At 42.5% G+C, this 144,179-nt stretch overlaps 3 protein-coding genes and 1 non-coding gene across 12 annotated transcripts; 3 read left to right on the top strand and 1 right to left on the bottom strand.

The window, feature by feature from the left end:
- The first annotated feature begins 7,723 nt into the window (after window positions 1–7,723).
- On the top strand, window positions 7,724–7,795 carry TRNAC-GCA (transfer RNA cysteine (anticodon GCA)). The gene has a single exon. It is a non-coding gene; the product is annotated as a tRNA-Cys (tRNA).
- A 23,183-nt stretch (window positions 7,796–30,978) lies between these two features.
- Window positions 30,979–94,490, top strand: YES1 (YES proto-oncogene 1, Src family tyrosine kinase). 6 transcript variants are annotated; one of them, XM_069568924.1, is made up of 12 exons: window positions 30,979–31,432; window positions 71,275–71,547; window positions 75,088–75,187; window positions 78,104–78,202; window positions 81,252–81,355; window positions 81,442–81,591; window positions 82,876–83,031; window positions 83,199–83,378; window positions 88,014–88,090; window positions 89,581–89,734; window positions 90,972–91,103; window positions 91,906–94,490. In XM_069568924.1, exons 2-12 carry the CDS (start codon window positions 71,283–71,285, stop codon window positions 92,112–92,114), a joined length of 1,626 nt encoding a protein of 541 aa, XP_069425025.1. In that variant the 5' UTR covers window positions 30,979–31,432; window positions 71,275–71,282; the 3' UTR covers window positions 92,115–94,490. The 6 variants fall into 6 exon arrangements, with proteins under 6 accessions (XP_069425025.1, XP_069425021.1, XP_069425020.1 ...); XM_069568920.1 differs by having other exon boundaries at window positions 31,020–31,432; window positions 71,175–71,547; XM_069568919.1 differs by having other exon boundaries at window positions 31,384–31,745; window positions 71,175–71,547.
- Window positions 94,491–100,710: 6,220 nt separating this feature from the next.
- ENOSF1 (enolase superfamily member 1) lies at window positions 100,711–124,308 on the top strand. Of its 4 annotated transcripts, XM_069568925.1 has the most exons (16): window positions 100,753–101,048; window positions 103,907–104,015; window positions 109,655–109,770; window positions 112,196–112,282; window positions 112,628–112,654; window positions 113,996–114,068; window positions 114,177–114,215; window positions 114,510–114,592; window positions 115,319–115,353; window positions 117,793–117,880; window positions 119,677–119,811; window positions 120,479–120,520; window positions 121,316–121,445; window positions 121,696–121,795; window positions 122,641–122,722; window positions 123,282–124,308. In XM_069568925.1, exons 1-16 carry the CDS (start codon window positions 100,965–100,967, stop codon window positions 123,381–123,383), a joined length of 1,332 nt encoding a protein of 443 aa, XP_069425026.1. In that variant the 5' UTR covers window positions 100,753–100,964; the 3' UTR covers window positions 123,384–124,308. The 4 variants fall into 4 exon arrangements, with proteins under 4 accessions (XP_069425028.1, XP_069425026.1, XP_069425027.1 ...); XM_069568927.1 differs by lacking the exon at window positions 121,696–121,795 and having other exon boundaries at window positions 100,711–101,048; XM_069568926.1 differs by lacking the exon at window positions 112,628–112,654 and having other exon boundaries at window positions 100,758–101,048.
- On the bottom strand, window positions 124,114–137,618 carry TYMS (thymidylate synthetase). The gene is made up of 7 exons (XM_069568929.1): window positions 137,281–137,618; window positions 131,643–131,716; window positions 129,409–129,583; window positions 127,943–128,044; window positions 127,063–127,238; window positions 126,669–126,740; window positions 124,114–124,693 (listed from the first exon to the last, which is right to left on the bottom strand). Exons 1-7 carry the CDS (start codon window positions 137,489–137,491, stop codon window positions 124,556–124,558), a joined length of 948 nt encoding a protein of 315 aa, XP_069425030.1. The 5' UTR covers window positions 137,492–137,618; the 3' UTR covers window positions 124,114–124,555.
- Between the last annotated feature and the right edge of the window lie 6,561 nt (window positions 137,619–144,179).

Genomic DNA, 144,179 nt, shown 5'->3' with positions numbered 1-144,179 from the left:
TAACTAATTTAAATTTTAATAAAATGACTTTGAAATCTAATTTGCCAAAGACTCTAAAGAGAATGAAGACATATTCAACTGTGAATGAGGAAATCTAACGAGAAGTTATTCATCTGGGCAACCAACCATCAGACACAAGACCTGTCGTTGGCTTCAACTGTCAGTCCCACCCTGAGAAGAAGATGAAAGGACTTCCCTGGTGGTCCAGTGGCTAAGACTCCACACTCCCAATGCAGAAGGCCCTGGTTCTATCCCTGGTCAGGGAACTACATCCTACAAGCCACTTGGTGCAGCCAAAGAAAAGGGGTTGTGGGGGAGAAGTCTTAGAGAACTGAGAGCTTAACCTCTGGGTCTACCTACCTAGATAGGTCTACCTCTCTCCTCAGGTAGATAGTGTCAGGATTAGGCTATCAGACACCCAGTTAGTGCCACAGCCGCTTAGTGGGGAGGAATCCCCACACCTCTGTTGCTGAAACTGTCATGAGTTTGGAAGTAGTGAGGGAGTAAAAGAGACACAGGAGGAAGAACTGAGCTTCCTGACCCAATTCCTGACCAACAGAGGCTGTAAGATAATAAATTTGTGCTGTTTAAGCTGCTAAGTTTGTGATAGTTTGTTAACCATTGATGGAAAACGAATACACTCTAATCCTTACAGTAATGACCCAGATAATCATGATGATGTGATCACTAATCTAGAGCCAGACATCTTGGAATGTGAAGTCAAGTGGGCCTTAGAAAGCATCACTACGAACAAAGCTAGTGGAGGTGATGGAATTCCAGTTGAGCTGTTTCAAATCCTGAAAGATGATGCTGTGAAAGTGCTACACTCAATATGCCAGCAAATTTGGAAAACTCAGCAGTGGCCACAGGACTGGAAAAGGTCAGTTTTCATTCCAATCCCAAAGAAAGGCAATGCCAAAGAATGCTCAAACTACTGCACAATTGCACTCATCTCACATGCTAGTAAAGTAATGCTCAAAATTCTCCAAGCCAGGCTTCAGTAATATGTGAACCGTGAACTTCCTGATGTTCAAGCTGGTTTTAGAAAAGAGCAGAGGAACCAGAGATCAAATTGCCAACATACGCTGGATCATGGAAAAAGCAAGAGAGTTCCAGAAAAACATCTATTTCTGCTTTCTTGACTATGCCAAAGCCTTTGACTGTGTGGATCACAAGAAACTGTGGAAAATTCTGAAAGAGATGGGAATACCAGACCACCTAACCTGCCTCTTGAGAAACCTGTATGCAGGTCAGGAAGCAACAGTTAGAACTGGACATGGAACAACAGACTGGTTCTAAATAGGAAAAGGAGTACGTCAAGGCTGTATATTATCACCCTGCTTATTTAACTTCTATGCAGAGTACATCATGAGAAACGCTGGACTGGAAGAAACAGAAGCTGGAATCAAGATTGCCAGGAGAAATATCAATAACCTCAGATATGCAGATGACACCACCCTTATGGCAGAAAGTGAAGAGGAGCTAAAAAGCCTCTTGATGCAAGTGAAAGTGGAGAGTGAAACAGTTGGCTTAAAGCTCAACATTCAGAAAACTAAGATCATTGCATCTGGTCCTATCGCTTCATGGGAAGTAGATGGGAAAACAGTGGAAACACTGTCAGACATTATTTTTGGGGGGCTCCAAAATCACTGCAGATGGTGACTGCAGCCATGAAATTAAAACGTTTACTCCTTGGAAGAAAAATTATGACTAACCTAGATAGTATATTCAAAAGCAGAGACATTACTTTGCCGACTAAGGTCTGTCTAGTCAAGGCTATGGTTTTTCCTGTGGTCATGTATGGATGTGAGAATTGGACTGTGAAGAAGGCTGAGCACCGAAGAATTGATGCTTTTGAACTGTGGTGTTGGAGAAGACTCTTGAGAGTCCCTGGGAGTGCAAGGAGATCCAACCAGTCCATTCTGAAGGAGATCAGCCCTGGGATTTCTTTGGAAGGAATGATGCTCAAGCTGAAACTCCAGTACTTTGGCCACCTCATGTGAAGAGTTGACTCATTGGAAAAGACTCTGCTGCTGGGAGGGATTGGTGCCAGGAGGAGAAGGGGACGACAGAGGATGAGATGGCTGGATGGCATCACGGACTCGATGGACGTGAGTCTTATGGAATTCCGGGAGATGGTGATGGACAGGGAGGCCTGGCATGCTGTGATTCATGGGGTCGCAAGGAGTTGGACACGACTGAGCGACTGAACTGAACTGAACTGATGTACTATTAATATTCCCATTTTACAGATAAGAAAAATGAGGCACAGGAAAATTGAATAACTTGCCCAAGTTTTTAATAATTTGCCCAAGTGTTTTGTTTTGTTTTTTAATATGTGTGCTCAGTGGCGTCCAACTCTTTGCAGCACGATGGACTGCAGTTCTCCAGGCTTCTCTGTCAGTGGGATTCTCCAGGCAAGAATATTAGAGTGGGTTGTCATTTCCCTCTTCAGGGAATCTTCCCAAACCAGGAATCCTAAACTGAGTCTCCTGCATTGACAGGTGGATTCTTTACCCTTGAGCCCCCTGGGAAGCCCCCTATACAAGTTGTAGTGAGGTTTCAATTTCAACAGTCAAGATCCTGAGATCTTTATCCACCCAGATCCCTCCAGTGGATGTCCCGAGCTCAAATGCTACAAAACAAACTCCCAAAAAGCTGTAAATAAAAAGACACAGCATAGAGTGGTAGGAGAGATCTGTATTTCATGTACCTTACCAATGATTAGTATCAAGAACATATTCAGAAATTTGACAAATCAAAAGCAGAGAAAGGGAGAGAGAGAGAGAGAAATAACCCACTAGAAAATTGAAGAGAAGGAATTCCTGGTGTCCAGTGGCTAGAACTCAGCACTTTCACTGCTGTGATCCAGGTTCAATCCCTGGTCAGGGAACTGAGCTCCCACAGGCTGTGGCTCTGCTAGGAGAACAACCGGGTCCTAATGTGCCATAAAACCCACTCATTATAAGTGGGCAATGCAGTGAGCTCACAGAGTTGTGCAACCATCACCACAATCCAGTTTTGAAGCATTTTTTCACCCCAAAAATGTCCCTTATGACCTTGTACAGTAAATAGTCATTTCTATCCTCAGCCCCCAACAACCACTAACCTACCAAGTGTCTCTCTAGATTTGCCTTTCCTGGGCATTTCAGATAGATGGAACCACACAATACGTGGTCTTATGCATCTGGCTTCTTTTGCTTCGTGTAACATTTTTGATATAATATCTTTGACGTTCATCCATGTTATAATGTGTATTCATAGTTTTTTTTCTTTTTATGCCTGAGTAATATTCCATTGTATGGATCAATCACGTTTTCCTCATCCGCTTATCAGTTGATGGACACTTACATTGCTTCCAGCCTTTGTCTTTCATCAATAATACTGCTATGAATAATCACATGCAAATCCTCTTGTGGATACATATTTTCTGGGTGGAAGATACCTAGAAGAGGAATTGCTGGGTCATATAGTGAATTTACTTGTAACTGGCTAACTGTTTCCCAAAATGCTTAAAAATAAAGGCTTAATGAAATCAAGCCATGCCCACGGGGCAACCCAAGACGGGCGGGTCATGGTGGAGAGGTCTGACAGAATGTGGTCCACCGGAGAAGGGAATGGCAAACCACTTCAGTATTCTTGCCTTGAGAACCCCATGAACAGTAGGAAAAGGTAAAATGATAGGATACTGAAAGAGGAACTCCCCAGGTCAGTAGGTGCCCAATATGCTACTGGAGATCAATGGAGAAATCACTCCAGAAAGAATGAAGTGATGGAGCCAAAGCAAAAACAATACCCAGTTGTGGATGTGACTGGTGATAGAAGCAAGGTCCGATGCTGTAAAGAGCAATATTACATAGGAACCTGGAATGTCAGGTCCATGAATCAAGGCAAATTGGAAGTGGTCAAACAAGAGATGGCAAGAGTGAACGTCGACATTCTAGGAAACAACAAACTAAAATGGACTGGAATGGGTGAATTTAACTCAGATGACCATTATATCTACTACTGCAGGCAGGAATCCCTCAGAAGAAATGGAGTAGCCATCATGGTCAACAAAAGAGTCTGAAATGCAGTACTTGGGTGCAATCTCAAAAACGACAGAATGACCTCTGTTCATCTCCAAGGCAAACCATTCAATATGACAGTTATCCAAGTCTATGCCCCAACCAGTGACACTGAAGAAGCTGAAGTTGAACGGTTCTATAAAGACCTGCAAGACCTTTTAGAACTAACACCCAAAAAAGATGTCCTTTTCATTATAGGGGACTGGAATGCAAAAGTAGGAAGTCAAGAAACACCTGGAGTAACAGGCAAATTTGGCCTTGGAATGCAGAATGAAGCAGGGCAAAGACTAGTAGAGTTTTGCGAAGAAAATGCACTGGTCATAGCAAATACCCTCTTCCAACAACACAAGAGAAGACTCTACACATGGACATCACCAGATGGTCAACACCGAAATCAGATTGATTATATTCTTTGCAGCCAAAGATGGAGAAGCTCTATACAGTCAACAAAAACAAGACCAGGAGCTGACTGTGGCTCCAATCATGAACTCCTTGTTGCCAAATTCAGACTTAAATTGAAGAAAGTAGGGAAAACCACTAAACCATTCAGGTATGACCTAAATCAAATCCCTTATGATTATACAGTGGAAGTGAGAAATAGATTTAAGGGCCTAGATCAATAGATAGAGTGCCTGAGGAACTATGGAATGAGGTTCATGACATTGTACAGGAGACAGGGATCAAGACCATCCCCATGGAAAAGAAATGCAAAATGGCTGTCTGGGGAGGCCTTAAAATAGCTGTGAAAAGAAGAGAGGCGAAAAGCAAAGGAGAAAAGGAAAGATATAAGCATCTGAATGCAGAGTTCCAAAGAATAACAAGAAGAAATAAGAAAGCCTTCTTCAGCAATCAATGCACAGAAATAGAGGAAAACAACAGAATGGGAAAGACTAGAGATCTCTTCAAGAAAACTGAGATACTAAGGGAACATATCATGCAAGGATGGGCTCAATAAAGGACAGAAATGGTATGGACCTAACAGAAGCAGAAGATATTAAAAAGAGGTGGCAAGAATACACAGAAGAACTGTACAAAAAGGTCTTCATGACCCAGATAATCATGATGGTGTGATCAGTCATCTAGAGCCAGACATCCTGGAATGTGAAGTCAAGTGGGCCTTAGAAAGCATCGCTACAAACAAAGCTAGTGGAGGTGATGGAATTCCAGTTGAGCTATTTCAAATCCTGAAAGATGATGCTGTGAAAGTGCTACACTCAATATGCCAGCAAATTTGGAAAACTCAGCAGTGGCCACAGGACTGGAAAAGGTCAGTTTTCATTCCAATCCCAAAGAAAGGCAATGCCAAAGAATGCTCAAACTACCGCACAATTGCACTCATCTCACACGCTAGTAAAATAATGCTCAAAATTCTCCAAGCTGGTTTTAGAAAAGGCAGAGGAACCAGAGATCAAATTGCCAACATCCACTGGATCATGGAAAAAGCAAGAGAGTTCCAGAAAAACATCTATTTCTGCTTTATTGACTATGCCAAAGCCTTTGACTGTGTGGATCACAAGAAACTGTGGAAAATTCTGAAAGAGATGGGAATACCAGACCACCTAACCTGCCTCTTGAGAAATCTGTATGCAGGTCAGGAAGCAACAGTTAGAACTGGACATGGAACAACAGACTGGTTCTAAATAGGAAAAGGAGTATGTCAAGGCTGTATATTGTCACCCTGCTTATTTAACTTATATGCAGAGTACATCATGAGAAACGCTGGGCTGGAAGAAACACAAACTGGAATCAAGATTGCCTGGAGAAATATCAATAACCTCAGATATGCAGATGACACCACCCTTATGGCAGAAAGTGAAGAGGAGCTAAAAAGCCTCTTGATGCAAGTGAAAGAGGAGAGTTAAAAAGTTGGCTTAAAGCTCAACATTCAGAAAACGAAGATCATGGCATCTGGTCCCATCACTTCATGGCAAATAGATGGGGAAACAGTGGAAACACTGTCAGACATTATTTTGGGGGGCTCCAAAATCACTGCAGATGGTGACTGCAGCCATGAAATTAAAAGACGCTTACTCCTTGGAAGACAAGTTATGACCAACCTAGATAGCATATTCGAAAGCAGAGACATTACTTTGCCGACTAAGGTCTGTCTAGTCAAGGCTATGGTTTCTCCTGTGGTCATGTATGGATGTGAGAGTTGGACTGTAAAGAAGGCTGAGCGCCGAAGAATTGATACTTTTGAGCTGTGGTGTTGGAGAAGACTCTTGAGAGTCCCTTGGACTGCAAGGAGATCCAACCAGTCCATTCTGAAGATCAGCCCTGGGATTTCTTTGGAAGGAATGATGCTAAAGCTGAAACTCCAGTACTTTGGCCACCTCATGGGAAGAGTTGACTCATTGGAAAAGACTCTGCTGCTGGGAGGAATTGGGGGCAGGAGGAGAAGGGGACGACAGAGGATGAGACGGCTAGATGGCATCACGGACTCGATGGATGTGAGTCTGAGTGAACTCCGGGAGTTGGTGATGGATGGGAGGCCTGGCATGCTGCGATTCATGGGGCCGCAAAGAATCGGACACGACTGAGCGACTGAACTGAACTGAACTGTATCTGCCTTCTGCACCTCCTCCTATCTCTATGAATGAATTAATTATTTTGACTGAGTTGCACAGCTTGTGGGATCAGCAGTGAAAGTGTGGAGTCCTAACCACTGGTCTGCCAGGGAATTCTTTCTTCCATCTCTTTTAATCTAGAATTGACTCTGTCTTCCCAATATTTTCACGACATTTGCTTTCTAAGATGCCCAATCAGTTGTATAATCTCCCTCATTCTAGATCTGCCTTTTTGTGATGCTGTTTAATTTATCCCTTCTACTTCTAGGAACTGGAAATAAGACCCAAGACTTGATTCAAGTTCACATTATTTGGCAAGTGATAGTACATACATCATATTGTATCTCATCAGGAGGCACACAATGTCTGATTGTCCTACTGTTAGTGGTCATGAAATTGACCTTTGGGTTGGGATGGTAAAAGCCAGATCTCTCCATTTTAGATACTTTTGTCCTTGGCAGTCAGCAAGTAATCTGTAGCATAATTCTATGCCTATTGCCAAAAAATTAAGAGGGAGAAGGTGTTTTAGAAAACTTACAAAATATTAAGACACAAGTTGACAATTAAAATTTTAAATATAATGTTTTGAAGATAATATGTATACTTATCATCTAGAATTAATTAAGCAGTACAGTCAAGTACTCATTTGGCCATGAATTTTCTGGAAACCAAAAACAATAAAGCAAAGATATTAACTAACAACTCTCACTTCCAAATAGAGTAAGGCACATATATTCCTCCATAAATGCAAACTAGACTCCAGCAGGAACTTCTCAAAGGATGCTTATATAAATATGCTCAATAAGGTAGTGGATAATTATTCAAATAGTGTGAAAATCTGGACATTTGTGTACCTTGACTGAAGAACCAGCCTTCTGTATTTGAAAAGAAAGTCTTCCCCCATCAGTCACCCAATTTTGTGAAACAGACCCTAAATGGTAAGATAAGAAAGAACATCCATTATTTCTGCTAGATCAATTATAGCAGCACTAGAAATTAGTCAAATGGCAGATTAGCCAAAGAGCATTGTTTGGAGCACAGCATCCTCCTATAAGGATATTTTTAAAGGAACTATGATTATACACAGCTTCCCTGGTAGCTCAGTTGGTAAAGAATCTGCCTGCAATGCAGAAGACCCAGGTTCAATCCCTGGGTTGGGAAGATCCCCTGGAGAAGGAAGTGGCAGCCCACTCCAGTATTCTTGCCTGGGAAATGCCATGGACAGAGGAGCCTGGCAGGCTACATCCATGTGGTCACAAGAGTCTGACACGGCTTAGTGACACCACCATGATTATCCACACATGCACATATCCAAACACACAGCCTGAGTCAGAACATTATTCTCTAATCACTTAACACAACACAATCCAATAACTTAGAGACCCTAGAAAAAGAGATAAACATAATTACATCCACAAATCTTTTTTCCTTTCTCTTTCTCTCATCAGATGTCATGAGCAAACTTCTGGCAAGGGCTGAACTGCCATCAATTTGTAGTGACAAATGACTAAAATGCCAGTCTTCTGTGTTGTTGAATGGAGGAAAATACATATGCTTTAGATCCCAGACATCCAGATGGCACATTTGAAAGTGTTGGGAAAATTTAGGAACCTGGTTTATATCCTTGCCAGAGAATCAGAGCAGCCTACATTCCTAGGGAAGAAACAGTGTATTTTTTTTTTCTCAAAATACAACTTTGGATCATAAAGAAAAAAATCTTGCCTACCATTCCAGTTCTACTAGGATGAAGCTATTAGTGACTGCACTCGCCCACTGACAGTACACCCTGAGGGGAACTAGTACGGAGGAAAACAGGAAGCATTCTGTGCTTTGAATATACTGATCTCTAGATAGATAAAATACTTATCCAAGGAAAATTTTCAGTGACCCCAGATTCCTGAATCTTCCCATATGTAGAAAAGCACTAAAATCATTAACTTGAGTTGTTTGTTCTTTGGGATTAGCAATAATCTTTTTATGCTTAACTATGTTTTTCCCAGAAAAAAAAAATCATCTATATCCTGACTCCTCTCTCACCTCTTCAGAAAAATTTCTCAGAGCTATCTGAGAGCCTGTGTCCTGAGATACAGCCCTCAGTACGGTGCGTGAGAGCATAAGTTGCTTCGGTTGCGTCTGGCTCTTTGCAACCCTGTGGACCGCAGACTGCCAGGCTCCTCTGTGCACGAGATTCTAAATACTGGAGTGGGTTGCCATGCCCTCCTCCAGGGGATCTTCCTAATCCAGGAATTGAACCCACGTCTCATCTGTCTCCTACCTTGGCAGGCAGTTTCTCTACCCCTGAGTAAAACTTAATTCACAACTTTTACATCATGTGTTTTTATTTCAGCCAACAGAATCTACCCATAAAGTTTTTTTTAAGTACTTGTTGATAAATCTGTATCATAAAACACAGAAGAAGTTGCTTTGTCTTTTAAACTATTTAATGTCTTCAGACCTTAGAAAACTACCTTAATTCCAACACCTTTTTTTTTTTTCTTTTTGGCTGGTCTGCACAGCTTATAGGATCTTAGTTCCCAGACAAGGGATGGAACACGTGCCCTCTGCAGTGGAAACTGCCAAGTCTTAACCACTGGACCACCACGAAAGTCCCTTAGTTTCAATTCTTGTATCTAGCAATCAAGTAATCCTGGGCAAGTTACTCATGTATCAGAGTTTCTCCTTCCACATCAGGGACAACACCTATCAGAGTTGTTTTGAGAAAAGAAAATAATGTAAATAAAAGCGCTGAGGCACACTGTGGGTGCTTCATAGACATGGCAGCTACTCCTGCAACTGAACGGTAGTCCAAGTTCAGTGTCCCCCAGCCCCCTCCTCCAGCGCCTTTCTGCAGGCTGACTGAAGAGCAGGTGCAGTGGGAAGGAACACCAAAGGAAAGACAGAAGCTCTTTGTTAATAGCTAAGCAAAGCCCCTAACATAAATTCTGTTAATAGCAGGCCTGGAGAAGGGCTTAGGCCTAAGGGTAGAGAGTGCACTTCCTGCTGCTTTCTCCAAAAGGTGAAGTACACACACACACACATACACACACACACACACGCTTTTGACCTTCCCTTTAGTCTGGGGCTTGGGCAGGAACTCCTACAGCCAGAAGTCATGGAGGAAGGGGAGCTCAAGCATGGAACCCCACCTGCTAGGAAAACCTGCTTCAGTGGGATGTGAGGCTCATGCTCAAATTGGTCCTCCTCTTCCCAGGGATGTCTGATGCTCCAACACCGGGCAGGGTGGGGACGGGAGGCTAGGTAAGGGGAGAAGAGCTCTATCCTCGTGGTCCCTCTGACCACTGGCACTTCTGATGACTTCAAAGCCCCCAGGTTCTCAGTATAATCTGTGTCCTAGTGGGTTTATCAGAATGATTTGGCAGCAGGATGTGTTAAGTGTTTGCGAATGGAAATAATCAGTACACTTGTTTCCAAGGTTGAGCCTTGTTTTATAAACACAAAAACTGTGGCAGAGGTCTCCCTCCGTTCCTCAAGGAGTGTACCAAGAGTATTTGGGGATAGATGAGGCTCGGTTGTGTGAGATCCCATACTCGGCAGCATTTGGCATCCCTCATCCTGAGACACTAAATGCCAGGTGTGCCTCCCATGCTCCATGACCACCATAAATAGCCCCCATGTGGCTCCAAATGTCCCTGGCAGGGAGCCCCACACCTGACTGAGAGTCTCTGGCTGGTCAGATGGCTTGCTGGTAAGAGTTAATCAATGGCTGTCATTCCTTCTTTCCACCCATAAATTTGAGATTTGCTGTTGTTGTTTAGTCCCTAAGTCCTGTCCAACTCTGGGACCCCATGGACTGTAGCCCGCTAGGCTTCTCTGTCCATGGGATTTCCCAGGCAAGAATTCTGGAATGGGTTGCCACTTCCTCCTCCAGGAGATCTTCCCAACCTAGGGATCAAACCAGTGTCTCCTGCATTGGCAGGCAGGTTCTTTACCACTGAACCACCAGGGAGGCCCCCATAAAGTTGTGATTAAACAAGCCAAATGGTTTTATGGTATTGGTCCATGTGTCAGAGAGAATAAATTCATTTACATAATAGTTTCACATATTTAGGTCAAATAAGGCACTTACTGTAGTGCTGAGCAAATTGTGAGCACTCTACAAATAGCTACAATTTTTAGCTTTTTTATTATGATATATTAGTTAAAAGGGAAATCAGAAGAAGCAATATTTTATACCATTTTGAACTTTAATTTCACCTGAGCATATTTATAGTACTTTTCCAATTCTTATATCAGCTCTCTGATCTCCTTAAGACTCAATTTCTTTGCCTATGAGTAGGAATGATGTTCTTGCCTGGAGAGTCCTAGGGACGGGGGAGCCTGGTGGGCTTCCGTCTATGGGGTCGCACAGAGACGGACACAACTGAAGCGACTTAGCAGCAGCAGCAGCAGGAACGATAGTATTGATACTATGAGCTTGGTATGAGGCTTAAATGTGACAGTGTTTGTGAAGTATTGGTGAGTGATAGCAATTAAGCAGGGGACTTCCCAGCGGGCTCAGCGGTAAAGAACCCGCCTGCCTAATGCAGGAGATGTGGGTTCAATCCCCGGGTCAGGAAGATCCCCTGGAGAAGGAAATGGCAACCCACTCCAGTATTCTTGCCTATAAAATCCTATGAACAGAGGAGCCTGGCAAGCTACAGTCCATGGGGGTCGAAAAAGAGTCCAACATACCTTAGCAACTAAATAGCAGCAGCAGTAACTAAATTAAAAAAAAAATTTTTTTTTGGTTATTTTAACAGATTGATGAAGAAAATTGGGGGTGGGGGACAGAGGAGGGAGGTCTCAGATATCTTCTCAAATCGCTGTGTAATCTAACCCCAAACATTAATGGGCATACTGGGCTTCCCTGATGCCTCAGTGGGTATAAGAATCTGCTTACAATGCAGGAGACGTGGGTTCAATCCCTGGGTGGGGAAGATCCCCTGGAGGAGGAAATGGCAACCCTCTAGTATTCTTGCCGGAAGAATCCTTTAGATAGAGAAGCCTGGCAGGCTACAGTCCATACGGTCGAGAAGAGTCAGACACGACTGTAGAAGCTAACACACACACACACAGCGTATACACTATTCACCTGGGAGTCTTATTAAAACGCAACAGGTTGGGGCTTGGAGGGGCCCTGAGATTCTGCATCTAAGACGCTCCCAGGAAGAGACTTTAGAATCTGGACCGATCTGGGTTTTCACCCATCATGCAGGAAGCAAAGAACTCTGCACCTTCAAACTGTAGTGTCTTTACCTGTAAGATAAAACTGCTAACTACTCTGTATTTACTGAAAGTGAAAGTGAAAGTGAAGTCGCTCAGTCGTGTCTGACTCTTTGTGACCCCATGGACTGTAGCCTATCAGGCTCCTCCCTCCATGGGATTTTCCAGGCAAGAGTACTGGAGTGGGTTGCCATTTCCTTCTCCAGGGGATCTTCCCGACCCAGGGATCGAACCCTGGTCTCCTGCATTCCAGGCAGACACTTTAACCTCTGAGCCACCAGGGAAGTCTGTGTACGGATTAAATGAGCTATAGCTCAGGTAAAACACTCAGCACATATATGTAGCAGAGCCTGTGTTCTGTGCTTAATGTGTGTGTGTGTGTGTGCTCCTTCTGTTGTTGTGTGTGTGTGTGTGTGTGTGTGTGTGCTCCTTCCGTCGTGTCTGACTCTTTGCAACCCCGTGACTGTATCCCACCAGGCTCCTCTGTCCGTGAGATTCTCCAGGCAAGAATACTGGAGTGGGTTGCCAGGCCCTTCTCCAGGTGATCTTCCCCACCCAGGGATCAAATCTGTGACTCTTGCACCTCCTGCACTGGCAGACAGATTCTTTACCACAAGCACCACCTGGAAGCCTCTGTATGCTTAATAACTGATAGCTATTATTACATCAAGCAATCTAGGCTGTTTCCAGATTGTCTAAAATCTTTTTACTATACAAAATGGAATCCTCTGCCAGAAACACTGGCTGGAAAGTTTACTCATGGGATTGAAAAGATGTCTACTTCTCCTTCGCATTTTTATCATCATTATCTTACTATTTGGGTTAAGAACAGTCAGACACACTTTTGAAAAGCAACAATATTGAGGGACCGAACATACTTATAAAGGAAAATGATCACTTTTAATTTGATCTGAAATACCTACCTCAGGAATTCCCTGGCAGTCCAGTGGTCAGGACTTGGTGCTTTCACTGCCGAGGGCGACGGTTCAGTCCCTAGACGAGGAACTAAGATCCCACAGGCTGTTGGCATAGCCAAAAATATAAAATAAAATATCTGTCTCAAACTGAAATTAATTTTTTTTAATGGCTTAAGTGGTTTAAAGTGCCAAACTTTTCCCCCAAAAAAAACCTAGCCCTTTAAATCTACATGAAAATATACAGTGTGATTAGCTCGTGACAATAAATTCACTTGGCCAGATGGTTTCCATTTGGTGCAGGCAAGCATTCTCTGAGTAATGGGCCCCAGGAAAGCAATCTCCACCCCACGCTTCCTGTGGCTGAGACTTATAGGGGCGAGTGTGCATCCCAGTGCCTGAATTTCCTAACATGATTAAGCAAGCTAATGAGGGCCCGGTTGGTCATCACATTTGTTCCAGATCCGAAGTTCTAAGCGCACAGCAGTAAGAGGTGTACGTGTTCAAGCAGGACTAGCCAGAAACATAGATCAGGAGAACTCTCATGTTTCGATGTTAACGGAGGCCATGCTGGTCACGCCAACCAGCACCACTTACTTCTTCAGACGAGTGACCAAGAAAAGGATTGAAAACTGTGGCCCTAGGATTTTGTTTGGCTTGGTTTGGTGTTCTAAAATCGTCCCTTTGTAAACACATCTTATGAAAGCCTCTGAGGGAGTTGAGAGGTTGGGATTTTTCCTTGCTTCCCTTCCTATCTCGTCACAAAAGAGGAAGTTAATCATCAGGCGATGAATTCCCAGGTGGCTCAGTGGTAAAAAATCCGCCTGCCAGCGGGAGACGTGGGTTCAATCCCTCAGTCAGGAGGATCTCCTGATGGAGGAAATAGCAACCCACTCCAGTATTCCTGCCTGGGAAATCCCATGGACAAAGGAGCCTGGTGGGCTACAGTTCATGGGATTGAATAAGAATTGGACACAACTTAGCAACTAAAAAACGACAGGAAAAGTTAGATCACTCCTCTGAGACATGTAATTAGTAGAGCAAATGATCTCAGGATGTTCAGGAAAGGAAATCACAGGGGAGGATCTGGTTGTTCTGGCATCATTACACACGAGTATGTAAGAGAGGTCAGAAAATCAGCTGCTGAATCGGGCCATGGTCATTGTAGCAGAATAGTCTCCCTAGCATGACTGAGTTGGAAGTTTTATGACTATCATATAGGGAATTATTCTCCTATGTGGAGGTGCAGAAAGATTAACACACCTGCCCTGTTAGGAGGGTCGACTCAGACCAGGAGTGGAGAATTCCTTGCCGACAGTGACTGAAGTGGAGAATAGGATCGAGTTTCCGTCTTTCTTTGAAGATGGGAATCACTTACACATGACTGACTATAGGTTCAGGAGGAGAAGCTGGAAATACACAAGAGGATGATAGTTGATATATAGGTAGGAGGTAGGGTTTCCCCAGTGGCTCAGCAGATTAAGAATCTGCCCATAATGCAGGAGACACAGGAGACGTGGGTTCGATCCCTGGGTGGAGAAGATCTCCTACAGGAGGAAATGGCAACCCACTCCACTATTTTTGCCTGGAAATTTCCATGGACAGAAGAGCCTGGTGGGCTACAGTCCATGGGGCCACAAAGAGTCAGACACAATTGAGCACAAGGCACAAAGCAAGCAAGGAAGGAGATAAGAGGTCACGGGATCCAGAACATGAGTGGAGGGTGCACACCTTCTGTTGTGAAAGAAGGAAATACGAATGAGTATAAATATCCCAACCTTGTACACACAAGAGTAGAGTGTTTACATTTCTTTGGGTGTCTGTATTTGGCTGGAAAGTTAGATCTGAGACTGCAGGGCAAGGAGCTGAAGGGTAGGATGACAGGATTGCCTGGGTTTTTGTTTTTTTTTTTTTTTTGCTCTGTCGTGTCCAACTCTTTGCAACCCCATGGACTGTAGCCCACCAGGCTCCTCTGTCCAGGGCAAGAATACTGGAGTGGGTTGCCATTTCCTCCTCCAGGGAGGACTAACCTATAAGATTACAAAAGTGGTTGATTGGTTTAATATCAGCCTGTAACAATGTTTGGATACTGTGCGGTGGGGGTTGTTGAGGGAGTTGGGAGTTCTGGTTTTTGTTTTGGTTTTTGGCTACACAGCATTGCTTGCAGGATCTCAGTTCTCTGACCAGGGATTGTACCTGGGCCACTGAGGTGAAAACCCAAAATCCTAACCACTAAGCCACCACAGAATTCGCAGGATGATATAGTTTGTAATCCACAGATTTCTTCATAGGAGGAACAAAATGACCTTAAATATAAAGGTACAGGAGATTTTCTGAGCAATTTTTGTAGCTAGCTCTTCGGAAGGTAAAATTTCAGTCTGAAGTTTTGCTGGGAGGGAAAAAAAAAAGTAGGCTTAAACCTAGGGAGAGGGTATATGCAGTCCCAAAGCAGAGGCATGGATCTTGTTCCTCCAGAGTTCAAACATTTGTGAAATGACAGAACAACTCCCTCTGACTTCTGGTCTATTATCTTTTTATTATACTTGTTTCCTGACAGCCTCTGTTGCAAACACCCTCTCTGCCCATGGAAGGAAATTCAGAAGCCAAGGTCATTCCCTGAAGCGTTTGTCCCAATAACCTTTCTGAATCATACACCCGGCTCTCCAATGTTACTAATCAGACATTTAAAAATCCTTTCGAGACAGAAGAGGCTGTTGGGTCTCATGGCAGAGTGACCTTGACTTTCAGTTCAACAAATACCAGGACATAAACAGTATACAGAGCAGACTTAACAAGTATACCCAGAAACTCATGAGCTAGGCCTGACTCTGAAGATACAGTCATTTTCAAGGTCACAGTTTCAACACAGAAAAAAAACGCATTGAATTAAACAGATTCCAAGTTTTAGTTAGTGTTATTGGTCCCTACTCTCTGGAACGGGCTGAGCACGCTGTAAATTATTCAGGGGCTTTGATGAGTTATACCCGTTACCATAATGAGATTCTGCCTACCGTGCCATGTCCAGATCATGCTCCATTTATTCTAATAAGAGGGCACTCCCACCCGGGCTAAGGCCCCCTGTCCCTGGAGAAATTTTTCTGTATGTAGATAAAAATCCATCTAGAAAACAGGGTCCCTGCGTGTTCAGTCTCGCCGAGCCTGTTGATGGCTTTATCCATTTCTACCACCGGGTGGCGCCCGCGGACCTCGAAAGGCGCTGCGCAGGGGTACTGCTGAATCCCAGCCTCCGCGAACTCGAACGTGGGGGTGTTAGAGCGCCCCCCGCCCATTTCAGCAAGGTGAAAACTGCTATCCAGAGAAGGTAAGGGACGTGACTCCAACCACACTGCTGCTCTGGTGAAGGCAGGATCAAAGTCCATGTCTCCACGCCGTCAATCCCAAATTCATCCCAGTGGTTTTCAGACCAAAACAACCTCTCATCTCTGGATGTTTCTTCTAATCCCTCAGAGGATACCCAGCCACCAACCCTTGGCTACCTAGCACAAAGCACACTTGAGCCCTCCAGGTGCGGTCCTAAGAGTATTACATGTACTAACTCATCCTAACCTTCACAGCAGTCCTACAGAGCAGAAAAGAGTGTTTAGGGACTTCCCTGGTGGGCCAGTGGTTTAGATGGCTTTCCAGTACAAGGGGTGAGGGTTTGTTTGAACCCTGCTCAGATGAACTGAAGTCCCACATGCCGCAGGGTGTGGCCCAAACTTTTTTAAAATAAATAAAAGACAAAAATGGTTAAAATGGTAGATTTTAATGTTATATATATTTTACAATTAAAAAAATCAAAAGAGCCATCAAGCTCAATACTTAGTAAATAACTATAAGGTTTCCTTAAATATATTTCCCTAATAATAGATAAAATTTGCAAACTTCCTCAGATAAATGCAATATATGTCTCCAAGATGGGATATCAGTAAAAAGAACAGCTTGGGTAACAGCTTTCCAAATCAAAGTTGGAAAGAAGTCATTAAAAATAAAATCACAACTTAAACATCTAAGGAAGGGAGGCTGTAGGAGTAGGGTAGTTGTCACAAAGAATAGGGAAGGAAGAGACATTTTATTTCACACAAAAGTCAACCAGAACAGAAACTGTAACTTAAAAGTCTGTCCCTTGGACTTCCCTGATAGTCCAGTGGTTAAGACATCACCTTCCAATGCAGGGGGTCTGGGTTCAATTCCTGATCAGGCAGCTAGTATCCCACATGCCTCCTAGACAAAAAAACAAAACATTAAAAATAAACAAAAAACAGAAGCAATAATGTAACAAATTCAATAAAGATTTTTTAAATGGTCCACATCAAAAAAAAAATCTTAAAAAAAAAGTCTATCCCTACACTTCTGCTCTTGCACAGAAGGGATATTTAATTTTGAGTGTCATATTGAAAGATAAAGAATTATGAACATTAAAACTGCTATTGTTATTCTCTTTTTGATTGAATAATCTCCTGCTGGAAAACTTCAAAAATATTTCCCAAAATAACACAGCTGGAATTTCTCATGCGTTCATTCCCAAGCATTCCCATAGAAGATTTAGCAGGGGCCGCTGGCGCCCCCCAGGTCTCCCCTGTGTCTCTCCCTGCCCTCCAGGCTGCCTGGTTCTTGGGCTGGGGACACTTTCCTGCCAGTGGAAAGTAGCAGGGTGACAAGTTTTCTTTCCAAGGTAGAGCAGGTGAGGGCCAGCAGGCCTTCTCCGTGTGTTTCCCTGTCCTGCCGAGTCCCCACGTGACAGAGTTCACAATACGCGGGAAACCCGGATCCCAAGATGCTGCATGTAGACAGGTGTGAGCAGCCTGCCTGGAACCTTCTGCTAGAAAAAAAAGAAAAAGAAAAAACTTGTTTTTTTCAGCCACTGAGATTTGTTACCATAACATAGCCACACTTCTACTGACTGATAGAGATGATAAGGTGGAAATCCTTATTATCTTTCCTACTCTTCAAGTCAGTGCACCTCTGACCACTTTTTTAAACTCCAACATAACCATCATGATATACTAAGAAACGCTAGAGGGCACAATGCCGTTGCGGAAAACTTGGACCCATACTGTAAATGTAGTAAGGTGTGGGATCTTGCAAAAATTAATGCAACAGAAAAATAGGTCGTGGAAAAAATCACTAGCTTTGGAAACAACTGTTTTCTTTGCCGGTCTCTTAGCCACATGTCACGATCTGCAACTCACTTTATTAAAAGAAAACTTGGAACACTTCAACACAAAACTAGTAAATTCCAAAACCACGGGAAGCCTATATACTTTTCCAAATAGGAAAAACTAATGGGAATGGCCTCAGTGTAAGAGACACATTTGTCTTCCATCTGTGTTTTGTTTCTGCCTTTGGATGTGCCCGTCTGCCAGCACTGTTAGGCCATGGAATCCGGACGTATTGTAAACCGGCAGCTTGAGAAAGCTCAGGTTTCTAAAGTCTCCTTGTTATGAGAGGTGACCAGATGCTGCAAACATCAAGCTGTGACAGGAAGCTCCCCTCCCACCCCAATGTCATCCTGCGTGCTGAGCAGACTTCCTTTTCCCGTTTCCTTTTTCCCCTCTCTCTCCTTTTTTTTTTTCTTCTTCAAAGTCTGCTGCCAAAACTGTCTTCCCTTACTGTTGTTCTGATGACATCACCCCTTCCCTAACTTGCCCTTAGTCTCCGGGTCCCAGTTTGCCTTCATTTCCTTGGGCGGCCTTTGGGCCACCTCTACATACAGTAAGCCTCCTACACACGAGCCTTCAAGTTTCGAACCTTCAAAGATGCGAGCGAGGGTTCCATCAGCGTCAGACGGGAGTGACATTGCAGCTCGTCCTCCGTCTCCTATTGCTGACGATCCTTCAGCTCTACCATCTCCCTCCTCCTCTCCCTCCTCCAGGCATTGTGTCTTCTTGCCTGTTCACTCGATGCCAACCTCTGTATGCCAGCTGTAGTATAGTACAACAAGGTACTGTACTGTAAAATTCCAAGTATTCTCTTTATTTTGTGTGTTTGTTTTTTAAAAAAAATATTATTTGTGTGACAAGTATTATAAACCTATTACAGGGCAGTACTACATAGTTGGTCGTGTTGGCTGAGTACCTGGGCTCATTCTGTTAGACTGAAATGAACACGATCTCAGAACAGAACTGGTCTGTACGTAGGGGACTTTACTGCATTTTTGCCCTGCTGTCTGCTGCTTCTCAGCACTGCCGCACGGGACTGTCATTCTTGACGTCCCAGTGCTGAGGCATCCTTTTTCACTTCTAACAAAGAAAGTATTCCTAGGTCTCTTCCAAACCAGCTTCATGTATATATTCGTTGCTCAAGCACATATTTAGCACCATCTGCATGCATGGCATGGTTCTAGATACTTTAAGAGGACATACAAAAGTGAAAGACACGGTCCTCACGCTGGAAATGACCAGGTAGCCATTTGTGCTGGGGCTTTGGGAAACCAACTTGAGGGATGAAGTAGCAGGAGAAAAGTACGCAGTGATACCAGATAACTACACCACCAGAGTTGCAGACGTGGCGGCATTCTAATTATTTTATCATCTTGTCAAAATTATCATTTCAACAAAAAATGACTTGAGTCTTAAGTTGGTGTTAAGGATATGATCCTTATACCAAATTACAAAAACTGTTATCTCCATTGCATACCATGCTCCTTACCAAAAAAAAAAAAAAAGAATTAAAAAAAAATTTTTCCACCTATCTTGTGGTTAAGACACCCTGCTTCCAATTCAGAGGGCATGGGTTCGAACCCTGGTCAGGGAACTAAGATCCCACATGCCTCCTGGCCAAAAAACCAAAACATAAAACAGAAGCAACATTGTAACAAATTCAATAAAGACTTTAAAAATGATCCACATTTTTTAAAAAATCCCAAAAGAAAAAAAAATCTATTTGCTATGTCTCCATTTGCATGGAAAATTCCATGGACAGAGGAGCCCAGCAGGCTACAGTCCTTGGGATTGCAGAGTCGGACACAACTTAGTGACTAAGCAATAGCAACAAATATGCTCATATATTTGTTTCATTTTTTAAAGGATACTGCTTGCCATCCACTAAACTGATTTTCCCACTCACCAAGGAATTGCAAACCACAGTATGAAAAGCTTTGCTCTAATAAACTCCCTTCAATTTACAATGGAAAAACTGAAGTGTTAAGAACTTGGGAAACTTACTTAAGTAGCTACGAAACATGATACATCTCATTAACAGAATGAAGCATACAAATTATATGATCCTCTCCATAGATGCAGAAAAAGCTTTTGACAAAACTCAACACCCTTTCATGATCAAAGCTCTTAAGAAACCAAATGTAGAAGAGACATAGCTCACATAACATAGACTATATCTAAGAAACTCATAGCTAACATCACACTCACTGGTGAAAGTCGGAAAGCTTTTCCTATAAAATCAGGAATGAGACAAAAGTGCCCACTCTCACAACTCCTATTCAGCATAGTACAAAAGTTCTAATCAGAACAACCAGGCAAGAAAAAGAGATAAGTGGAATCCCAGTGGAAAGTAGAGAATAATGGCGCAACTCACTATCCACTGCAGGGAGAAAAGAAAAAGAAAATTGCTACTTCCTGTCCTACAACATCAAACATATTCAAATGGTCTAAATTTTTTGGACTTTTTGTTTTGTACTGAGGTTATCCCGTTAACAATGTTCTGATAATTTCAAGCGAACAGCGAAGGGGCTCAGCCATTCTCCCCCAAACTCCCCTCCATCCAGGCTGCCACATAACACTGAGCAGAGTTCCCTGTGCTGTACAGCGGGCAAATGGACGATCTTTTTTAATACAAAAGAAAATCACAAAAATACTAGGAAAAAGTATATAAATAATTTTAGGGTCGGAAAGGAGATTTTTAAGACCAGTGATTTAAAAGAAGGGATTGCCCTGGTGGTACAGTGGATAAGAACCTGCCCGCCAGTACAGGGGACATGGATTGGATCCCAGGTCCGGGAAGACTGCACGTGCCTCAGAGCAGCTGAAGCCTGTGCTCCGCAACTGCTGAGCACATGTGCTGCAACCAGTGACGCCTGCACTCTGGAGCCCATGCCCCAGGAGCAAAGCCACCGCAGTGAGAAGCCGGAGCACCGCCAGCAAGAGTAACCCCCGCTCGCCGCAGCTAGAGCAAGGAAAGACCATGCAGCCACGAAGACCCAGTGCAGCCAAAGTAAATACGTAATTTTTTAATTAAAAAAACAAAATGAAGACACCGAGAAGGAAGAGATTGATAAATTGACTAAAATAGTTCTCAATTTCTCTGTACTAAAAGGAAACCCACAAATAAAGTTAAGCGGTATGTGAAAACTTGGGGGAAATGTTGCCATCATTTATGAAAAGTAAAGAATTCAAAATCTCAAAATAGAACACTTAAAAATTCATAAAGACAGTCACACCTAAACGCGAAGTTGCTAAAGGACAGATCAAAAAATTAGAAATATGAATGGCCAATAAATTTGCAGAAAATCTTGAAGAAAATTTTCTGTCTCCAAATGGATAGTCAGTTGTCCCAGTATCCTACTCTTTCCATTGGAAATTACATAATAGCTTTTATTTCCTTGCTGCTACTGCTTCTGCTAAGTTGCTTCAGTTGTGTCCGACTGTGCAACCCCATAGATGGCAGCCCACCGGGCTCCCCCATCCCTGGGATTCTCCAGGCAAGAACACTGGAGTGGGTTGCCATTTCCTTCTCCAATGCATGAAAGTGAAAAGTGAAAGTGAAATCCTAGCATGCATTTTATACTTATTGCTTTGTTCTAGTCTATGTAGCATAAATGGTGCTGGATGTGCTAACTTTATTGTGATAATGTTTTACAGTGTATACAGGCATCAAAATCATCACATTGTACATCTTGAACTTACACAATTTTTACTGTTGGGTATTAGCTGCTCAGTTGTGTCTGATTCTTTGCCACCCCATGGATTGTAACCCACCAGGCTCCTCTGTCCATGGAATTCTCCAGGCAAGAATACTGGAGTGGGTAGCCATTCCCTTCTCTAGGGGGTCTTTCTGACCCAGGGATCGAACCATCTCCCCTATTGCACAATGTTATCTGTTATACCTCAGTAAACCTGGGGGGAAAGGATTAGAGTTCCAAAAGGGCATAAAGTTCTGGAACCAGGATTTTCTTTTAATCAAGACATAATTTACATACCATAAAATTCACCCTTTAAAGTGTACAATTCAATGGTTTTTAGTATATTCACAAGGTTGTACAAACATTACTACTATCACATTCCAGAATATTTTCTTCACCCTTAAAGAAATTCCATACCCACTAGCAATTTGACAAGAATTGATATTTATTCCCAGTCCAAACATCTTTTCACTGTCATAGCTTTCTATGGATTTTCAAACTGATTACCTTAAGGTAAGTAAAGCTTATTAAGTGTTTATACATACTTCTAAATGACCAAATTTATCAAATCCTTGCTAGGACATTACATAATTTTGTGCTATTTATCATCCCAGAGTTTTATATAAATTTCTGTATTCTCTGACTTTTTTGTTTGGATTATAAATTTCTACCAGATTCTTGAGAGTACGTAACAAACACTCAGGAACTAATCTTATGTACATGTACACTAAACAGACTCAGGAAATGCTTTGTTCTTTGGATGTATAGCTCATCATCTCAAAGGAAATGAGACTGGTGATTTTTAAAGAGAATATGTGAGACTTGGAGACTTTTACAAAAGGAGGAATTATTTTTTTTTTTTCTGTTTCAAGGTTTTCAAATAAAATCCACAACTAGACAATAGGTCCTTAAAAGGGTGAAGGAGAATCTAAATATTTTCCTGAACAGAAGTTCAAATAAATTTTTAAAGGGCTTCACTCTAATATAAACAAAATTTCCAGTCTGTTTTTCAAAACATTCCTTGCTCAGTCTCCAACTCTGCTTCTGCTTAAACTTGTTGGAATTCATTTTATATAAAATGAGCATGAATGCCAATTTTCTATTTTATGCCAAAATTACCAGGTGTCCGAAAAAAAAAAAAAAAGATCTCTACTTTGAAGTTAGTCACATTTGGAGTTTTTAAATAGCATCCTCTAAAGTATGAATCATTGTACACTGATTCTTCAGTCCACGGTTGTTAATTCTTTAGTAAACATGGTTTCAAGTATTCAGAAGCACAGGGGCCCACAGAAATTAATGACCAGAACTCAGTGCTCAAAAATTTGAAATAGCTGTAGATTAACCCACAGTGTGTGTGTGTGTTCAGCTGTGTCTGACTCTTTGAAGCTCAATGGACCCATAGCCACCAGGCTCCTCTGTCCGTGGAATTTTCCAGGCAAGAATACTGGAGTGGGGTGACATTTCCTGCCGCAAGGGATCTTCCTGATCCAGGGATCGAACCCACATCTCTTGCATCTCCTGTGTTGGCAGGTAGATTCTTTACCAGTAGTGCCCCCTGAGAAGCCCTAGTCCACTATAAAGAAACAAAAGTGATGATGACAGTAAAGCTAAAAGAAAATTTTAAAAATAGTGGCTAGCTCTTTTGAACAAAACAAAATCTCTTTAAAAAATTAGCTATAAACACTAATTTTATTAGTCTCTAATGAAAATGTCCAAAACTATGTATTTTAACATTAAATTTGGTAGTATAGTAATTCCTTTTTCTCTGAAAAAAAAAATCCACATAACATCTTTGAAAATCTTAATATTTAGGTTTGTTGAATTCCAATACAAAGACAGTATCCTGCTATTGATTTTTCCAGTTCTTCAAGTTAATAAGATCATAAGATCTCTTTTAATACCGAATAAACTGAAATATACAGAATTTGTTAGGAGATATTCTATAAATGTTTTATGAATGAATGAATAAGCTGATTTTTAAAAGATTCAACAACCTTACCTAGTTTGGGTTTTTAGCCACGATTTTTTTTTAATTTATTTATTTTTAATTGGAGGATAATTGCTTTACAATATTGTGTTGGTTTCTGCCATATATCAACATGAATCAGCCACAGGTATACATATGTCCCTTCCTTCTTGAACCTGTTTTTTTGTTTTTGTTCTGTTTTGCTTGTATTTTTTTTGTGTGGGACGGACGGGTTATGACCTATTTACTGACTGTGAGCACTGAGTTAAGTTGACTTTGAAGGTTTAACTACAGTTACTTAACCTTAGCAGATTAAAATGTAAACCTTAATGTTGATTTAACATACATCCTTTGAATTTGGCAAGGTAAATTATATATGCTGTACATACAGTCATTTTTCAGATATTTGGTTCTTCAGTTGAAGACCACGGTTTGAGGGAGATGTCATTGGAAGACTGCCTTGATAGATGCCACATACTAATCTCCAGAAAGTTATGCTTAATTCATATGTTCTTGCTGAATTGAATTCATTCTTTTAAGGCTAATCTCATACATCTTTTTAAGTTTGCCCCCAACTCTTTCTTAGGGATGTAAGATTACCCAATAAAGAATTTCCTATGAATTTGTAGAATCCCACATTTTTTTAATAAGTGGCTTTCACATGACAGCAAAGGCAGGATTAGAAATAGAATATGAAGATATAAAATGAAGTGAAAAGGTTAGTTGCTCAGTTGTGTCTAACTCTTTGAGACTCCATGGACTGTAGCCCATTAGGCTCCTCTGTCCATGGGATTCTCCAGGTAAGAATACTGGAGTGAGTTGCCATTGCCTTCTCCAGGGCATCTTCCCAACCCAGGGATTGAACCTGGGTCTCCTGCATTGCAGGCAGATTCTTTATTGTCTGAGCCACCAGGGAAGCACAGAATCCCACATTGTTTTTAAAAAATTTTTTATTTATTTTTTTGGTCATGCTGAGCAGCTTGTGGGATTGTAGTTCCCTAACTAGGTATTGAACCCAGGCCCACGTCAGTGGAAGTGCTGGGTCCTAACCACTGCACCACCAGGGAAGTCCCAGAATCCCACATTTTTTATTTGCATTTCCTAATTATAAAGGCAGTTTACCAATTTTAATTATTTTAGAATTTGGAGAAATAAGTGCAGTTTTACATAGTCATTGAAATAACACTAAAAAAGAAAAAATTCTTTTATGCAATCACAGTGACTTTCTGTAGAACAGGTTTTTGAGCATTTCCTCTTATTAGCTGTGTGGTGTTTAACCTCTCCAAGCTGGAGGGATCCAATCTTCAAATGGGAATATTACTACCAACCTCCAGGGTGTTTATGAGCATTCAGTGAAAGATGCAGGTAATACTAGTATCTGTATTGTTGGTCACAGTAATTCATTCACAGGACATTTCATCAAAACATGCTGCTACTGCTGCTAAGTCGCTTCAGTCATGTCCGACTCTGCGACCCCATAGATGGCAGCCCACCAGGCTCCCCTGTCCCTGGGATTCTCCAGGCAAGAACACTGGAGTGGGTTACGTTAAGTGTTTGTTAAGGGGCTTCCCTGGTGGTTCAGATGGCAAAGAATCTGCCTGCAATGCAGGAGACCCTGGTTCAATCTCTGGGTGGGAAGATCCCCTGGAGAAGGGAATGGAAACACACTCCAGTATTCTTGCCTGGAGAATTCCATGCGCAGAGGGGTCACAAGGTGTCAGACACGACTGAGCAACTAACACTTATTCCCTTAGAAGGAAGAGCTATTTCAAGTACTGAAAAGCCCTTTTCATATACAAGTAAAATAAGCATAAATGCACTTTGCTAAAGGATTAAAAATGCATTATGGTTTACATCACATAATAAGATCTTGTCTGATTTTTAATTGCTCACAGATGTAAAAAATAATGATCTATACCACTGAAAATACGAAAAGAAGGCCTAAAGAGGTTTTCAAAAACACAGATTTATTCTAAACGTATTTTTAACCAGATCGCAAAGTTAGCTTGCAAAATATTTAAAAATATAAAGTTCCCTGATTCCAGTCCTTTATGTTTTATGATCTGATGTCAGTTCATTCAAGAGATAAGAGCCTGACTGACTTGCAGTTTCTTTTCTAAATCTTTGATGTAGGTAAACATTCTAACTTCTTGCCTTCAAGCAAAGTTATGTTCTACTTTCTATAACCCATTTGTAAAAGATTTCCAGGAAGTAGCAATCTGGTAGCAATTTTAGTCGGGGTTTAAACTCACTGTCAGAGTCACTGACTTATTCTGACCACACATAGGCTTAATGTATCAGGCCAACCACTGGGTAATGGCTACAGGAATTGCAAATATAGATCCTGGGAGGAAATTACAAGCCTATAGGGCAGAGCTAGCAAATGGGCTTCAACATCTAATGTCAATTTCAGGTGTCTGCTGCCTGAATTGCTGTGTTGAGAAGTCTTTTGAGGATGGAGGTGGTGTTCTAGAATAGGGGTCACCTACTCCCAGGATCTGATGCTTGATGATCTGAGATGGAGCCAGAGTAATAATAATAGAAATAAAGTGCACAATAAATGTAACGCACTTGAATCATCCCAAAACCATCCCCTTCCACCTGGGTCCGTGGCAAAATTGTCTTCCACAAAACTGGTCTGGTGCCCAAAGAGCCGGGAACCGCTGCTCTAGGAGAAAAGGTATGTATGTGCTTCTGTGCTGCGATCTAAAAGCAGTGACTCCCCCGGGCAGCCAGAGGTGGGGCTGATTGGCCAGCTGTGTTCCCCTCTTGGGGTCTTACATGCGGCTCAAGGCAAGTGGAGTTACCACTGGGGTCCTACAAGCTCTTACCTGCACACAGGCTTCTCACTGTAAGTCTGCTTTGTTCTCTCTCTGAAAACCACTGTCTGCTGCTCCTGGCTCCCCTGCCCCCACCCCTGGAGACTCACCTACTGCCACTGGACCCTCGACTCCACCTCCCCACCAGGAATAATCTGAGTCACCTTTGTGTCACTTCCTCCAAATTCCAAATTTCAAGCTAGAGCCTGACAGTTGGGGTACTCAGACCAAAGGGCTACACACCGGCTATTGGCAGAGGCGGGGTTCTCAGAGGAGAGGACCTTGGGTTCCACGGACACCTTCAAAAGGTGTCCACTGCAGTCTGTGTGTCCGCTGTACTCTGTGAGGTGGAGGGCGTGTGAGAAGATGCCAAGTGCCATCCAGCTTCGAAATTGCTGTCACAGGACAGAGTAAGGAGCCAGGTTGAGGACAGGAAAGTCTGAAGGCATGGCTAACGCTAGATTACCTAGGAACCTCAGCCATAACCTCAGACTTCCCAGCTCCCAACCTGGTTCCTTACTCTGTCCTATGATAGCAGTTTTGAAGCTGGTTGCCTTGAAACTCAAACTTAACATCAGAAAAAGTAAGATCATGGCATCTGACACCATCACTTCCTGGGAAATAGAAGCAAAGAAGTGCAAACAGTGGCAGATTTTATTTTCCCGGGCTCCAAAATCACTGCAGACAGTGACTGCAGCCCTGAAACCAAAAGATGCTTGCTTCTTGGAAGAAAAGCTATGATGATCCTAGACAGCATATTAAAAAGCAGAGACATCACTTTGCCAACAAAGGTCTGTATAGTCAAAGCTATGGTTTTTCCAGTAGTCATGTATGGATGTGAGAGTTGGACCATAAAAAAGGCTGAGCCCCGAAGAATTGATGCTTTCGAATTGTAGTGATGGAGAAGACTCTTGAGAGTTCCTTGGACTGCAAGGAGATCAAAAGAGGCAATCCTAAAGAAAATAAACCCTGAATATTCATTGAAAGGACTGATGCTGAAGCTGAAGCTCCAATAGTTTGGCCACCTGATGCGAAGAGCTGCCTCTTCGGCTCCTTGGAAAAGACCCTGAAGCTGGGAAGGATGGAAGGCAAAAGGAGAAGAGGGTGACTGAGGATCAGATGGTTAGATAGCATCACTGACTCAATGGACGTGAATTTGAACAAACTCTGGGAGATAATGGAGGACAGAGGGGCCCAACAATCTGTAGTTCATGGGGTTGCAAAGAGCCAGACACAACTTAGTGAAAGAAAAACAACAATATCTAGGAACAGGCAGGGACTTCCCTGGTGGTCCAGTGATTATGACTCCGCACTTCCCCTGCAGGGGGCCCTGGTTCAGTCCCTGGTTGGGGAAGTAAAATCTCACATGCCATTTCGTGCAACCAAATAAAATACTTAGGAATAGGCAAAGTGGTGTGGGGTGGGGGGTGGGGGTAAGACTGCTGACGCTGGTAGGGGCTTGTCTATATGTAGCAGCCCTGGGACCAAAATGCAGGAGACCTAGGAAGAACTGAAGTCACAGAGATAAACCAGGGTGACCCTACAACAGATTCCAACAGCAAAGACTCGATTTCCAAAAAATAGTCCTGGAGCTTGGAGGAAATCTAAGATCATAGACCAGGTGGTCAAGAAATTAGACACTGGAGAGAGCAACAAAATAGGGCAAAAAGATGGGTTGGATTTGCTGAAGCTCATGTAAGACTGCCATTTCTTATGTCTATTCATTGTCGGAGATGTCCTTACACATTCAGTGAATTGCCCAGTTGAGCACCAGTCTGTGAAACAACAAAGGTGTCAGAAATGGATGGGTTATGGCACCTCTCCACGGAGCTTGGCACAATGAGCCTAATATTCAAGGATGAATAATTTCCTTTTGCCTGATTTTCCAAATCTTTGCTTAGAGGGCTCCTCATGTTTGCCCTAATTGGCCAGGTGGAGGAGGCAAGCCTGGGGTGGTGAAGATAACCTGAGGCACAGAGTAGACCCAAGGAGTGCCAAGCTTTGGGCAGGTACTTCAAGCCTGGTGGAAGGCATTTTTTGGTAGGGGGTGGTAGTGAGGATAAAGAGCAGAGACCAGTGCATGCACCCCCTGTAGGAATACAAGGCTCTCTAGTTAACAGGAAGAGAAGATTGTCATCACAGCCTGAGTGATGGAGGCGGTAGCAGCAGATGACTGACGGCAGGCAGGAGAGGTTTATACCAAACACAACCATTTCCTGGCAGAATCAGATGTTCCAGGGTGAGAGGGTGTGGCCCAGCTAAAACTCCAAATGTACTGTAAACTGTACATCAGTCAAGTAATTGTAAGTATTAATAAACTTAAATTTTGCGTTTCACTTTTGCAAGGACTTAACACATTTCACTCATTTATTTCAAGCTTTCCACTTTGCCCAACAGACTCACCCAGGGACCCCATGAATTGGGCTCCTTATGACTCCTGAACCCTTAACCCATAAGGTTAATGCATAGCACATCTCCCTGCCCTGTGGGAGGCTGTGCTTCTTCATTTGTCCTTTTCACAAATGAACAGAAATCACTTGAAAGCAACTTCTATTAAACCAAACTTAGTGACACTTGAGGTTCTTTGTCCTGTTTGTTTGTGTGTGTATTTATTTTTAGCTGCGCTGGGTCTTCATTGCTATGTGTAGGATTTCTCTAGCTGTAGGGAGCAGAAACTAGATTTCTCTAGTTGTAGGAGCTTCCCTTGTGGCTCAGCTGTTAAAGAATCCGCCTGCAATGCGGGAGACCTAAGTTCAATCCTTAGGTCTGATCTTCCTCAGTCAGGAAGAGCCCCTGGAGAAGGGAAAGGCTACCCACTCCAGTATTCTGGCCTGGAGAATCCCATGGACTGTGTAGTCCATGGGGTTGCAAAGTCCACAGGACTGAGCAGCTTTCACTTTCAGGTAGCAGGCGCTAAACAGGTGCGGTCTTCTCTCTGCAGTGGCTTCTTTTAGTGCAGCCCGTGGGCCCTAGAGCTCAGTAGTTGTGGTGCTGACGCTTAGTTGCTCCACAGCATGTGGGGGTCTTCCTGGAGCAGGGACTGAACCCGGGTCCCCTGCATTGGCAGTTGGATTCTTAACCCCTGGACCACCCAAAAAGTCCTGTCCCATTTGTTTTAAATATGCCTAGAAATAAATGAGCCACTGAGTTTAACGTTGAAAAGTCTGCAAGAATATTCAGACTGAAGCTTGATGTTAAGATGAAAATTCCAAAAGAAAAAACAGGGAATGAGGTTAAAAAAAAATAAAATAAAAATGATGGTTAACGAGAAGAAAACAAGGATAAGTGAATGTAACGAAACATGGAGAGATTTTGACACCCTCACCCACCTTTAAAACTCCATACAGAAGATTTTCAAAGCCGCCTCACCCCTTATGGAGTTGACTTTAGTATTTTAGAAGTGATTTTAGCATATTTTAACTAGTATTTTAGAGTTGATTTTATGAAGCTGAGAGGTGTTTTTGTTTTTGTTTTGAAGATGAGTTTAGGACAAAGATATAATCTCTATTTTATATAGAAGTTTAGAAAAGTTAACAGTTCAAGGAATTTATTTTCTAGTTGGAAAAAAGTTATATGTTAAGTTTCATGACATGTTTATTTATTCATTTATTTATTTTGGCCAAACCAAGAGGCAGGGAGGCTCTTAGATCCTGGATTAGGGATGGAACCTCCTGCTTTCTGCAGTGGAAATGCAGTCTTAACCAGTGGACCACATGGTTGGTGAACCAACATGAAATTTTTAATGCCCATGACACTCAAGAGCAAATGAGGCTTTGGTAGCCACATCTAATATTAAAGCACCTTTTAGTTAATGTAAATGTCTAAGCCTATCTTTGGTTCATCTAGTGAGCTGAAAAATTTTTTTTCATACCCTTATATAGTTTCCTAAATTCCTAGAATACCAGAATACTGACACATATGATTGTATCATTTTGGGTTTATCAAGGATGATTCTGAATTTCGCTAAAAACCACAACGGAAACCAACAGTCCCAACATGAGTAGTTTTGATAACCTCACCAAAGAGGAAATACGAAGAGGAAGTTAATCTGAGTTTAACAGGGCAGTGATTTCAGCAGGAGACTCCGTATTCAGCCCTTTCTGACACTGACTGGCCCACATTTTAGAATTCCAGGTCCTTCTGGACACTCTCCCCTTTCCGTCTAGCGACCGGCTGCAAAATATAGGAGTCTTATTTGGTGGGTGCTCTGCCTTGGTCGGAGTGGCAACCTCAGTTTCCACAGCTGTCAAATGGGATAGTAATACCTGCCGCCCGCTCCAGCGCCCCCCGGCCCCGCAGTTCCTCCGCTGGGACATCGCCAGCATCGCCTAAGACTACGCGGTCCCAAGCTTAAGCCCAAACCACCATTACCGGGAGAATCGCCAACAGAACTCGGCTTCGGTCCCCTCTCCCGGCAAGGCTGGTTCGACCTACAGTCAACAGGAAGCTCCCGGGGCTGGACAGGATCCCCAGGTCGGAAGGCGGCCAGACGCGAGCGTTTTTGGACGGCAGTCAGGCGGGTGATGAGGGTGTTAGGAACGCCCCCCTGGCTCACGCGGCGCGACTGAGATTTTACTACCCACGACAAAGGGTGCGGAAGCCTAGTACCGAGGAGCCAAGAGCCAGCCCCCCAAACTCCCCGGTCCTCCCCCACGAAAACAAAGCCCTCGGCACTACACAGAGCGGGGCGAAGGGACGCGAGAAAGCGAGGGGGCGGGCAGCCCACTCCATCTCGCGCGGCAGCCGCGGGGTCCGCGAGCGGGGAGGGGGCGCTGTGGGCCTGCTCTCCGCGTGGAGAAAAGCCGCCTCCCCACGCCCCCTCAGTCTGAGCCGCCTCGGGAAGCCGCCCCGGGCCCCGCCGCCATGTTGGGTCGGGATTAGCGACTCGGTCTCGCCGCAGACGGCGACCGCGGGAGGGGCGACCCGCCCCCCGAAGGGGCGCGCGCGACGGCGGCGGCGGCGGCGGCGCCGGAAGGTGGGGTCGCTGGAGCCGGGCCGGGCGCGGCGCGAGTTCCGGTGAGCGGGTGACCGCGCGCGCAGGTAGCCCCCGCCCCCCGGGCCGGCATGGGGGGCGGGGCCGGGAGTGAGGGCCGGCCCCGCGCGGGGAGAAGGTGGAGCGTGAGGCCGCGGGGTGGGGAGCCCGGGAATTCCCTCCTCCTCAAGTGGAGAGCCGGAGGCCGGCTGTGCCGTCGTCGCTGCCGCCCGGCGCCCGGGACGAGGAGGTGGAGGACGGGAGCGGGCGCCGCGGGCCTGGTCTCCGCCCGCCGCCCCCGCCCCGCCACCCATCCCCGCTGCTGCGGCGACTCATGCGCGCGCGGCCGGAGCGCAGGTAAGGAGCCGGCGGGGACCCCGCGGGCGGAGGCGGCCGACCCTGGCCCCGCAGCGCTAGGCCCAGCGCCCGCGCGCGCTCGGAGGCGCCGCCGCTCCCGCCCCCGCCGCTCCGAGTCGGGAAGTTCGGGGGAAACTTCTCCCCTCCCCCGGCCCGGCCAGCCCGGCGGGCGTGTCTCCTTCCCGGCGCTACCTGCTCGCCCCCTGCTCGGTCTCCGCCCCGTCCAGTCCTTCCCGGTCCCGCCCAGGTCCGACCTAAGGTCCCCGGAGCGGCGGGAGTCCCGCATCCGCGTCTGTAAGGTTGGCGGGCCCCCCGGCGAGGGGGCGGCGGGGCCCCTTCGGGCCGAAATGGGAGGCGGGGGCAGTGGCCCTTCCCGGCCCGGGGTCGCGGGTCCGCGGGTCGGCTGTGCCCACGGCATCTGTGCCGGGAGTCCGGGCGGGGGTGGGGCGGGGGAGCCTCCGGCTGCACTTGGTTTGATTGAAAACCGCAACATGTTAAAGTTTTCCTTTGTTTTGGGTTGGGGGTTGGGAAATATGCCGTTTTCAACGTGCACTTTTACAGCCCTTCTGCCGCTCCGCCTCCCCTCTTGGTTCGGTTCTCTGTCCGCATGTGTTATAGAAAATCTTGTTTTAATGTGTGTTTTTCTTCTTGGTAATTGCTTCCAGCTTTCTCTCTGTTGGGCATGGGGCAGCGTTGTTTTAAGAAGCTCTTCGAAAATCAAGTCCGACGTAGGGACTGATGTTGTTTTGTGGTGGGTGGGACCCGAGGCTGTTCGGATTGGGTAGAATTACTTTCTGCTTAATTAATTAAAACAGGCACAGCCTGACACATGGTCTAACGATTTGTAAGTTGTTAGAGAAATGAAAAGTTCAGTCTCCACTGGGATCACACTTTATGTACATGCCATTTATTATGTGTGTGTGTTCCCACAGGTACGTGCGTGCACATAGGTGATCTCACGTACACACATGTGATTGTGGTATGTTCGTGCATTGCAGCTGCAGGAATGCAGTGACAAAGTTTTCTTGACAGTTCTAAGTGTGTTTAAGCCATCCTGTTAAATTATCTGTTGTTAAAACTACACGCTAAGGAAAATATTACTAATACATACATGTGACTATAGGCGTTTAAGGCAAAGTGGTAAATTTAATTCTTAACTAGCACAATGGTTAGCACAATGTGGACAGGAAACACTTTGAATGGACAGGTAATGAAGTGTCCTGTATTACAAGCAGAGGATCTTGTATGCATTAAGTATGGGTTTTCATCTATTCTGTGAGAAAGTTGTATTTCAATATTTATATTCTGTTTTACTAATATATTAGACCCCTGCCATAGTTGACCCTTTAAGAAAAGGACATTTAATTGTATTTTAATTTTTGGATATTAGCTAAACTTCAGTGGAGATTTTGAATGTTAGATGACAATTCATTGGGTCCTAAATTTGAAAAAAAAATGACTGCTCTGAATCTAAATACAAGACAGTTCATATCCACGTTTCCAGGATAAAATATAAAAGGGCTCTTAAAATACATACTCTGCTGCAACCACCATAATGTTATAATAGCTTTAATTTTGCAGTATGTTTTTGCTGACTTCATAAACCACAAAGTTGACTCCTTTCTGTTTAACCGAAAGTGAAATTACAGCTTTGACCTATCTTATGGGATAGGTGGAATTTGTCTTATGGCTGAAGTGTAATATTAATACATGGCTCAAGTTGTTGTTTTTATAAATCAGTAGGTTCTCAAGCTGAAAAATCAATGTGCAAATAAAACTTCATATGTTGTGTTAAAATAATATTTTAAAAGAATAGCAGTGAACCGGTGTAAATGAAACATTACTGACACATGCTCTAAGTCTTGTTTATATAATAGAGGTCAGTTTTGCATCTCTTTAGGCAGTAAATAATTAATGTCATTTTCTCTATATATGCATTTAGCTCTTAATCTAATTAATCTCTTTAACATAGACAGGGCTTATTAGTTCCTATTAGCATTATAGCTAAAAAAAAAAAAAGCAGCCTAATATCAAAAATGTTTATAGAGCAGTAAAGGTCTGGTTGACTTGGAATGCAAACTTAGGTGATAAAACTATGTATTTTTTTAAAAACCTGCAAGGAAGTGATTTCTAGAGAAGTACCAAGATTAGAGAGGGAGGAAACTGTGATTGGGACCTGGCTCCTGGAGTGATGTTCTTCCACCTGGTGGTGGCTACAAGGGCGACGCAAGTGTGTAGTTCATTAAGCCATGATTGCTTTTCTGAATCTGTGTTTTAGTCTATGTGAAACTTTTTTTTTCCTTTTTAAAGAAGCCTATGTGTAATGTGCTTTATAAAGGACTTCATGGAAGAACTTAATATTTGATGACTTTAGAACACTGCTTCGGTTGACCATTTGCAAACAGGTTAGACCTATTAAATGGTAACTGGCAGATAACCAGCAGGTGTATGTAACTACTTCTGCATGTAAATAACATTAATTACATTAATATTTTGAGACAAGACACCAGATTTAGCTTTAAATCCTCTTCACTTTTGCATGTTGTACGTGGCAAATAGTAGGTAATCAGAGTATGTTTTTAAACTAGTGGACACTGTTCTGTCATCGGATATAAAATATACCCTATTTTTCAGCAAGTTGTGGTAATTAAGACTCAAAATTTTAACTGTGGCATCAAAGCAGTAGGTCTTTTCATCCATTTTCAGTTTTCTGGAACAGTAATCCTTCAGATCAGTCATTTCAGCCTGCGTTCTGATATTCTTAAGGATATCTTAAAATTATCAGCTTAAAATAAGTTTTAGTTTACTCAGACTTCATGAAGATGTGCCGAACAGCACCTGAAGAGATAGTGTTTTGTTTCAGGTGACACCATGATACTGGAGTTTCTGAAATGCTGTGAATCATTGCCTTGTGCTTTACTTGCTGTATGGAATGGGTTGCTATAGTTGCCGTGATCTTTCTTTTGCCTTGCTGTAAAAAGCAGAGTTGAAGAGATCATGTCTGTGCCACGTTCTTACATCACAGGAACTTTCAGTTATGTTATAATGGTGATGTTTGTGGCGCTGGCTTTGTTGTGTGAAATATTTACAGGAAGTTTTAGTTAAGATCTTCCATTGTTCAGAATGCTGCATGGCTTAGGTCACCTTGAGTTCACGTTTAAACAGGTCTATAACACAAATACAAGTTCCTCTAGCGAGGTACAACTGCTTTTCTTTAAAGGAAGTCATCTGTTCCTCTTAAAGTATCTTGGTATCTGGTTGGTGGTGTGTGCGGCCGTCTTGTGTGTGGCTGCAGTGGGGTATGTTGTCTCTCTTTTCTTCCTCTCAGCTGCTCCAGCGCCACAATTAGGCTGCCTATTGCTCAGCTGCAGCTGCTGGGTGATTATGAACCATCCAGCTCCTGTCTAAACTCAGAGGCAGATTTAGCAAAAGGAGCTATAGTAACAGCAGAGGGTGAAAGAGAAGAGCCGGTGCCGCTGCCAGTATCATTTTAACACGTCTGTGTGCCAAGGAATCGTTGGCTGCAGCAGCACCACTGTTGTCTTGGAACTAGCAGACTTGATAGCAACACCTCCTGCTCTGGCTTGGGTTTACCTGGTGTTATTCTTTAAGATCTTGAACTTCCCTCCAGGGCAGAGAGGGAATGCTATAAGTTGAGAGTACAGGGTAACGTACAATGAGGTTACTGATGGACTGAGCCGTGCTTCCCCCCACCCCCCCTCCCACCATAGCAGTGCCCTGCAGTGCCCCTTATTTGAGTATAGATGGGATTTCAGATTCTCTGAAGCTTATATGAACCACATACTCTGCTGCTTTAAGCTGTAAGTCTCTTGGAAGTGCTGCTGCTGTTTCTGTTGTTTGGTGGGTGGCAGAGCTGATACACAGGTTCTTTGGACTCTCAGCTTTTCTTCCAGAAAGTGGGAGACCTTCAAGAGGGATTATTTCTAGAGCTAGCTGTACAGGGCATCTCCCCTGTGACTGCTTGAGTTTTCAAGTGGGAACCCCAGATTATTTTTCCTGTTCTTCCTTTGTTCCTGGGGTATGAGAACATGGACATCAGCAAACACATACACAGCATCAGCTGTATATGGCAAGCCCCAGCCTGGAAGATGCTGCGGGCAAATTGTTGCAGGTTCTGAAATATTTCTCAGTTTATGATTACGCCAAGCAGAGAGCAGCGACATCTTGTCCTCTCTTTTACCGTTGTTGTTGTTGTTGTTCAGTCATGTCTGACTCTTTGCGACCTCATGGACTGTAGCCCGCCAGGCTCTTCTGTCCATGGGATTTCCCAGGCAGAAATACTGGAGTGGGTTGCCATTTCCTTTTCCAGAGGATCTGCTCCACCCAAGGATCAAACCCTTGTCTCCGGCCACCAAGGAAGCCCCTCTTTACCATACCATTGGACGATCTAGGTAGTTCTCCTTGCTAGTTGAGGTTTTCGAATTTTAGTGGTTCAAGATTTGGTCAGTTTGGGGTAGGGGACAGAGAGTGTTTGGAGAAGTAGCTCTCAAACTTACATAGCCAAAAGGAGGAAAGACGTGCCGAAGACTGCACACTTGACATTGTTATTGTGGCACATACTCTACAAGACACTGGTGTGTTGACCCCCACTCTCTGCGCTCCCATAGAACCCTGGTATCAAAGCCTGGTTCTTCCTTCCTAATTATTTCTTCTCATGACCGTGATATACTTGACCTGTGGTAAGCAATTGTTTGACATGAATCTTTGAGATCAGTCCCTAGGAGAATAAATCCTTAATAAATCTTGAATTGTATACAGGGACGTGGTTCAGTGTGTATTTATATGAGTTTATATACACAGACTGTCCACACATGTTTTTAAGGTATGCTGCTGCTAAGGCGCATCAGTCGTGTCCGACTCTGTGCGATCCCATAGACGGCAGCCCACTATGCTCCCCCGTCCCTGGGATTCTCCAGGCAAGAACATTCCGGTACTAAAATTTTGCAAAAGTAGCTTAATGCTTTTTCAGAAGCTAATGTTAAAACAAGTTCTTTAGATTTTTAACCCTCAAAGTTTTGGCCTAGAAAATCACTTTTATAAAACTGTTTAAAAAGTTTCAACTTTAAATGTGAACTTAAAGATCATTTTTATATTTCTAACATAAACTGGAAACTTTGTTGTTGAAGTTATACTAGTTTCTAGTAAAGTTTATGTTACTTTTTTTTTTTTTTTTTTACTATTTTAATGAATGTTGAAAACCCAAGATCTTAGATTCTAAGAAAATACATTTGGTATCAGTGACAGTCAGTATTATAATTATGACTTAATAACATTCATATATTCAAGGACAAAATGATGAAGAAATCTTCATCTTCTTGATGTAACATATGAAAGAATGCATAGGTCATAGCGTATGTCTGCTGAATTATTGGTGGGGTGGACACAGGAAGTACTGGGAGGAAAAGACTGACCACTGAAATTTAAAGATTGTCTGGTTTCAGCCTCTGTTCCTAACAATGCGTTGATCTAAATTGATTACAGGAGATAGTCACTTCTTGAATTTTTTTAATGTATCTTTCAGTTTCTTAGCATTAAGTAGAAATTTGGATGAAGTGGAGAAAATCAGTGGCTTTCGCTGCATGAGTCAATACTGAAAACTGTTCCATGGCAAGGTTATTGATTTCTTGTGTGTGTTAGTCGCTCAGTCGTGTCCTTCTCTTTGCGACCCCGCAGACTGTAGTCTGCCAGGTTTCTCTGTCCATGAAATTCTCCAGGCAAGAATACTGGAGTGGGTTGCCATTCCCTTCTCCAATGGATTTCTTAACATTTACTCTAATGCAATTAGTATTGATATTTTCCACCTTACGGATACTTTTAAAATAACAGCAGTCAAGCATTTGGAAAAAGGCAGAGAAGGTAACATAATGTAACAAGGACAGGACTAAAAGGTGGAAGGCCACCTGGATTTTAACTCCACTTCTGACAGGAAAGAGCTGTGTTGGTGTTTAGTCACTCAGTCATGTCAGACTCTCTTGCAACCCCATGGGCTGCAGCCTGCCAGGCTCCTCTGTTCATGGGATTCTCCAGGCAAGAACACTGGAGTGCGTTGTTATTTCCTGGTCGAGGGGATCTTTCCAACCTAGGGATCGAACCCGCGTCTCCTGCTTTGGCAAGTGGATTCTTAGCCACTAAGCTATTGTAGTCTTGGTCAATTCAGTGGACTCCATAGGCCTCAGTCTCACCATTTGAAATGGGGGTATAGTTTGGCCACATGTTTTCTAACGCCTTATGTGACTCTACTACAGTTGAAGGGTTTTATGTTGATAAAAATGTTAAGGAAATGCTTTGGAGTCTAAAATTTGAGATCCAATTAGATATCATATAAGTAAAAGTTAGGGTTAAAAATTGACCCATGGACTTAACACTGGACTTCCTCAAGCAAATGCAGTGTATTCCATTCAATAAGTGGGCCCTTATGAAACCTATGATGCAGCAAATACAGTGCCAGTTTTGATGTTATGAAGATGGTGGCAGCATGACTACTGCCTTCTAGGAATTCACAGTTGGGTGGAGCTGGCTGTAATTAGGAGGCTGTTATGAATTTTTTAGATTGATCTTAGTGTGATAATCCGTTAGAGTACTTCTCTGATTTTTGATGGTATTAGGGTGTGATACATCTGAAACTTTTCTTTGCACTGCATAGATGTAGATTCTAGTAAACTGAACTCTCTAGGCAGGAAGGCTTGAGTTGATGTTTTTCTAGATGTTAGTTCTTTACAGGTATTAGTGACTCACATACACAGACTCCCCAACACCTGTCTAGAAGTTTTACTAGTAAAAAACACATTTGAAAGCAAGGCTTTTAAATTTTTTTTCAGATTTATTTTGCAGTAAAATTAGGAAAGTGAGGACTTACTGATTCATTGAAGCTCATAGTTGTGATGTCAGTTAACAGTCATGACTGGATGACACCTTTGTCCCATTGTGTCAGGAAAAGAGCCATTAGTGTTAAAACAAATTTACCTTTTTAATTGACAAAAGGGCAGACTAATTGTTCTGGATATTTTTCTCTAATATGTGTAATTAATATTTAGAACAAGCCATGGGCATTTGAAAATGGTTAGCTTTTTAAGGTTTGCAGAGTATTGAATAGAAAGAGAAGGAAGGGAAAAAAAGAGGAGGAAAAGAAAGGAAGCTACAGTTGTAAGGTTGAAAGTAAAAATACTTTTTCTGGAAAAAGTTCTTTTCTGTATTTGTCTTTTTGGTTAGATTTTTGGAAGCCCGTTAGAGTTTACCTGTAAAAGCCTAATATACAGATACAACAGTGTTTCAGTGGTAAATATGTTCTGATTAATTTCAGGTTTGGTTTGGTTTTTTTAATTCACCAGGCTCCGTGAACACAGGAAATACCTGGCCTACCAAATGCTCTGATTATACAGTAGGTGAACCTGTATTTCTGCCAGCCACCCTCTCTCCCCACCTTCCTTGCTTTTCGCTGTTTAAAAATTACTGCTATGAGCTCCATATTAGGATGTGAGGACTCTAAGCTTGATCTAAGGACAGGAGCTTCCCTAGTTCCTCCCGCCCGCTTGTACTGAAGCTTGCCTCCTGCTCCGACCCTGTAGGACAGTGTGAAAAATGGAAGCAGGTCAAAAGACTGGGAATGAGAAACGAAAACGAGGAAGGCAGAAGGGAAAACTGGGCAGTGGACGGAATGCGGAGTCTATGATTTTCTTTTTCACATCCTTTTATCTGTCTCATACCCATTCACTCCTCCTCTTAGGTGCTGGGTAAGGAAGGAATAAAACCTGTTTTATGACATATGCTTTGCTATGCATTATCATGTTTAACTTAAATCTTTGAAATGCTTTTTCAAAAACACAGAAGAATCATGTGTAAGATAGGCTTTCATTACACACAAAGGAAAATTGAGGATCAACAAGGATGTGAAATTTGCTGAGGTCACGTGACTAGTTGATGTGCCTGAATGACTGACAGCGAGCGTGTTTCTTACGAGACGCCTTCCTTAGGGTTAAGGAGCAGCGATGGAAAGGCGGATTTCTTATCTTTTTCCTTCTTTAAAGTGTGCGTTTGTATTGGGGCTGAGAATTTTCAACACCTAGACTTTTCTTTTTAATGGAAGTAGCTTTGTGGTGCATATTTCATAATAGGTGTCAAGGTCAGATATTATATGTGCTGAAAAAGATGGCTTATTACAGTAGACTGTAGCAAATGCTTTCCTTTTACGTGTTTGGGTTTGTAATGGAAAATTAATGTACTAATTCCAAAGCATTCTTTATCTTTTTTATGAAACGATGTACAGCCCGACTGCAAAGAGACAGTGTTCACATGTTTTTCCAATCAAGTTTTTCTTCCCTATCTAAATTTAATTCATCAAGGATTCCCTGGCGGTCCAGTGGTTAGAACCGAGGGCCCGGAATCAATCCCTGGTTAGGGAACTAAGATCTCATAAGCTTCTCATAAGCCATACAGTGTAGCTAAACAAAATAATCACATTAAAAATTTTTTCTATGAAATAATTTTTTTTCAAATTTATTAATCAGAAGAACAAAAAAGCATGCAGAAATGGGTTACTACTCTAACTCAACTGTAGGAAATGCTGTTCTTTTGTAAGTTTGGGTTTGTAAAGTGTGTATATAGTCTGTGTCTATAAAGTCAGCACCCCTCCCCCATATATATGTCTGTAGTTTATGCTTGTGTCAGTTTTCCAACTCCAAAGCTGGACCAAGCTGTACAGTAGTGCCTTCTTTTCTGCTGAGAATATGATTTATTCCTAGATGAGTTGGGAGAAATGGCTGAAAGCTCTGTCTTATCTACATTGTCCTCATCACGTTTCGGGCTCATGCTGCAGGAGATAAACTTTCTGGTTTGCTCCATGGGGAGGACAGTGATTTCCTGAACCTTGGTGCAGACCCACCAGCCTTCAAAGCTGCACTTCCTTCTAGAGGAAATCCAGTAGGATTCTTCCATACTGGCTTGTTCCTTTAAATCTTATTGTTTGTTCCATGAATTCCTTGCTCTCTGGATGAAGAATCTGATCTCAAGCTCTGAATGGAAATTTTGTTTGCTACTCTTTGGCCACTGTGTCCAGTTACACTGGCAGTGATTTCCTTCACCACCTTGGCTTCCTTTTATTTCTTTCATTTTCTCATCTAAGAATGTACCCTTTATCTTCATTAATAAGCTGCAGCAATGTTTTCTTGGGGAATACGGGTTGATGTTGTAGCATTATTATCCCACATAGAATACCTACAGTATATCACCACCAGCAGTTTTCCATTACTGCCTGTGCATATTGAGTCTCCATGAGGGTTGGCAGATAGGTTTTACCATGTTGTGCCAGGGACATTCCTGATGATGCAGTGGTTACGTGTCTATGCTCCCACTGCAGGGGGCACAGTTTCTGTCCCTGGTTGGGAGCTGGCCTCCCTGCATGCCAGGCAGCACAGCCAAACAGCAAAAAACTGTGCCAACTCTAAATGCTTGGAATGGCTGCCACTAGAATGTAAGCTCCACGAGGGCAGCGATCTTGCTTTTGTTTACTAAAGTTATCCCATGTATCTAGATCAATAACACATAGTAGACACATGTTTAAAATATATATATATTTTAACATGGGAGAGTGCAACAGTTTGCTGACAGTGTTTGTCTAGCGTGGGCATGGGAGAAAGAAATGTTAGCAGCCAGCTCCTCGCTGAAAACTCATGTGGTAACCTCAGGACTCCTTGCAGTGGCAGGCCCAGTGCTAAACAACAGCACTGATGCTCAGGATGAATTCAAATAAACATTCTACTCGAGTCTGATGGAGAAACTGAGATTTGATTTAGCAGTGACGTGTAAATGTAAGCACAGTTGAGACATGTAAGGAGAGGTGAGAAAAGTACTTTCAGTAAGTGGGTTTTTCTTTATATCATAGTCCCTAGCTTTTCTTTTTCTTTTTTTTTTTTTAATTTTTCAGTTGTGTCTGACTCTTTGCGAGTCCATGGTCTGTAGCCCGCCAGGCTCCTCTGTCCGTGAGATTCTCCAGCCAAGAATACTGGAGTGGGTAGCCATTCCCTTCTCCTGGGGATCTTCCCAATCCAGGGATTGAACCTGGGTCTCCTGCATTGCAGGCAGATGCTTTACTGTCTGAGCCCCCAGGGAAGTCCCTAGCTGTGTCTCTGGCAGCCATGCTCTTAAGAAGTCTGGCACTTGTCAGTTTCCCTTACATTGATGGTATCATATGCGGGTGTTTGGTTGAAAGTAGAACTGAGACAAATAGTCCTTGGCAGGGCAGTTACCTTCCAGTGACAGCGTCGCACCATAGAAGGGGAGATGGGCTTTTTAGTGGAAAAGTTGCAGGCCCTGCCTTGGTAGGGGACAGGAAGTAACCTAGTAGTTGCCTGAAACTGTACAATTTAGTTGTATAAACATGGTTAGAATATTTATTTGAAAGATATGGACATAGATGGTATCTTCTTAATTCAGGCAACAATATTTGAGTTCAGTTCAGTTGCTCAGTCGTGTCCGACTCTTTGCGACCCCATGAACCGCAGCACACCAGGCCTCCCTGTCCATCACCAACTCCAGAGTCCACCCAAACTGATGTCCATCAAGTCAGTGATGCCATTCAACCATCTCATCCTCTGTTGTCCCCTTCTCCTCCCACCTTCAATCTTTTCCAGCATCAAGGTCTTTTCCAGTGAGTCAGCTCTTCGCATCAGGTGGCCTGAGTATTGGAGTTTGAGCTTCAGCATCAGTCCTTCCAATGAACACCCAGGACTGATCTCCTTTAGGATGGACTGGTTGGATCTCCTTGCAGTCCAAGGGACTCTCAAGAGTCTTCTCCAACACCACAGTTCAAAAGCATCAATTCTTTAGCACTCAGCTTTCTTCACAGTCCAACACTCACATCCATACATGACCACTGGAAAAACCGTAGCCTTCACTAGACAGACCTTTGTTGGCAAACTGATGTCTCTGGTTTTCAATATGCTATCTAGGTTGGTCATAACTTTCCTTCCAAGGAGTAAACGTCTTTTAGTTTCATGGCTGCAATCACCATCTGCAGTGATTTTGGAGCCCAGAAAAATAAAGTCAGCCGCTGTATCCACCGTTTCCCCATCTATTTCCCATGAAGTGATGGGACTGGACACCATGATCTTCGTTTTCTGAATGTTGAGCTTTAAGCCAACTTTTTCACTCTCCTCTTTTACTTTTGTCAATAGTTCCTCTTCACTTTCTGCCATAAGGGTGGTGTCATCTGCATACCTGAGGTTATTGATATTTCTCCTGGCAATCTTGATTCCAGCTTGTGCTTTATCCAGCCCAGCGTTTCTCATGATGTACTCTGCATAGAAGTTAAATAAGCAGGGTGACAATATACAGCCTTGACGTACTCCTTTTGCTATTTGAAACCAGTTTGTTGTTCCATGTCCAGTTCTAACTGTTTCCTGACCTGCATACAGGTTTCTCAAGAGGCAGATCAGGTGGTCTGGTATTCCCATGTCTTTCAGAATTTTCCACAGTTTCTTGTGATCCACACAGTCAAAGGCTTTGGCATAGTCAATGAAGCAGAAATAGGTATTTTTCTGGAACTCTCTCGCTTTTTCCATGATCCAGCGGATGTTGGCAATTTGATCTCTGGTTCCTCTGCCTTTTCTAAAACCAGCTTGAACATCTGGAAGTTCACGGTTCACGTATTGCTGAAGCCTGGCTTGGAGAATTTTGAGCATTGCTTTACTAGCGTGTGAGATGAGTACAATTGTGCAGTAGCTTGAGTATTCTTTGACATTGCTTTTCTTTGGGATTGGAATGAAAACTGACCTTTTCCAGTCCTGTGGCCACTGCTGAGTTTTCCATATTTGCTGGCATATTTAGTGCAGCACTTTATTTGAGTCCAGAAGCAAACTAATAATGATGGTTTAAGACTCTAATGGGCAGTTTACCACCTAAAGTAATGAAAACTCTAAAAATGCCCTAGACTTTTTTATATGAAAAGTTTAGGAAACACTCTGGGAGCGGAAGGAGTCAGAATAGAATGGGACTTCTATCTACATTTTTATAGCATTTTTAGTAATTGAGAAAAGACAGTAATTAGCTGTATCAAAGAATTTGATTGGGGTAGTGGTAGGTGGAAATTACATTGGAGCTAAAACCTCCCTTTTCCCCAATCTCAAGGCGCACTTTCCCTCCCACCCCCCACCCCCACCCTGCTCCCTTAAGCCACTTCTCCTGGGGCTTAATTTTTGATTTTGAATTTTTTTTTTTTTTAATGAATAGAACTTAAGTCAGAAGGAGGAGCTTGTAATAAAGGTCAAGTGGAAGAGAGGGTCAAGAACCTCTTAGGATATTATCAGAGGATGAGTAGGACTTTTAGGATGATTGATGCTTACAAGATGCAAAATCTGACAGCATAGACAACTCTTAAAGATAAATCCACAGCCAGAAGAAAGAAACCACAGATCTACAGTTCAGAAAGTTGAAATAATAGGTAGTAAAAAAGCTGACATGTCTTGTTTTTAATCTCGTAAGTTCTGTAACAAGACGATATTCTTTTATGGAAAAGCTAGTAAAAAAGTGTAAGAAACTAGTTAGGAGATAGTAAGAGGGCATCTAGCTTTATCTGATGTCAGGCTTTTAAGTCTCAAAGAATCCATTGGAAGGTTCTGAAAGACATTTCTGATACTCCCAGGACCCCACCAGTAATAGAAATCATGGAGACAGACATCTCAAAAAAAGAACGAATTAAATGACGTCTTAAAAGGTGAATTTTAATAAATGCAGACACTGAAAGTTGCCTTTGAATCTGGACAGAATTCTGTCAGTTCATTAAACAGTTTCCATTTATAAACAACTGGAATGTTATTAATACAAAGAAGTAACCTTTAACAGTTAGTTGTCCAGCAGCGCTTTATGGAATCCTTTACCCACCTTTTGGAGTTTGCAGGAATACTCACTCTGGGTCATCTGTCAGTGGTACTTTTCCTGTGTTGGTGAGTGGTCCGGCCTGATAAAGCTTCATTTCCTTCTAAAGGCAAGGGCCAGTGATTCCTTTTCCACGTTTTTTTTCTTTCTCTGTCTGTTTTATTTTCCCCTTTCTGCAATTAAATCTTCTAATGTCCCTATAAACTTTGCTTTATCTTTTTGATGATATTCAGAGTCAGGGATATTAACACGCTTAGAGCTCTTTTTATGTATTTCTGGGTTTTGTTTTTTAAAGAAAAAATAAATTGGAGTATATGAGCATGGGTGTTTGTCCCATAATGTCCGTGAACATTGTTTTGTTTTTGTTAGTCATATATGTGAACAATTTTTATTTGCTTTTTCAGTTGAAGGCTACTGTGCATTTTTCCAGGTGGTGAACTGCTTGCTCGTAACCTTTGCCAGTTTTATTCTTGGGATGTCTTTTTCTGATAGAGTTTTACAGACTGTTCGTATACAATGGATACTAATCTTTCATGTGGCAAGCATTTCCCTCATATCTCTGCTTGTCTTTATTTTGTCTAATATTTTTCTTTAATCTTAAAAAGTTATTGCAAATAATTTTCCTTTTGTAACTTCTGGATTTTGTATTCTAAGAATACTTGCCACAACTGACAGTCGTTTTAAAAATTCTATTTATGGGTTTTTGTTTTGGTTTATATTGCAAATAGTCTAGCTTTTTACTCTGAAATTTATCAAATTGTGATGGAGCACACCAGGTGTTTATTAAATCTCTTCCTTTTTCGCACTGGTGTAGAATGCCACCTCTAGCATTTACAGATTCCTACTCTCAGGCTTGTTTGAGGGCACTCTTTATTTTCTGATATTTAGTGTTTAGTCCTTGGCCAGTACCACATAGCTAGATGAGGGTAATTGTGACCTTGATAACAGCAGCAGGAGCAGCAGCTAATTATTATTCACATGTGTGTCCATCACAACAGCAAATACTTTTAACTTATTTTACCTGATTGTTTCTTACAACACCCTGAGTTAGGCATTCTTTTTTTCTTTTGAAAATCTGGCTTAAATGTTCTGACATGTAGCCGTTTTGTTTAATGAAAGGATTTTCTTTATTTTTTCTTCCCTTTAAATCTCTGAAGCCCTAAGCCCCTCACAGACGTGCTTGTCCTTGCATGGGGGCTATGTCCATCTTCTCTGTCTGGTTCACATCTTAGCGGATGTGCTGCCAGAGCAAGCAACTAAGTATTCTCAATGTCTTTATTTTTGCAGGTGAAGAAATAGGCTTTGAGAAGTTATGTTTATTCAAGTTACAATATAGGACTGCCACCAGCTTTCCAACTGCAGAGTTTATTCTCTGAACCACGAGGTTGTGGTTACTAGTGGGACACATTTCCTCATTTTTTTCTCTTTTCAGAAATTTCTCAGCTGTTCTATGCATCTCCTTCATGTGAACATCGTGATTTTGATGTAGATACTGTTAATTATTTAGATTTATTTAGGGAAGAATGGACATCATAATAATGGATCTTACTACCTAAAAATAAATGGCATGGTTCCATTTATTAAGGTTCTTTATATCCCACAGAGTTTTATTTTTTTAATATAGACTCTGAACATTTTTTTGTTAAGCTTATTCATAGGTATTATTTCTTGTGTGGTTTTAGAAAAACTTGTTATTTGGAAATAATTTCAAAGTTACGGAAGAGTTGCAAAAATAGTGCAAAGAATTCCTCGAGTTCCCTCACCCAGATATGTTGCTAACATTTTGCCTCAGTCAGAAAAGAATCTGCCTGCAATGCAGGAGACTGGGGTTCAATCCCTGCGTCAGGAATATTCCCCTGGAGGTGGGTATCCTCCCCAGTTACTTGCAAGTGTCATTCTCGTTACCCTTAAGTACTATAGTGTGTATTCCTTAAAGCAGAGACATTTTCTTATACACCCACAGTACCGTCAAATCGAATTCGGGGCTTTTAACATCCCCATAATGCAGTCATCTAATAGACCATTATCGTAGGTTGCATTTCGTTCTGCTGGAAGTTCTAGGCCCCAGCACCTGTGAATGCAGCCTGATTGGGAAGCAGGGTGTCCGCAGATGTGATCTAGTTGAGATGTGGTCATACTGAATTAGAGTGGCCCCAGTGCATTATGACTGGCGTCCTGTTAAGAGGAAAGTGTCATGTGACCAGAGGGACAGAGGTGGAGTGATGTGGCTGCAAACCAAGGAGCCCCACAGGCTACCCCCCACAACCAGAAGTTAGGAGAGGCAGGAGAGGTTCTCTCCAGAGTTTTGGAGGAAGCATGGTCCTGCCAACACCTTGATTTTGAACTGCTAGTCTCCCTTACTGTGAGAGAATACTTTCTGTTGTTTTAAGTCTTTTTCTTTTCTTTTATTCCTTCCTTCCTTTTCTAGCAGCCCTAAAATGCTAATGCAGCAGTCCATAATCCACATTTTTCTGATTATCCCAATAATGTCCTTTATAGCAAAAATCCGAATCCAGCGCATTGCATTTAGGTATGTCTCTTTAATCTCCTTCAATCTGGATAGCTCTCCAGCCCTTATCTTTCGTGATGTTGATATTTTTGAAAAGTCAGAATGCTTGCTTTGCACAGTGTACCTCGTTGAGATTTCTCTGTGCTTCCTCGTGATCAGATGCAGATTACGGGCAGGAATGCTGCATCGGGGTGCTGTGCCCTACCGTGTAGAGCCCGTCAGGAACAAGGCACCCCTTGTTAGTCTGTCCTGTTATTGGCAGTATTAAGTCTGCTTTGGTAATGTGATATCTGTCAGGCTTCTCCACTGTAAAGTTAGCATTTTTTTCTTCTCCATCAATAGTTGATACATGGAATAGTAGTTTTAGTTTCCATGAATGTGAGTCTTTCCCGAATTGGCTATTGAAATGATGACTGCAGAATAATGCTTTTCTCAACCCTGTAATTCCTTCTGCATTTATTAGTTGGGGTTCTCTAAGAAAATCTTCCTTTCACTCCCCTGTGTTATCGGAGTAATTTTTGGATTTTCTTTTTAGCCATCAGGTTATAATCCATTAGTGTCGCTATTCCTTTTGTAGCTCAATTTCATCCTACATTTGGCAAGCAAGAGCCTCTTCAGGATGCTTCCTGTATACTACGATATATCCACATCTTGTTTTGATTACTACTTATTTATTTTTTCGTATAAGATGTCCCAGGCTCTGAAACCAAGCAGAGAGCTGGTGTGTCTGCAATGCAGAAAGGCAAACTCTGACAGCGGGAGTTGTTAGCAAAAACAGGATTTGATGAGGGGCACTGCGCAAGGCAGTGGGAGACAGGCCTCAGGGCCACTGCAACTTGGTCTTGAGTTTGCTGTTCAGTTGCTGGGTTGTGTCCCACTCTTTGTGACACCAGTGGTCTGTAGCCCGCCAGGCTTCTCTGTCCATGGGATTCCCAGGCAAGAACACCGGAGTGGGTCTCGGAGTTGGGGATATTCTTGAAGGGGAAGAACAGAGAGGCTGGGATTAACCATGGTCTTGTGACATTTCTGGATCATAGTTTTGGGAGTCAGGATGTTTCTGGTTTATGATTCTCTCCCCAGGTGGTCCATGGCTCAGGAGTCAGTTAGCTGTCTTGCCCTAAAGAAATGACCCAATCTTGTATGTTACTGATAATATCTACAATAGCAATTGTAGGTATCTGATTCCGGTTGATTAGTGTTCAGTTAGCACAGGATTGCGGTCAGAGGGGACAAAAAAAGGATAAAGTTTTGGATAAAGAGATTAATCCTAAACGTGGTAATGGAACTTGGTTTTGGGAGGACTTAGTTTCAGTCCCCGCTACTGTTTTAACTTGCCCCAAATCTTTGAGGGGTTGGAGTGACAGCTGCTCTGGCTACTTCTTGCTGAAACCAGGATGTAGTTCTACCCCAGTTTGGGGGATGGAAATGTTGCATGCCAAGCTTCAAATAGGATCACAGGTCGCTGAGAAATAATACTTGCACTTTTCATTTAATAAAATGACAATGAAAGATTTCAATAGGAAATAAAGAAGATTCTAACAAATTACTTAAAAGGTAAGGAAACTTAGCAGCTCAGTATTTCCTCCCCCAAAAATGTTGTTCTCTTAACAAAGAGAACATTCAAGTTTTGTACCATATTGCCTTTAATATTAAAATTCATTAACTGAGTGAAATTCATTCTAGTCTTAGTCCTGACCACACATAGAATTCCTTTCTAAAGATTCTTTAGTTTTCTCTTGCAAATCTCATACAACTTTCTCTATCCATATTAATTTGTCCCCTACTTTCTTTCCCTTAACAAAATGCATTTCCATTCCTTATACTTTTTTTACTTGCATACAAAGATGTTTTCCTTATTAATTTTTAGCTTTAATTTCATATATTAATTAAAATTCTCAACTCTTAAAAACCTGAATTTCTGATGAAAACTAAGAAGTAATCAATTATGGACTCTATGGTACCACCATTTTCTCATTGGCAAACTGACGAATGTATTCTGTAACCTCCAGAAACATTCATTTCCTTATAACATAATCTGCTTTTCTTTTTGGCCACGTGATGCACTGCCTGGCATGTGGAATCTTAGTTCCCTAGACAGGGATTGAACCTGGCCCTGCTGCATTGAGAGCACAGTCTTAACTACTGGACCATTAGGGAAGTCCTTTTTTTTTTTTAATTGAAGTGTTGATTTACAATATTATGTTAGTTGGATATTTCTAATGAACCTGAGTATCTTTAGTTTTTCTCTCATAAGAAGGCAGAAGTAGGGAAACTTACACTAGTTTTGCAGGTAATGTTTCAATATTTTATCTTATTTGAAAGGATCTGGGTATTCAGTGAATTCCTATCATTTAACCTAATTTGTGTGTGTGTGTGCGCGTGCATGTGCGTGCGCTCACTCAGTGGTATCCAACCCTGTGCGACCCCATGGACTGTAGCCTGCCAGGTTCCTCCGTCCATAGGTTTCTCCAGGCAAGAATACTGGAGTGGGTTGCCATTTCCTTCTTAAGTGGATCTTCCGGACCCAGGGATCAAACCCACATCTCCTGCATTGGCAGGTGGATTCTTTACCACTGAGCTTCTTGGGAAGCCCCTAACCTAATTTAGCGGAACTCTATAAACTTTCAAGTACCAAAAATCTGGAGAAACTGTTTTTAAATAGACATGCACTGTGCTTAGTCAGTCAGTCGTGTCCGACTCTGAGACCCCCCGGGCTCTCTGTTCATGGGGATTCTCCAGGCAAGAATACTGGAGTGGGCTGCCAAGCCCTTCTCCAAGGGAACTTCTGACCCAGGGATTGAACCGGGGTCTCCTGCATTGCAGGCAGATTCTTTCCTATCTACCTGGGAACTACATGGTAGCAAAGCATTATACCTGAAGAGTTCACCTGAAAATTCTCACCTCATTTATCTCTATTTCATTACCTTCCATTCATATTATCAAGTCCACCTCTTTGGGTTTGGTTATTTGCTGGGATGGCTAACAACCCAGGAAAAGTTCATTTACTTGGCTCCTGGTTTATTATAAAAGGATATAGCTTGGAAACGGGTGATGGAAGAGGGGCAAGGGGCGAGGGGAAGGGTTTGGGGCTTCCAGGTGAGCCACCTTCCCAGAACCCCCAGGTCGCTTCAGTGCCTGGAAGATCTCTGAACCCCTTCTGTTAGGATTTTTCTGGAGGCTTCTTTACAGAGCCTCACTTGCAATGCAGGAGCCCCATGTTCGATCCCTGAATTGAGAAGATCCCCTGGAGAAGGGAATGGCAACCCACTCCCGTATTCTTGCCTGGAGAATCCCGTGGACAGAGGAGCCTGGCCGACTACAGTCCATGGGGTTGCAAAGAGTTGGACATGAGACTGAAGGACTCACTCACTGATGAAATCATTGACCTTTGGTGGCTAGTTCAACCTCCAGCTTCTGTTCCCTCCTGCAAGGTGGGAGTGTTTGGTGAGTCTGAGAGTTCTACCACTTCCCTGACCTGGTTGGTTCCTCTGGCATCCAGCCTCCCCCCACCATTAAGGGCTTTCTAGGGGTTACCGTCTAGTCAAGGCTATGGTTTTTCTGGTGGTCATGTATGGATGTGAGAATTGGACTGTGAAGAAAGCTGAGTGCCGAAGAATTGATGCTTTTGAACTGTGGTGTTGGAGAAGACTCTTGAGAGTCCCTTGGACTGCAAGGAGATCCAACCAGTCCATTCTGAAGGAGATCAGCCCTGGGATTTCTTTGGAGGGAATGATGCTGAAGCTGAAACTCCAGTACTTTGGCCACGTCATGAGAAGAGTTGACTAACTGGAAAAGACTCTGCTGCTGGGAGGGATTGGGGGCAGGAGAAGAAGGGGATGACAGGATGAGATGGCTGGATGGCATCACCGACTAGATGGATGTGAGTTTGAGTGAACTCAGGGAGTTGGTGATGGACAGGGAGGCCTGGAGTGCTACGATTCATGGGGTTGCAAAGAGTCGGACATGACTGAGCGACTGAACTGAACTGAACTGAAGGGTTACCACTGAGAGAAACTCAGGGAATTGTTGTAAGTAACAGAAGGTGTTCCTTCACTTTTTATTGCTCTTATCAGGAGATTCCTAGGGTTTTAGGAGCTCTGGGCTAGGAATAGGGAAGTGAAGTGAAAGTCACTCTGTTTTGTCCGACTCTTTGTGACCCCATGGGCTATATTACTATCCATGGAATTCTCCAGGCCAGAATACTGGAGTGGGTAGCCTTTCCCTTCTCCAGGGAATCTTCCCAACCCAGGAATCGAACCCAGGTCTCCTGCATTGAAGGCAGATTCTTTACCAGCTGAGCTACAAGGGAAGCGCCCAGGAATAGGGAGGAAAAGCAAATACATGTTCCTTAGTGTTAATTACTATGTGTCAGGTAGCTCCTGGCCACATGGGAAGTTGAACGGCTGAAATGTGGCTGGTCCACATTGAGATGTGAAATACACCCAGATTGTAAAGACTTGATATGATAGAAAGAATGTAAATAATTTAGCTGTTTTTGTTGATACATGTTGAAATGGTAATATTTTGGGTATGTTAAGCAACATCCGCTGGATCATCGAAAAAGCAAAAAAGAGTTCCAGAAAAACATCTATTTCTGCTTTATTGACTATGCCAAAGCCTTTGACTGTGTGGATCACAATAAACTATAGAAAATTCTGAAAGAGATGGAAATACCAGACCACCTGACCTGCCTCTTGAGAAACCTATATGCAGGTCAGGAAGCAACAGTTAGACCTGGACATGAAACAACAGACTGGTTCCCAATAGGGAAAGGAGTACGTCAAGGCCGTATATTGTCACCCTGCTTATTTAACTTCTATGCAGAGTACATCATGAGAAACGCTGGGCTGGAAGAAGCACAAGCTGGAATCAAGATTGCCAGGAGAAATATCAATAACTTCAGATATGCAGATGACACCACCCTTATGGCAGAAAGTGAAGAGGAACTAAAAAGCCTCTTGATGAAAGTGAAAGAGGAGAGTGAAAAAGTTGGCTTAAAGCTCAACATTCAAAAAACTAAGATCATGGACGTGAGTTTGAGTAAACTCCGGGAGTTGGTGATAGACAGGGAGGCCTGGCGTGCTGCAATTCATGGGGTCGCAGAGTAGGGCAAGACTGAGCGACTGAACTGAAAGTGAAGTCGCTCAGTCATGTCCGACTCTGCGATCCCATGGACTGTAATCTACCAGGCTTCTCTGTCCGTGGGATTTTCCAGGCAAAAGTACTGGAGTGGGTTGCCATTTCCTTCTCCAGGGGATCTTCCTGACCCAGAGATCGAACCCAGGTTTCCTGCATTGCAGGCAGACGCTTTACCCTCTGAGTCACCAGGGAACTGAAGTTATTACAGTTAATCTCATCTGCTTGTTTTTCGCTGCCCTTTCCCTAATCAGGGATAGAACCCCAGGCCTTCGGCCATGAAAGCTCAGAGTCCTGACCACTAGACCACCAGGGAATTCCCCTATTTTTTTGCCTTTTTAAATGTGGCTGCTAGAAGATTTAAAGTTACGTATGTGACTCACATCATTGCTCTGGAGCCAGGCTGCCTGGGGCTATCTTTAATTTGGGACAAGTTACATTAATTTCTATGCCTCAGTTGTCTCATCCTTAAAGGAAAAGAAAAAGTAGGGTTTACCTCACGGGGTTGTTTTAAAGATGAAGTGGGTTATCATGTGCCAGAGTACTTAGTGCTGGGATTCAGTTAATGCCCAGTGCTGTCTGCCACTGTTCCCAGTAAGAGTGCAAGCTGCCTGAGCACTGGGGCTTGGTTTTGTTCACTGCTGTGACTCCACTTTTAGGCTCTCAGTAGTGTTTTTTGAATTCAAGAATGAATATGGAGAATTTCTGAGTAACCTATGTGATGATCTGGAAGGAGGTCTCTTTTGATTACCCGGTGTTTGTTGAAAAGACATTTAGAACTAAGAAAATTGCATCCCTAAAAAGACAAATGGCCTCACTCTCTTAGAAAATCTCTATACCAGAAATATCAGAAAAATCAAAAGATAAATTAGATATATTTTGAGATTAAAAAGTAGAAAATAAACGTTTTTATTATTTGCACTGCATTTGCTGGGCTGGTCTAGACTCTCAATAAAAATTCTAAGTCTGAAGAAAAACCAAACTGCAGTCAGTGGTCACATCTGGTGATGGGCAAGGAAAGAGTGCTGCTACTGGTTGTTGATGGCTGGTATTTTAAGGGCTTTTCAGTGCAGGTGTCCTGAGAAAAACCCTTAATTTGCTAGCGACTGATATTTGTTCCCTGGTGGCTCAGACGGTAAAGCATCTGTCTACAACGCGGGACACCTGGGTTCAATCCCTGGGTTGGGAATATCCCCTGGAGAAGGAAATGGCAATCCACTCCAGTACTATTGCCTGGAAAACCCCATGGACAGAGGAACCTGGTAGGCTACAGTCCATGGGGTCGCAAAGAGTTGGACACGACTGAGCGACTTCACTCACTTCACTCCCAAGAGAAGATTCTTGAGAGTGGGAAGACTGGCCTAAGTCGGAAACTCTTCACTAGATATTTCCCTGTTTCCCCAGCTTGTTCCATAGCAACCCCAAACCAGTGTCGGGTACTGAATGTCAGTAAAAAGTAAGAAGGGAATTTCTCAAAGCATCCAGAGATTAAAGAGCATAGTCAGTCAGTCGTGTCTGACTCTTTGTGACCCCATGGACTGTAGCCTGCCAGGCTCCTCTGTCCATGGGATTCTCCAGGCAAGAATACTGGAGTGGGTTGCCACTTCCTCCTGCAAGGGATCTTCCCAAATGCAGGGGTTGAAGCCAGGTCTCCCGCATTGCAGGTGGATTCTTTACCATCTAAGCCACCAGGGAAGCCCAAAAGAGCATAGAACTAATTTCTTCTTGACAAGCGTCAAGTGATTTGCCCATGACATATTTAACAATTTTTTTCATAGAATTTTTGAGAGAGTTTTCATGTTTATTGATTTATTTAGGTCTCCTGTCTTTTAACCGAGTTACTAACTTTTTTTGTTTCTTTTTTTTGTTTTTTTAGCTGAATTAATTTTATTGATTTCCATTTGCCTAGTCACCTCTTTCATCTAGTTGTTCAAGCTTTATTAGAAGAGAGTTGTACAAAGTTCCTGCTTATAGTTTTTCAGATCCTCTCTTGCTCTAGTATTCTCACACCTAAACCTGTACTCTCCCTTTTCATGTCTGGATTAAGATGAAATTTAGTGGTTTATCTATTTCATTGATTTTTATTTGTAACTCGCATTGTAAGTTTTTCCATTATAATAATGAAATAAAGTTGAAAGAAAAACTAATTAGAAATATCAGGAAAAGAAATCTCAGTATAATTTAGAAATAAAAATCCTCTTTGGGGGTTTCTAGTGGCTACTTGGGCTTCCCTGGTGGCTCAAATGGTAAAGAATCTACCTGCAATGTGGGAGACCTGGCTTTGATCCCTAGGTCAGAAAGTTCCCCTGGAGAAGTGAATGGCAACCCACTCCAGTATTCTTGCCTGGAGAATTCCATGGACAGAGGAGCCTGGAAGGCTAGAGTCCATGGGGTCACAGAGAATCGGACAGGACTAAGTGGCTTTCACTTTCACTTGGTTTTGTTTTTCCCTAAGTTTTAAGTAGTTTATTTGTAGTAATTCCTTTTTAGTAATAGGTGTGTAAGGCTGTGAATTTTGCTCTGAATACAGCCTTGGCTGTAGCTCACTAATTTGGTAGGAAGTTGTTCTTTTTATTTTATAATTTCAGTTTTTGTTTCTACCTTGAAGCAGTATTGGATCATGAAAGCCTTTATGTATTCATCTTATTTAGGAAAAGTTGAAAAAATACTTTTTGTGTACCCATTTCTTTATGTTTTATAGCATATAGTATTCTGTTGTCAATGCTTGAAAATGACAACAGGAAGAAATTGTGTCCAGTCAGAAATTCATTAATGCAATGTGTAGTTAACTTGTTTCATGGAATGTTAAATATCCATGCATAGGAATAAGGGGTTAGTCATATACTTAACAGTGGTGGCTTTCATCATTACTTAAAAATAAGTGCCTACTCATCACCTGGGGCTGTCTGATAAAGTGTAGGCTCCTAAGTTCTGTTTCCAGAAATTCTAATTCTGGAAACCTGGATTCAGTAAACCTGGATTCAGAGCAAGGAATTTCATTTGTAATAAATACCTCAGACCATATCTTGCAGGTAGTATGGAAAAATAGAAAATAGAGACACATTTATACAACTTGAAACTTTAAAGATGTTCGTGGTAAACCATGGAGCTCTAGAGTCTTACTGCCTTACTTGCTGTGTGATCTTGGACAAGTCACTTAACCCTCTGTGTATCAGGTTTTGCATCTGTAAAGGAAAGTAACAGTAATTGTTTTTTTAAGAGTGTTTTGAAAATTAGATGAGATAATCCATTTTAAGTATAAGCACAGTAGCTATAACATACTGTTCAGTGAATGTTAGCTCTTTTTGAAATTATCATTGTCATCTAATCAGGAGAAGCATATTTTTACTTGATTATGATTAAATTCATTATTTTACCTCTATGCTTAATCAGGCAGCTGTTTCAGTGTATTACCTTATGTATATTATTTATTTTACTCATTTATTAAAAAATGTGAAATGTAGTAAATGTGTGTAGTATTTAGATACGCAAAAGATTTGAATGTCTCAACTACCTATTCTTGATTTGCTACGTTAACTGATTTTTGTTTTAGTAATTGATAATTAAACACATAGCTAGCAAATTCAATACTTTTCTGTTTGGGGCAAAACAATACAATGTAACATCTCAAATGAGTTTTAGTTCACTCAAAAATGCAAAAGTGGTATAGAAATTATTGGAGTGTTTTAATACATTTAAAGATATAATTTTAAAATAGAAAAGCTATACATTTTTAATGTATTTAATACAATCTAAAACGCTTTAATACTTTAAAACATTTTAGATTACATTATTTAAAAGTATATTCTTAGAGGGAAATTTAGCAGTATGTAATCAGTTTTCAAAAAGTTTAACTTTTGACTCACTTATGAAAATCTTTTCTATCAAAATAATTATGTACAGTCATTTCTCATTATTTGCAGTAGTTATATTCTAGAAAGTCACCTTGAACACTTGTTTAGTGAATACTGAGTCGTTGCTCCTAGAGGAAATAAATAGAAGGTTAGGTTCCTGTAAGCCCCTGGTTATGACGTTTTGTCAGCTGCTCGACGTATAATGTTTTATGTGTGCTTCTGTTTAAAGACACACCTTATTTAATGTATATTATTGATTCAGTAACCTTGAACTTACAAATAGCACTATAACTTGGTTCTAAATGAAGCTTATCCAGCACATTTTCTCCAAAGGCACACCTTGCTTGTGCTTAGAAACAGTAGACAGCACTCCAGCAGTAGCACCTGGGATCCTGTTCTAAACAGTGATGGGACTTGCCCGGTGGTCCAGTGGTTGAGACTCCAGGCTCCCAGTGCAGGGGGGCAGGTTCAGTCCCTGGCTAGGGAACTACGATACCCCATGCTGGACAGGATGGCCTCAGAAATAGAGAGTGACGTCACCAACAACCCAAAAATGCAAAGAAAAGAAAAGTGGCACTAGATAAGCTCTGGAAAGCATACTTGTTTATAGTATGAGAGCCTTGTTTGCCCTGAGTTGGGGAGGTATGGATCTGGCAACTCATTTTTCACAGCTCTGCTCATATCTGCAAAAATCTACCAAAGCACCAGAAGTTATCCTTGGTTTGGGAGTTGGCAATAAATCTTAACAGGCAGGTTATTTTGCACATGTGGAATCCATGATAATGAGGATTTGTTAATGATGACATTTTTATAGTAAATGTTTTATTGCCAGTGTGGCAATAAGAAATAAAAATAAACCTTTGTAGTCTGTTTTGCATCATTAGTTATTGAGATCAGAAGTTCAGGAAGTTAGAAATAAAGAGTTAATTCTTTTTATATATGTTGATATCACAATTTTTATTCATATAAAATTTAAAATCAAAGAAGTATAACTTAAAATTTGACTAATTACTAATATACTCTTATTGGAGATAATTCGAGTAAAATAATGCTCTCTAAATGTTAATAGCTTTCACATGATGGAATAAGCCCCAAGCATTTTGATTGCCAAGACTCTCATTTTCTAGGACCTTCTCCACCATTTCATGGTTAAGAGGGAACTGCTAGTTCAGGTGGTGATCCCACCTCTTGGCTATAGAGACCAACCCAGAGGCAGGTAGCTGACCCAGTAGGGGCCAGAGCCCTTTAAAAATTTGAAATTGATGCTGAGAACCCTCTGGCTCTAAAATGAAGATTGTAACAGTGGAACTGTTGACATCCATGTTCCAGCATGTGAAGAGCCCAAAAGCCATTGTGCCACAGCAGAAAAGGATGAGACAGATAGGTGAAAGAGAGAAACTAGGACAAATACAGGAAGGGGATGGAACAGAGAGGGAATAAATAGGCAGGGAGGAGGTGAGGAAAGAAGAGGGATATTGGGAGGAAGTGAGCAGAGAGAGGAGGACCCAAGAGGAAGAGAGAAAAGGAACAAAGTAATTGTTTATGACTTGGGCTCCTGATTCTAGCTTTTTTTCTTATGACCTTGGGTTGGATTTCATGAGACACTGCTGTAACCTTTATTTAAAACCCCCAATTTGCTTAATCTCTAGTTAGTTCTGTCCTTGTAGCCAGAATTTCTGTCCTTGTAGCCAGAATAGTCTTAACTAAAGTGAATGTTTGCTTTTGTTAGGGTACTGGTAGCTGCTCTACATATAGTATCAGCTAATTCTTACAGCCTTGCAAGATAGGTATCATTCCTCTAGAAAAATGAGCAAACTGGGCTTTAGGAGAGATGAAATAATTTGATCAAGGATCCCAGTAGCTACAAAGAAATAGAACCAGATTTGAAATGTATGTCTAATCCCAAAGTCAATTCTTACTCACTCACTGAAGATATTTATTGGCTATCATTTGTGGGCTAGACACTAGGCCAAGCTACAGCAGAGACCCGCAGGCAGTGGCAATTTAGTACATGCTTTGGGGAAGGAACGAAATGTATTATAAGAGCACGTGAGAGGTCAGGGAAGATGGCTTAAACCTTTAAGAGTCAAAGGCTGAGTAGTCACTGAGCTGACCATAAGGAGAGAGGTAGGTTGTAGCAAGCATTTATGAAAAGAAAATGGTACATTTCAAGATCTTAAGAAAAAATTCATATGCGGAGAGCAAGGACATGATTGGAAAGAGGTGAGCCAGGAGAGGTGAATAAAGCAAATCCTGCAAGGGCTTCTGTTTCACATTAAGGAATTTAGACTTTATATTGGAAAGAGTATTGGAGAGGGACAGAGTATTGGAGAGAGACATTCATTGAAGGCTCCTAATAGATTTTCTCTTCAGAAAACACAAACATCCTTCACATTACACCCAGAAAAGACTGGAGAAACTCTTTACACTGGAGGCAGTGAAGGTCAGTGAAGGAAGCTTTTGCAATAATCCAGACAGTAAATGATTAATAGCCAAGGGAAGTAGTAATTAGTTGAGGGGAAGGTGGAAGAATGTTGGCGATTACAGGGTATATGGTCAGTTAGTAGTGACTGAATGGATATGTGGGGCCTGGGAGGGGTGTGAGTTAAGAATGACTCTCGGATGTCTGACTGAGGCAGCGGGGTACTAGAACAGTGTAATCACCATTCACTGACCTGGTGACAGAAGGGAAGAGTGGATTTTGGAGGGAAAGATGGCAAGTTCCATTTTGAACGTGATGAATTTGAGATCCCTGGAAGACAGCTGTCCCAGTTAACAAAGCCTCCCACAGACAGTGGATATTTTGACTAGTGGATATAAAGACTATAAAACTAGTCTTTCATCTTCACCCTTCATGTTTCTGGAGGGGAATGCCTGTAGGAATCTAGTGAACTTTGATACTTTAGAAAATCTGAAAGACTTTTCCATGAATATTAAAAAATAATAATAATGTCATGTTCACTTTCAGCAAATCACTAGAAAGTCATTGCTTGTCTTTGCCATTCTACTGTGTAATTACCACTATTCTGTAGACTTCTATTTTTAGAAGAAAAAACAGACCTATTTAAAGGCACAATTGGTACGTAACATATCCTTTTACCTAGTAGATATCTAGAGATTTGTATTAGCTTTTGTTTGCTTCAAAATCAATGCCAAGAAAGAGAAAAATAAACATTTGTTAAGTACATATTATATGACAGAACCGTAGTTAAAAAAATTATTGCTGACAAGACAGAATTTTCTTCATGGAAGTTAAAAATTTTTTTAATATCTTTTTAACATATTTGACAATTCAAAATTTGAAACAAGCATTTTAAAGCAAAGTAAACTGTTTGCTTCATGGAGTAATATAACATCTTGTTTGAGAAGGGATGTTAGGTAGCAAAATAAGCTAAAAAGAACAAGGTTTTAAAAGAAGGTTGTAATTATTCCATACCTCTAATATTGTTTCAGAATAAGCAGTTGTTTTAAATAAACAGTGGTTTTAAACCTGCATAATATGCACAGTTCAGTTCAGTTGCTCAGTCATGTCCGACTCTTTGCGACCCCATGAATTGCAGCACACCAGGCCTCCCTGTTCATCACCATCTCCCAGAGTTCACTCAGACTCACGTCCATCGAGTTCATGATGCCATCCAGCCATCTCATCCTCGGTCGTCCCCTTCTCCTCCTGCCCCCAATCCCTTCCATGCTACAGTTAAATTCTTGGATACCAATAGAATGTATTTTTTAAAACTTCTCTCTTTCTACTAGAAATGCTAGCCTGAGTTTGAGAGGCAAGGACACAGCTTCTGCTTATTGCTGATAAAAGACTATGATTTTACAGGGCACAAGACGTGCACCAAAGGGTGTCAAAGATCAGAAAGGTTCCAGGTCTCTTAAGGGTGGAAACAGGTTAAACTGACTCACTTCTCGCCTTGCTTCCTTGAACTCTTCCCACGTTCCTCCCCTTGTGACTTATATTAATTTTTGAAAACACACCTGACTATTCTTTGCTGTTACTTCTGTTGCCAAAAGCTCCCTCTCTTCAGATCTGTGTTCATTTCATCTTTACAGTTGTATATTTTATTTACCAATTAAACTTTGCAGTTTTAAATCTATTGACTAAAACAGGCATTGAAATTCAAAATATTGTCACAGCAGAAGCATAGTGGAAAAAAATGATTACAGGAATTTGGAGAAAGCAAAAGAGTTCTAGGTCCATTTTATAAGATGATGTTTCTAAAAATGTGAGTGTATATAATTTCTTTTCTTGAGTCTTAAAAAGATAAACAGAAGGGGTATATACATTATTTTAGAAACAGTCGCATGATATATTTTTAAGGTTTAAAACTACAATGCAGAGAGAATTCATACAATGTCTGAGGAGTATTTAAATTCCATAAGGACTTGAAAATGGTATTTTATTGTTGGCTGTAGTTTCTAGGTCAGAAATCTTGACAAAGAACAGTAGGTAAAGGATGAAAACCTGAGAAGATTAAAAAAAAATTTTTTTTTAAGAGTTGACTGAATTTGTTTAGAGAAGGATGCTTCTAAATACAAGTAATAAATTAATTTGTAATTTGTTGCTATATTTCCTAACACAATACATTGTAAGTGTTCTTCACATCAGGTCCTTATGGTTGATCCTGTGCCAGACTTCATTAAAGAAACCATGGGGAGTAACCCAGAATTTAGAATGAGTTGGCTTTTTCTTTAAGGTCACTTGTTTGGGTATCTAAAGTACGAAAAAGGGGGAAAAAAAAAAAGATGGTAGAAGATTGCTGTCAGTGTGACTGCAAGCTCGGTTTTCCATTGCTCACGCTTTCTATTCTCCTTTGACTCTTGGAAAATTAAGTTCTTTGTTTGCTTTACTAGACAGAGTACACGCCCTTCAGCGGGGTGATGTTTCCTATTCTCCGTCTGTTTTCTATTCTTTTGTGTCCTGCTTATCTTCTGTACTTCTGCTAAAGGGAAGGGATTTAAAAATGAAACTTAGAGAAAAGATCACTGAATGTGTTTTTAATCTGTAGAGCACAGGGACAAACGAGACCTTTTTACCCCCTTGCTAAATATAGCATATAATATCACAGTTGGTTAACTTGCAAGAGTTAGTTTATGGGAATAATATACATTAAAAAAATTTTTTTAGTTCAAAAATAGAAGTCATTGAGAATGTTGAGTCACTATCGCTAGTAATAAAACAACATTGCTATGGTGGAGAGGGGTGGGTTCAGAGTTAGTAGATTTGTGTTGTGGGTGGAGCAGTGAAGCTGACTGCCAATAATGTTATCATGTTTGTAGCATTTTCTGACAGCTAGATATTTAATAGCTTGTCAAAGAAGAGAAAATGTTATGCTCAAGCACCCCTAAAGGCTGTATGAGTGGGGGAAAGAGGACAGCCTAACATTTAGACCCAGTTCCCTAGCTGTGCTCACTTCCAGCTTCGTCTCCTTGGGCAGGTGACTTCACTCACCCAGACTTCAGGTTCTTCAAATAAAAGATGTGGAGATTATACCTACTTTTCCCCCTCGTAACATTAGGATTATTGTGGGATCAAATTGAATAATAAAAAGTATTCTTGAAACACGAAACACTGTCAAAGTGTAAAATATCATCTAAACAAAATACCCTAGCAGAGAGTCCAAAGTGAAGCACTGCTTGCTAATGACTGAGCTGGATGTGTTTCACAGACCGTCTCAAATTTGCTCCAGCTTTACGAAACATGCTGTTACAAAGCATGTTCTGATACCCTGTAGGTAACTCTGATATATAAGTGCCTGATACAAATTTGAAAAACTTGTGACTTATGGAATTGATAAGGAAATGGAAAAACCTACAAGTATTTCTAGAATGCTTGCTATGCTTGGCCCTTTGGAGAGAAACAAATGTTAGGCAAGTTGTTGAAAAGAGTATGTCAGAATCAGGTTACGATTCAGTGATTTATTCTTTGAACAAAAGTTAAATGAATACTCATGCGTCTAAAGCAGCTTGTGTTAAGTAGAAGGAAGTAGAAGATCCTTGAAGTATAGCCTCTCCTCCCTGTTGCTGACTCTTCTGGCCTGTCTCTCCCTTCGTACTTTTCCAGGTTGTTCTTCAGCACCAAACTAGGATTTCAAAAGCCCACTTTGTTCTCCCCCATCTGTGAGCTTTTGCATATGTTACTCTGCCTAAAGGACAGTCTCTGCTCTCTGATTCGAATAGTAAAGTCTGATTGGCTTGTGTCCCCCAACCCCAGATCTATATTTTGGAAGATTAGCAGGTGGTTGGGAAAGTAAATTGGGGAAGTTAAGGAGTTGGTTCTTATTCTCTAGGTAGTAGGGGGCCATTGAAAGACTTGTCCTCGACAAGGTTCTAGACAGAGGTTTCCTTTATAAAAATTATTCACGTTAGAACCTCCTTGGGTTGGATATTGGACCCTTTGTGGCCCCATGGGCTGTAGTCTGCCAGGCTCCTCTGTCCATGGGGTTTCCCAGGCAAGAATACTGCAGTAGGTAGCCATTCACTTCTCCAGGGGATCTTCCCGACCCAGGGGTTGAACCCCAGTCTCTTGCATTGCAGCTATTAATGGGCTTCCTTGATGGCTCAGACGGTAGTACAGAAGTACTACCTGTACTTCCTGTACAGAAGTGCATAAGTGTTTTGAATAGACATTTCACAAAAGAGAAGTAGCCAATAAATATACGAAAAGGTGCTCACTTCATTAATAATTATGAACATGAAATTTTAAAACACAGCGAGAGACCACTTGTTACACACTCACCAGAACAGGTACATCTTAAAAGATTGAAAATACCCAAGTTTTGGTGAAAACAGGAAGCGCTGACAACTCTCCCAATCTGCTGATGGGATTATAAATTGCTACAGCACTCTGGGAACACTGTGACCCAGCAGTCTTCTCTCAGGTATATTTCCAGTAGGATGGTTGGTGGTCTGGGTGATAAGTATATTGGTGTTTGGTTTGTGCTCATTCATTGAGCTGTATGTTGGTTATATTTACTTTTCTGCATATGTGTTATACCTCAGTAAAATTTAAAAAAGAAAAAAAAAAAGCCCAATCTTATATACTGGAGGGGAAAGCCAGCGTTATCCTTAGTCATTACCATCATAGCAAACATTAGTGGTTATTGTACGCCAGCACTGTTGTAGGCACATTACATATATTAACTCATTTAATCCTCACAGTAACCCTTGAGCCTTGCTTTTATTATTCACATTTTACAGATGAGGAAACTGAGGCATAGAAATGTTGAGTATCTTGCCAAAACTCCCACAGCTGCTGAGCAGTGTACTCAGACTTTGAACTCAAACATTGTTTCTAAAGTCTGTTCCTAAGCACTGTGCTGTACATCCAATAAACAAATAATGGAACAGTCTGTGCTCTCAGCCCTTATGTTTTGTATAGTGTCAGTGCTGTCAAAAAATAAAGCAGGTTGAAAGGGGAGTAGGCAGTGCTCTGGGGAGTGTTGCATTGCTGCTTTATGTAGGGTGGTCAGAGACGTTCTTGAGAAAGGTGATCGCAGTGCAGAGACCTGATGAGGCTGAGGGGCAAGCCAGGCAGTTATGCAGGTGAAGAGCTTTCCAGGCAGAGAGAAGGTGCAGTGGCTCAAGATGGTGGTTGCTTGGCCCATCTGAAGACAGCAAGGCCGTGGGGCAAGTAAGGGCAGAGTTGTGGGAGATGAGGTAGGAGAAGTGTTGGGAGCTCCATAGTGGGAGCTTGAAAGCCATCGTGAGAACTTTGGCTTTTATTCTGAGTGCAACGCAAGGTCTTGGACTGATTGTGGCATAGAGTGATGTGAAATGATTTATAATCGAAAAGGCTAGCTTGGACTTCCTTGGTAGTCCAGCGACTACCTGAGAGTCTGCCTGCCAATTCAGGGGACCCAGGTTTGATCCGTGGTCCAGGAAGATTCCACGTGCCTCAGGGCAACTAAGCCCGCATACCACAACTACTGAGCCCATTAGTTGCAACTCGAGAAAAGCCATGCGCAGCAACAAAGACCCAGTGCAGCCAAAAATAAGTTAATAAAATACTTAGAAAGAAAAGGCCAGGTCTGATAATTTGAGAAGAGCCTGTGAGGGGATGCGACGGCAGGAACAGGGCAACCATCTCGGCAGTTGCAGGAATTCCATGTTGTAGATAATTCACCTTCATTGCTGATGGGGATGCAAAATGGTACAGTCACCATGGAAACCGGTTTAGTAGCTTCTTATCGTCATACTTAACTCTATATGATCAGACAATTCCATTCCTAGGAATTGATGGAGACGAGGAGGGAGGAGATGGGGGAGAGGACACATATCTACCCTCCCAAAGACTTGTGCGGGACTGTTTACAGCCACTTCATTTATAACAGCCCCAAACTGGAACAACCCAAATAGCCATCAGCAAGTGAATGGATAAATAGTTACGGTATATGGTGGGATTCTACTTAGCAGTAAAAATTAATGAACTACCTTTATAGGCAACAATATGGAAGTATCTCAGCTACACAGTGCCTAGCAAAGTGTTGGTGATGCAGTGGTGAGCATAGCTGCCTCCACGATGGCTAGTTAACATGCCAGACACAAAGACGACTATATATAGAATTATTCTATTTATATGGAACTCCAGAGAAGATAATCTATAGTTAGAGAAAACAAATCAGTGGTTGCTTAGGGCTGGGGTTCCCAATTAGGTTAATTGGGAAAAGGGTACAACAGAATCTTTTGGGGGTGATTGGAATATTCTATATTGTAATTATAGTATTGACCACACAGTTATAATAGACATTTGCCAAAACTCAACTAAACTATACATTTTCAATGGGTACATTTTATTGTATGTAAATTATACCTCAAAGTTGATTAAAAAAAATTTTTTTTAAGAAAGACTATCTGATAGGATCTAAGGGAAGAAATTTCCATAATCTAAATTTTAAATTCATATTTATCAGAAAATCTTAAAGTAACATTCAAATTGAGGTAAAGCCGCCTTTTTCAGCAAATATTTGTGCACCTTATGCTCAAGCAAATATCTGTATGAAATTGTTTGCTTAAAAGAGTTTTTTAAATTGCATTTAATTAATTTGGCTGCTGCACCAGGTCTTAGTTGCACTTGCTGGATTTTTAGTTGTAGCATTCAGACTCTTAGTTGCAACATGTGGGATCCAGTTCTCTGACCAGGGATCAAACCCAAGCCCCTTGCATTGGGAACATGAGATCTTAGCTACTGGCCACCAGAGAAGTCCCCCCAAAATATAAGTTTACTTTTATAGACTATAAATTTTACAGATTTATGTAAATACTTTGAGGATAGCTCAGACTTTATGTAAATACTTTGAGAGGAGATCAGTTTTTTCGAAGCTGTTGTACCTGGATATGTTGAAAAGGGATTTAATGCATTAACCATTGTCATGTGAGTTGAGTAGTTTATTATTTAAGATCCTTTCCACTGCAACTGAAAACCAAACAAGAAAACTGACTTTTACAATAGATGCTTTATCTCACATAAAAAGATTTTTGGAGCATTTCTTTGGGTTATTTCATTGAATTACAGGGTTACACAGTTCAATACCTGAGCAGCAGCGTCAAGGACCCATGTTCCTTTTCTTATCCTGACCTCCCTTTCTCAGTATGTTTATGTCCTCCTCTCACACGGGTGTGTTGTAGTCTCAGATTTAGGCAAGAACAGTAAAAACATCTAGGGAATGGAAATGGAATATTTCTGTCTTGCATTCCTTTTTACAGGTGAGAAAAACTTCCTGGAAGCCCATGTTCATGGCTTACACGGTTAATTGGCAAAGGGATACGACTATATGAGTGGCTTAAATCAGTCATTATTTACTTCCTGAGGCTGGACAAATGAAGGACTTGTCTAGTGGGAAGAAAGTGAACAAAATCAGGGTTCTTTCATCAAAGCAGGAGGAGAATGGCTGTTGGGTAACTCAGTGTCTGTTGAAGTAGATTACACTGAGACTGAAGGAAAGGATCTGTGAACTAGACAAAGAAATCATAGAAAACATTTTGATAAAAAGTGTACGTTCTCTCATTTGAGTCAGTTCTAATGAAGTGGATGAACCTAGAGCCTCTTACACAGAGTGAAGTCAGAAAGAAAAATATCAGATATTAACGCACATCTGTGGAATCTAGAAAGATGGTACTGATGAAGCTATTCACAGAGCAGCAGTCAAGATGCAGACAGAACAGACTGTGGACACGGGTGGGGAGAGGCAGGAGAGGGTGAGATGGATGGAGAGAGCAGCATGGAAGCATATACATAACATATGTAAATAGACAGCCAGTGGAAATTTGCTGTATGACTCAAGGAACTCAGACTGGGGCTCTGTAGTAATCTGGAGTGGGGTGGGAGTTAGGAGAGAAATTCAAGAGGGAGGGGACATATGCATACCTGTAGTTAATTTATGTTGATGTATGACATAAATAAATATTGTAAAGCAATCATCAATCAGTTAAAATTTTTAAAAAGTGTATATTCTCAACTTACTAAGATGTTGCATTCCAGAATTTACCATATTTCCATGGGCTAGTTATTATTCACTTTACTTCAATCTGTTCTCTTCATGATGCTAAGAAATGCTCTTGTGAAAGTCATCAGTAAGCTCCTGGTTATTAATCAGCTGGCCTTTTAAAATCAGTTTAAATGCCACTTGATTTCATGTTGGTCTTTACCATTATTAGCCATTTTCTTCTTGGAAGTCTTATCTCGCTGTTCTCACTTTACTATTCTACTTGTTAAAAATGTATTAAATACTTCAAACTAATAAAAAGAATTACATGTTACCCACACTTAGCTCATTACCATATTTCTTTTAAGGAAAAAAGAAAAGTGCTACAGAGACAGTTGAAACTGCTGCTGCTGCTAAGTCGCTTCAGTCGTGTCTGACTCTGTGCAACCCCAGAGATGGCAGCCCACCAGGCTCCCCTGGTGATTCACCAGAATCCCTGGGATTCTTTAGGCAAGAACACTGGAGTGGGTTGCCATTTCCCTCTGCCCCATCTTGAAATCAATGATAATCCTTTCCGGTTGTGTTTTGATACATATGAAAGCACTCCTGACTCTTAATTGCTGCTTCCTAATTTCCTTGCCTGCCTATCCCTTATCTGTAGGTGTCCTGGAGCACTGTATTAATTTTTCACACCCCTCCAAATCTGTACCTTGGGTGAGTTTTATTATCTCCAAAAGATGTAATAACACTGTGAAAATATTTTCATTTACTTTTTCTCTGGTTTCTGCCTCATTGTGAGTTTTAGATTTTATTATCAGTTCCCCACTCGATTTTGCAACATCATTCCCAGCAGGCCCCTAAAACTAACTTCTGAAACTGAACGTGTTGGTCCAGAAAAACCTGTTTCTCTTTTCTCAACCTCCGTTATGGTGTTGCTTTCCGTTCAGTTCAAACTAGAAACTTTGGAGTCATCCAGCCCTTTAGCACACAATTAGTCAATACTTTTAAAGTGTCCAATAAATTGTAGGGAGTGCATGCTGCTGCTGCTGCTGCTAAGTCGCTGCAGTCGTGTCTGACTCTGTGCGACCCCATACGGCAGCCCACTAGGCTCCCCTGTCCCTGGGATTCTCCAGGCAAGAACACTGGAGTGGGTTGCCATGGCCTTCTCCAATGCATGAAAGTGAAAAGTGAAAGTGAAGTCGCTCAGTCGTGTCCGACTCTTCACGACCCCATGGACTGCAGCCCACCAGGCTCCTCCACCCATGGGATTTTTCCAGGCAAGAGTACTGGAGTGGGGTGCCATTAAATGACTCCTTTTTCTTCACATCCACCCATAACGAGCCACTCATCTAAACTTGATTATTGTGTTTAGTGTTTGCCTCTCATCTCCCCCTCACCTTTGGCCCCACAGTATTCCTGCTTGTGTACTTCCTCACATGGATCTTTGCAATAGTTTTATGACTTGACTAACTGCCATCATTATTTCTTTCCAGTCTATAACTCGTGCTTCCACCATAGTTATTCTCAAACACATATTTTCTGCTCTTCAGCTTTTTAAGGATCTCAACTTTCCAGTGCTCCCTGGATAAATCTAAAAGTTACTTCTTAGCAAATAACCCTCTGTGTGTGTAAATTCTCCTCTAACTAGCTGCCTGTCCCACCATTCTCAAAAACACGCCCTTATATTTCTGCCACAGTTTTCTGTTCCCTGATACACCTTGCTTTTCCAAACGTTAGAGCCATTCTTCACACTTCTTTCCTTCTAGAATATTATTTCCTAAATCTCCAGCCCTTCAAAACTAGCTCAGTGCCACTGTCTGCAGAATTTTCTTTCCCAAGCTCCCAGCAGAGCTGATAACTTTGGTGGTATTCCCAGCATGTTCGTATATACCTCTGCTCTGGCATTTTTTGTTTTCACTCTGGCAGTTTTCCCACTGTGCGTGCATACATGCCTGCTAATTCACTTCAGGCGTGTCCAGCTCTTTGGAACCCTGTGGACTAGAGCCTGCCAGGCTCCTCTGTCCATGGGCTTCTCCAGGCAAGAATCCTGGAATGGATTACCATGCCCTCCTCCAGGGTTTTCACATTGTACAATACTATGATTTTTCTTATACTTACTTGTGACCTTTTTAAGGAAAAAGAACCATTTCTTGGCATCTTTGGCTCCCTTTAGAGTGTCTAATAAATATATGTTATTAATAAATAATATATCTGTAAGCTAGTAGCTTGGAACCTGAAAGAGGCTTTCACTTATAAGTATTTTAAATCATGTTATGTTTCTAAGAGAATCCATTAAAATCTTTTAAATACATTTTACACCTGAAGATTACTTAAAAAATAGAAGTCACATTCCACATTTATAATTGTTTTTCTACAGGAGCCAGCAGTGATGGCTCCTGTATATTTGTGACTAGTTGGACCAAAGATTCTGGATTAAGAAAAAGAAACTGGAGGACAGGTTAAGCGAAGTAATGGAAAACTGGAAGGGTGGGGGCGGAGGGGGAGCTAGAACTTACAGAGGAAGAGTTAAGTTAGGAGTGATGTCTTATGGGGAGAAAAGACCGTAACAGGAATCCTGAGTGAAGAAGGTGAAAATGAGAAACTAAGAAAGCTGGAAATGGAAATGAGGGTGGGTCAGGGATACAGTAACTTTGGTTATGAAGTGATATATTTCAATTGGTCTGTTATCCAATTTAAAGTAAGTTAGCACCCATTGTGGCTTTCATAATTTTTTCTCCATCATACAACTGCTGTTTTTTCAAAGTCTATGTCATTATTAAAATATTTTCTTAATATTTAGACTTCAGATATTGGTAATAGTGAAAATTCTCTGTACAGATGTTAAAATATTTTTTGTAACTTAATGTATTTTGTGGGTATATATTGATGGTTAAAATTCATGCCTCAGCCTTGAGTATTGAGTCAAAATTTGCCAGTCTGATAGCAAAAAGTATACCTTTAGAGATTTGCATTTATTTGAAGATTGGGGTGATTGGACATGTCTTCATACGCTAATTGGCCTTTCATGTTTCATTTGTGAATTGCCTCTTGATAGGCATTCAGATTTTTCTAAGGGGCTATGTGTATTTTCTCATGTGTAAGAGTTGTCTGTATTGTGTGAATGTGTGAAAGTTGCTCAGTTGTGTCCGATTCTTTGCAACCCCTGGACTGACTATATATATAGTCCATGGAATTCTCCAGGCCAGAATATTGGAGTGGGTAGCCGTTCCCTTCTCCAGGAGATTTTCCCAACCCAGGGATCAAACCCAGGTCTCCCGCATTGCAGGCGGATTCTTTTCCAGTTGAGCCACAAGGGAAGCCCTTGTCTATATTAAGAACCTCAACTAATTCTTATATGGTACATTCATGTGTTGAGAGAGCAAGTAAGAGCATGAGCAAGTACAGAGACATTTTCCCTACTTCTCATGTCTTTAGTTTCACTTAAAAGTTTCTATGCCCATACCTGCCCCCCACCCGCAAGTTAATCATATATCTCTTCGTCTTTTCCTTCAGGGTTTCTAGAAACTTTCACATTATGCTTTAAAAAGGCTTTTCTTTTCCAACTACCACATTATGAACCAACCTACCTTACATTCCTTCTGACGCTTTCAGACGCAACTGCCTTTCATATATTTAGCTTGTCATTGTCTCATAGTGTTTTCAGTAGATACTTAGGCTTCCAGTCCCAGTCATGTTCCTATACTGCGCTTTATTGTCACATCTTCTGAATATACCGGTTTTAAGATAGTGATCTAAAGACATTCCAGCTCTGAGATCTGAGACTGTTTCTGTTTTATGCATAAGATAAGTGAGGAAATGATAGGAGGTAAAGTGGGAAAGATAGACTGGAATCAGATTTGGCAAGCATTGAGGGCATGTCCATCACTAGGGAAAAGATACAGCACTGCATTGTCCAGTGGAGTAGCCACTAGCCACATACAGCTGTTGAGCACTTGAGATGTGCTTGGTCCAAACTGAGGTGTACTGTGAGTTTAAAATACGAATCAGATTTCTACAATTTAGTACAAAAGAAGAGTATAAAAATCTCACTAACATTGTTCATACTGATGACATGTTGAAATATATATTACTAGAATTAATTTGATCTGTTTTTATTTTTTAAATGTGTTTACTGGAAAATCTAAAATTATAGATAGGAAAAAATAAAATTATGGCTCAGATTCTGTTTCTGTTACACAGAGCTGGTATAGGTAGAAGGAAAAATGCCAGAATTTGCTAGTGCCTGCTGTGTACCAGAGATAGTCTAGAAGTTGTGATAAATAAACTTACTTCTCATGGAAAACCTTATGAAGTAGGTGATATTGTTTTCTTTTTTCAAGGAACTGAGGTTGCAGCGAAGTTAAACAACATACCTAAAATCACTCCACTAGAAAGTAGGAAGCCAGGATTCAGACGTTGGCTCCTGACTTCAGAGCCCACGGTTTTCCCAGTACCCTGTGGCATGTTGTCATTGAGCCATAAAGGTGATTGAGCTGGAGAATGACATGATTAGAATGATATGTTAGCAGAACTGTAATAAAAATAAATGAGGAGAGACTTTATTTTTAGCTGCCTAGGGTTTTTTTGTTTATTTGTTGTTGTTTCTTTTTTGCAGGAGAGAAATGCCTGGTTTAAAGGCAGCTGCTAAAGTATACCTCTTCTGAAGCATCCTTTATGATAACTGCTTCTCACACTTTGCCTTATCACCTTGGTAGGCTTGATAATGGGCTGCATTAAAAGTAAAGAGAACAAAAGTCCATCCATTAAATATAGACCAGAAAGCACACCAGAGCCCGTCGGTACAGGAGTCGGCCACCACGGAGCAGAGCACGCTGTGGTGGCACCAGCATCCTCCGCAAAGAGCACGTCTGCCAGCTTCAGCAGCCTCTCCCTGACTCCATTCGGAGGGCCCTCGGCGGTGACACCCTTTGGGGGAGCATCTTCCTCATTTTCAGTGGCACCAGGTTCATATCCTGCTGGTTTAACAGGTGAGCTTTAGATGGACAGTCTGTTTGTTTGAGAATGTGACCTTGGGCAATAGAGACATCAAGTTGGTGTTCTGTAAGAGAAGTAAGTTAAGAGGCGGTACGGGGGGTAGGGGTGGGGTGCTTAAGTTCATGTGAAAATTAAAAATCTCCAACATACAAAGTAAACTCTACGTGGATATTATTCTCAGAAATTTGACAGTAATCTGATGGTGATTGTGTACTGGTTTATACCATTAATTGGGCTTCCCTGGTGGCTCAGATGGTAATGAATCTACCTGCAATGTGGGAGACCCAGGTTTGATCCCTGAGTCAGGAAGATCCCTTGGAGAAGGTCATGGCAACCCACTCCAGTATTCTTGCCTGGAGAATACCATGGACAGAGGAGCCTGGCAGGCTACAGTCCATGAGATCGCAGATTCGGATATGACTGAGTGACTGGCACACACTGTTACCATTAATCACTTCACTAATTCATTTTTCAAATAATTACTGGGTGCTGACTGTGTGGCAGGCATTGGGAATATAAAGATTAAAAATGTATCCCCCTCCCTCTAGAATGCTACCAACTTCTGAGGATTATAAAGTGCTGGCCATTATTAAAGTATTATAGTAGTTATTTAATGTGTTAGGTAAAGGCAGTTTCGTGATCATAGTACAGTTCTGTTAGGTACTGCTGATTGAAAAAAAAAAATCCTGAGGCTCACAGCTTAAGTGATTTTTTTTTCCAGTCACAGATGATAAGCAGGAGGACACATATTTAATGCCCTTTTCTAAAACTTTGTTTATTACACTGCAATGTCTTCAGAGAACAGTCAGAAGTGATGGCCGACAGCCTTTCATGGAGCCAGAAATGCTCTAAAAAAAAGATAGTCAGAAACTTTAAAAAGAGAAGTAGTCCTTCTGTGAAGGGTCCCCTACCAGGTTGCTTTTCCCTTGAGTAACAAACAAAAGTGCAACTGACTTGTAAAGGTAGGGGAGGTTCTAGGATTCCTTGAACCAGTAGTTTTTTCATGTCATCAAGGACTTGAGTTTCTTTGGTCTCTCCCTTTTGCGGCCCTTGGAGTATGCTCTTTATCCTTAGACTTGGGGAAACAGCTGCCAGCATCAAACTGAGCAACTTTTGGGGAGAAAAGAAGAATCTCTTCTACAAGCTTGGTCTATAAATGTGTCCCTTACCTCTGCTCACCTCCAAGACAAAAATAGTGACCAGAGAATATCAGACACTCATCTATAGACTGTTCACTTGAGGAGTTGTGGACATCAGAGAGCCAGTTAAGAGTCCCAACTTCGGCCCTTTGACTCTAAATACTTAACAGTATAATAACATAGTAATAGATGGTTATGATGGTTATTTCTCCATCACCAGAATAAGTTTATTTTCAGTATTACATGTTCTGGAGCGATAGTAATCCAAAATGATTAAATGTTACCTAAAGCAGTGTGTTTATGTGAAATAGTCCATTCATGGATATTCATTTACTAATGAGTATCTGTGTGTTGAGTCCAGTATAGAGAGTTGTAAGCAAGAGAAGCAAGGTTTCTGCTCTAATGGAATTTACATTATAAGGAGGGTTGGATAATAATTATAAATACAACTAAACAGGATGATGTAACCAGTTCATAAATACTGTGAAGGAGCTAACCAGAAGGATTGGTGAAGGCTCTTCAAATGATCAAGGAAAAACCATCTTGAGATGAAATTGTTTGAGCTGAGGTCTGGCTGATGAAAATGACCTAAATGTGTGCAGAACTAGGAAACAAGCTTTCTGGGGAGAGAGAGCAGCAAATGCAGTTCAGGAGGTGGCCTTGGCAGTCATGAGGACTAGCACAGGCAGAGGGTGGAATGACGTGATGAGGGATTGGAGAGTCAGGATTTCTCAGGACCTCATAGATCTGCCTGCAAGGCAGGAAACTCGGGTTTGATCCCTGGGTCAGGAAGATCCCCTGGAGAAGAGAATGGCTCCCCACTCCAGTATTCTTGCCTGGAGATTCCATGGACAGAGAAGCCGGATGGCCTACAGTCCATGGGAGCCCAAGGAGTTGGACACGACTGAGTGACTCACACACCCACAGAGACCATAGTATGAAGTTTGGGTTCTATTCAAAGTCAGAAGGAAGCTATTGAAGAGATCAGTACAGGATTTGCACGATTGAATTCCCCATAACTCTGAATTCCCCACATTCCCTCTGGCTAGCTGTGTGGAGAAAGGATATAGGGAAGCAGATAGAGAGTGAGTTGGGCTACTACACTCCCAGTGAGAAATAACAGAAATAACATCCTTGGATTAGGATGGAAGCACTGAAATGGACAAGGAAGTGGATAAGGTACTTAAGGGGTAGAACTGGCAATACTGTTAATGGGATTGGCTTTGAGTACCTGATTGGCTGGTAGTATTTGCTGAAATAGTGAAGACTTCAGCAATACAGGTTAGAGGAGAAAAATCAACACCTTTATTTTGTACCTCATAAGTTGTAAATGCTTGATAGACATTGAGATATCAGATAGGTAGTTAATACATGGCTGGGCCTCAGGAGCAAAGCCAGATAAATGAGATTCTGTTCTTCCCCTTGCAGATAATAATTTTATTATTTAAATTGCTAATCTCTTAAGCATCCACATACAGTGATTTATATGACATGATTATTTTTTGAATTTATAATCCTTACCAGGCATACCATTTACTTTCTAAGAAAAACATACTGTTTTTTATCTCTGCATTAAATATAATAAATAATGTTAATTAAAAACCTAGTTATTACTGTTAATCATTAGTCTTTTTAAATTAATTTTTATTGGAGTATAGTTGATTTACAAGGTTGTGTTAGTTTCTGCTGTACAGCAAGGTGAATCAGTTATATATGCTCTTTTTACTTTCTATTCCCACATGGTTAGTAGAGTTCCTTGTGCTACACAGTAAGTATTAAGGATGGAAATGTTCACCTGTTGTTTTTAAGAAATTGAGATGATCCATGCCAGTAGTTTATAATACTTGTTAATGCTTTTTCTGCCCCCAAAAATTGATTTGAATTTGGGCTTCCCTGGTGGCTCAGCAGTAAATTTCTGCCTGCAATGCAGGAACCTTGAGTTCAGTCCCTGGGTAGGGAAGATCCCCTTGAGAAGGAAATGGCAACCCACTCCAGTATTCTTCCCTGGGAAACCCCTGGACAGAGGAGCCTGGTGGGCAGCTACAGTTTATGGGGTTGCAAGAGTCGACTTAGTGACTAAATCATCGATCACCACATCACTTCTCAAGCTAGAGATGTTGCAAGTATGAATCAAGATTGAGAAGGTTTCTCTGGCTCTATAGAATTTTAGAATTTGTACGGTACAGTAGTCTCATGGAAGACCTTAAGACATCATCTTATTAACTTGAAAACTTCAGTGGCCCAAATCTCCAACTTTTAAAAATTGATTCTGGAGACTAGGCAGAGAACTATGCTTAAGCTTTCTTTATCGTCATTGGCAGTGTTTTTACTAATAAATTTCTGTGTTGTTAATTTGTCTGTATAATTTACTTTGGTCTTTCTTTCCCCCAATAGGTGGTGTTACTATATTTGTGGCCTTATATGATTATGAAGCTAGAACTACAGAAGACCTTTCATTTAAGAAAGGTGAACGATTTCAAATAATTAACAACACGTAAGTGTTACAAGTTTTTTTTACAAGGGAGAAATACCAGTGGCAGCCTACTTTACACTGAAACCACTGACTTAGTTGATGATTCAGAGACAAGAGTGGTGGGGCGTGGGTCTCTGCCCACTGGGTTGGATGATACGTTGGTTCTTTTAGACACATGGCAGAAGACTACTGTTCAAGCCAAAAGTCACAACTTCTACCAGCTGTGTTGCTGTGGTTCTGCAATAAACAGTTTTAAGAATGAGGATTGAGGGAATATATGAAAGTAGGTACATTACTTGGGAAAAAAAAAAAACCTTTATAAAGAGATTTCTATGATCCCTTTTCTCTGAGTACCAAGTGGTTTAAAGATGTTATCTCTTTCTCAAAAAAAAAAAAAACAAGAAAAAGGCTGAGGAGCCCCTGCAGTCCCAAACTGTCTCTTGCCTATGTGACTCTCAGACTTTCTGTCATTTAGTGATCCACCTTAGTAAGTTCGATGCTTGTTATGAAAAACAGATCCCATAATTTCATTAGCGGGCACAGCAGCCACTTTGTAACTTCTCAAAATAGATATTTATGGTCTCTTTGCATCCAGGCATGTTTCCTTCCATCCTATTCCCACTTGCTACCAGTTATTGTTTGAGAACATGAAATACAATCCTGTCTTTCTTCTTTAAAGTCCTTCAGTAACTGCTCACTGCTGTGAAGATGAAACAGCAATAAGAGCAGGCATCGTTCATCAAGCTTCTTCCCCTTCCCCACTCCACTGCCCTCCCAGACTCAGTTACTTGTGGCTCTGGATATACCAGGGTTCTCCCCTTCTCTGTGCCTTTACACATGTGATTTCTTCTTTCTGAAATGTGACTTCTTGTCTCTCCATTTTTCTTCCTTTATCTAGCCAACCCTATCTATCGTTCAAAGTGTATTTTCCTGTGTCCTTTCTCAAGGAAACCTTCCTTGATTTTCTTTCTACCTTCCCTGCTTGGCCCAGTCCCCACCTCCTGCTGGATTGGGTGTCTCTCTTAAATGTTCATGTAGTAGCCTGTGCTAAGCTCAGTTACAGCTGCCACCACAGTTTGAATTGTAGTTTATCACTTGCTTATCATTCTTTTGGCTCTTCCCTGGTGGCTCAGACAGTAAAAGCTTCTGCCTACAATGCGGGAGACCTGGGTTCGATCCCTGGGTCGGGAAGATCCCCTGGAGAAGGAAATGGCAACCCACTCCAGCACTCTTGCCTGGAAAATCCCATGGACGGAGAAGCCTGATAGGCTACAGTCCATGGAGCTGCAAAGAGTCGGACACGACTGAGTGACCTCACTTCACTGTCATTCTTTTACACCAGTGGTTATCAGCCAGAGGCTGAATCACCCAGGGGCCAATTGGTAATGTCTGGAGGCGTTTTTGGTTGTTACAGCCAGGGTGCTGCAACTGTCATCTGGTAGATAGAGGCTGGGGCTGTTACTCAACATCTGACAGTGCACAGGACAGTCCCACACAACAAAGAGTTAGCCAGCCAAAGCATCAGTAATGCTGAGGTTGACAGATGCTGCCCTCCACAGAGTTACCTGAAGTTAAGGACTTTCCCCCGGTTCCTGGTACACCCTATTGTAAGGTCTGTCACTTAAAAAGATAGTCAGTGAAAGTCTGAATGAATCATTGAATGGTTATCAGGGTCAGAGTTTTCAGTCTGTGTGTCTGAATGTACTTAATATATACCAGGAAGCTACAAGGCAAGTGCTTGAGTTTGTAAACATTTGAAAATCCAAAGGATTTTCCATTTCATTTTTTGGAGAGCAGATTCACCTCAGGCATTTATAAAATTTCAGTGTAGACAGTGTTTTCAGTACTTTTCCTCTGGTGAAGCCAAACATGCATTTAATCTTTAGCAGCAGAATTCATGTATCTTCCTCATTGATAATATTGATAATATGCACTCCTTTCCATTAATTCAGGGAAAGTTCAAGGCTTACATGTTAAAAATTACATGTACATCTCATGTTCTGAATTAATTTTAGTCTTATTTGGATATTCATGGACAACATTCTTATAAATGTGTACTGTTCCAGGAATTAAATTTTTTACTATCGCTCATTGCTAAATAGTTTGGCTACAAGAGTTCTAGGGCATCTGAACTCCCCCCCCCCCGCCAATATGACTAAAAAGGAACACTACTGTTTTGCACTGTTAAAAAGAAGATCATTCAGCAATTTAAAAAAAACCTCATAAATGCTGAAAAAATTATGCTTAGTAAACGAAGCCAGTCAAAAAGACCACATATTGTATGGTTCCATTTACGTGAAATGCCCCCACAATGGGCATGTCCATAGAAACAGAAAGCTCATTAGTGGTTAGAAACGATGGGGAAGGGTCCGGATGGGGTGTGGCTCTTAATGCATACACAGTTTCTTTTGGTGGGCAGTGAAAATGTTCTGAAATTGATAGTGGTGATGGTTGCAAAACTCAAAAAATCTTAGGGGAATCTTATGGTATACAAATTATATCTCAGTAAAGCTTTTAAAGGAGAAAACACTTACTCGAAACTGAGTAATCTGAAAGATATACTTCCCAAATTGTTTTATTCAGTATAGTTTATTGTCTTAGGTTGAAAGAGTTATGTAAAAAAGAGATCTTGTAAGTAAAATTAAAGTGGGTTTTGGTTTTTTTAGGGCAAGGGGTTTTGTTTTTCAGGGTTTTTGTTTTGTTTTTTGATTCAGAGCAGAAATATGCATTTGTGATTTTGCTAGCCTTATTTCCTTAATTCATGTAACCTATTTTTTAAATACTATTTTCTTTGAGTTTAATTCTTGATCAAACGAATGCATAAATTAAAACTGGAAGTAACCTCTCTTGTCCATTTCAGATACAAGATGGCACTGCGGCAGACTGTGTCCTGGGATGCGGTCTGCCTTGTGGTGACTGTTGTTCTGTGTGTTGCAGGGAAGGAGACTGGTGGGAGGCGAGATCAATCGCTACAGGAAAGAATGGCTACATCCCAAGCAATTACGTAGCCCCGGCGGATTCCATTCAGGCTGAAGAGTACGGCTCCACTTCATATTTTATTAATTATGTTGATTTTTTAAATGTCTTAATGCACATTTTGCTTAGCCACAATTTTACACACACACAATTACATGCCAGTCTTATTACAGCTAATGTATCGTATTAATAGGAGATGATGCTTGAGAATTAATAATTAATGTCATAGTGTTTGCTTACAGCAGGAACATAAATGAAGTTGCATTTATAATACTGCATTATGCCTAGTCCCTATTCTTTTTTTTTTTTTTCACTTTAAAAACATCGCATTAGCCCCTTTTAATATTCCACAGACTCTTTCACTTCAGAAACTTATCCTCAGCTGGTGTTACTGTGTTCACTCCTGGACTTAGGTGCTTCCTCCACGGCGGTGTGGGAGAGTCTTTGTCTCTTAGGAGGTGCACGCTGGGGTGTTCAGGGGCAGTGGTTCAGCATGTTTGTGACTGTCATTCAGTTCATAAGAAAACACACACAGCCACACACACACACACGTACACAGGGAAAGAGAGAATATGACAAAGCAGTGTTAACAGGAAACCTGGGTGGAGGGTAAATGGGAGTTCTACGTACCATTCTTACAACTTTTAAAACGTTAAAGTTCACCTTCAGTGACATTACAAGCATATTTGGAAATACTGTGGATTTGGTTCTAGACAACCACAATAAAGTAAATATTACAGTAAAGTGAGTTGGTTTCCCACTGCATATAAAAGTTATAGTTACACTATACTGTAGTCTATTAAGTGTGCAATAGCTTGTGTTTAGAGAAAACAGTACATACCTTCTTTAAAAATACTTTATTGCTGAAATATGCTCACCATCATTTAAGCTTTCAGCAAACCATAGTAGCTTTGCTTATGGAGGGTCCTGCCTCCATGTTGATGGCTGCTGATGGGTCTGGGTGATAGTTGCTGAAGGTTGGGGTGGCTGTGGCAGTTTCTTAAAAGAACAATGAAATTTTCTGCATTGATCAACTGTTCTTTCACTCAGAGAAAGGAACACTTCGAGACCATTGAAAGCCTGATTTCAGTATTGCGTGTCTCAGAGAGTTGGGGGCATGCAGAGAGGAGATAGAGAATTAATAGAGCAGTCAGATCACCCACAACATTTGTCAATTAAATTCACTGTCTTAAGTGGAAAAAAATGTTTGGAATATTGCAAGTCAGCAAAATGTGTGACACAGTGACACAAAGTTAGCAGATGCTTTTGGAAAAATTACTTTGATAGAGTTGCTCAAAGCAGGGTTGCTACAGACTTTCAGTTTTTAAAAAGACAGTGTCTGCAAAACGCAGTTAAGATGAGACATGCCTGTACCTTTATGTCAAAGCAGGTTTGCCTGGGATCCATAAGTAATACTTGGTATCACAGCAGTTAACACAGCCCCCTGCACATAGTAGGTTCTCAGTCAATGTCTGCTTATATTTGTGATGTGTAGTGTGTCCGTAACTCTCTGTTATGCTTTGGCACTTGTTACTTTCAATTTTTTCCTTTTGTCTTCTCCACTACTCTTTGGCTCCTCCACAGCAAAAATTGCATTTTTATTCACAAAATCAAACCCACACTAGGATTTCTAATAATTTGGGTATGATTCACTTGCATCTTACTGAGTACAAGCTGGAATCAAGATTGCCAGGAGAAATATCAATAACCTCAGATATGCAGATGACACCACCCTTCTGGCAGAAAGTGAAGAAGAACTAAAGAGCCTCTTGATGAAAGTGAAAGAAGAGAGTGAAAAGGTTGGCTTAAAACTCAACATTCAAAAAACTAAGATCATGGCATCCGCTCCCATCACTTCATGGCAAATAGATGGGGAAACAATGGAAACCTTGACAGACTTTATTTTCTTGGGAGCGGAATCACTGCAGATGGTGACTACAGCCATGAAATTAAAAGACACTTTCTACTTTTAAGAAAAGCTATGACCAACCTAGACAGCATATTAAAAAGCAGAGACATTACTTTACCAACAAAGGTTCATTTAGTCAAAGCTACAGTTTTTTCAGTGGTCATGTACGGATATGAGAATAGGAGCATAAAGAAGGCTGAGTGCCAAAGGATTGACGCTTTTGAACTGTGGTGTCGGAAAAGACTCTTGAGAGTCCCTTGGACAGCAAGATCAAACCAGTCAATCCTAGAGTATATCAATCCTGGATATTCATTGGAAGGACTGATGCTGAAGCTCCAATACTTTGGCCACCTGCTGTGAAGAGCCGACTCATTAGAAAAGGCCCTGATACTGGGAAAGATTGAATTCAGGAGGAGAAGGAGACGACAGAGGATGAGGTGGCTGGATGGCATCACAGACTGAATGGACATGAATTTGAGCAAGCTCTGGGAGGTAGTGAAGGACAGGGAAGCCTGGCGTGCTGCAGTCCATGGGGTTGCAAAGAGTTAGACACGACTGAGCGATTGAACAACAAAACTGAATACAAATGATCACTGTTGCCAGAGAACCACTTTTACTCTTTCTATATGTGTGTTAATTGTTCAATCGTGTCTGACTTTTTGCAACACCTAGCCTGCCAGTCTTTTCTGTTCATGGGATTCTGTAGGAAAGAATACTGGAGTGGGTTGCCATTCCCTTCACGGGGTTTTCCCAACCCAGGAATCGAATCTGGGGGATCATATTGAATCTCCAGGGATCATATCTGGGTCTCCTGCATTGGCAGTCAGAGTCTGTACCATCTGAGACACCAGGGAAGCCCTTTCACTCCCCATTGTAGTGTTAATATTTCCATCTGTCATTGTCTGAAAGGCAGCCTGTCACTCTTGCCTTTCCTTCTGTGTTTACTGTTCTTCTGACTACCACATGGAGTTCAAGAAACCTGTTGAGCAGTTAGTACATGGAAAAGCTATGACAATATATTCTGACAGTAATACTTGTAATATTCTTATTAAAGGTGTTCCATTTTGTTCTGCTATATTTCAAAGCTGGGTTTTATTCTTTGTTGCCCTCCCTACCCCATTCCATTCTTACTAATATCTGTGTTTCATTTTTCTGATGCTTACACTCTTCTAACTCAGAACTACTCTTTCTTTCCCCCAGATGGTATTTTGGCAAAATGGGGAGAAAAGATGCTGAAAGATTACTTCTGAATCCTGGGAATCAGCGAGGTATTTTCTTAGTAAGAGAGAGTGAAACTACTAAAGGTATGAATATTGTTAATACAAGTATCAAATTTTCCTCAGGCAGTATTTTAAGGAAGATACAGTAAGAGTGTCCATTTCCCCTCTAGGTGCTTATTCCCTCTCTATTCGGGACTGGGATGAGGTGAGGGGTGACAATGTGAAGCACTACAAAATTAGGAAACTTGACAACGGTGGATACTACATCACAACCAGAGCACAGTTTGATACTCTGCAGAAACTGGTAAAACACTACACAGGTACGTGCATACTTCACAGGTGAAAGTTGCTTCCTTGTGTTTAATTTTATGAGGACAGATCCATGTCTTCATGCCTCTTACGGTTTAGTGTGCTACTTCTCACGCAGAATGTGCCCAGTGTATTTTAGTTTTAAAATGAAGAGCAGAAATACTTACCACCTGAGTTGGGCTCCTGTATGACGTGCCAAATAGATGTGACAATAAACGGAAAAGCAGGATTTTATTTTGGGATATTTACTAAGTAGGCAAAACTAAACACATTAGTATAAAGCTGTTACCATGTGTCCTGTTGGGTTGCCTTCCTCAGCATAGGCGGGACCACATAAGACTTGGTGAAGTGTGATTCTAATGAAATGTGATCTGAAGGTGCATTTTGTTTTCATAGAACATTAAGCTGTAGCAAGTATAGACATTTATCATTCCTTCACCGATCTTTGAACAGTAGTCAGTATTAGAGTCTTCTGTCTCAAAATGTTTAATCTCCAAATTGATACATAAATGCATCTGCAAGTCTTTAAATGATTAATACTAGGGGAGGGGAAGTTTCCATGACAGTTTCTTCTTCAGTGACAGCTACCTGCAGATTGAGTCTATCAAGTCAATCATCGGTCTTGACATTGACTCAGCACGTTACCAGCAGTAGCATCAGTTGTAATTGCACTTGTTAGAATGTGGATGTGTGCGGTTACTTGTTGAGTGGAACGCAATGTGTGTAAACAGGATTCACAAGTCAGTCAAACCACTGTCAATTTGGACTTTCCTTTTTTTATGTCTCCCTTTATTTGAAAGTCAGTCCTTTAAAGAAGTTTTTGCTTGATTTTATTGTGCTTCTTAACACTTGTGGATTCTAGAAATAGCTGTTAATGGTAGCATTCTCTTTGGGGAAGAAATAAAGTACAGTGATCAAAAGCGGAACTTCGGAGGCAGTCTGATATAGGGTTTAAAACCCATCTCCATCACATGTTTACTGGGTGGCCTTGAGAAAGTTGCTTAAGTTTTCTAAGATTCCTTTATTTATATGAATTTGTGAAGTGCTGAATTGGCATGATAGCTGGGACATAAGTATTCAATAATAATAACTTTAAAATGTATTTAATAAAATGTTTCCCTTGTATGTTTTCTTTTATGCAATTTCATTTTTGTGTTTGTGCTTTTGTAGTAAAACTGATAGAACATCATGTTTTTATTTCCTATGATATAAACTTTTAAAAACACTGGTACAAGTATATATACCTCAGTTTTTGTAAATTATTCATTTACAGTATAGTTTATTCATTTATCTAGAACATGCCGATGGTTTATGCCATAAGTTAACAACTGTGTGTCCAACTGTGAAACCCCAGACTCAAGGTCTAGCAAAAGATGCTTGGGAAATCCCACGAGAATCTTTGCGACTAGAGGTTAAACTAGGACAAGGATGTTTTGGTGAAGTATGGATGGGTAAGGAGCCTGAACTTTTGTTTTCTTTCATTGTTTGGCCATAGATTAAAAGGCCATCACTTATGATATGTTGAAATATGTGAGCTTACTGCTGCTCATTGAAGTTTGTTGTAAATCTCTTAAAATATATATAGGTTAAAATAGTGAAATGTGGGTTGTTTCTCTAGGAACGTGGAATGGAACCACAAAAGTAGCAATCAAAACACTGAAGCCAGGTACAATGATGCCAGAAGCTTTTCTTCAAGAGGCTCAAATAATGAAAAAACTAAGACATGATAAACTTGTTCCACTATATGCTGTTGTTTCTGAAGAGCCGATTTACATTGTCACTGAATTTATGTCAAAAGGTATGTGTACATCAGTATCTCTGGGATATTCGTGTTAATAACTTTTGTCATTTCTCTCTTTATGCATACAGATTTTTATTGTGTTTTCTAATTGGAGATTTTTATGTAGACATATGAAAAGAGAAAATCTGATATGTTAACAGAATACTTAGTAATTAGTCCCAGTTATTCTGAAGGATAGTACAGAGTTGAAAAGGAAAATAAGGCACTGAATTTATTTTGAAAGTAAAGTCCTTGATTCCGTTTGACCAGAGGCAGTAGAATAGGAAAAAAAGTATTTGCACTAGTTGATTTAAAACAGTGCAATCAGAACAGTATTTGTGTCTTCAGTGCTAAATGAAAAAATCAGGTAAAGTTAAGGAAATTAGTTTTATCGAGTTTTAGTGTGCTCTGAGGACTCCTAGAAACTTCTTTTTTACACTACTGCCAACTGAAGGGTGTCTTTCTCCAAACTCCACACCCCATGGTGTGGGATCTTCAGTAACAGGATTAGGGCAGGGAAAGGAGAAAGCTTGTCACTCTTCCCTCTTTCTCCTTTGCTGATGATGCATTGGAAGAGGGACCAGTAAGTCACCAAGTATGCTTGCTGACAGGCGTGCTTTTTACCCTCTTGAATTTTATCTCCTCTTTTCAGTATTAATGAGTCACTAATCCATAGTGAAAGCCTCTGATGGCGTCATCGCGCTCCAGATGTCCATCTTGGTCAGTGAGGCACCTCCACCTAGTGGTGACAGCACCAACTACAAGCGGCACATTGACGGGGAAATATTTCCCACAAAAGAAACAGACGCTAGAGGTTAAGAACTGACATTCTTAGGAGAGTTCCAAAGAACAGCAGGAGAGAGAAGAAAGCCTTCCTCAGTGATCACTGCAAAGAAATAGAGGAAAACAATAGAATGGGAAAGACTATAGAGATCTCTTCGAGAAAATTAGAGATACCAAGGGAACATTTCATGCAAAGATGGGCACAATAAAGGACAGAAATGGTATGGACATAACAGAAGCAGAAGATATTAAGAAGAGGTGGCAAGAATACACAGAAGAACTATACAAAAAAGATCTTCATGACCCAGATAACCACAGTGGTGTAATCACTCACCTAGAGCCAGACATCCTGGAATGCAAAGTCAAGTGGACTTTAGGAAGCATCACTACGAACAAAGCTAGTGGAGGTGATGGAATTCCAGTTGAGCTATTTCAAATCCTAAAAGATGATGCTGTAAAAGTGCTGCACTCAATATGCCAGCAAATTTGGAAAATTCAGCAATGGCCTCAGGACTGGAAAAGGTCAGTTTTCATTCCAGTCCCAAAGAAAGGCAATGCCAAAGAATGTTCAGACTACCATACAATTGTACTCATCTCACATGCTAGCAAAGTAATGCTCAAAATTCTCCAAGCGAGGCTTCAACAGTATGTGAACTGTGAATTTCCAGATGTTCAAGCTAGTTTTAGAAAAGGCACAGGAACCAGAGATCAAATTGCCAACATCTGTTGGATGATCAAAAAAAATGAGAGTTCCAGAAAAACATCTATTTCTGCTTTATTGACTATGCCAAAGCCTTTGACCATGTGGATCATAACAAACTGTGGGAAATTCTTCAAGAAATGGGGATACCAGACCACCTGACCTGCCTTCTGAGAAATCTGTATGCAGGTCAAGAAGCAGCAGTTAGAACTGGACATGGAACAACAGACTGGTTCCAAATCGGGAAAGGAGTACGTCAAGGCTGTATATTGTCACCCTGCTTATTTAACTTATATGCAGAGTACATCATGTGAAATGCCAGGCTGGATGAAGCACAAGCTGGAATCAAGATTGCTGGAAGAAATATCAATAACCTCAGATATGCAGATGAAATCACCCTTATGGCAGAAAGTGAAGAAGAACTAAAGAGCCTCTTGATGAAAGTGAAAGAGGAGAGTGAAAAAGTCAGCTTAAAGCTCAGCATTCAGAAAACTAAGATCATGGCATCCGGTCCTATCACTTCATGGCAAATAGATGGGGAAACAATGGAAACAGTGAGAAGACTTTATTTTCTTGGGCTCCAAAATCATTGCAGATGATGACTGCAGCCATGAAATTAAAAGACGCTTGCTCCTTGGAAGAAAAATTATGACCAACCTAGATAGCATATTAAAAAGCAGAGACATTATTTTGCCAACAAAGGTCCATCTAGTCAAAGCTTTGGTTTTTCCAGTAGTCATGTACAGATGTGAGAGTTGGACTATAAAGAAAGCTGAACACTGAAAAACTGATGCTTTTGAACTATGGTGTTGGAGAAGACTATTGAGAGTCCCTTGGACAGCAAGGAGATCCAATCAGTCCATCCTAAAGGAAATCAGTCCTGAATATTCATTGGAATGACTGATGCTGAAGCTGAAACTCCAGTACTTTGGCCCCCTGATGTGAAGAACTGGCTCATTTCAAAAGACCCTGATGCTGGGAAAGATTGAAAAGGCAAAAGGAGAAGGGGGTGACAGCGAATGAGATGGTTGGAAGGCATCACTGACTCGATGGACATAAGTTTGAATAAACGCTGGGAGTTGGTGATGGACAGGGAAGCCTGGCATGCTGCAGTCCATGGGGTTGCAAAGAGTGAGACATGACTGAGCAACAGAACTAATTGGTGGCTAAAACATTACCTAAAGCTCCCAAAGCACATGACTTTTTTTTTTTTTTGCATTTTTAAGTGTTTTATTTTTTAATTGAAGGATAATTGCTTTACAGAATTTTGTTTTTTCTGTTAAACCTCAACATGAATCAGAGCACATGGCATTTTTAACAAGGAATCTGTGCCCAGAAAAACTGCCAGGTATCCTACATCAGAGTATATTAGGGTGAACTAAAAGTGAGGAAAGGGACCAGGAGGAAGTTTAAATCAGGATATCGAGTATGAGAGTGTTGTGGAGATAAAGCTAATGGGCCATTTAGCTTGTGTATTGATTTCAAGAAGTATTCAATTGGGGAATGTGGTAGAGGTCTGTGTTGTCAGATTGCCAGATTAGGATTATGTCTAGATGGGATATTTAGAATGCAGGATCACAAATGCCCCCTCCATTTTTAAACTCGGTGGTTCCCCATTTTGTTTTTCACGCACTTAGAATTGGGCCCTCTGTAACCCAACTGAACTCATTACTACTTGTGTTCTCTTGATCATCAGGATACTCGGAAACTGGAACTGAAGTCGCTCAGTCGTATCTGACTCTTTGCGACCCCATGGACTGTAGCCTACCAGGCTCCTCCAACCATGGGATTTCCCAGACAAGAGTACTGGAGTGGGTTGCCATTTCCTTCTCCAGGGGATCTTCCGAATCCAGGGATTGAACCCGGGTCTCCTGCATTGCAGGCAGACGCTTTACCATCTGAGCCACCAGGGAAGCAGGATACTCTAGAAATTATTAATAACTGAAATGTATTGAATGCTTCTGATATGTAGACAGCCTGCTAGTATTATAAGGCATCAAAGAAATAAAGCCATCTGATTAACTTACATTGAATTTGGAAAGAAGACCTAACCTAATGAGTTAATTTTCAGTATAAAACTAACTAACAGCTTGCTATGAACAAATAAGTTCAAGTGAAAGCATAATGAATTTCTAGGTGTTTGACACATTCATAGAAATTAAGGAAGAGGTTACCTAGGTTGGAATAAAAATGAGAAAAATCAGTAGAAAAGACAAGTCTTGTACCATCCTTTTAAGATGATGAGGGATGTGGATGGGTAACAAATGGGTTACTGGTATTTCTGCAGAGCTATAAGGAAATGGGGAGCGAAATCATGGGCAGTGGAAAGTGCAGAAGGTAGCTGGTTGGAAATAAGGCTAGAGACGTGTATGGGGCAGACTGAAGGACTGCTCTGAATTGGTCTCACAGTTAACTTATCAAGTACCTGCTCTCTGCCATGAATGAGCTTAGAGAGTCCAGAAAACTTCTCTGAAATTTTCCATCAGTTTTTCATACTCAAGTGTGTTTTTCTAGACAAAGAGTCAGTAGTTTTCATCAGATTCTCAAAATAACCCATGACCAAAAAAAAGTTAAAGGCCCACTGGCACATCTAGAATGCTCCAATGAATGGATATAAGGAACACTTAAGGGAGGGAGGATTTGTTGTAATTGGTTAAAGAGCAAAGAAAAGCAGTTGTCTAAATGACGCATTCCAATCCCCGACTCTTGCTGTTTCTGGGCTCTGCTCTCTGGGCAGCTTTTGTACTGTTTTAGCAATTGTCATTACCCCAAATGATGTTCTGCTTAGGGGATTGACTGTGGCACTTTATCTAGATTCTGAGCCCAGAAACAAAGAGCTGTAGCTTTTGCTTCTTTCTGTATTTCCACATTGTCGTGCAGAGTATTTATGTAACATCAGTCCGTCCTGCAGGCTAAAAAGAAGTGTCACTTCCTCTATTTAAGGACAGTTCTTAAACTATGTTCTTCATCCTTTCATTTAAACAGAAAACCCTCCTGTGGTCCCAGCATCCGCTTTTCGCCAACTTCTTTCTGGCTCTTGCTTTCCTTCACAGTCAAGATTTTTTTTTTTTTTAAAGAACAGACAGTATTACATCTTTAAATCCTAATTAGTTCATTTTACTCTTGTTAAATGTGTTTATTGTTCATGAATGTCCTGCTGTCTGTTACAGGGAGCTTATTAGATTTCCTGAAGGAGGGAGATGGAAAGTATCTGAAGCTCCCACAGCTGGTTGACATGGCTGCTCAGGTACTTGTGTGTTCATCCGTGTATCCATTTGAACTGCGAGTGCACATTAAAAATGTAAACTAATCTTTGTGTGTGTGTGCACACACATGTGCTAAGTCTCTTCAGTCTTATCCAACTCTTTGTGACCCTGTGGACCACAGCCCATCAGGCTCCTCAGAATACTATTGTTTATAAGGTGAAATCATGGAGTTTTAGAGCTGGGAGGAACATAACGGATAATCCAGTCGAATCTCTGTATATTACAGATACTGTAGTATCTGAGGAGCCAGGTGTCTAAGATTTGTACAGCTTATAAGTATTAGAGTCAGTGATCCCAGTACTATGCTGCCCTGTATCATGTGGCCTTTCAGAAACATATGCATCCACAAATACAAAATCTGTATGTATTTATACTTCAGCAGATACATGTTAAGACAGTGAATGATTGCTGTTCCAAAGAAAATATTAGAAATCTGAAGTATATGCTGCAGAAGACCTGAACAAAGCTGGGAGTGGGGTGTGGTAGATCAGCAGATACTAAGCAACACAGAGTCACACTGATCCTACCAGGATAGAAGGTGGAAAGGTAATATACCTGAGTGAAAGGGTTAGTCTCTCAGTCATGTCCAACTCTTTGGGACCCCATGGAATATAGCCCTCCAGGCTCCTCTGTCCATGGAATTTTCCAGGCAAGACACTAGAGTGGGTAGCCATTCCCTTCTCCAAGGGATCTTTCCAACCCAGGGATCAAACTCAGGTCTTCTACATTGCAGGCAGATTCATTACCTTCTGAGCCACCAGGGAAGGCCCAGTATACCTTAAGTAATTAATCATATTGGTCTTTAAATAAAGAAAAATAAAGTATATGCTGAATTTCTTTTTTAATATAGTCCCAAACAAGAATTTAGATGGCGGGTGTACAGTTTAAGATGCGGTAGTTTTACTCTTCTGAGTTTTTGTTTTTAAATATAATTGAGAACTATTAAGAGTATTATTCAGATGTGTGGTAGGTATTCAAGGGGCCTGTTATTGGCTTTGGTTGACACACTGAATCTAAGGCTCCTCTCACAATGAGTGTCCAGATGTCCACAGGATCTGGCAATTCAGAGAAACTTTATACCAAGAAAACCGTGCCTGTGCGACCTTAGCATATGTCAAGCCTCGTCCATACGCCTGAGCTCCAGGCTCTGAGCCCCTTTATGGTGGAGGCGGGCAGACTGTTCATCTGTGAAGGGCCAGCTGAATGCTTCAGGCTTTGTGGGCCACATGCCATCTCTTTTCTCCCCTTCCCCCACTTCTCCCCTCTCCTTCTCTCGACCCCTCACTTCCTCCTCATCCTTCTCTCCCTGCTCCATTAAAAGGTTTTCTGTTTTTCCTATCATCTACTAGACTGCCGCATTACCATCATCTCTTTTCCAGAGGCGTGTCTTCAGTGATCTGGTTTAACATTAACCAGAATTGCCCTCTCCATCCTTTCCTTCATACCATATATGTTTGTTTTTCTTCCCAAGATTGCTGATGGTATGGCCTATATTGAAAGAATGAACTATATTCATCGAGATCTTCGGGCTGCTAATATTCTTGTAGGAGAAAACCTTGTGTGCAAAATAGCAGATTTTGGCTTAGCAAGGTTAATTGAAGACAATGAATATACAGCAAGACAAGGTAAAATGACTGTTTAATAAATGCTAGTAACCTCATTTTCAGTGAATGGGTTTTCTTGCCGTTCTTTTGAACATACAGGGTTGTATAGAATTAAGCAAACAGCTCTAGGCCTGCTCAAAAGAGTCATAGAAACATTGATTTTTGATCATAAAATTATACATAGTGCATAATACTATGGCTTTCTGATGGCTCTTTCCCCCAGAGAAGAACCTGACTGTGGGTGGTGTTTGCATTATGAATATTCTCCTCTTCACACTTCCCTTGCCATGCCAACAAATAAGAAACATTTTAAAATAACGTTTCTAACAAACCTCAGAACCATCCAGGTTTTACTACATTAAGCACTAGAAGCTCAGTGCTTTCTTTTCCATCTCCATACCTGTGTGCTGTCCCCTCCAGCAAGAATATCTTCCTGTTCTTCTTCAGTCTTCACTTACGAAAATTCTAACCACTCTTTAAGGCTAAACTTCGCTACCACTGTTTAAATGAAACCTTTTATGATTGTGCTAATGAAAATTGATCTTCTGTTTGTCAGAACATCTAAAGAACTATATTTTACAACATTATATGTCTACATAAGTAACTTTAAGTATTTAAGACACCTATAATCTTGTTTTCACTGTAAGTATATAAACATCACAGAGGCTGTGTTTTTGTGTCTCTGCTAACAATTAGCATAATATGCATAAAAAGTGCTAAGACAGGCTTTTCAAAATGATAGTACAGTAAAATTTTCTAGAGAGAGATCATAATATAGAAAGGAGATTATGGTCGAAAAGCAGTAGACATTAGAACCAACAGAATATGCTCTTGGCAGCCAGCAGTTGTAACTACTAGGAGCTCAGTTCAGTTCAGTTGCTCAGTCGTGTCTGACTCTTTGCGACCCCATGGACTGCAGCACGCAGGCAGCTGGACTGACTTAAAAAGTTATAGATCCTGTAATCCATGTTTTTGGTTGCTTCTTACTAGCGTTTTTACCTCTGTTCCTTCTTGAATGGTTGGTTGTCTGTCCCCACCAGCCATGCTCTTTCTTATGTCATTGAATATCTTATCGGGAAGAAATGTGTTTTCTACTAACGGGAATTTTAAATAGTATTAAAGAAGATCTTGTACTTTTGAAGAATTTGACACTGATGACAGGTGCAATAGGGATACTGACAAAAAATGAGCCCTGCTTTTGCCATATGTGCACAGAATAAAACCAGTTACTGAAGCAAGCTTGTCAATACTGTTTTAGGTGCAAAATTTCCAATCAAGTGGACAGCTCCTGAGGCTGCATTGTATGGTCGATTTACAATCAAGTCTGATGTGTGGTCATTTGGAATTCTACAGACAGAATTGGTAACAAAGGGCAGAGTGCCATATCCAGGTGAGCTTGCATTTCATGTAACTGGAGTTTATGGGGGAGAGGCCTTTTTTTCCTCTTTGTTTATCTGTCTGTCTTCTTTCTTCCCTCCCTCCCTCCCTCTCTCTTTTTGGCATTTGGCGAGCAGTCTGTGAGAGCCGCAGTCCTTGAGATGGGGCTCTGTGTGCATAGCTTTCTCCCTTTTCTAAAAGGGTCTTTTTGCTCTACTGTTTTCTCAGATGATGAGCATAAATATATCTCAGTCATCTCCTTCCCTTCCTTCCACAAGTAACTGAGGGTATGCTTAGCCTGTGATAACACAGGGTGAACTGCTGATGAAATAGTTGGGGATTACGTAGGAATACAAGAAAGGACCTGTGTAATAAATTTGAGCAAAGTCAAACAGGTGACATTAGATAAGGAAATTGTTTCAAGGAAGTGACTTGATATAAAGTAACATAATCAGTATATTTGGCAAAACCAGAACTAGAACTCATTCTTCTGAATTCCTTTCAGACACTGTCTTGCCTCTGTTCCTCATTAGCCCAAGTTTGGGGTTGGCTTTGAAATGCATGAGTACTAAAAACCAGATTTTTGGTGGAATGAAGAAAGTTAGATATGTTGAAACAGATTAGCATTTTTCTAAGCTTTTGTTGATGTCCTTTGACATTTAACATTTATTTTTCTGTCAGAAAGGATCGTTTCAATAATGAAACTCACTTGAATATATCTCGAATTAGTGGTTGGGGGGTTGGTTCTGTTTGGCTCGTCGTGTGTAGGGGCACCGTTTCTCACTGTTTCTCGCTGTTTGACGCTCGTGTGTCAGGTATGGTGAACCGCGAGGTGCTGGAGCAGGTGGAGCGAGGGTACAGGATGCCATGCCCGCAGGGCTGTCCAGAGTCCCTCCATGAATTGATGAATCTGTGTTGGAAGAAGGACCCTGATGAGAGACCAACATTTGAGTATATCCAGTCCTTCCTGGAAGACTATTTCACTGCTACAGAGCCACAGTACCAGCCAGGAGAAAATTTATAATCCAAGAAGCCTATTTTATATGCACCGATCTGCCAAAATTGTAAAGAACTTGTGTAGACTTCCTCACTTACGTACAGGAATCAAAAGAAGAAAATCTTCTTCACCCTGCATGTTTTTGATGGTAAACTGGAATTCCAGACATGGTTGCACAAAACCACTTTTTTTTTTTTTCCAAGTGTTAAACTCTAAAGTACCAATGATGAATTTTTCCAGCTGATTTCAGGGTCCAAAGAAAGTATAGTTAAGATTTGGATGACCATGTGAATGATGGCATGACAATGAAGAGCAGCAAGGCTACTGCTTATGAATCACTCCCTTTTATTCCCCAAACTCACAATTAAGAGAAATTTATCAATCAGTATAGGCAAAACTTGGGAGATTAAAATCAGTTATACCATAATAAAATCTAGAATTATGGAATTTTCACGGGACCAAACAATTCCATTCCAGTTTTTAAAAATATCTTGCATTTATTCTTAGAAGTTTTTTCTAAGTTGAACAGTTAATATGCAACCTTTATATATGCCTCTGTTTGTATGGAAGTGGGCCAGGTTTTTAGAAGCAGAAAGGAAACAGCCTCTAAAACTTGATTAAATGTTAGATGACAGCAGTGGAATTTGAAAGTGTAATGCACTGTGTTAATTCTCAATATACTCATGAAACTGGAAAGTAGAAGACATTTTTCATTTTAATCATTTCTTAATAGCTCAGTTTAAAATAATGAAGGTAATTAGAAAGTGAGCTAATCTTTTGTAAGGTTGCATTGATTTTTTTTTAAAGGCAATATATAATTGAAATCGTACAATCCAAGGGGAAATCTTTTAATCTTTAGATAGCATGAAAAAAATAAACTCAGCGTTTTTTAACAGTCATTTTTGAAAAGTAGACTGGTACTGTGAGATTGCTAATATGTACTTAACGGTGGGTGCCACAAATGGAAAATATCACTAGATCAGGGACTTGAATGCACTTTTGCTCATACTGACTATAGACTAACAGAGAGGAAAATGTATTTAAAAGAAATATGAGAAAAGAAAATGTGAAAGTTTTACAGATAGAGAGATGGGATGTTGTGTTTAACGTTGATGTTATGGAGTGACAAAATGGCTTTGCTGGCACTCAAAGCTCCTCACTTAATCTATTTTCTGAGATTTTAAGAGTTATAGGTAGGACTATAAAACTAATCTTTCTTAACACAAACACTAAATGAGTGCTGTAGCCTCAATAGCTAAGTTAAGGCTTCCCGCTAATTCCAGTGATACAGCGTCTATGCAGAATGTTTTTAGAACTCCACTTTTCAAGACCGTGTTGAAATCTGCATTCCCTTTTTAAGTATACTTAATGATGATCATTTTTCCCCTTTTAGAATTTAGTTGATTTGAGGAGAACGTACTCAGTATAATTGGTGAAAAGAGGGGGACAGTTGTTGCATATTTAAAGTACACCAGTGAAACATACAGAATAATACTGATTTTGATGACTAACTCAAAAAGAAAATTTAAATTCCCAAATATGAATTTGAATGGCAGCGTCACGGGTGTAAGTGTCTAGCAAAGGAACTGAGTCTGACAAAAGTCTGGTAGTTAGGTTTTAAAACACTCTCTTTTGTAGTTATATTTTAAATATAGCAACACATCCGGTCCCAGCATTTTAGGAATAGCATTACTGACTATCATCACTTACCTGATTTGGTCATTAAATAAACAGTTCTGTGCTGTGGTTCCTGTGTTGAGATCCAAATCATTTTAAAATGTGACAGATGAACTTCATGCAGGTTGGCAGTAGTTCTGGTACTAAAACTTGCAGTGGTTTCTTATGTTTACGTAACTTGCATAGTATTGAATCCTTCCATGAGTATTTTCCCAGGAAGACTGCTGTCATCATTTACCTTTTACGTCTTCAACCTGTGACTTCAGATTTTTAAAGGGCTTTGTGTGAACTATGATATTTCAATTTTTCTAAGCATTTTGAAAAGGATAAAATTATGTTTATGTACTAATAATTCCCTTCTGAAAAATAAGCCAGAAAAAGTTGATGGCATTCATTAGGTTTTAATTGAATGGAGCAGTTCCTTATAATATCAATTGTATAGTTAGGAAATAAAACACTAACTTAACGTGTATTCAGTTTAAATGGTTTATGTATTTTTAAATTGCTGAGAAAAATAAACAAGTTTGTACATTTGAAGATTTTTTCCAACAGCTTTTCTTCAGCCTCTTAATTTGTTTTCCTTACCAAAAAAGGAAGTTGGTAAAAACAGCCTTCTAGCACAAACACTTTTTTTAATGAATAATGGTGGCCTAAAACTTAATATTTTTATAAAGTATTATTATATTGTTTTGTGGATAATTGAAATAAAAATTCTCATTGAATGTACCCATTTATCTTTTAGCCAGTATTCATATGTTTTATCAGTTTTTTTAAAAATGGCATTTAAAGCAAAGTATATTCTGAGTTTCTTCTTCCATTGAGGGGGAAAAAAAAGTATTGAGTTATGACTCTTGAGCAGAGTTAAATCAATTCTTTTTAAATTCAGAACATTATTAAACTTATTCTGTGTGATTAATTTTCCATGTCAGGTGAGTGACATTGTTTCTATAAGGTTTTTGGTTTTGTTTTGTTTTTTTTAGTATCAGCAAGTACAGTTTTAATGTACTGACAAACCTAAGAGATTTAAGTGAAGTTATTCATAGAAGAAGATTCTATGTGAAGGATATACAATAGAATAACCACTTTTGATCATAAGGGATTTAATTTCCTAAAAATGAAAAATATGCAAGCCTTATTCCTATGTGTGTTTTACACTTCTATTACAGGTATAATGAAAATAAGATTATGCTAAATTATGAATGGGCAATCAAAATCATTTGTTATTTCCAATAAGGTAATAGTATTAATTGCTTTCTATTGTTATTTTATCTAAAATTACTAGCTTTGTTTTTCCCTAATGACTCCAGAAAAGTAACATTTAATGAACAAACACATCATTTAATAAACATTTATTAAATATTTTTATACAATAGAGAAATAAGTTCTCAACTTAAGAATGTTTTCCTAGTTTGCTGTTTGCCTTTTAATTTTACATGGGTTTTTTTTTTTTTTGACATTTAAGTTGTACATTTGTATGTTGTCGAATCTTTTTTATTCCTAAAACGTCTTTTGCATCCCAAGATTAAATATTCATCTCATCTGTTCTATTTGATGCTTTTTGTGTTTTACATCACTCTTTAATTCACTTGGAAGTTTTGAGGGTATAAAATGTGACTTAAGAGTCTAGCTTGATTTTTTTTTTTTTCCCCCCATACCATTAATTTTCCCAGAAGCAATTACTGGTTAATGCATCTCCCACCCCATTGGTTTTGTCCAATCCACTTGACATTCTGACATGAGTATAATACTTTCAATGACTAATCGCTTGATAATACAGTTTAATAATTAAGCAAGTAGCCTTTTTTTTTTCCCACAATGTTGATGTTCTAGCAAATTCTTGATAAACTTTTTAGACTTTATTTTTTATACTCCAGAAAAATTCAGGGGAGATTTTGGTTAGGATTATATTATGTTTATATAAATTAGTTTGGTAAGAAATAATATTTTACCATCTTTTCTAGTCAGTCTTCTGATCCCATTTATGCAAAATCTTGATTTACATCTTTTAGTAAAGTCTCTAAGACTTTTCTCCGTGGAACTGGAAGATGAATCTCATCTCTTGTCTGATTATACTGTTCTAAAGATGCTACCTGGATGCTGCTGGAGTCCAGGTCCCCACTTAGATCCAAAACAAACTGCAATGCAGAGGGGAGGGAGAGAGCATGGGCCCCAGCAGCATTTATTTCCATAAAATCAGATACTCCTCTGCCTTCCATTTCCTTACTTCCTTCCTTTTCGTTTTTTGACATCAAGTTGAGTTTCCTTCACACCAATCAGAGTCCTGATTAATTCACATACAAGCTGTTGAGACACAGAAAGGAATAGTTCTGAGTAAAACAAGCCGTGTGTGCCCGGTATCATCCATTTGTCCTTTCACAGCCACACTCCACCGGAAGGCTCGCCTGTCCTCATCAGTGGGTTCCCTCTCTCTGGATTCCTCTTGAGCTAAGCCAGCGAGGAGCTCAGGCAGAAGACCGGAGGAAACCTGAGAGGTCAAGGTATTTATTCCCCTGCTTCCCTCCTTGGGAGTTGGGCTGGCTGTGTCCTCTCCACTTGCAGGTTCCTTTCAGTGTGACCTCTCTCCTTTGGGGGACTGTTAGCACCTGCTGTCCCCTGTCTTTTCTGCCTTAGGGCTGCTTCTACTGACTGGTTGCTATGTTGATTTTTGTGGTCCCCTTTTCCTGCCCCCCTCTTTGTAAATATCCTAGAATTATCTGGAGTATGACATCTATTCCCATTTGGGACCCTGACTGATACTCAGCATGCTGCCACTAGCTGTATCTTACTTTATTACATCAAAGTGAGAGTTCATACAAAAGTAACATTTTTGGTACAGTAGCAATATATGTCATTCTGTTAAATGTAACCATAAAAGTGAAAGTGAAAAAGTATAAAAGTGAAAGTGCTAGTTGCTTAGTTGTGTCTGACTCTGTGACCCCATGGCCTGTAGCCTGCCAGGCTTCTCTGTCCATGGAATTCTTCAGGCAAGAATACTGGAGTGGGTTGCCTTTCCCTTCTCCAGGAGATCTTCTGACCCAGGGGTCAAACCCGGATCTCCTGCATTGCAGGCAGATTCTTCACCATCTGAGCCACTAGGGAAGCCCTAGTTACCATAAACGGAGAGAACATATGAAATGATGAACATATTCAGAGCTCTGATTTCTAAACTGAACCTTAAGGACTTTTCAATTAACTATTTTTCAAAAAATCGGCAAACTAAATGTGGTAAAACGCCACTGAACCAACCAGTTAGGTATAACACTCCAAGGAGTGTTTGTCATCATTTATGCATGAGTAGAATGAATGATGACTAGGAATGAGGGAGTAGGAGGGCTGAACTAAGAAAAAGAGGAAATGGAAGAAAGAGGAAGCACCCAGAAAATTAGTGAAACCCAAGTTAAATAGTGTGAGAACCCCAGGAAAGGCCCATAGACCTTAAAGAAACAAGATGTCTAAGATGCTTGATAAGTTCTCCTGTTACCAGACTCCAGCTCTGCTTTACGACCTGGGTGGGTGGCATTGAGAGTAGTAAAGGGATTAGGAGAATGCCCACAAAGGTTGACAACAGAGGGGAGGGGTGGGTTTCACACAAAGGAGTTTAGATGTAGTGAGGAAAAAGGCCCCGAAGTGCTTCAGAGACTGGGAGGCACAGACACTAGGTTTCCCACATGCACAGGGAAGCAGTTCAGTCCAGCTGCGCTCACATCTTAAGGTCAAATTAGCATGAGTAAGCTGGAAGACTCAGAGTCTGAAGTAAAAAACTGCCTGCAGTCGAAGTGGTAATAGAGATGAGAGAAATAAAAACTTTTAACAATTGGCCAAAAGGAGTGACAGTGATCCTAATAGAAAAACTGAATTATGTAAAGTGGTGTGTTCCTTAAAGGCTATATCAGAGTCCTTTTACTCACATAATTGCTATTTTCTGGGAATGCCTTGGTCTCCTAAAACACAGAGAATATACCATGGAATTAGCAAACTATGCCTGGTTTACATCTCCTGATCCCAAACCCTCTGAAAGGATCAGAGATCTGGCTTTCTAGCTTGTGTTTCTGTAATCCATATCACTCCTAGAAAATTAGAAAGATGATATTAATACAGAAAAGTGTTCATTTATGGATGTGCTGGGTCTTCACTGCTGTCTGAGGGCTCTCTCTAGTACAGGTGAGGGGCTTCCTCTTCGCTGCAGCCCTTGGGCTTCTCCTTGTGGTGGCTGCTCTTGTCGCAGAGCTCAGGCTCCAGAGCTCAGGCGTGGTAGTTGTGGCGCCAGATTTAGTTGCTCCTCGATCTGTGGGGTCTTCCTGGACCGGGCATCGAGCCCATGTCCCCTGCATTGACAGACGGACTCTCAACTATTTGGCCACCAGGGAAGTCCATAAAAGTATTTTTAAAACATTCTGAAAAGAAGTCTTTTATTCCTGGTTTTCAGCAATTTATTTATGATGTGCCTTCACGTGACTTTCTTAAAGATTATTCTGTTTAGAGTTTGAGAGGCTTGATTCAGTGGAGTATGTGAAGTGAAGTCACTCAGTTGTGTCCGACTCTTTGCGACCCCATAGACTGGGGCCTCCCAGGCTCCTCTATCCATGGGATTTTCTAGGCAATAGTACTGGAGTGGATTGCCATTTCCTTCTTCAAGGGATCTTCCCAACCCAGGGCTCGAACCCAGGTCTCCCGCATTGTAGACAGACGCTTTACCGTCTGAGCCACCTAGTTCTCATCAAAGTTGGAAAATCTGGGAGATTATTTTTCAGTTTTTCCCTGTTCACTCTGGGACTCTTAATTATATATATATTTTGGGCCATTTAATATTGCCTCACAGGTCAGTAATGTTCTGTTCTGTTCTTTTTTCTGTTTAATCCTTCTTTTTGCTTCATTTTGGATACTTTTACTCTGTCTTCATATTCACTAATTTCTTACTTTGCAGTGTGTTTTCTGTTTTTCATCCCACACAGTATGTATATAATTTTATTTATTTCTTTATGGCTGTGCTGGGTCTTCATTGCTGCGATAAGAATATAAATCCTGTCCATTTTACTTTATTTTTCCTAAAACGTAACGGGACTTAGTTACAGGGGTGTGGGGAGGGGGGTGTCAGCATTTGCAATAGCTGTCTAGGCAGAACTGAACCTGTATAATAATCTGACCCAGTCAGTGAGCTGGAATAGTTAACCAAAGGATATGCCCAGAACTCAATCAAGAAGGAATTTTTTTTTTTAATTAAAGCATGGGTAATAGATTCAGAGTAAGTTTAATATCAAACCAACATAAATTCCAGATGAAAAAATAATAAGAGGAAGAACCAAGTAGAGAAAATTTCCAGAGCAGTATGCTGCTTCTGGTTTGAAAGAGTCCATCAACTATGGAGTAAAATTAATATCTAAGTGAATCTTAAATATATGTTAGTAATTATTTTAAAACCATAAAGAGACAATCCAAACATTTTCCAGAGAATGGGGAAGAAAAAATTCTTCAAGAATGAGATTTAACATTACTTTAAAAGTGTTAATTTGAACTAATAATTCTATACAGTAAAATCCTTCAAATCTTGAGAGAAAAAGACATGTTCAGAACACAAAGTACTCAGATTATATCACTCAGCCCAAAGAACCATTCTGAAAGAAAACGAGCATATATTCCAGCCAGACAACCCCACCCTAAAAATCAAGACAGCAAAAAATAGGGAGGAACAAATAGTACAATTAAATGTTGATAAACATTAATCCATATGTAAAGTTAACTGTCTAAACTGCAGAGTGGGTAGGATAGGCCAGGGGGAAAGAAGGGCTATTTCCTATTAACATTCAAATTTCAGACTTATCTTGGAAACCAGGAAGATGTGGCAGTCTGCGCTCTTAATTCCTACAGGGCCCCAATCAACTGGTGCTGCCTGGCTGTCCCTTTAGCTGCAGTCACTGCTGCTCACCTCACCCCTCTTTGCTTCCTGGTGCCCACCCAGCCTCTGTAGCATTTGAGTTAACCATCTTAGTCTTTAGCCAGAGGAATTCATCCGACAGGGTTCCATGTGTATGCATCCTTGAGCAGCAGAGGTGACCTGGAGATCCCTGAAAACACCCCTGCCATACCCACAGGAACATTTATTAATGGAAAAATGTATCTGTATAGCACTGCTTCCCAAACAGTCGTCAAAACAGCCCCTAGAAGTAGGAACTGAAAGGTGGCGTGCTGTAAGCAAGACAAGGGGTTAAGTGGACCATCCCTAAAATGGTATAAAAACAACGTGTGCCTGCACTGCGGTGTGTATGTTGGGCGTGGGGGGCTGTCCGTAGCCCTCACCATGTTGTCAGAGGGATCCTATAGCTCTGAACCCCACAATTCCTGCCACCCAGAGGACAGCCTTGGGTTTGCAGCTAGCTGCTACTGCTAAGTCGCTTCAGTCGTGTCCGACTCTGTGCGATCCCACAGACAGCAGGTCCGCCAGGCTCCTCGGTCCCTGGGATTCTCCAGACAAGAATACTGGAGTGGGTTGCCATTTCCTTGCAGCTAGTACGCTTAGCCATTTATCTAGATGTGTGCCCTCGGGCAAGTCTCTTAAATTACTTAGTCTCTCTGAATCCCATTTCTTCAGTAAAATGGACAATACCTGCCTACCTTGCAGGGCTGGGTAGATAAGCGGTCCTCTATTTAAAGTTTTCTGCATCAGCAAGGATGTAATAAATGGTGACCCGCCTCTTAGTTTATCAGATGGCAAACAGGCTGAGGTCATTTCAAGATTTTCTGGCCCAAGGCTTGCTGTGCAAGCCTTGACTGACTTCAGATTTGGAGCTGGTCCAAATCTATTGCGAGGCGATCGCACTCTGAACCTACCGGGTTTCTTTCTCTCAGGGCGCTGCTCCGGGTAAGGTCACATGACAGTTTCCAGTCCGGGCGGAGCATGGTCCTGGGGGGAGGAGGGACGGGAGAGGGGAGGGGGCGCGGGGTGGGTGGAGACCCCGAGAGAGTCCGCCTTGTGGAACAGTGCCCCCGTTGCGGGGCGGAAACTTGGAGTGGAAAACGTGTGAGTCAGGGGAGCCTTAGCCGGGCCGGCCCCTCCAGTCCCAGCAAGTTTCACAATTTCCCTGAGTTCTCGAGCGCGGCCACGCCCCCTGGCTGCGCGGCCAATCCGCGCCGGCTCCGCGCCCCTCCCTCTCCGTGTGCCCAGCGTCGGGTCCAGCAAACTTGGTGGCTCCCCAGCGCGTGGGCATGGTGCACGGCAGGGTCTCCCGGCTCTCAGTCCACGACGTGCGCTTCCCCACGTCACTCGGGGGCCACGGTTCAGACGCCATGGTAAGCACTGTCCGCCCCGGTGCCCTCCTGCCCCGCCGACGCTAGGGCCCCTTAGGCGCGGGGCACCCAGAGGGGGCCCTTTGGAAGGTTTCCCACCTTTGGAACCGTTGCTTTTGTAAGTGGAGTGAAGTATCTAGAGATTCCCCATCCTCCTAGGTTTTTTTATTTTTCTTATTGTTCCTTTCTTTGCTGGCGTTTAGTATTTCCTGTTTTTACATTTATGATTCACATTCTGTTGGAAATGCGAATCGTATTTGCAAAACGATGTTGTTGGGGCGCCCCCAGAGAAGCACTAAAACACAGCAGGAGTTCCTCCACCGTGATGGAGCCCAGGAAACCCCCACACAGGGTGTTTCAGGTGGTGATCCCTGCCTCCCCGTACAACTTGCTGTGTGGCCAGGAGAAAGCCCTGACTCTCTGGACTTCTTGGGCCCATCTGTGAAAGGAAGGAGTCAGTCTGGCTAGGACACCAGATGAACAAACTCACAGCAGTTGGGTCGTGTGAAAGGGGCTCTCATGTTGTTGTTCATTGTTCAGTCGTATCCGACTGTTTGCGACTCTATGGACTGCAGCATTCCAGACATCCCTGTCCTTCAAGATCTCCTGAAGTTTGCTCAAAGTCATGTCCATTGAGTCCATGATGCCATGAAGTTCCCGGAAAACATGAGCACAGAGGCTGTGTCACCGTGAAGAGTTAGGTAGATGTCAGCCTTTGGAGATGCAGTCAAGTGAGCCCTGAAAGGTGTTTTGTTCCTTGAGAGTGTTGGCAGGGCGCTCCACACCCACATCTGCAGTGGCTCCTAAACGTGAGTCCTGCCGCCTTGGATCCTCATTGCTCCTCCCCCCAACCCCACGCCCACTCACCATTGGCCACACTGGAAAAACAGAGTTGCCCTGTATGTAATGAATGTGGGAAGCCTCCCTGTTAGGGTAGTGATTACCTGTTACTGGTGGGGAGTTGAGGGGGATTGGTACCCGAGGCCTTCGATTCACACTGTAACGTTTGCCTCTTGAATGTGGAGGGCGCATTCCACGTCCTCTGTGTGCACCTGAAATGGCCTCTTGTTTAAAAGTGCTCAAGTGATTTAAAAGAATGTCCTTTGTTCTGAGATTAGGTTATTCCTGATTTTCAAAACCCTTGTGTCCTTTCTCATAAAATGTTATGAAGTGAAAGTCGCTCAGTCGTGTCTGACTCTGCGACCCCATGGGCTGTACTACTATCCATGAAATTCTCCAGGCCAGAATACTGGAGTGGGTAGCCTATCCCTTTCCCTCCTCCAGGGCATCTTCCCAACCCAGGGACTGAACCTAGGTCTCCTGCATTGCAGGCAGATTCTTTACCAGCCAAGCCACCAGGGAAGGCCAAGAATGCTGGAGTGGGTAGCCTATCCCTTCTCCAGCAGATCTTTGAACCCAGAAATTGAACCAGGGTCTCCTGCATTGCAGGCAGATTCTCTACCAGTTGAGCTACCAGGGAAGCCCATATGATGTTATGGTAAATGACCAAAACCACCCATTGGGCTGTCCTTTGTGAATCTCCAAACATTCGTTTGAAGTTATGCTGACATGTAAAATTAAAATACCTGATTTAGGGCAACTGCCTCTGCCCCTCTGTGGGATAACGGCTGTGGGGAAACCACACAATCTCTCCAGGCCTAGTTTTTCTAATCTGTAAAATGAGTATAGCAGGATCTGCTTTATTCATGTAAATGAGATGTGTGTAGACAGTCTGACACAGAGAAGGCTGTCAGTAGGTGTGGCTGTAATTACTGCTTTCCAATGAACTGAAACCTTGACTTTCCTCTTTGAATTTGTAAAGTGTTAAGGTTGCTGGCTTACTGTAGAATAAGAAATGGAATTTGTCTCTGGCCTGAATGGTTTAGGATATCTGGGTCAGGAGAGATTATATCTGACACCTGCATTGCAAGCTCATAAATACTTATGTATATTAGCTCCTAGAGATGCGGTGTGTCTTGTGTGCTCATTCCCAAGTGCCTCCATTTTCATTTTATTTATTTTGGGGGCCGCCCCATGGCATAGGGATCTTAGTTCCCTGACCAGGGTTCAAACTCATGCCCCCTGCAGCGGAAGTGCAGAGTCTTAACCACTGGACCACCAGGGAAGTCCCCCCAAGTGCCTTCTTACTAGGAAGTCTGCGTGGCAGTTCTCAGCAATATGGCCATGACTTTCAGGATTGCCCCCAGCCCCGCTACCCAGCCCTCATCACATGCTGGATTCAGCAATTCAGCTCCCTCAGCACTTGCCAGCACAGCAAGGCTTCCTGGTCACAAGTAGGATATTTTCACGAAGGAGCCCTGAAACTGTTCCCCATACTTGTTCTAGCAAAGGGTTCCAATGATTTCATGTGTGTGTGTGTGTTTGTGTGTATTAGGCACTCACTTGTGTCCAACTCTTTGCGACCCCATGGACTTAGCCCACCAGGCTCCTCTGTCCTTGGAATTGTTTCTTACCAGCCTTTTAAGAAATGTGGACCACTCAGGCCTTCAATGTTCCAGGCGCTCACCAAGGTTTCAGAGAGCCCAGATCCAGCTGAGCCTACCACCTCCCAGCGATAACTTTTTTCTTTTCCATTGTGGTTTATTACATAATACTAAACATAATTCCCTCTGCTATACAGAGATCTCATTCCTGAGTCTTCTCTCTCACCCCAGGTCCCTCTGCCATCCTCCAGGAAGACATTCCTTTTGTCCATTCAGAGCTCCTGTGTTTGCTTTGGGGAACAAGAACGGTTTCCTCCAACGGGAGCTCTTACTGCATCTGCTCTTATGTGACATCATTACTGGGTTTATTTGGGGATTTCTCATGTTTGCGGGTTTGGGGGGTCATTTCCTCTGCAGCACACAGACCCTGACTACTCAGCAGCCTATGTTGTCTTGGAGACGGATGTGGAAGACGGACTCAAGGGCTATGGAATTACCTTCACTCTGGGAAGAGGCACTGAAGTTGGTGAGTTGGGCCTCTCTTGAGGCCCTAGGATGCCTTCATTTCACTAACATTCCAGTTCTGACCTCATTTGCCCCATATGTTTGCCGTGAGTAAAAACAATGTTTGATGGTTTGCTTATTTCACTAGGATAGATTTTTTAAATAGCAGAATTTGGCTTCTCTCCTTGCGGTTATCCATAGAACTGCAGGCACATCTTTGAAGCTCAGCCCATCTCTCTGCCGAGCTAGGAGAACCTGAACTAGGTGAGCAGCTGAGGGGCTTGAGAGGGGAGACATGTGTTCATGGAACAAGGCTTATTGTTGTGCACACAGAGAGTCTACTTGCTTTTGTGAATCTTCCACACGGAGTTGGTTTCAAGTTTACTGCCCTTCTTTGCAGCAAAGGCCGTAGGTCCTGCCGGGTTTCAGAGCTCTCATTCGGGAAAAGCAGACAATGAAGGCTGCTTGTTGAGCCACAAGTCGGTCTGTCTTTTCTCAGAGCTGGATGAGGGCTCAGCCATGGTCTTGAGCCTCCACATTTTTGGAGACAAGGAAACAGACCCAGACAGCTATTCAGCTAGTCCTGCAGAACATTAAAGTACAAATTATTTGCTTTTTTTTTTTTTTAAGCATAATTTGGTTTATGCACGCACAAAGAACAAAATTCAATATGTACCAAAAGAAGACCTCTCTGCCAGATCAATTTCACTGAGTCCTTAGGGGCTGAAACAAGGAAATAGATTCTCTGACTTTGGTGACTTGACCCTCTCTCATGGATATTTGCACTGTCAGCCCTCTCCTAGTTGTAGAACAGTCTTGACCCATTGAATGATTTTAATATCATCAAGCCGATAAAAGAGGTGTGTGTGTGTGGGACAAGGGAACCTTTCTTGAACATTCTGTGGATGTCATTAGGCTGTCCCCACCCCTCCCAGGGTTGCTGTCCAGTCATCCATCAACCAGGCCTTGCATGGATTCCTCCTGTGTGCCCCCATGTGTTACATGTTCTGCCAGGCACCGCAGGAATGACTTTACAAGGAGAGAGAGAAAGGGGACAGAGTCCCATGTACAAGGAACAGGAATGCATGAACTTGTCAGGGAGACAGGCGTACAAGAAACGATAGTGCAGTATGAGAAGGACCATTTGTTTTAAAGTGAGTATGAACTACACGGAAACTGTCCAGGAGGGTCAGGACAGCTTCAGAGCAACGGTGAGGTGTTGTGATGAGCCTTGAAGGGTAACCAGGAATTGGCCAGGCAGATGGAGGCACCTGGGCACTGATTCCCAGACTCCTACCCCCTAAGTCAGTCATTTACTGTCGATGTTTCTCCAGGCAGTGACCACTGACCCCCGCAGGCTGGAGAGCTACGTTTCAGCTTCTCCTGCAATTTGAATTCTCTGGTATAGGTTGAGACCTTTATGAAGCTCTAACCATGCAGGGCGGCCCCCAAAGTTTGTGCCAAACTCAGCAAGCTTACAAGACGCGTTCTGGAACAAGCCTTCGGAACCACTGTTAACAGCCAGGACTTGGAACTGTGCTCACTCGGGCCCGCCGTGAAGGGCCTGTGTTTCCTGGTACAGGTGTGCTGCTGACTTCATGGGGTGGGGGCCTCCCGTACTCCTCCCCACCCCCACTGTCCCTATGGACACCTCCGGCAGGAGAAATCAATTCCCATCTCTCTGCCTGGAACAAATGGCTCTTTTGTGGTGACAGAGTTGGCTTCCGCCTGTTTCAGACCACAGCATGACAGAACCATTTTAACTGTGACCTTGCTGCCTTTTTCAGGTGACTCACTGCCATCTCACTGAGCCATTACATGGTTGAATTAAAGTTGAAAAAAATTCCATTAGCTCATCATGGTTCTTCTGCAGCCTTTATCAGCTTACTTAACTAATCATTCTTTTATAATCTAAGAAAACAGTGCTTGCATTACCATGAGGAGAGGGCCTTAATGTGTGAGAGAGGGAGAGGTTATGCTTGATTTTTTTTTTTTAAAGTATAGATGAGACTAATATAGTTTTTGTATAGGAAAAGAAAAAGAGATGAAAAAAGCGGAATTTTTAAAGAGACTAAATAGCCATAAGGGTTCCTGGCAGTATGAGAGCTCAGACCCACGTTCTCTGTGGCCTTTCTGACTTGTCCCTCCTGGGCAGGAGGATCCCAGAGAGTTTTAGGCAGAGGTAGTCACAGGAGAGAGCCCTGCCTTCAAGGCCCAAGTTTCTCCAGGCGGATTTCCCACTCATCTTTTCGGACACCGGAATCAGGCTGACTCTGCGACCCCATGGACTGTAGCCCGCCAGGCTCCTCTGTCTGTGGGGTTTTCCAGGCAAGAATACTGGATTGGGTTGCCATTTCCTCCTCCAGGGGATCTTCTGGACCCAGCGATTGAACCTGTGTCTTCTGCATTGCAGGTGGTTTCTTTACCATCTGAGCCACCAGGGAAGCCTGGAGTCAGATCACCACAACCCAGTTTCTATGGAAGCCACCAAATTTTAGTACACTTCTTTCAGTGGACTCAGTCTGAGGGAGAAGACTCCACATCCTCTCGATGAATGTATTGTTGTTTGTGCTTCTGTTGGAGCCAAAAAAGATGGGCTCATCCTCAAGGTTCATTAAATGCATTTGCTCTGTGACACAAACCAGTCTGTTGTGTAACCCTCTCCTTAGTGAGACGGAGGTTTGATGTAGGTATTGATACAGGTCTCTCTGAGCCGCCAGCTTACTCTTCACATCTCTAATCCAAGAGCACCAATCACCAAGGGGTGAGGGGCGCTCTGTCTTCCCAGAGCTCCAGCGGGTAAATGTCTGAACTGGAATCATTCCGCATCCTAGTAACAAGAGGCCTAGGGAACACGGAAGGTGTGGGGATCAGCCCTAAATACTCAGTATGAGCACCACCTGAGGGCTGTGTCACACAGGAGCCAAACGTATCCCGTGAACATGTTTAGATACTTTCAAAATTGCTGGGGTCCAGCACCGGTGGATCCAGGGTGATTCGAAGGTGGGGACAGAGTTGGCGTCTTTGGAAAAATACATATTTAATCACAGATAGAGAGAGATTAGAAATGGATAGTGTAGTAGGAAGATTAGTGGAGAAAAAGAGGCTGAATAACTTGGATTACGTGGAATAGCATCCATGCTCCAGGTGGGAATTCAGCCAGAAAAACAGGAGCAAGAAAGAAGCGACATGGGGGAATCAGTCTTTCTGGAAACTGATCCAATTTCTTTATTTTTGGGTTTGCTTATATACCTTTTGTTACACATAGGGATGAATATAGAGTCACGCGTGAGTCAGCAGTCCTGACCTTTATCAAAATCAGGTGCTTCACATAAATGTATAAAAAAGGTACATCATCTTCTGGCCATGAGTGAGACCTGCTGACATTTTATGATCCTTTCTTTCTGATAACCAAAAAACTTATTTCTTCCAAGGGTGTTTTTTCTTAAACCAGGTACCACCCTCCAAATAAAGTTACATTCCTATAGGGTGAGGGTGTAGTGAGTTACAATCAAGAAAGGAATTTATTTAACCCAAGGTTAACATGATTAGTCTTAAAGGTTAATACTTATTTCTCCTATATGTTAGTTATATTCATTATAAGGGTAGGGAACATGGAGATTTAGCAGCAAATATCAGCCCAACAAATAAAAATCCTTTCATCAATGCTCCCCTTAAGATCTATTTAGTCTTAAGATATGATAAAGTTACATTTTTACATAGCAAGGACACAGTGATTTATAACAAAGTACAGTGATCTATTACAAAAGAGAAAATCCATTAACTCAAAAAGTCTAGTATTGCTAACATCAAAAACTACTATATTTCCTTTGCTATATTCCAAATACATTGATTAATATATTCCCAGGTGCCTAAGGATATGGAGGCCTGGCGGCAATCATTGACTCAACAAGAAGAAAAAGCCCTATGCTAATTAAGACTCTCAAAATACTCCAAAACTCTCTGTGCTGTTTATGGTTAAGAGGTAGTAAACAATCATGTGCATAGTGGCAGGAGTATGGATAATCCTGTCACACAAGCTAGTCTGTCAGCAGAGAGGTTTGACCTGAGACATCCTTGTCCCACCCAGAGCAGGGAATTAGCAGCAATTATTGACACAACAAATGAAAAACCCTTCACCAATATAATTCCTAACCAACACACTATACTAATAATTTCTAACACCCCAAAAGAATTTGCCTTTAGTAAGTCTAAAACATCTCGTGCCTCTCAGATTGGGAGGCTGTAAACAATCACATGTGGCCAGACGAACCTATACAGGCAGGCTAGATAACCTTCAGAGGAGTCCGTAAGCTGAAACACTCTTGTCACGCGCAAGAATTTTTATTGCCTTGGAGCTGCACGTTTACTCCTTCTCCGAGAGAAATGGTTATGGGGGAGAGCCCCCCATAAAGTCAGAGGTGTAAGTGAGAGCATAAAACAGACTCTGGTTTGGGGGTTAGATGCTCGGGAACGGGGTTTCCTGAGGCTTGATCACGCCTTTGCGTATGCCAAGCCTCCTTCCTCATGACCTTTGCCATGGGCGGAGTTCCTCATGCTGGCTCCCGGCACAAAATGTCTTTCTCCTAAGGTCTGTCTAAAGTAAAACTGTGTCTCTGAGACTACCCTGTGAAGTGATGTGAGAATTTTAATATTGAAGCAATGGCTATGCTAAACAACAAGTCAGTCAACATTTTTTATAATAAATTCATTGCTTTGAGGCTAAGTTGATTATTCTGTCCATTTAAACATAGACTGAGAGTGTTTTATATATTGAGCAAATGATAGAAGGGTCTTTGCAGAGGTTTTTTGTGTGTTTTTTTTTTTTACTGATTCTTCATCTGAAGTAACACTACAAATTCTTATTTAAGTAGAATACCAAAAATAAGTAATTGATGGTAATGCTGACCCAAATGAAGGTTAACCTTCAAATTAGTTTAAATTAGTTCAAATTAGTGTTGGCGTGAATAAATTAAGACACACAAGTACTGCAAACTAAAGTGGGCATTTTATGAAGATAATTTTAAATATAAAAGGTACATGCCTTTAAAAATTGCCTCAAATATGTCATCTGTGGTTGTTATAACTAATAAACAGAATAGTTGTTCACCTATATTCAGAGCTTAATTTCTGAATAGAGCAAATCCATTTTGATTGGTTGTTTTTTCATGTACTTTAACATTTTACATGTAAGCATTAATTGCAAATTCACTTCATCTTTAATATAGTTATATTGTGAATTCAAGATATCTTCCATACTTGACAATGATGAAAAGACATTTCTAAAAATTCTATAAGTCAGTCTTCTTATTCCTTGGGAACAATTTAATAGCAAGATTTTGTTTTGCAGCTAACATATAGACAAAGTGAACAGGAAAATGATTTGGGAACATGCTTTAAACTTTCAGGTCTATGGTTCTTTTCATGTGGCAACCAATCAAAATGGATTTGCTCTATTCAGAAATTAAGCTCTGAATATAGGTGAACAACTATTCTGTTTATTAGTTATAACAACCACAGATGACATATTTGAGGCAATTTTTAAAGGCATGTACCTTTTATATTTAAAATTATCTTCATAAAATGCCCACTTTAGTTTGCAGTACTTGTGTGTCTTAATTTATTCACGCCAACACTAAAGAATTGTATCCTTTTTCACAGTTGTCTGTGCTGTGAATGCTCTGGCCCCCCACGTGCTGAACAAGGACCTTGGTGACATTGTTGGGGATTTCAGAGGTTTCTACAGGCAGCTCATGAGTGATGGGCAGCTCAGATGGGTAAGGTGTCTTGCTTTGCAAAACTATTCTGTAAATAACATTCCTGAAGTCTCAAGTCCTTGGACTGTAACAACTGTGAAAATAGAGACAGGTTTAAGATATTAAGGTAAACATCTTAGACGAATTAGGGCTTGAACCAGGTGGACGGTCAGTATTTTAAGGTAATCTAGTCCTTTCTGTGAGACTTAGACTCTGGATATACTTGGATCCCAAGAGCTATCACTGCCCTTCCAGACCTCATCTCTGCTCCCTGAATGGAAAGCAGTGGTCTAGACTCCCTAGAAGAGAAAGTGCCAAATGGGAACCTTTTAGAGAGAGAAAATATGAGAAGTGAAGTTGTGGGAGGCAGTTATTAAGGACAGAAATGTTAAGAGAAGAGCAAAAGTTAAGGAGAGAGACACCAGAGCGCCTTTATGTGTGTAGGACTGTATTTGAACCTTAAGTTCAAAGCATGAAAAAAGTGAGATTCTAGAGATAGAATTTTATCACAGTTAGATCAGGGCTTTCCTGCTGGCTCAGTAGTAAAGAATCTGCCTGCAATGCAAGAGACCTCGGTTCAATCCCAGCTCAGGAATATCCCTTGGAGAAAGGAATGACAGCCCACTCCTCTATTCTTGCCTGGAGAATCCCATGGATGGAGGAGCCTGGCAGGCTACAGTCCATGGGGTCACTAAGAATCAGATATGACTGAGCGACTAACACTTTCACTTTTTCAAGGTCAGTCCAGTAGCTGACACCTTGCCTGTGTCTCCTGACATCAGCTCTGTCTTCTTCTAACTGTTCAGTCTCCTGAGCACAGAGAAAGGCACCTTGTCCACATTGCCTCAGATTTCATTCTTAACTTCTGCAAACTGAGTGAAACTTGCTTTAAAAGCATCCCCTGGAAGGAGTTCCCACTGGTTGAATCTGAGGCGATTCAATAAAGGTGGTATTTAACTGTGTCATAAATATTTAACTGTTGTCATTTTACTTGTTTTCCTTATTTCTGAATGTTGGTGCTTGGAATAGAGACTCTTACTATATCCTTTGCTTTAAGAAAAAAACAATGCGGTAGTCATGGCTGATAAGTCATTGAATAACCTAAGAGCCCCTGAGTCCATTCGGATAGCAAGCACAACAAAGGAAAGCTTGTCATTACCACACAATACAAACTAATATAACGGGAATGGCAACGTTAGAAAACCACCATGTTGCAAGCACCATGGCGGTAACTGCTTGAGGCAGGAACAATCAGTGGATGCTAAAACTTAGGGGCAGTGCTAATCTCCTTACTTTGAAAGGGAAATGGTGACCACACAGTGGAGAAGCCTAAAGGATACTAAGTTGCCCTAGCACTAAAAGATAATATGTGCGTGCTCAGTCCTAGCCGACTGAGTCCCCATGGACTGTAGCCCACCAGGCTCCCCTGTCCACGGGATTTCCCAGTCAAGGATACTGGAGTGGGTTGCCATTTCCTTCTCCAGGGGATCTTCCTGACCCAGGGGTGAAACCTGCATCTCCTGCATTGACAGGTGGTTTCTGTATCATCTGGGCCACTAGTGAAGCCCTAAACAATAACAGCCCTGATAACAGCAACCAGAGTGCAGTGGCAGCACCGCAGTCCAGTCATGATGGGGCTGCAGACAGCCCAGCTGTTCCTCCTTGAAAATACTGATAATTATTTTTTTAGAAAAGAAAATTTGCTCCAGATAAAAAGAGACTAAAGTGACATGTCAGCTAAATGCCATTTGTGAATAACAGAAAGTACACTATTGAGACCGTTGGTGCAATTTGATTATGGGCTGTCTTCATAGATTGATAGTGTTCTATCAATATTATATTCCCTGAATTTGATCATTGCACTATGGCTGTGTGAGAGAATGTCCTTGCTTTTAGGAACTATACTCTGAAGTATTTAGGATTAAGGGGACATGGGATCTACAACTTACTCTCAAGTGACTCAGTAAAATAAATTTTCCTTATGTATTATCTTTTATTTACCTGTGTATATATATGTGTGTTTGTGCATGTATATATATGTAAATACAAAGAGAGAGGAAATATACAGGAGTTTTTTGTACTATTCTTGCAGATCTTCTATAGGTAAGAAACTACTGGAGAAGAACTTAACCTCCAAGTGAGTTTCCATTCAGTTCAGTCGCTCAGTCGTGTCCAACTCTTTGCAACCCCATGAACGCAGCACGCCAGGCCTCCCTGTCCATCACCAACTCCCAGAGTTCACTCAAACTCATGTCCATTGAGTTGGTGATACCATCCAGCCATCTCATCCTCTGTCATCCCCTTCTTCTCCCTCCTTCAATCTTTCCCAGCATTAGGGCAGAGCTTCCATTGCTGCCTTTTAATTCATGAAGCGTGTCCCTGGCTAGGAGACCTAAAGATCCTTTTCTTTCCTAAGAAGTGCTGGTGTGTTTTGTTTCCTGACCAGATCGGTCCTGAGAAGGGTGTGGTGCATCTGGCCACAGCGGCCGTGCTCAACGCTGTGTGGGACCTGTGGGCCAAGCAGGAGGGGAAGGTAATCCTCCAGCAGCATCTCTGACCCCATGGAACATACAGCACACGACAGAGGAACACAACTCCCCCTGCGAGCAAAGGCATGTACAGCAGGCTCCCAGGGGATGTAAGGAGAACTGTTCAATTGTTTGTCTGCCCAGAGGGATACTGGCAACAGCTGGGACATCATCGGAGTAGGTTAGAAAGGGCTGAGAAAAGCAGGCCACAGAGGTGAGGGCCAGCTGGAGCCAGTGGGTTGGGGCGCCGGCAGGCATTGGTCTGATGGGGGAATTTGCCACTAGCTCATTTATTGTCAGAAAGCACGTGGGTGCCTCACACGTTTTACAAATCTTTTCTTTTCTTCAAGCCTCTGTGGAAGTTACTTGTTGACATGGTAAGTAAATTCTTTAATACTCTGTTTTCCATAAATGAAATGGATCTCGTGGATTCCACGCCTTTTGATTATCAGTGGATACATTCAGCATCGCCTCTGGATTAGTCACTGTGCTGCTTATCAGGCAGTACGCAGTCGGGTCCAGTATTGCTTCTCTGGTGTTTGAGGTGGCAGAGAGCTGTGCTCACATGGGCAGGGGTGTCTGCTGGGTTCCACGTCCCCCACTCTGGTGCTTCCTTCCACGTGTGATACAAATTCTCAGGCTTGTTTCATGACTATGCAAAGGGGATAATCTTAACCTCTCCAGAAACTCCACAGAATTGGTTCAAAGACTAGTTGAGAAAAGTGCTTCAAACTCTGAAGACCAAAGTGTTATTACTAAGATATTACCTGGTCGCTTTGACATCAAAAGCAAATGGCAGATCAGACCCTTGAGGAAGGAGCCCAGGGTGAATTCTAAGGATAGGCCTCTGCCCTTTCCTTTCTCCCTGACATGTTGATACCAGGGACAAGCATCTCACTGCCCAGGAGGAGGAAACTGGGCAGGTTAAAGGGAGTGAACATCAGACCCAGGCAGACCTGGCTTTCAATCCGGGCTCCACCACTTGCTGGCTGTGTGACCTTCAGCATGCCACTTAACCTCTCTGAGCTTCAGCCACCTCGGGGCAATGTCTTGGAAGGTCACTGAAAATCTGGTGGTTAACAAAGGCCCTGGTTATTATTTGGCCTGATAACTAAGGAGAAGCAAAGAACCGTGGCCTTGAAGATTGTTGAGGGAAGTGGAAACAAAAGGCTGTCACATCATTTCTGACATGGTTGCAGGTGGCATGGGGGCATCACCTGAAGGAAAGGGCATGGACCTCGTGGGCCACCTGCAGGCTCTAGGCTGGCCTCTCCAGGGAGGTGCCAGAGGTGGCCCCCAGAATTGAATGATCTGACGACCCCTAGGAGGTAACTGAGATTGTCCCGCTGTGGAGTTTTCATTCTTTTGGATCCTGTTCCCTATTTCAAAGCCAGTGGTCTTAAAAGAAGCAGAATCTCCACGTTCAAAGGGCTTTGATGACACTGAAGGGTTACAGTGGCGTAGGTACTGTTGGTCACAGTACAAGCTGCTTCCCAACAGACTGACTTAGATTGGTGGGGGGAGGTCTCAGCCAGAGGCCCAGCTGAGAGTGTGGGCCTCTCCAGAGAGGGCAGAGCCCCGAGGACAGGGTGGGAGGAGGAGGCCCAAAGGTCCTTTCCTGGACAGAATGAGCCCAGGCCCAGCGTAAGCAGATTCTTAGAACCGAGATCCACTTGTGGACTGATGTGGGCCTTTCCATCCTGCCATCTTGCCACCAGGACCCCCAGACGCTGGTGTCCTGCATCGATTTCAGGTACATCACTGACGTCCTGACAGAGGAGGAGGCCTGCGGTGAGTCGTCCCCACACACCGGGAGCTTCCTGGTCCATTCTGACCTGGCAGCCGCCAGGCCCAGAGCCTTGTTGTCTAAAAGAGAATGACACTTTTTATTTTTTCCAGAAATTCTGCGGCAAAGTCAAGTTGGGAAAAAAGAGCGAGGTGGGTTGTAAGAAAATTCCCTCGTTATGTTTCTCTGGTTGTGCACCTCTGCAGGTCCCTGTCCTTGGGGGCTCACATCACGTGCCCCCCTCCATCCCCCGCACACAGGTGGTTGGGTACGGATCCTCCCAGAGGGTAACCGGGCCCCATTGTGTCATCCTCGGGGCTGGGGGATGAGGATGAGCAGGGCAGGCAGAATAGCTGGATTCTCCACGGGAGCACTTCAGCCACAGATGATTCTAAAGCTGGAGGTCCCATGGGTGCAAACTGTTGAAGATGGTTTTGTTTCTGCAGAGGAGCAAATGCTGGCCCACGGCTACCCCGCCTACACCACGTCGTGCGCCTGGCTGGGCTACCCTGATGCCACGCTGAAGCAGGTGGGCTGCGGAACCAGCTTCTGTAGACAGCAGATGTGACATTTTCCTCTTGGCCTTCCTGAAGCATTGTGGGTTCCAGGCTTCATCCTGGATACGTGGACACATTCCACATAAAGGGGGAGCTGTTTCCCTTGTGGACGCAGGGCTCTGTAGCCCAGCGAGCCCGCCTCGGCTCTGGAGGCAGCGCTGTGACCTTGTATAACATGACCCCGACCATGCTCTGCCTTGGTTTCCTCGCTACGAGGTGGGAAATGATAGCTGTCCCAGGGGTAGTTTTGAGGATTCTGATGAAGGCTGCCCTGTGTGATGCTCACAGACCACAGGTGGCCCGTGGCTGCATCACTCCCCTTTCTCATCGCCCTGTGCTCACCGGCAGCTGACAGAGAAGGGGGACTAGCTTCTGGCTGTTACTCTTTCACCAGCTCGGTCTATGGATGCTGCTGCAGACTATCACAGCTTTAAAAAGAGGGACAGAGACACTCCACTCCCCCCACCAGGGATGTTGTGACAATGAATGAAGTGGTTCCCATAGAGATGAGGCAGGGAAGTCACCAAACAGCCTTGCTCTGTTGGCTAAGCTGTTTGTGCTCTGAATTTCAACAACACATGGTTGTTCTTCTGGTTCACGGTGCGGCCGTAGCATTTGTGAAGCCGAGTCAGAGATGACTGAGGTGCTGCTGAGACCAGGGAGGGTGTGTGGTGATGGCTCTGCTCCTTTTCCCACAGCTCTGCAGCGAGGCACTCAAGGACGGCTGGACCAGGTAACTCATTTGAGTGATTGTGAACTTGACTCTGCAGTTGGCAAGTGAGGCCAGGAGAGGAGCCAGGAGCCAAGAGACCCAGGGAGGTCAGGATTCGCCAGGAGCAGCCTGGCATGTTGGGACCCAGAAGTTTCATCTGAGGCCCTTTGTCCAAAGATAAGATATGAGCCTAGTTAGAATCCTGGAACCTCAGTCAAAAAAGATCATTGATTTCCAGCTTTATCCAAAGACAAGTCTAGTTAGAATCCTGGCGTATCAGAGTGAAATGAGATCATTGATTTCAAGCATCCATCCAGAATAGAAAGCCACTCTTTACTGCAGTACCAAGCGTTGATTCAGCTTCTGTGTGAAAACATCCAGACGCATGGAGCTTGGTAGGGAGTCTGTGTGTAATTGAAGGGCTCTGAGTGTTAGAAGAGCTTTGATGTAATGAACCCTGGACTCCCCTATACCTTCCAGCCACTCGTCCCAATGATTCTCCTGGGAATTCTCCCAAGAGCCAAGCTCCTCTTCCCCAGGCCACCTCTTCTCCAGCCTACCCCACTGCACTTCTCGTCTGTCCTGCTGTGTGGTTACGGACCCCTGGGGATCCTGGGGTTTCCTCTGGGTTAGCTGTGGCTGTCCATGGCTACTGCGAGTCCATACATCCGGCTCATGGTGGACAGTGTGCCTGTCACTTGGATTTCTGCATGAGCCTGGCCACCTGCCTCCTGCTCCTCCGAGAGTGGTCTGTGGAGCAGGCGTGCCAGCCAGCCCTGCTGCAGCTGTGGTAGATTAAGAAAATTATTTGTGTAGGTTGCTTGATGAATGATAAGGACTAAAAAAAGTCTCCAATTAACTTAAAATGCAGAATCTTGAGCCTTACCCAGACCTGCTACATCAAAATCTGTATTTTTTGTGACTTAAAAAAAAAAAAGTTTTCATTGGAGTATAGCTGGTTTACAAAATTGTTAGTTTCAGGTGTACAGCAAAATTTATCAGTTACACATGCATCCGCTTTTTGGGGGGTTCTTTTCCTATATAGACCATTACAGAATATTGAGTAGAGTTCCCTGAGCTATACAGGAGGCCCTTATTAGTTATCTGTTTTATAAATAGTAGTGTGTATCTGTCAGTCCCTATCTCCCAGTTTATCCCTCCCCCACCCCCTGGTAACCGTGTTTTTCCTACATCCATGACTCGACTTCTGTTGTATAAATAAGTTCATTTGTAACTTTCTTAGATTCCACTTAGCACTCTTGCCTGGAAAATCCCATGGACAGAGGAGCCTGCTGGCTACAGTCCATGGGGTTGCAGTCGGACACGACTGAGCGACTTCACTTTCACTTTATAAGTGATATATTTTTTGTCTGATTTCACTCAGTATAACAATCTCTAGGTGCATCCCTGTGGCTTCAAATGGTAATTTTTCATTCTTTTTAGTGGCTGGGTAATACTCCATTGTATGCATGTACCAAAAATCTGCATTTTGACAAGATCCCTGGGTGATTTGCATGCTCAGGAAACGTTGAGAGGCACTGAATTCCTGTTGATCCTCAGCTAAGTAAAGGGCTAGGGAAGTGAGAACTTGATGGAGGCAACATGGAGCACTGGAAAGACACTTGGGATGTGGTGGATTTGGAATCAACATTGTGCCTTTTCCCCATTCCCTGTGAGTACCTGCTATGTGATCATGGGGAAATTGCTCATCCTCTCTGAACCTTGTTTTCGCTCTAAACCGGGAATAGTAGATGTCATGGTTCTCCTCAAAGTTGCTGTTTCTGAAAAGGACCGGCACGGCTGGGGTTGGCAGCAGGTGCTCGTAAGTGCTGGCACCTTTCCCCCCTCTGAGTAGCTGGGAGAGGCTGACACAGTGACCACTGGGGGTCAGAGAAGGCCCAGGAGAGATCTAGGCCCCTGAGCTCAGAGTCCTCCTGAGGCTTCCACCCAGGATGGAAACGTCGTCTTCAGTGTTTGGTGCTGAGCGCAGAGGATGTAAGGGGCTTTTTGTCAGCACACAGGGTGGGTGTAATGTAATGTAGGGAACCTCAGGCCATCCAGGCTCCAGAGCAGCAGGCTGATGCCTGCCTGCAGGACAGAGACTAGTGAGCGAGGGGCGAGGAATATGGCTCACCTGCCAGGTCTGACCACACCTCTCTTGTTCTTAATTCCCTTCTGTGGCACAGCAAAACCCAGCACATTATTCAAGTTCTAGTGCTCTGTCCACTCCTGGACTTAAGAGGTCAGGTCATTTAGAGTTACTGTCCTGATACTGAGTAAAGAGAGATGCTTACAGGGTTATTTTTGAGTGGCTTGTCTGAACACTGACTGGGAAAGGGCAAGAGTTTACTGGAAGACAAGACCTGTAAATTACTGAAACAGTCACTTCTGCAGAAAATCCAAATGTCTTCACTCAGTCAGTGAACAGATCTAAATTATGAGATGAAATTTATGTTACAGGTTTAAGGTAAAAGTTGGTGCCGATCTCCAGGATGACATCCGTAGATGCCGACTCATCAGGAACATGATTGGGCCTGAGAAGACACTGGTAAGTACCCTCCCCGGCTGCAGAGAAGCAGCCTCTTGTGAGGCCTCTGCTGTGTCGCTTCTGTCATGTCCAGCTCTTTGCAACCCCATGGATTGTAGCCCACCAGGCTCCTCCGTCCATGGGATTCTCTAGGCAAGATTACTGGAGTGGGTTGCCATTTCCTTCTCCAGGGGATCTTCCCAACCCAGGGGTCGAACCCATATTTCTTACGTTTCCTGCATTGGCAGGCGGTTTCTTTACCACTAGCGCCACCTGGGAAGCCTCTGGCTAGGGCCAAAACACAAGCTGCTTCAAGCAAGGATTAAAGAACATTGGGAGTTTTTAACATTGGGAATTTTTAACACTGTATGTCAGAGGTACAGCTTTACGGTCTCAGAGTAGGCAAATCTTAAAAAAAGCTGAAAACCAACAAACACAAGTGAGGGGGTGGATAGTTTTTAACTGTTTTATTCTGCAGAACCATTCAATAAGATAAATTTAGAGATTGTTCCTTTGTGCTAGTGTGGCTGTGCCTGAACAAACAGCTCTCCCATTGGTGCCCCAGTGTGTCAATCATTTAATCCCCCTTCTTAACAAATCCGCCCAGCTGCCTTTGGGTAGGTGGGTTTCTAGGAGCCACTGCTCAAGAATCTGGAACTTTTGGTGTGATAAATGTAAGGATCAGCCACTCCTGTGTATTTTTATGTTTCTTATTACGTCTAAAATATTTTCCTAAAAGAATGTCACAATACAATAGTTTTAAATTGTTTTGGAAGCATGTTTCATATATTAAAAGTTTTGAGTCCTTGACCTAGGATCAAAAGCCACATTATTTGTATATGAATTAACACCACTTTTGTCTTCTGAGGTCATCCTCATCTAAATAATTTATGACACAGATCGATTTTGGGTGTACCACTCAGCATGTTCTACCAGAGAAATCCGTCTCTGGGTCTGACTTGGCCAAGCGTGATGATGTCAGGGACCGAGAGGCCCTTTCTTATCTCTGCACACTCCGCACCTGCCTTCCAGAGGCCCAGACTTGAAATCATCATTTACTTATTGCAAGTTACTCCTTTGCATGTCAGCTTTCCTGTCTGTAGGATGGGTTAATATGAACTGCCCCATAAGAGTTATTATGACATTAAATGGGACAGGATCCATAAAACGCCTGGTGCAGTAGGTGCTTAATTAATGATACAGTTGGGGTTATTTATTATCGTGCCAACCAGAGTAGACAATAGCCAATAAGAGACCATTGAGAACAAACAGCATTAACTGTGAGTGATTCAGAATGTGATGAAACAGCTCCTACAAACTATGAACCTTGCAAGACAAATGTATTTTGGTGGTTTCTAAATGCAGCCTGGGCTTCCCAGGTGGCAAAGTGGTAAAGAAAATGCCTGCCAATGCAGGAGACATGGGTTCAGTTCTTGGCTCAGGAAGATCCCCTGGAGGAAATGGCAACGCACTCCTGTATTCTTGCCTGGGAAATCCCATGGACAGAGGAGCCTGGTCAGCTACATGGGGTCACAGAGTCAGACACGACTGAGCATACATGCACAAATGCAGATCAGGCTGGAGCTTCAGAGCCAGCCAGCACTTCTGGGCCCAGCCCAGGGCACTTCTGGATCTCACAGCAGCTCCCTGTCAGGCTCATCTCAGCGGCCCCCTTTGATCGGTTACATGCTGAGCCCCACAGTCGTGGCGCTGAGTGACTGTGAGCAACAGACAGCACTTCCTCACTGGAGGCACAGCCCTGCAGCAGGGTCAGCAGTGGGCAGGCCTCCCCTCGAAGGGTCTCTCTCCCCTTTCAGATGATGGACGCCAACCAGCGCTGGGACGTGCCTGAGGCCGTGGAGTGGATGACAAAGCTGGCCGAGTTCAAGCCACTGTGGATCGAGGAGCCCACCTCCCCTGACGACATTCTGGGACACGCTGCCATTTCCAAGGTAGAGAAACTGCTGCTGCCAGAGCGGTGGTCTCAGACCCTAGGATTCCTGGGCTTGTTCCCTCGCACTGCTCTTTATCCTAGAGAGAGCAATCACTAAAAGCTGAAAGGCTACCAGCAACCCAGAGGTCACCAGACCTGATTCCTGTACTTTGTGAACACAGAAATGACTGATATTCAGATCTTTGACTCACCCAGGCTGAAACAAAGTGGAGGTTTGCTAAGGTCAAGGTCAGGTGGACCCATAGAAGGCTGCCTCTCAGTTTCCCCTAGAGTCCTTGAACCAGGGCAGATCCACCCAAACTGGGGGCCCTCTTGGCTTCTCTCCCCTTCAGGTGTCAGAACTCAGTGCATGAGAATGTGAGAAACATCCTGTGTCTCAGGGAGTCCCCCATTAGCTAGGTTCACAGCACTGACTATGAAGCCAGAGGGGGTCACTTATAAAGGAGTCGGGGGGAGGAACAAGCTGTGGGATGTGAACTTGTGATGCCATCAGACCCAGGAGGTCCAGTGCCCCCCTTTTGCAGCACCTGAAACTTCACACAGCTCCAAAGCAGGGCTCTTTCCTTTTTACAGCTCTAAATAGCTGAACTGCCAAAAAATATTTTCAAACATTAGGAGTCAGTTCAAAAGCAGTAAAGTGACATCAGGTTGCCTTGTATTCACAGGCACTGGCCCCCTTGGGCATCGGCGTGGCCACAGGAGAACAGGTAGGAGACATCTCCTTGGGGTGGCACACACTGGCACTGCCTGTGGACACTGCCCATGGGGCTGCACCACCTGTGTTCTGTGATGGGAGGTTTTTTTCATCTAAGAAATGGGGCTACTTTACAGCAAGACATGGTCAAGAGTTTGTAGATTCTTCTACAGTTCCTGTGACTCAAGTCACTGATCTTTTCCAAAGCATCTCATTGGAATTTACAAGGCAGCAATTTAAAGCTGCAAGGGGTATAATAGGCACCGTTTAAGAAAATCAGCCTCGAAACTACTTAAACACACCGCGTTACCTCTGTGCTAGTCAACAAACACAAGCGCCTGCCAAAACCCGCGGCAGACTGCCCTCGAGCGGCGCTGTGTGAGGAGCGGGTCCTCGGCTCTCCTCGCCAAGGGAGCAGCGCCCTTCCACCCTGTGTCTGTTCATCGCCCGGGGAACCTGCTCACCGCGGTCCCCATATCTCATCCCGATGCTGCTTCTCCCACTCACTACTGCCTGCGGTGGTCACGCCCTGATAGATGGTCTTTTATGCGACACACAAGTCTTATGGTCTTTTACATGAGACACACACACATACTTACTTCTACCAGCAGACTTGTAATGAAGCGAGCAGGAGGTCCCCTCCTGCCTGTCAGGGCTCGCCTCACACCCACTGAGGATGAAGAAGGCATACAGTCCAGGCTCCCAGGAGGCCACTGTTGAGTGACTTGGAGTGGGTACAGTGCCAGGATCATAGACCCTGAAGGCGAGGGCTGACTCTCCTGTTGGTGTGTTTTAATTCTCTTTCCAGTGCCACAATAGAGTGATATTTAAGCAACTCCTACAGGCGAAAGCCCTGAAGTTTCTGCAGATCGACAGCTGCAGGCTGGGGAGTGTCAACGAGAACCTCTCGGTGTTGCTGATGGCCAAGAAGTTTGACAGTAAGGGTGCCATGGGGCTGCGGACCAGGCATCATCTCCCCACACACCACACACCACACACCCTGCTTCCCTCTGGAGTTGCCGTGCTAACTTTTTCTAACTCAAGCTTAATCAGAGAATCTTTGATGATTTTCGGTCCTAAGTATTAATGATATAATCACCTGCAGACACTAAGAAAAGCCAGAGTCCCCCTTCACACCTCCCCCTCTACCCTCCTTGGCACTCAGCAGCAACCTGTCTACACTTCTAGTCCCTGTGTGCCCGCATGCCGGGGGAGTTGGCCTCTGTGAACTGGTGCAGCATCTGATCATATTTGACTTCATATCTGTCTCTGCAAGCCTCCAAGACAGGTCAGTGATGTGGCGTTACCATCAGTATTGCCTCTTAGTCCAGAGAGAACCCTGGCCACTTGGCACATCCTAGAACTCAGTTTAGAGACCCACCACTAAATAGTCTTGTTTCTTTTAGAGGGTGGTTTCCTGGTAGCTGTTTTCTAGGTACATAAGTTGGGGGGAGAGGAGGGGAGTTGCAACCAAATGCAAACCCAAAACCCAGCTCCTGTTTCTGACTTTCTAAAGCCTCGCTTTCATCACATACTCTCTGCCTCTGTCTAGTCTCATCATCATCTGGCTGCATCTTTTAGTTCCATCTCATTTCTCAACATGCTCCAGATGAGCTTTAAATTAGGACAGTCTCCTTCCAGTCACCTGCACACATATGGTTTTACTATGCTTTTGTTTCTTCCTGGAATTAAATATCGTACTTCAGACAGATCACTAGGAGTATGTAGTGAGAGCATGAAGACATGCCTGGGAAAGGTGAACATTAAGTTCAACACTGAGAAATGGGACCTGGGAGGGTCTACAGGGACTTCTATAAAGCAATGTTTGGTTCTTCAGCTGAATTCTAATACACCTGAGAGATTTTAAACTCTAAAAACCACCACTCCTAGGGTTTTCTGCCTCTCCCATTTCAGTTCCGCAAACCAGGAACAAGGAGAGGGTTGGATTTCTACCAACCTTAAAAGGTCCTGCAGGCTTTGAGGGATGAGAAAATGGGCGAAGGATTTGCCTAGAACCATGGGGTATCAGCCACCCCTCGACTGAGTCCATCTCTCTCAGCGGTGTTCAGCCCTCTGCCCAGCAGCCCATCTAACTGAAGGCATTGTTACTCCAACCTGATTCCTTCCTCCCAGGATGTGTGAATACGTCGACCACCTGCATGAGCATTTCAAGTATCCTGTGCTGATCAGGGAGGCTTCCTACATGCCTCCAAAGGTGAGCCTGCGGTGCCCCCCACCCCCAGGCACAAAGCTTGGTCTCCTCGAATCTGTTTTCATTATCTAGAAACAAATGGTTCTTTAGTCTTAAGTCCCCAGGCGCAAAGGTCAGGGTTTGGGGTGAAATGGCCCCTGACAAGGCTTCTCTCCCGGCAGCCTTTCCCCACTAGTTGGACCTGAAAACATGCACTCCTTGCCCCCTACCCCGTGCAACCGAACTAAAAACCAGGAACCATCTAGCAAGTTAGCAAAAGGTTTTGACTGTACCTTAAAAAAAAAAAAATCTGCTTCATTGACCCTCCTGTTTAAAAGATCGGGGCTAATTTTCACCAGCAGAGGTGGAACTAACAAAGAAGTATGATTAGTTAACTAACCCTGAGAAGTAGCAGGGTACCTCTCCCCCATTTCAAACAACCTGCAAACTTAACTTTTAAAAATGTTAATTCAGTTGCCTCTGGCTGAGACTTAAAAGCATTTCTTGGAGCAGCAGAAATAAGTAAAATAAATGACTTTTGTTCTGGGAGGTTATTAACAACTCCATTTTTTGTCTTTGATAGGATGCTGGTTATTCAACAGAAATGAAGGAGGACTCGGTAAAGAGACACCGCTATCCAGATGGTGAAGTCTGGAAGAAGCTCCTAACTGCTCAAGGGAATTAAGTGCTCAGCTCTGACACCTTTTGCTTTAAGTGAAAAGGTTTAAGATTTCTTGGGTCTGGTTTTACAAAAATAGAAGGGAAAAAAAAATCATCCTACCAATCAAGACAAGTTCAGCTAAAAGTCATACTAACCTCAGGGATCAGCTTAGTCATCATTATTTCTTGATTCTTTTAGCAGAAAAAATTCTCCTGTGTAGTATTTAAACAAAAATAGTTCCAATTAATTCAAAGTACAGGAAGATGTTCTTAAATTTTCCATCACACACTGATGCCTAGACATTGAACTGTACTTTGAAAACAAGCAGCATGCTGAAATACTTCCTTAATCTTTTTAAAAACACACTTGTCATAAATTAGTGTAATACAAACAGTGCTGCAGCACTGTGCAGTATATGCTCTGCAACAAAAGTTTAAAAAAATCAGATAGCGCTGAGGTGGTTTAGCATCTTTCTCTTGCTCAGTGTGAGCCTATTAGAGAATTCACACTGTGCTGAAGCTAATGACGGTAAAATGGTATCAGACTATTTCTATAACCCTTAAAGTCTTTATTCTAGATAATCATTGTTTTTAATGATAAAGCCAGAATTAAATGAAACAGAAAAAAATAGGGCGAACTAGCTTACTCAGCATTTCTAAAATACACCCTATCTAAGCCACATCCAAACCAGAACACAGCACATGTGTGTTTATTTAGGAGGGTTCAGTTAATCTACTTTAGGCAGGAACTACAGTTTTAAAAAAAACATGAATGCAGAACATTTATTGTGGCAAGATATAAAACTTTAAACATTCATAACCACACTAGGCATTAACATGACTGATGGGTGTTACCCAGCTTGCTCAGATATGGGGAAACAGTTCTATATAATTCTTGAAATGCACTGACCATTTTCCTAAAAACACTATGAAATTTGAATTAATATAAATTCTCTTTCCTGTCTTTATTCAAAATCACTACATGTACAGACACCCTCAGCGAGTCACCCAAACCCAAGGCCTTTTACTACTAAGAGAACAACACAGCTCTTATTTGCCAGTGGCAACATTCTTAAAAGTTAATGGATAATAACCAACAGATCACTAACAGGTTTTGACCTAGATCCTTCACCTTTACAGCCAAGTGAACTTTTACCTGGGTGTAAATATCCTTCAAACAACGCCTTTAAAAGCACTCTAGACAGCCATTTCCATTTTAATAGTCGGGTGAGGATTGTAGCCTTCAATCTGAAAGTCTTCAGCCTTGAAGTCATCGATTGTCTCAACTTTTCGAAGGATTTTGAGCTTGGGGAAAGGCCTTGGTTCTCGCTGAAGCTAAAAACAACATAAGACCATTATTTTCCCAGATCCGTACACCCTGCTTTAATTTTTGCTCCCCATGTCCCTCATGAAACAAATCACAGTATTTTACCAGGAAAGTATTATTTTGTAGGGGTGGAATACCGAAAATACCTCGTCCCTGGTTACTCAATGCTGCTGACCCATTCTCTCACCCCGTGGAGAGTGAAGGGTGATCAGTGGATCACATGGTGTCAGTAGCCTTGGTGGTTCACTGGCTTTAAGTTCTAAAATTTGTTAAAAATAGGGCACGGTTTTTTACTTAAAGAAGTAGTTACAGGATGTTTACTTGAGTCCCATGATGCCTAGCCCAACTGTCCCTGGCAGAAAGGACAGGGAAAGAGGACACATGTTGACAACTAACAGGGATAAAGCCAGGACTCCTGGGCTGGACAGAGAGCAGCAAGAAGGACAAGGACACAGGGCATGCCCTCCTCCTCTGTCAGCACGACTGGAGTATCTGGATGAACCCTGGGGTCACCCTCTCCCAGATCTAACTAGAAGGGGCTAAACATTTCTGGTTCAAGCAATTTTCCTTCGGAGTTCATTAAGCACAAACACTCCTTTTTTAAAATTGCCACTTAAATCATCCTTTGTTGAAAATAAACTGGCTTAAAGGCTTAATAAGACAACACTATAAAACTCCTAGAAGAGAACACAGGTAAAATATTCTGATATAAATCATACCAACGTTTTCTTAGGTCAGTCTCCCAAAGCAATAGAGATAAAATCTAACTTACAAGCTTTTGCACAGCTTGTATGATGTGCAAAAGGAAACCATAGAACTAAAAGAATCTACAGAAAATATTTGTAAACAATGGAACTGACAACGGCTTAATTTCCAAAATATACAAACAGCTCTGTAATACACTCAACAAGAAAAACCCAGTTTCAAAATGGGCAGGTGACCTAAAGAGACAGTTCTCCAAAGAAGATACACAAATGGCCCAAAGGCACATGAAACAATATTCAACATCGCTAATTAGAGAAATGCAAATCAAAGCCACAATTAGGTACCACCTCACACCAGTCAAAATGGCCATCATTAAAAAGTATAACAAATGCTGGAGAGGGTGTGGAGAAAAGGGAATCTTTCTATACTAGTGGTGGGAATGTAAACAGATGCAGCCACTGGTGAAAACAGTATGAAAAGTTCCTCAGGAAACCAAAAACAGAATTACCATATGACCCAGCAATTCCACTCCTGGGCATGTATCTAGACAAAAGTATAATTCAAGGATACATGCACCCCTGTGTTCACAGCAGCATTATTCACAACAGCCAAGACAAGAACACAACCTAAATATCCATCGACAAGTGGATAAAGATCAGGTTTGTGTATGTGTATATATATGCACACACACATACACACACACACACATGTACACACAGAATGGAATACTCCTCAGCCATAAAAAAGAGTGAAATGCCATTAGCAGCTACATGGATGGACCCAGAAATCATACTAAGCAAAGTCAGAAGGACAAATACCACGTGACGTCACTTCAGCGTGGGATCTAACACGATACAAATGAACCTATCCCTGAAACAGAAACAGTATCATGGACAGAGAAGAGGCTGGTGGTTTCCAAGGGGGAAGGGAGTGGAGGGCTGGGACTGGCAGGTACAAACTGGTACACACAAAATGGGTAAACAAGAACCTACTGTACAACACAGGAACTACATTCAATATCCTAGGGCAAACCATAATGGGAAAGAATACATACACGTGCAGCACCTCACAGCACCCGTCACGTTCGGTGTCGGTGGCCACTGAGGCCCATCTGCCTGGTCCCTGCCTGTCCACCACCATCCACAAACCTGGAAGCCTGTCCTCATAGCTCCATCAGAGCCTGGAGGAGAACATCTATTACAGGAGGGACCCCGCCCATGTGGACAAAGTCTCAAGAGAAGGTACCAGACCCCAAAGAGTGACGGGTACATTTCTTACCTGAGTCTTCAGTGGCTCGATGTGATTCAGGTAAATGTGTGCATCTCCCAGAGTGTGTATGAAGTCACCTGGCTAAACCCCACAGAAGAAAGCGAAACTGTCAAGGCGTTAGTTCGAGCTCCTTTATAACACCTGATGTAAAAAAACGTGAGCATGCAGACATCCCAAAGCTCTTTACAAAGAAATTTAACCAGTATCGCTTTTGAGAAAAGTTGATCCAAAGTCATATTAAATGCTCCAGGCAAGTCAGTGAGCAGTTCCTTCATTTACACAGATCGCATCTAAAGACTACAAAGAGCTGGAATTCTCAGCCATCAGTTTTTCCACATGACAGGACCTCACAGCCCAGTGTTCTAGGCTGGTCCCCACCTCCACCCCACCCAGAGCAGCCCACCTTCAGGTCCGTGATGTGTGCGATCATGTAGGTGAGCAGGGCGTAGCTGGCAATATTGAAGGGCACACCCAGGCCCATGTCTCCCGACCGTTGGTACAACTGGCAGGACAGCTCCCCATTCACCACGTAGAACTGGCAGAGGGCATGGCATGGGGGGAGGGCCATGAGAGGGAGATCTGAGGGGCCAACAAGGAGAGTCAGGAGAGGAGGTGGTTTTTAAGGAACACAACTGTAAGCAAAGCAAAAAGCAGCAGAAGCCAGCTCTTACAGCAGAGATGGTGAGAAGAGCCACTGGGCCAGTGACCCCCACGAACCATTCCCACCCCAGGGATGGCATAAGGCCGACGGAGACCTGCCCATCACGGTGAGACCTCTGTGGGAGTACAAGGACTGCTGAGGCCACCCGCTCTCATCCGAGCTGAAATGAATCACTTGGGCCACCTCCGTGGCACCAAGCCACAAGTACAGGGGGAATGAATTCATTTGCAGGGACCGTGAGACTGGTGACTCAGGCACACCCTCCTGTACTCAAATTGCTATCATTAATGCAAAAATTCCACTCAGGCTATTTACTACACCTCAGGAGAGCTTAACTTTACAATTGTTTAAAAGGTTCATAATAGTGAGGTGGAGGCAATCTGAAATTCCAACTGTCCCAATTTAAGTTTTCATGGGTCTTTTTATAATTAAAGCCCGTAAACACAAATTAATTTCATCTGGGCCCAAGCTCGCTCTCTGAAGGTAAAAACACGGCCACTTGGGACATGGTTAGGGTCACACGAGCAGCTGGGCAGCCAACAGTTCCCAGGACCACCTCCGACCCAGTGCCTCTGCTCAGGGCTCAGGTAAGACATGGGAGGATGACTGGGGCACCATCTACCTTTTGGATTCCAAGCACACAGGATGATTCTTCTGTCATTAGGGTTGGTTTTGATTGTGTCGATCACTTTTTGCAGTTGATCTACTCCTTGACCTGAATAATCTGCAGAATTGGCAAAAACAAGAGACCACCACACATGTGAACCTTGGTACCCCGGGAGAGGGCCCCAGGTCACTGAGCACACGGTCCTCCCCACAAGGCCCCGCCGGCCCAGTCACACAATATCCAGTGAACAGTACTGATGTCTCCTTCTTTGCTGGGTTGAGTCTGGGCTCCTAGGTCTGTCCTCTGGAGCCATAAGTCTATTTTCCCACTACTTAGGAGACTTTTAAAATACTTGGCCAGGGTGTCCCTCCTCCCCCTTCTCCTATCGCTAAACCTCCTTCATCCTCAACAATCAGTTTCTTCCAGCGGTCCCCATGGGACATTGTGTCTGTATCATCAACGATTCTTGTCCCACTTCACTGCCAGGCAGGGCTGGATCTGCAGTAGATAGAATGTTTCCTACCCTACATGGTCCAACAACCGGTGATGAGGATTCTTTTTTGTCATCTAGATACTAGCCTTCCAACACTCCCACCAAAAATTAAACAGCTAAACAGCTGCTGACCTGTAAACATCAGGAAACCTCTCTATTATATACCACCCTGTACTTTTCTCCCATGTCTGGTCTCTGAACTTGCCGCCTCCTGGAGTGAACTGGAAGCTGAGATATGCGAAGCCTCCCAGCTCTATGGTTAAACGTCTGTTTCCTGGAGGCCGACTATGCCTGAGTCCAGGAGTTCTTAATTTGGGGAAAGAAAGCCCTGTCACTATCACAGTTCCAGAGAAGATTTTAAGAAGATGACCTGTAATGGATCCGTTTTGTATCTTGATTGTGCTGATGGCTACATAAATCTCCATGGGCTGAAACTGCACACAAATTTGCAAAGCTGGAGAAATCTGTTAAGTGCTGTGGGTTTTACCAACGCTAATTTGTGTGAGAGGTGGTGCCAAGTGACAGAGGGGTGTAGGCGTCCAGGAGGGAGATGTTTCATCTCCACCCCAGCAGGGTGGGGAGGAGAGAGCGATCAAGACGGGTGCTGTCACATCAGCGCCACCGGCAGCGTGCTGGGTGGTTGAGTCTTGAAAAGGAAGATCAAGGTGACCACAGGACAGTCAGTCCCTGGGACTCATCCCCAGATTAAAACTTCCAACCTGCCTCCAACACAGCAACCGACCACCAGGTCACTGTCTGCTGATGAACAAGGTACAGAAGATGCCCAGACCCACAGGTGCTGACCACCTGGTGTGTGACCCGACCCGACCCTCCCCCTGGATCCAAAGCAGCCCCTCACAAGGTCCAAGTTATATATCCATTTCCCCATCATCAGCTTCCTATCCCCCAGGCTTCACTTGCAGCCACAGAACAAACCCAGGCTGTGAGAGACACTCAGGAAATCCAAGGGCCCCCTCCAGCTCCTCACCTGAATCCATATCTTTGTATTCAGCCCCAAAATGCCTCCACTGGAAGCCATAAACTGGGCCCAAATCCCCTTCAGCTCTGTTGGAGAAGCCCAAGCCATCCAAGAAGTCTCGGGACCCGTTGGCATCCCAAATCTTCACTCCTTTGGAAGACAGTTCCTTAGCGTTGGTGGATCCCTGTAAGAGACACGGCATCCCGTGAATTCCAAGCCACAAGTGGGCCTGTGCTGACAGATGGGGGCAACACCTGACACGCTCCATCACTAGGCAGGCTGGTCCCAGCCCAGACTTCCCAAAGACCCCCGGGACAGTCTGATCCTTCTGTGCAATTACTCCCTCAAATCTTTTTTCCTGTTCTACTCAACCAAGACTTCTAAACATCTCCAAGTCCTTTCATTGCTCCCATCTAACAGTTCTGTTTCTTAACTAAATGTGTCTTGTGACTAAGTGTAACTCCCCAGAATGAATTTACTCCACCACTCGCAACGTGTCTGGTGTATCTTAGACCTGTTATATAGGATGTTTCCACTGAGAGGCCTGATCAGTATTAGCTTTTCTGTCAAATGTCAGTCACGTATCTTTACAAGTACCACTGTCATGTTTATCAACAACATGTACTTGCAAAGTTAAGGTGTGGGTTCTTGGCGGGTTTGGGGGGTTTTTTTTGGTGCCAAGTATAAGCTTTATGTTCCTCTTATGTATTTCATCTCATTAGAGTTGGCCCATGTATCCTGATGGTGCATCCAGGTCAAGACCCCATTTGGCCTCTGGGTAGGATGTGCTGTAATGGTTACAAGCAGGCAGTGAGGCCACACACACGGGCGCTAGGCCTGCCGTCTCCTCACTTCTCGTCTGACCAGCTCCCTGACCCCTCCAGCCTCAGTATCTGCACCCAAGAAAGAGCACAGTAGTAGCAATCACCACCCACATTACTGGGAGGAGCAGATAATACAAGCAAACGCCTGGCACGCAACAGATACGAACCAAGGCACAGACTGCATCTCCCCATCTCGCCCAAAGACCCCAGCTGAAGTGTAGGTACGCCAACTCCTCTATCTTGAGTCACCCATGGAGTGACTATGAGGCGGGTGACTATGAATGCTATCTTCCTGGTGAGGACTCACTGGAACCCTGCACTCCAGCCTTATGATCAAACAAGCGCATGACCTCTATTTCTGAGCATCTCAGTTCCTCCCTTTCTGTCATTGAGTTTATACTAATTATTTTCACTTCCAGTGACTCATTTCCTGATCACTCATGTTGCTTCAAAAGTCTCCCTCCCCATCCATTCAGCCTAGGCTCTAGCTTATCTGCAAACATTCTCTTCTGAGATCTGTATCCAAACCTAAACCTTTTCTAAAATGCGTTGCGGTCTCAGGCCTGCTTTGGCCCAAGACGATACAAGCCACAGAAGGAAGCCCAACCTCGAGCCCAGCCCAAAAGAGAGCCCATCTCTTTAGGCACCCTGTGAGCAGTGTTGGCCAGACTCTCAGACCAGTGAGATGAAGGGGAGATGAAGATGAGATGAAAGGGAGACACAGGTGTGGCCGCTGCCCCACCATCACCATGCTCAGCTTATTACTCAAGAGCCTTCTAACTTACCCCCCAGGAGAGCACAGATGGGATCTATATTCAGTCAGCAATCCCTGTGAGTGCCTACTGTGTGGCAGGCCGTGTTCCAGGGCACACAACAGCAGACAAGAGAAATTCTCTGCCTTCATGGAGCTTATAGTGCTTTTCTAAATGTCAAAAAACTTTATTTTAAATAAAAAATTTTTAAATGATAGTATTTTATTCATTTGTCTGCCTTCTCCCTTGAAGGGGGTAAATGGGGAAGATCTTATATATAAGATGGGGCTTCTCTAGAGAAAAAACAAAGGAGGGGTGGGGGTAATCACGGTTTTAGATTGGAGGCAGGGAAAACTCACTGAGTAGAGAGTTGAAGGTGAGGGTGCTACATGGGGGTGGGGATTCCACAGAGCAGGAGTGGTGAGTACCAGCCCCAAATGGGGACGTCCCGGTGTGCTCAAAGATCAGCAAGGAGGCCAGGGGGAGAGGAGCAGAGCGAGCGTGACTCTGGCTGAGGCCAGAGCAGACAGGACTGTAAGGACCTTGAATAAAACAGGAGCCACTAAGGACTTTAGGCCAAGGAGTGACATGATGCACGCTTAAAAGGATTTCGCTGGTGCTGTGCCAACAACAGATTATTGACTTCCAGTAGCAGCAACTTCTTTACCTTGATAAACCACAGCAACTCCTCCAAAACACCTTTCCAGAAAACACGTTTGGTTGTCAGCAGAGGAAATTCATCTGGAAAACAGTTTGCCATGTAATTTCAAGATGAGAAGACAAAACATGCCATCCAACTTTTTCTGTAAAAAGAGAGAACATGCCCCAGGACAGGCGGCCTGGGAACTGACTGCAGAGGAGTTGGAAACCTGTGACTTCTGAAACGCAGGCACCCCCGGATCAGAGTGGGGTTCCCAAGGCTGCAGCCCCAAGTCAGTGACACACTTCAGGTGAGATCACCCTCCTGCACCCCTTGACCGCCAGACACAGGAATTTCACACAGAGAGATGGGGCGGGGAGGCCCATGTGGACAGGGAAAGAGCCAGCAGCCACTACCCAGTCAGTGCGAACCCTTCCCAGAGGTTTGAAGACAACACACAGAATGCGCCCTAGGACACAGCCTGAAGGCCCCTACTGCAGGATTATCCTGCCAGGGAGAATGGGCTCACAACCAGGAACAGCAGATACCGCCCTGGCTAAAAGTGAATCCGTTCAGTCGCTCAGCTGTGACCGACTCTTTGCAACCCCATGAACCGCAGCATGCCAAGCCTCCCGGTCCATCACCAACTCCCGGAGTCCACCCAAACCCATGTCCATCGAGTCGGTGATGCCATCCAACCATCTCATCCTGTCATCCCCTTCTCCTGCCCTCAATCTTTCCCAGCATCTGGGTCTTTTCCAATGAGTCAGCTCTTCACATGAGGTGGCCAAAGTATTGGGAGTTTCAGCTTCAACATCAGTCCTTCCAATAAACACCCAGGACTGATCTCCTTGCAGTCCAAGGGACTCTCTTAGTTCTTAAATATTTGCAAAGAAACTTCACCTTTATTTATATATTTTTAAAACTTTTGTTTCCTTTTCTCTTTTTGAACTTATTTTGTATTGGGGTATAGCCGATGAACAATGTTATGATAGTTTCAGATGAACAGCAAAGAGATTCAGGCATAAATGTATCCATTCTCCTCAACCTCCCCTCCCATCCAGGCTGCTCCCTAACACTGAGCATAGTTCCATGTGTTACATAACAGATCCTTGTTGGTTATCCATTTTCTATGTGGGAATCCTAGTTCCCCCTATAACAGCATGAACGCCATGCCCCCTGTAGTGTATGGTGTCTTAAACAGGGAGGCCCAGGGAAGCCCCCAACCTTTATCTTTTAACTGAACTAAAAATAGTTATCTGTTTAAATACCTGATATGCACAATCCTATCTGATACTCAATACAATCCTGCTTGAGGCTCCATTAGTCAGTCAGTCAGTCCAGTCACTCAGACATGTCCGACTCTTAGTGACCAAATGAATCGCAGCACGCCAGGCCTCCTTGTCCATCACCAACTCTTGGAGTTCACTCAGACTCACATCCATGGGGTCAGTGATGCCATCCAGCCATCTTATCCTCTGTCATCCCCTTCTCCTCCTGCCCCTAATCCCTCCCAGCATCAGAGTCTTTTCTAATAAGTTAACTCTTCGCATGAGGTGGCCAAAGTACTGGAGTTTCAGCTTTAGCATCATTCCTTCCAAAGAAATCCCAGGGTTGATCTCCTTCAGAATGGACTGGTTCGGTCTCCTTGCACTCCAAGGGACTCTCAAGAGTCTTCTCCAACACCACAGTTCAAAAGCATCAATTCTTCGGTGCTCAGCTTTCTTCACAGTTCAACTCTCACATCCATACCTGACCACTGGAAAACCATAGCCTTGCCTAGATGGACCTTTGTTGGCAAAGTAATGTCTCTGCTTTTCAATATGCTATCTAGGTTGGTCATAATTTTTCTTCCAAGGAGTAAGCGTCTTTTAATTTCATGGCTGCAGTCACCATCTGCAGTGATTTTGGAGCCCCAAAAAATAAAGTCTGACAGTGTTTACACTGTTTCCCCACCTATTTCCCATGAAGTGATGGGACCAGATGCCATGGTCTTCGTTTTCTGAATGTTGAGCTTTAAGCCAACTTTTTCACTCTCCACTTTTACTTTCAAGAGGCTTTTTAGTTCCTCTTCACTTTCTGCCACAAGGGTGGTGTCATCTGCATATCTGAGGTTATTGATATTTCTCCCAGCAATCTTGATTCCAGCTTGTGCTTCTTCCAGCCCAGCGTTTCTCATGATGTACTCTGCATAGAAGTTAAATAAGCAGGGTGATAATATACAGCCTTGACGTACTCCTTTTCCTATTTGGAACCAGTCTGTTGTTCCATGTCCAGTTCTAATTGTTGCTTCCTGACCTGCACAGGTTTCTCAACAGGCAGGTCAGGTGGTCTGGTATTCCCATCTCTCTCAGAATTTTTCACAGTTTATTGTGATCCACACAGTCACAGGCTTTGGCATAGTCAATAAAGCAGAAATAGATTTTTTCTGGAACTCTCTTGCTTTTTCGATGATCCAGCGGATGTTGGCAATTTGATCTCTGGTTCCTCTGCCTTTTCTAAAACCAGCTTGAACATCACGAAGTTCACGGTTCATGTATTACTGAAGCCTGGCTTGGAGAATTTTGAGCACCACTTTACTAGCTTGCGAGATGAGTGCAATTGTGTGGTAGTTTGAGCCTTCTTTGGCATTGCCTTTCTTTGGGATTGGAATGAAAACTGACCTTTTCCAGTCCTGTGGCCACTGCTGAGTTTTCCAAATGTGCTGGCATACTGAGTGCAGCACTTTCACATCATCATCTTCCAGGATTTGAAATAGCTCAACAGGAATTCCATCACCTCCACTAGCTTTGTTCATAGTGATGCTTTCTAAGGCCCACTTGACTTCACATTCCAAGATGTCTGGCTCTAGGTGACTGATCACACCATCATGATTATCTGGGTTGTGAAGGTCTTTTTTGTACAGTTCTGTGTATTCTTGCCACCTCTTCTTAATATCTTCTGCTTCTGTTAGGTCCATACCATTTCTGTCCTTTATTGAGCCCATCTTTGCATGAAATGTTCCCTTGGTATCTCTAATTTTCTTGAAGAGATATCTAGTCTTTCCCATTCTGTTGTTTTCCTCTGTTTCTTTGCAGTGATCGCTAAAGAAGGCTTTCTTATCTCTTCTTGCTATTCTTTGGAACTCTGCATTCAGATGCTTATAGCTTTCCTTTTCTCCTTTGCTTTTTGCTTCTCTTCTTTTCACAGCTATTTGTAAGGCCTCTCCAGAGAGCCATTTTGCTTGTTTGCATTTCTTTTCCATGGGGATGGTCTTGATCCCTGTCTCCTGTACAATGTTCGGCCCTTAAATCTATTTCTCAATTCCACTGTATAATCATAAGGGATTTGATTTAGGTCATACCTGAATGGTCTAGTGGTTTTCCTTACTTTCTTCAATTTAACTCTGAATTTGGCAATAAGGAGGTCATGATCTGAGCCACAGTCAGCTCCTGGTCTTGTTTTTGTTGACTGTATAGAGCTTCTCCATCTTTGGCTGCAAATAATATAATCAATCTGATTTCGGTGTTGACCATCTGGTGATGTCCATGTGTAGAGTCTTCTCTTGTGTTGTTGGAAGAGGGTGTTGGCTATGACCAGTGCATTTTCTTGGCAAAACTCTATTAGTCTTTGCCCTGCTTCATTCCGTATTCCAAGGCCAAATTTGCCTGTTACTCCAGGTGTTTCTTGACTTCCTACTTTTGCATTCCAGTCCCCTATAATGAAAAGGACATCTTTTGGGGGTGTTAGTTCTAAAAGGTCTTGTAGGTCTTCATAGAACCATTCAACTTCAGCTTCTTCAGTGTTACTGGTTGGGGCATAGACTTGGATAACTGTGATATTGAATGGTTTGCCTTGGAAACGAACAGAGATCATTCTGTCGTTTTTGAGACTGCATCTAAGTACTGCATTTTGGACTCTTTTGTTGACCATGATGGCTACTTCATTTCTTCTGAGGGATTCCTGCCCACAGTAGTAGATATAATGGTCATCTGAGTTAAATTCACCCATTCCAGTCCATTTTAGTTCACTGATTCCTAGAATGTCAACATTCACTCTTGCCATCTCCTGTTTGACCACTTCCAATTTGCCTTGATTCATGGACCTGACATTCCAGGTTCCTATGTAATATTGCTCTTTACAGCATCGGACCTTGCTTCTATCACCAGTCACATCCACAGCTGGGTATTGTTTTTGCTTTGGCTCCATCCCTTCATTCTTTCTGGAGTTATTTCTCCATTATGATCTCCATTTTACAGGCACCAGGAGGTGGTAAGTCTGCATCATACAGCTGAGAAAAAGTAAAAGCTTATCTCTAAATTCAGTACCTATTCAGCCGACTGTACAGGTGATACTCATGTAACAAGGGCAGTCTTCAAGCACCTACATTCCCTCCATTTGGGGGATCATTTCCTCCATTTTGAGCACATGAGGAAGCTGAAGATAGGCAAAGATAAACAACAGCGCCCAAGTCTAAGCATAAGCGCTGGAGTGAAAATGACATCTGTGGCTCATGGGAGGCTACCATGCAGGAGCTGCAGGAAGGCGAATCCCTCGACTCAAGACAAAACTCCCCACCCTGTCCAAGCCAATCTGGACACAGCAGCTCCGGATTTTCCAGTCTCTGCAATGGGTGTGTGGCAGAGGGTTTCTGCCCTGACCTGGGTGCACCTCCTTCAATAGCTGGTCTCCCCACTCACAACCACCCTCCACACCTATTTCACGGACGTTTGTCTGAGGCCGACCCCCATCCCACCTCTTTGTCCCCTGAGAGCCTGGCACTAACAACTTCCAAGACACATTTCTCCCCAGGAAAGTGAAAGTCGTTCAGTCGTGTCCGACTCTTTGCGACCCCATGGACTATATATGCGGTCCACGGAATTCTGCAGGTCAGAATACCGGATTGGGTAACCGTTCCTTTCTCCAGGGGATCTTTCCAACCCAGGGCTCCCGCATTGCAGGCGGATTCTTCACCACCTGAGCCACCAGCGAAGCAAATAAGGTAATTCCCTGGAGGTCCAGTGGTTAGGACTCCCCACTTTAGCTGCTGTGGCCCAGGTTCTAAGAACTCGCAAGCCTTGTGGCACAGTCCCCACCACCCAAAAAAAAAAAAAAAATTAATAAGAACTCGGATTCTCGCGTTTCTGTTTCAAGATTAGGGAGGAAAGCTGGCTCGCTCGACCAGATGGGAGAACTGTCACGAGCCCCAAGTTTCCGCCCCTGCTTCCCAGCGGTCTCCCCCACCGAGGCCCCGCCCACGGCATCTGGGCTCCAATTTTTGAAAACAAAGCGGAACAGTCAGCGCGGAGGGAAGAGTGGCGAAAACGGGGCCCTGCAGTCAAGGCCTCGGTCAAGCCCGGGCAGATCCTCTCCCGCACTTTAGTCTGGGGATAGCGCTGCAGAGCCAAGCCCGCTTAGGGGAGACAGCATACCGGGGCGATTAAGAGCCAGAGGGCCTGCTTTTACCTCCCAGCTCTGTCCGTTCAGTCCGTGAGACCTTATCCAAGTTCACGTCTAGAGTCCGAGCCAGTTTTGGCGTCTGTAAAGTGGGGCCAAAGCCATTCCCCTTACGCTGCAGAGGTTAGGGCTAAACGCCCGTCGCTGGGCTCGGCCTGTCCGCAGCGCTCTCCCCACCGCAGCTCCGCGTGCACCGGGCCCGCCCGCCCCCGTGACGCGGCTGCCTCACCTCTCAGGTTGTACCGCGCCTGCATCCCGAACACCGACAGGGTGCCAGTGCCGGTGCGGTCATCCTTCCGGAAGCCGCAGCGGAGGATGTGTTCTATCTGCCCCAGGTACTGCAGCTCCCCGTGCGGCGGCGGCGGCCGCGGTTCGGCGCTCTGCTCCTGCACGGCGGGCGGCGACAGTGGGCGTGACGGCTCGGAGCCGACGGCTGGCATTGTGCTGGTTGCGGGCGCGGCGGCGAGGGCCGGACGGCGGCGGGAAAGGCCGCCCACCGCTTCCCAGAAGTCACTTTTCCCGCCACAGCGCGAGACTCCGCCCCTTCCTGTGACGCTTCAGTGACGCAGGCCCCAACCGATCCCGCGAGAAACAGCCCGTTGCGTCCGGAGAGCTCGCGGGGCATTGGGCTAAGAACGCTCTCGCCTTCCCTAAAGGCTTGTATTCCATTTTAAAACTGAAGAACTCTTGGCCTAGAGAGAAATTCTAAAGCTGTATCTTGGTGTGTTGCCTGAGAAAAGCCACTCTCGTTGGAAAGACTCGGGGTCGACCGTGCCTTTCCGTGATCAAAGGAAGCCTGAAACAATTCCACGTGTTCATGAAATCGAAAAACAAAACCCTTTCTTTGAGATGTTTCCTGCAACTGAGGGGGACTCCTGCAAGTGATTTGCGTTTCTATTTTCCCGCATCCTCACTCAGGGCTAGCAGCTGGAGCAAATGGATTAAGGCAGCTTTTTAAGTTAATGACAGCCAGCCCTTTTCAGTTTTGCATTCCAAAGTTTTCAATAATAGTGAAATGTTTATGGTGTAAACACTGATGGGTGTAAAATATTTGATAATGCGTTTAAAAGGTACTAATACATGTACATGCAACAGCAGTCTTGAGTCAACTATGTCTTGAGGGTATAGTAGATGCTCAATAAATTTCTCGTTACTGCAGCTGGGGTTAGGAAGAATGAGATGTGGGCCCTGTATGAAACATATGATTTATTTCCGTTCAGTAAAGTCGATGGTTTTTCTTTTTTCTTCCTCCTCTCATCTCAATTTTATTGATAGACATTAAAGATAGAGAAGCAAGATTCTTGAATCTTTCTGCTATAGGGCACTTCTCAAACTCAAGGTTAAATTTTTTTAACAGGAAAACATTCTGGGAAGACTAATACCCTCAGGTCTGCATAATCTGCTCAGCGAAAACAATGTTGCACTTTTTTTTTTCCCTTTGATCTGTGCCTCTGGCTTGAGATCTCAGTTCCTCAACCAGGGTAGGAAGCTGCCACAGCAGTAAAAGCCTGGAATCCTAACCCACTAGGCCCCTAAGGGACTCCCAGCATTTGTGTCTTTACAGGGCACAAAACCTATATAAAATAAATCCAATCCTGAAGACAGTTTACAAAATAGCTGGCCATTTGGGTTAATCAGAAGGAAAAACAAGCACTTAGACTAGACTAAGGGAGTGTTTCAGGGAGCATTTTGGGAGCCTCAGAGTTGGAATGTTCTTGCTTGTTTGGTTGTATGTTTGCTCACAAATGGAGAGGGAAATGGCAACCCACTCCAGTGCTCTTGCCTGGAAAAACCCATGGACGGAGAAGCCTGGTATGCTACAGTCCATGGGGTCGCAAAGAGTTGGACATGACTAAGAGACTTCAGTTTCACTTTGCTCACAAAGGGTAAACTGTAATGCACAGGGAGCAGCTGTTTTAAATAATTTAATCTATTAAATCTATTTAATCCATCACCTGCTAGGTTGACTTTCCCTCCATCAGCCAGATTCATTCTTCCCCTCTCCCCAGCACCTTCCCCATCCCACCCTGCCACGCCCATACCAGTGTAACCATAGTATTAAAGTCACCTGTAAGTGCTTTGGGGCTGATGGTCTGGGTTGTGCTGTTTGGATGGGGTGGATGTGGTTGTGCTGTCTCCAGATGCAGTGGGCCTTCTTTCTGATGGTCATTTGGAAAGAGAAGGCTCTGTTGAAAACTTGATCTCAGAAAACAGGCTTCAGACAGGGATGGGGACTCATGTTGTCTGCCTTAGCTTGAAAGCGCCCCTGGGTGTTAGAAGCTAAGATGAGGTGCAAAGGCGTAGTTTTCCAGCAAGGGATGGTGCTTCATGTCAATTACTGCAAGACTGTTGATACTGGTGGGGGGCCAACTAAATGTAGGCATTCTTTCTACCCCACACTGACCCAAAATGTCTCCACACATTTCCAACCATGTGTAGGATCCCAGACAGGAAATCTCCCAGATTGTCTGGTCACAGTTACTCTTATGTGTTTACTTCCCTTTTGTTATTTTGAGCTATTTAGTTGCTCCCTGGAGAAGGGAATGACAACCCATTCCAGTATTCTTGCCTGAAGAATCCCATGGACAGAGGAGCCTGGTTTGGGGTCGCAAAGAGTTAGACACGACTGAGGGACTAACACTTTAGTTGCTAGACTAGAATATCACTTATACCGCAGGGTGAATCTCAGGATACAAGCTTAGACTCCCCGGCCCGCAAGGAGGTTCCTCTTCCATTGTGTTTGCTTGGAGGATCTTGGTTTGATGATAACTGAGAGAGCCTGGTTTCTTTACTGGTGACTGCTCCGTAAATGAGTGATCCTTTCATATAAGCACATCATTATTCATCCAACAGCGTTTATAGCACAGTGCCTCCCAGGCATCACCAAGACAGACAAGGTTCCTGGCACAAGAACTGACACTCTAGCCCAGAGGAGCAATGGGAAACCCCTGAACAAAACACCTGCAGAGTGACGGGTGCAATGATGATTGTATAACCAGGTTCAGAAGGACTACTTTTGATCCCACCGTTAGGAGAATTCTCCTTGAGGAGGGTCACATTTGAGCTGAGATCTGAAAAGTGAAACAAAACCAGCAAGGAAAGATCTGGGGAAAGAACAGTCCAACTTTGAATGCATTATACCCTCAGTTTTACTCAGCACGTGCATCTATAAAAACACAAAACAAGGATGATAGGGATGCTGAATCCTATCTCATTCTTGGAACAAATCAGTATCAGTTCAGTCGCTTAGTCGTGTCCAACTCTTTGCAACCCCATGAATTGGAAGAAATAATCATTGTTAATAGATCCATTAACTTACTGGGAGAAAAAAAGCTCTTTCTTCTCATTAAGAGATCTATTTCTGTTAAAAATTTCACTATGTTTAATAGTCATAGAAATGTGTAATATTTATTTTGATCAATTATGTACATTATAAATTATATGTACAATAACTCAGTCCAGAATGAATATTTGATACCTAGATTTTTGTGTCTCAGGAAATTTTTAAATATTTTCAAATTTTAAAAATATTTATATTGATCAATAAAGTTGTTTAAGCATAAACATATTACTTTAGAATAAAATTCTCTGAAGAAAACAGAGTGAAAATGAGAGTTTAAGGAGAAAATGGAATGAGATAAAATTTCTTACTGTTAAAGAAAAATGTGTATATTTGTTTAAATGGATGATTCTGAGTATTAAATTGTCATGATTCATAGATTCCATTGGGCATATTTAAAAGAAGGATGAGTTTTATTTTTAAGATGCTAATATTTATAATACATGGGAAAAATAAAATTTCCTATTCTTTCAACTTTTACTGAAAAATTATGTGACACACCATATGTATATTTTTCAGGTTCCTTTTAGGGTATATGAGAGCAAGAACATTTGAATATTATTGACCTGGATACTGGTTCTTCTTTGTAGTGTAAACTCTTAAAAATGTTGGCACAACTAGACAAAGGAAAGTATGAAACTAAAATTTTTAAGAACCAACTATGAGTCAAGTATTAAGTAATAATAGTATTACTGGTGGCTCAGATGGTAAAGAATCTGCCTGCAATGCGGGAGACCCAGGTTTGATCCCTAGGTCAGGAAGGCCTCCTGGAGAAGGGCAAAGCAACTCACTCCAATATTCTCCCTGGAGAATTCCATGGAGAGAGGAGCCTGACAGTCCACAGTCTATGGGGTTGCAAAGAGTCAAAGTTTAGTGACTTACCACCGCTGCCACCGATTGATGCTTATCATCATGACACACTATGGTTCTCCAGACTACCTAATAAAGCAAAAGCTTTACGGTTATTTTATTTTATTTTATAGATAAAACCACTGAGGTTTAGAGAGATTAAGGGTCTTGCCTAGTCAAACCCCTAGAAAATCTGGCAGTCAGGATTAAAATCCGAGTCAGCCTGCATGCAAAGGCTTTCTCTGACTACTGCAGGGAGTCAGTATTTCCCTTTCCTTTCTTCACTCTACAAATTGTTGATAAACGTTGGCTATCAAATAGATTCCTTTTGTAACTTGCTTTTTTGGCACCTTTTTTGACAAATATGTCAAATATATGGCAGAATAGACTATTTTTTTGAGATTTACTATACAGTAAGTTATCCAGAATTCTATCAATAGTATACTTTTTTCTATACTTTTTTATAAGAGCTTTACCTTCATTTGAAATTGACTACGTTCAATGGGCTGCCTTTGAACTTTAAGTCTACCTGACTAGCCTTCCTACCAAATAGCTCAAGACTGGGTGAAAAAATAAAATGTTTTAAAGGTTTTGAGTCCTCTCTTTACATTGCTCTCTACAATTTGAAAGACTGGCTATACATAGTCTATGTATAGAGTGACTGACTTTATATATCCCCAGTGTAATCCTTGGTGACACATACTGACAAATGAATCTCTTCTCATATTGCACCAAGGTCCAGATTGTGAGGTTAAGTAAGTGTCAGCCAAAAACATCTTGTGTTTTACATACAGTATGTATGGCCTTGTTAAAAGTCAGCACTGTTCTGTTAATTTTTAAAAGAATCTAAACAGTACACCCATATGCATGGCAGCACTCTTCACAATGGCCAAGAGATGGAAGCCACCCAAGAGTCCATCTCCAGATAAATGGATAAACAAAATGTGATACACATGTACAACAGAGTAGTATTCAGCCTTAAAGAGGAAAGAAATTCCAGCACATGCTACCACATAGGTTGAACCTTGGAGACATTAACGCTAAGTGAAATCAGCTAGTTGCAAAGGGACAAATATTCTACTTCATGGAATCATACTTAAAGTAGTCAGATTCATAGAGACAGAATGGTGGTTGTCAGGGTCTGGGGAATGGGAGTTAGTGTTTAATGGGGACAGAGTTTCAGTTTGAGAAGATGAAAAAAGTCCAGGAAATGGATGATGGTGATGGCTGCACAACAATATGAATTTCCTTAATGCCACTGAACTGCGCACTTAAAAATTATTCAAATAGTAAATTTTGTTATGCATATTTTACCATAAAAAACTATAGAGAAGCTATAGATCTTTACTAAAAGGAATAAATTACAGATTTTTTTTCAATAAGTCAAATATCATATAGTATAAACCCAAAAGCAAATTGAAAGAAAAATTCTCTGTTAATTAGAAAGTGACACATTTGTAGTAGAAGTGATAGAACACAGACACCCTGGTGATTTAATATTTAATATACAAACTGTGAATATATCATAAAATACAGTGATATTTACATTTGATTTTCTAAAAAAGGAATGTTCACTTTTAATTCAGTTTGAATAGCTGTTAAGCTGCCATTCAACATAAGAAAATTAACAGTACTGTACAATATGTACAGGCTTTCCTGGTGGCTCAGATGGTAAAGAATCTGCATAAGTGACATATTTTCCTGCAACTACATTTACTTCATTATCTTACGTATTTTGAGATTTTCAGGTCTCAGCTGAAGAGGTAATTCTGTTTGCTGTGTATAGGATGTATCAGTTTTTACCTTTACAAAAAGCATCAGTGATCAAAATATTAATAAATTACTTACAGACAGAGGGCATTTTTTCCTTTGAAATAAAGTCTAGGATGAGTAACAGAATAAATACTCTTGGCTTTTGAAAAAAATAACACATAGCAAAATAACAGAAAACTCATCTGTATGGATGTTTTTAATAATATACTCAAAGGGATCTTCTCAGTTGCCCTGACTCATGAAACCTCTACAAAGGCCCTTGTCTCTGATGTGAAGATAAAGCACTCCTTCTGGAGTGCATTCTGCATGCACATAGTATTTGTTCAGTAAACTTCTACTGCTTATGGCACACTACTTTATTCAATGCGTTTCCTATGAGTGCCTTTCATTCTGATAATTACGGTAAGAGCCAAGTCCCAACCGCTAATTAGGTACTTAGGGCACGCAAGACATTCTGTTACAGCCTGTAACTATGGATCCTGGCCACAGCAGCTGGGAAAGTTTGGAATAGAGAGATAAACACATCGCAGACCAATCAATAAACTTAGGCACTAAGGATACTAGATGAGTAGATGAGAATTCCAGTAGAGGGTTCTTAATAGATGTTCTAACCTATAGAATTGGTATTCATGTTTTAATGAGCTACATTCTTAGACTAAAGACCTCACAAGTATTCATAGATTTGAAAGGAAATGACAAGGGTGTTTCTTTTCCTCCATCTTTACTGTTACTTTCCTTAGTATGTTGCTCTTTCAACTGATGGCAGGTTTGAGACCTTGATGTGTTGATTTAATCAGAACACTGACAAAAACCTACCCGCTGCCCTGACTAGGATGCACAAAAGAAATTCAACTAGTAAGCAAATTTTAAGATGTCTGTTTTCACAAATAATCAAAAATATAAATTTGTAATAGTAAAAAATTTCATTTATTAGTAAAGTTTTTAAATCAAAACACTAGTTAGGATATGAGGATATTAATAGGACTTTAGACATTGCTGCTATCAAATTTGGCAATATGTCTCAATCAAATGTGAACCTTTAAGCAAATAATTCTGTTTCCTGGAATCTATCTAAGATAAGTAGAAAATGTGAATAAAAAATAAGCAAGGAGTTTTGTGAAGACTGGGGATTGTGGATATATTTTGTCTTCTAAATGTTTGGAATT

Source organism: Ovis canadensis, chromosome 23, assembly GCF_042477335.2.
Source record: "Ovis canadensis isolate MfBH-ARS-UI-01 breed Bighorn chromosome 23, ARS-UI_OviCan_v2, whole genome shotgun sequence".
Lineage (NCBI taxonomy): Eukaryota > Metazoa > Chordata > Mammalia > Artiodactyla > Bovidae > Ovis > Ovis canadensis.
This window is presented reverse-complemented; position numbering and strand designations above follow the sequence as displayed.

Bases quoted from the DNA above. Each gene is read 5' to 3' on its own strand.
- TYMS (XM_069568929.1), bottom strand. From the start codon at position 137,491: ATGCCAGCCGTCGGCTCCGAGCCGTCACGCCCACTGTCGCCGCCCGCC. The intron at 131,717-137,280 runs GTGAGGCAGCCG...ACTGTTTTCCAG, and splicing joins GGCGCGGTACAACCTGAGAG to ATGAATTTCCTCTGCTGACA. The intron at 128,045-129,408 runs GTGAGGAGCTGG...CCAATTCTGCAG, and splicing joins ATACAAAGATATGGATTCAG to ATTATTCAGGTCAAGGAGTA.
- YES1 (XM_069568918.1), top strand. From the start codon at position 31,481: ATGGGGGGCGGGGCCGGGAGTGAGGGCCGGCCCCGCGCGGGGAGAAGG. The intron at 75,188-78,103 runs GTAAGTGTTACA...TGTGTGTTGCAG, and splicing joins TTTCAAATAATTAACAACAC to GGAAGGAGACTGGTGGGAGG. The intron at 83,032-83,198 runs GTAAGGAGCCTG...TTGTTTCTCTAG, and splicing joins TTTTGGTGAAGTATGGATGG to GAACGTGGAATGGAACCACA.
- ENOSF1 (XM_069568925.1), top strand. From the start codon at position 100,965: ATGGTGCACGGCAGGGTCTCCCGGCTCTCAGTCCACGACGTGCGCTTC. The intron at 101,049-103,906 runs GTAAGCACTGTC...TTTCCTCTGCAG, and splicing joins GCCACGGTTCAGACGCCATG to CACACAGACCCTGACTACTC. The intron at 112,655-113,995 runs GTAAGTAAATTC...TCTTGCCACCAG, and splicing joins GGAAGTTACTTGTTGACATG to GACCCCCAGACGCTGGTGTC.